This window comes from Cimex lectularius, unplaced genomic scaffold (genome assembly GCF_000648675.2).
Source record: "Cimex lectularius strain Harlan isolate CLEC.00 unplaced genomic scaffold, Clec_2.1 scaffold240, whole genome shotgun sequence".
Classification (NCBI taxonomy): domain Eukaryota; kingdom Metazoa; phylum Arthropoda; class Insecta; order Hemiptera; family Cimicidae; genus Cimex; species Cimex lectularius.
In genome coordinates this window covers 452,321-566,424 of record NW_019392905.1, presented here as the reverse complement: position 1 = coordinate 566,424, position 114,104 = coordinate 452,321, and the positions used below count along the sequence as shown (strand labels likewise).

Here is a 114,104-nt window from a genome sequence, read left to right as displayed (position 1 = left end):
AGGGAGAGAGAGAGAGGAGAGAGAGAGAGAGAGAGAGAGAGAGGAGAGAGAGAGAGAGAGAGAGAGAGAGAGTTATAGGGAGGGACGGAGAGAGAGATAGATAAGTACAGAGAGAAAGAGAGAGAGAGAGATGAGAAAGGGAGAGATAGAGGGAGGAAGAGAGAGATAGAGAGAGAGAGAGTGAGAGAGAGTTAGAGGGCGGGAGGGAGAGAGAGATAGATAAGTACAGAGAGAGAGAGAGAGAGAGAGAGAGAGAGAGAGAGAGAGAGAGAGAAATAAAGGTATATAAAAAAATGATACGATAGAAACAATGAAATTACTTTTTAAATGTTTAGGGGTAGTTAATTAAATGGTTAGGCTTTTCATTCAAATAACGACTAAAAAGATTACCACTATTGTAGATATATATAATAGATAGATGGAGATAGACATAGAGATAGAGAAAGAAAGAGATCACCACGAGTGTATGTCACCCTAATGATATATATATCATATTTACTTGGCATTTAATTTGTCTACGTAGTTTATTACTATTTATTGTAACTACTCCTCTTATTGTATAAAATTCCTCGCCCATTGTTCGCTTATGTTGTAAATGAGTATTGTGAATTTTGATTGCAACCTAATATTTTCCTAGGATGATGATCTATTGTCCTCGCTTTGAAAAATTGAAGCATTAAACATTTTTATCATTGAAATGTGATTAAAGAAATACTCTGGACCTTATTTAATTCAAAAGATTTAGTTCTTGCTTTAGCTAACATGACTTAAGTAAATAAATCTCATATTTCTTCTATATTTCTTGAGACTTTGGCAGGGTTGTCGCAGTTGCTGCGTAGCAATAATTCGTTATCGAACAAAATACTAATAAAAAAAATATTATGTCACATGAGTAACGTATAATTGCAACATCTATAGTAAAATATTATGTGGTATAAGAAGTATCAAACTGTTGGTAATATACAATGATGGTTTTTAACTATTATGATGGTATATGTATGAGCAAACCAATTCAAATTAACTTTTATTTCGAGAAAGAAGAAAGAAAGAGAAAGAGGAAGGGAGAGAGAGAGAGAGAGAGAGAGAGAGAGCGAGAGAGAGAGAGAGTGAGTGAGAGAGAGTCTGTTGATAATGGTTCGTGATGATTGCAATCTTAAAATGAGCAGCAAAGGTATATTAGAAGAAAATAATCATAATTATCATAAAACTAATAATATTGTAAATCTTATTAAATAAATTTTGTATAAATGGAAAAATTTTATTTCATGTAATTTAAATTCCACTGACATAAAAATCTTTATTTCGACTTACAATAAAGAAATTATCCCTCAAGAAGTGATCATAATGCGTAAAAAAGTAGAAGTCTGTAGGCGAGAGGTCGAGTGAATATGGTGGGTGCTCTAAGATTTCATATCCTAAGTCCTTAAGTTTCCGCAGGGTTAGCATTGAGACGTATGGCCTGGCGTCGGACCCTTACAGTTTACCAATGCTGGACAAAGGCATTGCAGTCTTCCGTGCATTTTGTCAATTTCTTGGCAATATTTCTATGCTGCGATAGTTTTACCATAATTAAGGAAAATATAGAGCTTTTCACCATCAAAGTCACCATAACCTTTTTTTGTTCAGATTTGGTTTCGGGAAGTGTTTTAGCGCTTCATCCTTGTCCAACCACCTCCTGTTATTGTACAAAATATATTTCTCATCACACTTCATGATTCATTCGTGAAATGGATCATTTTGGTGACGCAACAGAAGAAACGTGCAAATTTCAAAGCGTCGATTTCTTTGGGTGGTATGGCCAGATGGCGAACAACGGTTGAGTGGTCAACACTAGGCTCTTCCGCAATTTCCCATGCTGTCTTACATAAATTTTCTTCAATCACCCTTTTGAGTTGGTCGTCGTCCACAACGGAAAGCCTAACGCGGCCTTCCCTGACTTAGAGAACGAAATGTCCAAGGCGAAATATCTGAAACCATCCATGCACCGTGCATTCGCTAATGCTTCAGTGACTTCGCCCAAGTTAAAATCCATGCAAATAAATTTGACGAAGATCTAGTTTGGACATACATATTTAATTTCGCAGGTCCACATTCTTATAAAATTCAATATAAACTAAAATGTTTTGGATAAAAGATAACAGTTAAAAGTATTTATTATAATCCATAAATTAGTTTTTGGGATTTAGTTTTGTTTACATGACAAGTTCCTGCGAAAATAAAACAAATTTTTAAAACTTGCATTAATTTTTCACCAACCCAGTATTTTATCTACATTATTTTCTGTTAGCTTAAACTTAGCTTAGAAGTAAATTTTCACGAAATTGTAAGTAGTAGAACAATAAGAAGTACATTTTCGAAATTTCACAATTAAAATTTAGTCTAATTTAGAAAAATATTTTACAATTCATTTTTAGATGTTTATTTTAAATATTTGGTTGTTTAACATTTGTATTTGAGATTAACCGCGTGTTTGTTAATATGAGGCCCACTAGGATTTGCCGTCAAAAATTTTGAAAATTTGTTTATTACGTGTTTGTCTAAATCATCAAACTTCAGGTAAGATGACCAATGGCACTTATTTATAATAACAGCTTAGAATTATCAATCGTAGTTAATAATTATTGAGTTTTAAAAATAGAAAAGGTATCGAATTCAACTTTCTGTAAGATAGAAATTCCACCCAGTTGGCAGAATGAAAGTTGGCATAAATTGATTTTCGACTTTTCAAACCTTTCATTATCCGGCGTGTTCCGTCTGGATGTTCAGTGCGGGGAATTCGGTCATTTTTGAGTGGCTACTCTATTTACGACGTCTTAAAAGGGCCAGCAAAATGATACTATTTCATGTACTCAGGGGTCGAGTGCTTTCCGTTCTGATTATAAGCACACTGTAAATTTTTTACGAGTACCCAACAAATCAACCTCTTCGCTAAAACCCCTCTGCCTCTTTCCAATGCATTGGTGTTTTCTGTTCTCTGACCATTTCTTATTCGATTTTAGATTTTTATTTTCAGTAAAAAACGTTTTCTGAACTTCTATTGTTGTAAACTTCAAAATTTTCAAATAGCATGAATTAAACTTTACTTATTGAAATCTCCTATGGAAATATTCCGTCATTATTCTCATCCCTAAATCTCACAAACCCCCTAACCAGATCTCATCCTACAGACCTATTAGCCTGCTTCCTGCAATGTCCAAAATCCTAGAACGACTCCTCTTAAAACGCTTAATACCAATCCTTGGCACCTATAATATCATTCCCTCTCATCAATTCGGTTTCCGTCCCCAACACTCCACTATCCAACAATGCTTCAGAGTAGTCGACACCATCTCATCGGCCCTAGAAAAAAAGGAGTATTGCCTGGGCGCGTTCTTAGACATAGCACAGGCTTTCGACAGGGTCTGGCATCCAGGCATACTTTTTAAACTTAAGCGCTTCCTACCCTCCCATTATTACCTTTTAATGAAATCCTACCTAACTGACCGCTGTTTCAGAGTGAGGTGCGGCAACGAATTCTCAGAAGTCAAACAGACACAGGCCGGTATACCGCAAGGTAGTATCCTTGGTCCTGTCCTATATGTCATTTATACTGCTGACCTACCAACACATCCTGACACTATTATCACCACCTACGCGGACGACACCGCAATCCTATCCTGTAACTCGAATTCTGTCCAAGCTACCTCCAACATCCAGGAACACCTTGAGCTTATCGAAGACTGGTGTAAAAAATGGAGGACAAGACTGAACGAAGAAAAATGCACTCAGTGTACTTTTACGCTGAAAAAGCAGTCTTGCCCTCCATTGTACATCAACAACAAAGAGATACCAGTTTCCACTCAAGTCAAATACCTGGGACTATATCTCGACAGCAGACTGACGTGGAATCCCCACACAAGACTTAAAAAACAGCAACGTAATACAAGACTTGGACTACTACGAAGACTTTTAAGACCGAAATCGACTTTGACAATTAAGACAAAACTAACACTATACAAGACTTTACTAAGACCAATATGGACATATGGAGTAGAATTGTGGGGCACAAGTCCTTAGACAAATTGTTAAAGCACCCTATTATGTCACTAACCTCACTATCCACAAAGACCTCAACATTCCTTTTGCCAACGAACTAATCCAGTCCAGATTTCAACCCTTCCATACCAACTTTTCAAACCATCCTAACCATACGGCTCGAGCCCTATCCACTCATTCCCATCCTGACAACCCACCACTACGCCTCAACCGACGTTGCCTCGGGACCTCCTTGATCCCTAATCATAGCAATGGCTGGCTCCTCAAAGCATGTGTCCTACCGGTGCAGTGCTGGCATTAGTGCTAGTGTTGTGCTGTGTGATATTTCATGCATGTGTACATATTTGTATAGTATGCAATTCTGTATAGGTAACAAATAAATAAATTAAATTAAAAAAAAAAAAAAACTTATTGAAATGTTTTTGCAGTTCGAGATTGTCTTTATAAATCGTAAGAATTGTCGAACGTAATCATACTAGAATTCGCCTTATCTCTGATTTTTCATATACAGCAAAAACATCAAGGATATAACATTATTATTATATATATATATTATTATCAAATAATAACATCAAGGAAGATAACAAACTCCTAAAAAAAGTCAACAGTAATTTCATCATATTATCAATATTAAAAAAATAACAAAAGTCTAAAATATACATCTTAACTAAATAAAACATACCTAATTTATCAAACATTTATGGGTGAACTAAACAATACAGAAAGAGATACAAAATAAAACAGATTAAAATAAAAACGAATATCAAAATTAAATTATATAAATATAATCTTCCTACACTAATATTATTGTGTGGTGATTAGTGACCGTTAATCAATAATTATTCAGAAATCGTAATTGTACCATTCTTGCGTGTCGTGTTGAGAGTGCCCACTCAGTGGCAAGAATGGCACAATTACACAGAACACAAACACTTTGAGCCCTGAAGATGATCTCAATAAAGATCGAAACATTGGCAAAGAAAATGTTTTTCTGAAACCTACATCACACCAGACCGCATCTCACGATTTCTGAATAACTAATATTATTTTACACAGATATTTTTATCTCCTGCGTATATGCCATCGTTCGCCCAAAACTTTTCGAGACCTTCCATTTCGAGGGGGACGGGTCTCCCTGGTCCCTGACACTACAATAAAAGATATTCCAAAGTTTTTGCAAAGGAATATGCTTTGAATATAAAAAAATATATCTTGCGTTTACATCGTATAGTGAAGCCAATAATTTTTATATAATTTAATAATTCTAATTAATTATTCGTTTTATCTAAGGTTTTTGGATGAGATGAAAAATTAGTGTCACGAGCAGGATTCGAACCCACGACCCGAATTGGGCTCAATACGCCGCTGCTCTGACCACTGAGCTACCGTATCTTCGATCCCCTCGGACACCAACTCGTGAGACTTATTTTTCATCTCAACCAAAAACCTTAGATAAAAAGAATAATTAATTGGAATAATTGATATGGTCAATTATGACCACTAAGCAAATATACACTATATAATATTGATTCTTTACGTGATGGGCCTTTTGTAAAAGATCTCGGAATAATTTTTGATAAAAAGTTATCTCTTGATATGCAGGAAGTTGTTTATTGCACTTGGATATACAATGGTAATTAATTTAAATGAATTCATATGGCTGTAGCACTAATTCACAAAAAAAGGAAAATAATAAAGCCATTTCCTATTGTCTTTTTTTGAGGTGCCTTCTCGATCAACATGCCAACTAGATCTCACAGACGTTCTAGCCGGCACAGGCATAGAAAAACAATTACAAACAAAGGCGTAAAAAATTTCCAATTTTTAATAATTTGTCTTTTCTAAACTTACATTCTTGTAATATCTCTATTGGAATCTAACACCCCAGTCAGGAGCTCATACTAAGAAAATAGTAAACTTCCATTGAAAACGTTCAAAACATGTTTTTGAAGCAGTGAGGATTTAAGATACGTTTACATTGCGAGCATCTTAATTGAAGTTATATGTTCAGAGATTTAAAATTAGATTTATTAGAAAATCGTAGAGACATGTTCGATGCGATAATAATCTTTATGATAAACTCTCTTATGGTTATCATAATTTGAGGAATTGGTGTTGTACTCGGTGTCCTTTTTCAAGTCATCTACATCACAATTTTACTCTAAACGATTCAACCAGATGATATTGGCGATAGCTTGCGAAGGGATTCTTAAAGTCACTGTAGTTCGCTAAATTAGCCTCACTCAGGAATTGAAAAAAAAAAAAAAATCAAAATCAGAAATCTAGGTGAATGGCGAAGGTTAGTATATTGCATAACTATTTGCAGAAACCTGCAAATCTATGTTTGGAGAAGACGAATTTGGATGAATTTCCCTTATATATCAACATTAAAACAAAAATTTCTAAGAATAGAAAAAAGTAGAATACGTTTTTAAATTCTACTGAACAGTCTAAAAAATGCAAATGTCAATCGCTAAGGTGGGACCCAGGCCAAGAGGGTATTTCAGGCAGCGAAGCAGGAGACAACTAAAAAATGAAGCCTCGCTACCACTCATAGCCCAAATCCATTTTATGGAATAAATTATAGCTTATAATAAGATTTGGAGTTTGAAAGACTTAAATATGTACCACACTGGCTCTTTTTAAAAAAAAACTGTTTCAAAATGTTAATGACTGACGACCACTGTTTTAACCACTGCGTTAACTCACCTGAGGAAGGATTAAAATAAATCCGAAACGTTGTGGATTGAAAGAAAAACTGGTTGTTGATTTTTTGAGATGACCTATTATCCCACCTTCGAGAAGGAAAAATCATAAGTTAAACTGTTGAGATCGAAATGTAAATTATAGCCACATTAAAAATAGAGCTAGAATCTTGTGTTACCAAAGAACAATGCACATACTTGGAGCCTATACCATGAGGCTAGTATAAAGGCCAGCAGAAACAACCCTTTAGACGAAAAGAAAAATATACTACTCGATAGAAAGGAATTAAAAGCCTTAGAAAGTATATTTACGGGACATGTTCCATTACAATACATTAAAAATATAAAATGCAATAAAGATACAATAAAAAATGGGACTATTAACACATGGCCAATGTTTTTTTAGAGGAGACAGGGACTTCCTTCATATCTTATGAACTGCCCTGAAAAGTTGAATTTCCTAATGGAGTTCTCAGCAATTGACTCATACAAAAACAACACCAAGGTTTTTTCTAGAAATGATAAATCCTTTTTTAAAAAGATAGTTCCTACTCACAGTACGTTGTTTTGCAACGATCCGGATTTCGAGCCTTTTAGCTCATCATCAGATTGAAGGACTTCTACAACCACGTCTCTCGACATGAATTGCCAAAGTGAACCCGCTGATACCTCCGCCAACGCGACGTTCCAATTACCAGCTGATTTTTTTAATGGCGCTCAATTTGAACGTGCGAAACGCGGAAATTATAACACAAATAATTATTATACTAGAAAATACTTAATATTATTAATTACTATAAAAATAATAACAATTATAATAAATTAGTTTAATTATTTGGATGTTTGATATTATTTATGTACATATTTAAAATGGGAGATAGATCAAAATCTGTTATATTATTAATGCATTTATCACCATGTTCAATTTTACATTTTTTAATTTCAAATTTGTCTCCCTTTGTTGAAACTATATAACACTCTTGTATTTAGATTTGAATTAAAATTATGTTTTGTTTCTTTTAGATGGTCCTTAAATTCCGAAAATTTGCTCGATTTAGGCAAGTGTTCTTTTACTCTTGTTTTATTTCTCTACCGCTTTGTCCTATTTATTTAATATCACAATCATTACAATTGAGTTGGTAAACCCCGTTTTTTGCCAAGTTGTCTACTTTGTCTTTAGGTTTTGAGAGGATGTTTTTAAATGAACCCGTACTTCTAAAAGCTATATTAAAACCTTGTTGTTTAAAAATTTTACTAACTTTTTCCGATAATTCACCAATGGTAAACAACGGAAACGAACGGAAAAGGTTTTTTTTTTTTGTAGTATCGCTATTTATATCTATATTATAAAATGTGACTTGATTTTAATAATATTAAACCCCCATATGGTTCTTCAACTTATAAGTTTGGGTAAATCCTTATTTTGAAAAAATAATAAACGATAAAAAGGAACTGAAGGGAGAATAAAAAGTCCTTTAGGTAGCAGACAGTGGAAGACAACGAAGTAGAACAGCCACCCTTTTATAAAAGAGGAGCGGGTTATTATATACAAACTCTTTATTTACTCTTTTGATGGGACTTTTTCCCCCTTCACTTCATCGTATATGGTTTCCTGTTTAGCGTAAGCTCCTTACCAGAACCCTATTTACCCCTGGGGACGGGGTTGACAACGAGCAAATAACCCTTTTTCGAGTGTGAGGGAGCCAATCTTGTTTTTAAACGAGCAGTTAATTTACGGTGGTGTGAAGACAGGTTGTCATAACATCCCGGCCTCGGCTACTCCCGTGTAAATAACCCTGTCTTTACGACTTTATGAGAAACATGGTGATTAATATTTGTAAACACATATTTTGAATTTATTAAACGTTAGTTTAAAAAACACTATATAATATTTTAAAATAGTGTGTCAATTTAGAACGTGTTGATAATTGTAACATTCATCCCATATATATTCATTTTATACCTCGAATTGCCTACAGAACTAATATAAAATTGAAAAGATTCAAAATTCTTACCAACTCTTAACAACTTATCAACTTCTACACCCAAAACTATATTTACTCGTACAACAAACCGCTTTTGCAATCGTCATTGTGCGTTCTGTCAATTTTGGCACTTTATTGTCTGTTGAATATTAGGAAATAATACTAAATTTTAAATTATAGGATGTTTTCTTGTTTTAGATCTTGTTACTATGTTCATCCATTTGATTCCCATGGATTCTAAAAGCTTTGTTTTCTCATTGTAAGATCTCATTGTATGATGCCTTGTTCTTGAGCTTCTTTCTACTATGGTACTCAATCAATTTACGTCGCCTTAGTGTACATATGACTAGTTTGTTGCTACAGTAGCAACAGACCCAGCAATGAAGATGACGAGAAGCAGAAACGCAGACAAACCCAGCGAGGTTAGGCAGACCAAAATGATCAGTATCAGACCAGATTACAACTTGATCACCTTTGCGATAACACAAAAAAATCTCATAACTATTAACAGTTAACTGTGTGTCTTTAGCTTTAACATACAATATGCAAAATTCAATTTGCATTAATATAAATTACGGTGTTACACGGCGATTACACTATTCGAAGAAATCGAGATTTTATACAACTGGACCAGAACCTTTCTGTTAAATTTAAACTGCTACAAAAAGAAGCAATTGCCGAATGGATCAAGTTAAATGCTCGTACTTTGTGGAACCGCAAACTTGGACATAAGAAGGCAGAAGTCACAATCAGCCAAAAAAGCCACCCAATATACAAGTGATTGTACGTCAAGATTTGGTACGTTCTTGGTGGTAAATATACAGCGCAATAAGTAAGAAATTCATTTTAATTTTAATATAACTTTATATTTACTTCATAATCGATGTGTAAATTTCAAAATATTTTGATCCGGGTCGTCACAAACATTATTTTTTAATGTTTCAACGTTCATTTGACAGAAGAAATATGAAAATTTCAAATTCCAATTAAGAAAATTAATATTATATTATTAATCTAGAACGACTGCCAATCAGTAGCTTTCTCAATAATGCCCGTAATGTTACAATCAAAAATTGAAATCTAATCACTGCTTGTACATAATACATGAAAATAATCTTGTATAAACAAGAATCTTGTATATAATAGATGAAAATAAATGAAGTCAAGTCAATTAAGAAATCATTTAAATTGCGTTTTTATTTATATTTTATACTTCATTCTATAATTATTTAACATTCCAGGAGTGTCATACTGTTGCGTGTGTAAATCTTTTGTAATGTTAAAGAAACTCAAAGGTATTTTGCATAGACAAAGATTTTTTCAACTTTCATTTTTTTTTTTTTTTTTGATGTAAATCAATAATAATTTATTTTTAAATGAATATTAGCGTATAACAACGTACCTTTTATTGAATATAGATATTTTACATTTTATTGCACGTGATATCATAAGATATCAGAAATAAAGGGTTTTCTGAAGTTCACCTTAAGTAAGTATACATAGTGTTAGTATTCTCCCTCCTAGTAACAGATCAAATTTCTCCTTATTAATAACTCTTGCTGAGTGTTGCAGTTTGTCAACGTTGATGAACAAACATGAACAAATAAAATCTCAAAACACAAAGCGTTTGGTAAGAAAGAGTACGACCAACCGATAAATAATGTTACAACCTTATCAAAAGCACATTTGGCGAGTTTAACCATATAAAAATCTTAATCGGTAAAATTGGACTAATGATGATGTACAAGGTGATGTAAAATTCGGCCGAAGAAAATAACTACTCAATTCATTTTTCAGACTATTGTGTACAATCTCAAGCTATGAGAAATTTAATAAATATTTGTATTTTTATAAAACAAATTTGTAAATTGATATGCAGAGTAATTCGATGTTAGATCCCATAATAAAATTGGGTAATAGGAGATAAAAATGGGTTTTCGTACCAACTCCGTGAAAAAAATGAATTCGGACAAAACCTGATTTGTCCACAAAAAAAAATTTATTATAAAAAAAATAATATTAATAAAACAATCGCCGTTACGTATGCAATTTTAATCAAAATTGAGGTCTTAAAAGGGTTCAGATTTTAAAATGTATTTTAAATGTCCAAAAAAGAGTCATTACTGGACCTTTTCAGTACAATTAAGAACGGTTTCGTTGGCGCAAACTTATACAATTTAAAAACTGATAGATTTTAGAAAAAATTCACTGAAACAAAACTTCCTACATATTAAAAAATTTCACAAAAAGTGCGTCATTTAATAAGCATTCATATGGTTTGTTCAAAAGGATTTGTGTGTTTTTGAGGAGTACGGTGGATCAAAAAGTGGTGCTTCTCGAAGTGCATTCCATTAGTATTCACCACTACCTAGCACATCAAACATTGTAATATCAAAAGTTAAAAATTCTTGCATTTGTTACATTCACATTATACATTGGACTAAACTTTGGTTTTTATATGATGTTTTAATAGCGTCAAGATCGGAAGGAGAACATAATCAGCATCTAAATACAGCACTAGAAATATTACAGAAATTTTGATTACGTATCAATTTGTCTAAATCTTTGCTGTAAACGAATTTTGATTTTTGGGATACCTTATAAGTGCACAAGGAACAAGACCTAACGTAGCTTAAGTTTAAGCCATCATAGATGAGCTACGAGACACAGTTCAGATATTCAGAGCATTTTTCGGAATTCACTTGTTTTCGTGGTCAGCTTGACCAATTAATATCTTTCAATTAATTAAGGTTTTGGAATGATAATTTTTTATAAACAGTCAGGCCATTCTTAATGAATATTTAAATGAGCAAAGAAAAATGATCGCGTCGAAATTGTGGAATGAAAAATTTCACAAAAATGCCTCATTTAATAAGCTTTGGAATCGTACAGTTGTTGGTTGGATCGGTACATCCTTTTTTCCAGGTTGAACGTAGATCAAACCCTCGACGTGTATCATAGTAAAAATCAAGGTTTCGAGCGATGGGAAAGAATTAATGAAAAATAGAATAGAACAGATTAAAATTAAAATTAAAAACAAATTAAAAATATCCAGTGAAACTTGTTGGTTCATTCCTTACAAATTTTAGCACTACTGCATCATGTGCATTCTAATACTTCTCACGTATTGTCTAGTCCTTCTAGTCTTCCTTATCTCTTTCATTGTCACATAGAAAATTAATTCTTGCAGATTTTGGGCTGCTTTATACACTTTTACTATTACATTATACACTTTTGCTCTTGTATGACTGACATTCTAAAATTCAACACTTTTCCTGATGAGGAAACAAAAATTCAAAACCTTTTTGCCGTTTTCATTCCATTTAATATTTATTTTTAATTTTAATCTGTAATATTTAGTTTTTGATGTAATAAAAACTTCTGTGCTCGACAAATTATCTTTTTTTTGCTTAAAATCTTTGATTTTTTCGGGTGAGGATGTTTGATTTACCGTACTCCTCCAAAATGGAATCTTATCAAGCATCCCATTCAAAAGCTTATTAAATGAAGCACTTTTTGTGAAATTGGTCATAGAAAATTTTGTTTCAGCGTAGTGAATATTTGAAATTATTCAAGGATCTTCCAATATCTAAATTTTACAGGTTTGTGCCAACTAAACAGTTATCATTTGACAGAATGGGTTCGGTACTTAGATAATTTATAGTAGATTTTAAAACATACCTCAATTTTTATAAAAAGGCATATAACGGAGAAAACACTTTTTTTGCGTGGCAAAACCTTTTTTTCGTAAAAAATATATCTTCTCGATGGAATGAGTTAAAAACTACGTTTTTCCGGCATTCTACCCACCTACAGGCTATCATCACCTGCATCTCACAACGAACCACCCTGTATTTTTGAAATCTTGGATCGTGAAAATAAGGTTTTTTCTCCTTTTGTTTGCTGGTTTAAATCTCTTTTTCATTAATATATATTACAAATACTAATTTTTCCAGAGTTCCTAAAAAAAAAACATTAAATACACCAGGAAATAAGAAAGATCGAAGACAGCACGAAAGCAAATTATTTATAGGTTTTTACCAACTATCTAAACTCTATCAGTTAGCAGAAAGGGTTCGGTAGCTGACTACTTAGATAATTTAAAGTCGATTTTAAAACCTACCTCAATTGTTATGAAAAATGTATATAACGGAGAAAGTTAGCAGAAACGGTTCGCTAGATGACGACTTAGATAATTTAAAGTACATTTTAAAACCTCCCGCATTTTTTATTAAAAATTCATATAACGGAGAACACGTGTTTGTTTGTGTGTGTGTGTGTGTGTGTGTGTGTGTGTGTGTGTGTGTGTGTGTGTGTGTGTGTGTGTGTGTGTGTGTGTGTGTGTGTGTGAGTGAGTGTGTGTGTGAAGTCCATTTACAGGCTAATACCAGCCAATTTGTTTATTGCGCCTCACATCGAACCGCCCTGTATATTTGAAATTTTGGATCATGAAAATAAGATTTTTCTTCTTTTTTTGTTATTTAGAAATCGTGAGATGCGTCTGGTGTGATGTAGGTTTCAGAAAAACATTTTCTTTATCGTGCCAACGTTTCGATCTTTATTGAGATCATCTTCAGGGCTCAAAGTGTTTGTCTTCTGTGTAATTGGGTCATTCTTGGGTGTCGTGTCGAGAGTGCCACACGACACGCAAGACTGACACAATTACACAGAAGACAAACACTTTGAGCCCTGAAGATGATCTCAATAAAGATCGAAACGTTGGCACGATAAAGAAAATGTTTTTCTGAAACCTACATCACACCAGACCGCATCTCATGATTTCTAAATAAATATCGATTAACGGTCACTAATCACCACACATTTTTCTTCTTTTGTTTACTGGTTTGTATCGGTTTTTCAATAACATATATTACAAACATTCATTTTTTCCTGAGTTCCTGGAAAACACACTAAATACGCCAGAAAATAAAAAAAGCAAAATATTTTGTTGTATGTGTTATATAAAATTGACACAAAAATTCTCTCGCATTTCATTATTCAAATCAATATGTTTGTACATTCTATTGAAACATTAATCTATTTTTCTCAAAAATACATTAAGACAATTAATGTGAACAAGTACCTGCACCTCCATACAAATTTAAGACACAATGTAGACAACCGCACTATGTACAAAACCATGATAAATATACTTATATAAAAAATATATATAGCTGTTTAAATTTGTTTTTAAAAAAAGTATTATATACCATGGTACAATAACAATATCTTTTCGTTGCAAATTAATCATGGGATTTTTCTTTGTAATTAAATAAAATTAATAATGGATACCTTGTCTACTGTGCCTATGTTGTATCTGCGGAAAGTACAGATGCATCTGTGATTTGGACATGTCCAGAGGCACCATTTCCTGGTGGTGCTGGTGTTGCACGTTGGGTGGATCGCCTCTCTTCAGGATGTCCATTATCGAGAAGGGTGTGCACTTGTCCTTCTGTTCCACCTTCTCCACCATCCTGCATTGTCTAACAAAACCCGGAATCTGACTGGAAGCCGGGATTTTCGACGAGGCGGGCCAGGCGAAAAAGCAGGGGGTGGCTGGAGAAGGCCAATGAAGTCTGGCCGGCAGCTAAGCCGCGCCCATCCGCCAATAAGCATCATCCACCCACTGCGCTATGTTTGCTTCCATCCGGCTAAGAGTCACTTTTCTGGAGGAGTTGCTCGTATCACATCGCTTTTTTTATCCAGTTGTCGACGACAAACTTGGCCGGAATGTTTGATGTAATAATAATTATAAAGTTAATTTGGTATAAATGCAAATACAACATGTCTACAACATAGACTAAAAAAGTTAATCCAAATCCGTTTTCTCATTATCCTCAGGTAGATCTCTCAAAAACCACTCATTATAAAAAAAAATTATTTTTTAGCATAAAGTCTACTTTCAAATATTGCACTATTTATGTTTCCTTCCATCCGGCTAAGAGCCACTTTTCTAGAGGAGTTACTAGTATCACATCGCTTTTTTACCCAGTTGTCGTTATTATCACGACAAACTTGGGCTGAATGTTTGATGTAGTAATAATAATAATAATAAAGTTAATTTGGTACAACTGCAAAAACAACTTTCAGGTAGATCTCTCAAAAACCACTCAACATAGAGAAAAATTATTTATTTTTTTGCATAAGCTCTATTCCAAACATTGCAGTAATACATGTATCAACTTAGTAGTCATAATTGCTATATTAATTATACATTTCATTTAAGGTCATTGGTGAGATAAAAAGTATAATTCATTTAACTAATTACAGTGTTGATGTTTTCAATTTCTTTGGAAAAAATGTATAAAAACTTTTTTCACATTATAATCTACAGTTCAATTTGCAGATTCATCAAGTTCATTCGATTTTATGATAAATGGCGAAAAACATTTGGAAATCGGTTCAGAAAAACGGTTAGATAATGCAAAAGCTAGCACGTTAAGTGCATATATTGGGTTGTCCGGAAAATAATGCAGGATTTTAAGTTTTCATTAAAAAAAATCTATATAAAATATTCTGTTTACGTTTACAGGATTACTCNAATAATAAGTTACCAACACGTTGGGAGAAATGTATTGAGAGTATGGGAAATTATTTTGATTAAAGAACATTGCTTTAAAGTAACTAGTTTCTTTTTTTTTTGTTTAATACCAAAATCCTGCATTACTTTCCGGACAACCCAATATGTACTGTAAAAGCGAACTGCGCCATTTTCAGTATTTTATGAGCTACAGATTAATAAGCACTATCTTAATTCGAATTATTATTATCAAAAATTATTCACGATTCGAGTACGAAAAATATATGTATGAAAGGCACAGCCTTTACCCTGTTTTTTCGCTTTACTCGCTTACCTATGTGTCTGCCTGTCTGGTTATCTGTCTGTCGTCTGTCCGTTTTTTTCACTCTTTCCCTCTTTCTCTTACTCTCTCTCTGTGTCTCTCTCAGACTCTCTCTCTTTCTTTGCTCTCGTTCTTCCACCCTTTCTTTCTCTAAACACACTCTCTCTCGCTCTCCTTATTTTTCTCTTTATATTTTTGCTCTCTCCTTCTCCTCTTTTATTTTCTTTCTCTCTGTATCTTTCCTTTTGACAGACTCTCTCTCTCTCTCTCTCTTTCTCTCTCTCTTTCCTTGCTCTCGTTCTCCCATCATTTCACTCTCGAAACATACTCTCTTTATTACATTTTTGCTCTCTTTCACTGTCTCTCCCTCTCTCCTCTCTCTTTTTCTTTCTCCTCTCTCTTTCCTCTTTTATTTTATTTTACTCTCCGTATCTTTTCTTTTTTCAGTCTCTCTTCCTCTTACGCTCTCCCTCTCTCTTACTCTCCCTCCTCTCTTTTTTCTTTCTCCTTTCAGTCTCTCTCTCTCTCTCTTTCTTTGCTCTAGATCTCCCACCCGTTCTCTCTAAACACACTCTCTCACTTTCTTTATTTTTCTCTTTATATTTTTGCTCTCTCTCTCTCTCTCTCTCTCTCTCTCTCTCTCTCTCTCTCTCTCTCTCTCCTCCTTTCTCATACTATGTTTTTGAGTTTCTCGCCTCCCTCACTTTCACTTGTATTGTCTCCCCCAAACATTCATGTTTGTTCTACTAATGTTTACCTCTCTAACTCCCTAACCACCTCTGTCAGTAAAACACACACACAGAGAGAGAGAGAGAGAGAGAGTCTCTCTCTCTCTCTCTCTCTCTCTCTCTCTCTCTCTCTCTCTCTCTCTCCCTTTCTCTCTTTCTATCTCATTCTGTCCTACGTGAATAATATATTGGTTTCCGTTATTGTGATGATGTTTTTCCCAATAGTCTTTACTACACTTTCATGACCAGATTGTCTCTACATACTGAAATTGTATTACGTTTTGTAATGTAGAAATGAGTTTTTATTTTTTATTTTATTATTATTATGTTTTGATTTATTAATTTTTTAAAAACATATTTATGAAATGTAATCCACGTTGTATGTAAGAGAGAATTCATGAGATCTAATTGTGAAGAGGAAATCAAATTGTTATATCATATCTTTCTCTCTCTCTCTCATTCAGTCCTCTTTTTCTATCTATTTCATCGTATTTTTTCTTTTCACTCATGCTAACCCTCTCACATTATCACAATTCCCCCATTTCATGTCATCATCTCTCTCTTCAATCTCTATATTTGTATCAACAAGTTCAATTTCTTTCACACAGACTCTCTCTTCATATTACATAGGTACATCATATATATTATCAATTTTTTTTTCTTATTAACACTTCAACCCTACTCAAATTTTTATATCGTGTGTCATCAAAAATCTGGTAAGTCGTCAACATCGCATCATGGAAATTTCAGTCAAAATGTTCAGCTAATGTTACTAAGATCTGCAAACGGTTAACGTCAAGTGGCTCCGGGCGCGTTCAAGACAGTAACACGACCATATAAATCTCACTTGCATCGAACAATGTCGGCCATCAGCGTCGGTTGTTTTCCGACTGACTTAACGTCAATAGTCTTAACTACTCGATATTGTGAGGAGGCCGTGCCCACCCCAACCGGCCCACTTTCCTTTCCGACGGCTCCTGAGTGTACTCAATGAGCCCCTGATTACTAATCACTACTTTATCCACTAACGGAGGGGGGCAAGTGGGCTTAAAATAACACCCGGAGTGAAGAGAACCCCCTGCTATCTCTCATAATCACTACCAGATTAGATGAATGTTTTAAATCCTTAACAAACCTATAAGTACACGTATAATATTTTAAAACTAAAATATTTAGTTAAATTATAATTTATAGATTTATTGAGTTGTAACGTACGAAGTCTCAATGACATCTTAAAAATAATTTTTATTACGTTCATTTTTCGATTTTTTAGATTACTATTCTCACGTTTGTGAGATCAGCTATATTATTTAAATTCAAATTTTCATATTCATTTTGCTTTGACTGTCAAGAATTTCGAACACCCAATTATGTTTAATAATAATTTTTAAATAGGACTTGTACTTACATAGGTAGAGATGCCCAATAAACCAATAATGGTCAGGGTGCACACGTCATAAAGAGGCCTGTTCCTACATAATCTAAAGTAGGTAGAGATTATTGGCTTAATGACAATTTAATGTTGTGTAATTTGTCCTTTTACAAGAGTGCCTGTTTCTGACAGCCTATTTTGAAAATTTCCAGCGAGACCTGTGCGATGTGACTGGCAAGTCATATTTACCCTTATTTTTGTCTTTATAACAGGGTTACGACATTTGGTATAATCAATATTTTGTCACAGGCATTTCATTTTTTAGGATAAATGGGCATTTTCAAGTGTAAGCGAATTGCAAGCCCTGAAATTGTCGGTGTTGTCGTAAATGAAAATCCTGAGTACACATAATTTGGCACTAATGGATATGAATGAAAACATAGTTTTACAAGCTAATTTTTTATAAACATATTGTGACCGGAAGTATGGTGCGCTAATTAGCCAGTTTTCGACCCTTCTTATTCGGAAGGTTTTCGAGACTTTTTAGTCTATCAAATATAATATATTTTGTTTGATTGTAGATAAGTACGTCTTTTTTCAAGCTTCCCTCACAAGTTAAAAAAACAGACGAGAAAAAAGGACACAAGAAAATATACTAACTATAAAAACAAAACATAACTAAATATAAAAACTATAACCTTATTTTTATTCATTAGATTTCGAGGTCCGATTGAAGAAATAACATCTTTCAATTAATTAATCTTTATGTAAGTTATTGGCTGAGATAAAAAAGTCAAAGGCCCGAGCGGGATTCGAACCCACAACCTTCGGCTAAATACGCCGCTGCTCTACCACTTGAGCTATCGTGACTTCGATCCATTCGGACACCAACTCCCCATCTCAACCTACAACCTTTCGAGTTTTCCTCGGAATCGGACACTAAAATGAAAAATGGCAAAAAGGAGAGACAATTCGAAAGGTTGGGTTGAGGTGGGTAGTTTAGAACCCCTATTCTACACGGCCGAGTTCAACTTAAAAACCTCGCAGCGCATTTTAAAAAGCCCACGCAGCTCAACAAAGAGTAACCTTTAAAAGTTCTTCAGATCGAACAACGTTGGAGGACCACTTAACTCTATATACAGGGTGAATTGCTACTCGTGCTACAAACTTCTCCAGTAGATTCTTCACCCTAAAATGAACAAAAAAGTTCATATTGTCCATGGTCCGATTCNGAATCGGACCATGGACAATATGAACTTTTTTGTTCATTTTAGGGTGAAGAATCTACTGGAGAAGTTTGTAGCACGAGTAGCAATTCACCCTGTATAATAAAAGGTGCGCCAAGCTCATGACACGACCAGCACATTCACTGCAGTGTTGGGAATTAATCCGAGTGAAGAGAGCCGAAAATAGGGTGCTCTAGTTAGTGATATTTTCCAATGACAGGAAGAAGCCAATATCGTATTTCGCGAACTGTGATTTCCAGGCAGAGAACCAAGAAATCTCTGATGGAAGTACACTGACAGGCAAAAAATCCCACCCAACTGTTTTTTTTGTTTTATTTTCTCGATAAAAGAAAATGCTTCCATTAATTTGTCTCATTGTCTTCATCAATAAGTATTTGTTTATGCTATGTTTTAAATTGGAAATATCAATTAGACGTAAACACATTTAATCTTTAATCCAAAACAAGGATAAAGGATTTTTCAATGTTTAATTTTTACGAAATTTAAAATGTTTATTCATTCTAATTTGAATTCTGAAGGAATAAACTGATTAGTTTTCATCTTTGCTTTCTTAATTTCAATTTTTAAACTTAAAAATGCCACTTAGTGCTGAGGATGTTGCGCTTGGTGTGGCACATTGATGATGGACGTTCCATCAGGCATGCGGCTATTGCCATCAGAGTTCCCTATGAAACACTGCTAGACGCCGTTATCCGTTTTCGAGAAACTGGGTCCTACCATAGAAGGCCCGACCAAGGGTAACAGAACCACAGGATGACCGTTTTTTGGCTTGGAGAATTTTGCGAAACCGGCACCTTACTGTTGTTCAAGCGATTCATCAGCTCCAGGATGTTAGAGGTGTTCAAATTTCAGAACGCTCTACTCGAAGAAGATTAAATCAGTATGGGCAGATGGCTTTTTGCCCCGTAAGAGGACGAGAATTAACCAGAACGCACAGAGTTGCACGGCTCCCGTTTGGTCGAGAACACAGCCATTGGACTTTGGACGATTGGTCTGCGTATGTTTTACAGATGAATGTAGATTTGCTCTACGATCTCCAGATGGGAGTGAAAGAGAGTGCAGAAGGCGAAATGAAAGGTACGAAGCCTGTAATTTTTCCCAGAGCGAACCTTTTTAACGTAGCTCAGTGATGATGTTGTCGTTCGTGGAGGGTCTTTGACTGCCACTCGCTTTGAGGATGAAATATGGAAACATCACGCGTTGCGTATCCTCGATGAATTCTATTCTAATGCACAATAATGCCAAACCACGCACAGAAAAATCTTCAACAGCATAACATCAGGGTCTTAGCTCGGCCAGCTCGTTCTCCAGATTTGAACCCCATCGAATATTTATGGGATAACCTCAAAAAACGAATAAGAGTTCACATTCCATCACTTCCTGATACACTCCACGATCTTGAAAGGACTCTTCGTGAACCTCCAGCAAAGAGATATTTCCAGACTGGTAGAACAGATATGTTTATTAAAAATCTAAAACAAAATTAAATCTAATTTTATCTGTATTTTGTCTAAAGTAGTACAGTCCAAGCTATAGAACTCCATAATAGAGAATTTGCGTTTGAATAAAACTTTTTTTAGTTCCAGCACAGGTTATTTTTATTTCATGGAAAGCTTTTCAACTGCTTTGCAATCATCCTCAGCCAATTAAATTAAAAAATAAATAAATTTAGTTTTTAGGTAAATGTTGAGATCACCATACAAAAAAAAACTTTTTTTAAATTTAATTGGCTGAGGATGACAGGATGACTGCAAGGCAGTTGAAAAGCTTTCCATGAAATGAAAATAAACAGTGCTGGAACTAAAAGAAGATTTATTTAAACACACATTCTCTATTAAATTTTATCTGTCCATTTTTTTTTCATTTTCCTTAGCAATTTACATTTAGACAAAGACTCAATTATTAAACGTTAAAAAACGTGAAACTTTGATTAATATATAAAGATATATACAAATCAAGTCATATTACAAGTGGGCGGAATCTGTCAGTGTATTTGAAGTGAGGTAATTTTTGAGAGTCTAAAGAACCTGTCGTCCTCAGGATAAAGGAACAGTGTAGCTTGAGTATGAACACAAACAGTTGATCGGTGGCAGTTTCTAAAAGATGAGGTAATTTAGTGTACCACCTGGTGCAGAAAAAAGTTTTCTCATGAAAAATCGCTGGACCTTCCACAGCTTCGAATCACTGAAGGATCCACATCTGACACCCATAGCAAAGAATCGCTCGAGTCACAGAGTTAAATTAAACTATACATTGATCGTGTTATTGGTCATAATAGACGACCAGGTTGGATTCAATGCCAATTTACTGCAGATGCCTTTGAGGAGAAATGTCTCGACCAAGAAAGCCTGGGGTAAATAAAATGCCTATTCGTTCACAACCTGCATAGTCTCAGAGGTTGATCATAATAAATTTTTTATAACTGCCTGAACTTCCTCAACGTACAGACGGCACAGAGTTAAGTTCTATTTTAAACACTAGGACGCTGAATTAAACTTTATACTTTTTAAAACTGGTGATTTAGGATTTTTTTTATTATCCCATCGGTTAGATTGCCTGAATATCAGCCTTATTTTAAATTAAAATTATGTTTAAAAAATAACTTGAACATTATAAATTTTTCATGAATCTTTGTTTTGTTCATTTATTTTAAATTAAACATACTATAAAAATCGTGTGTCAGAACTGCAAAACAACCATCTCAGCTGAAGGACGATATAGGTTTAAAATAAAGATTCTCCCTAGTCATTCGTATTTTAACCGACGGCCAGGACCTCAACAGGCTTCGGGTTAAGGTGGTTTAAGGAAAAACACCAGGGAGCGAAGGGACGTCTGGTGGATGTCTTCCGTCGGTAAATAAACACGGTCTACCGATGACACGGCTCCCCAAGAGGGCCGCAGCGCCGGTGAAATATGTATATACTCAGGCTGATCCTGTTGGAAATTTGATTGTAAACATAAGGGATTAAAAATGCGTCGCAGGCTAAACTTTAAAGGACGAATTATTTACCACACTATGTCTAGGTTAAGTTTTAGTTGTAACATAACTAGTGAATTGGAATTTATTTTTCAGAAATTTATCCTTTTTTTCAATAAAAAATCAAATAAAATAATACATAATAAAATAAAATTCTCCAGCTCCTCGTTATCTTTGGTTGTTTTAATATACTGCCTCTACAGATTTTTACTTATACCGGACTCTGAAGAACCTTATTCATGGAAAAAAACTTAATTTCACTTGAGTACAGCAGAAAACACATAATGTTTAACGTTTAACCTGGCAGATTCTGGAAGGAGTGGATTTCAAATTTACACATATACGACAACAGATATTGGAAAAAATTGTCCCTATATTGTTCATTAAATTTGTAGGTAAGTACCTGAAATATAAATTTAATGTACCATCACAAAAATACTACGAATATTTTTCACGATCAGATACTTTGAGGAATATGTAATGAAGACATCCGAGAAGAATCATGAATTTACTCAATTAAAAAATTAACGATACCACAACAAGCAAATAAACGAAACTGGACGAGTTAAACGTGTGATCCAATATCGACCTAACAATCGCCGAGATAGAAGAAGACGACAAAATCGATAGTTGAGGTGAAGACATTCAGGCTGAAGTGGTGAAGAAGCAGGGTCAGCTGATCTGAAGTATAGGGAACAACATCAAATACAACAATTAAAAGTCTCCAGGTTTTCAAAAGACATTTTTAAGAATAGCCTTTACTAATGCCTCTAGACACATTAGAAACCAATAATTGCACTAAGACGTAAACATGCCTACAATTTAGGAAGAATTTTTTTTTTAATATTACAATTAATTAAGCTTTTTAGTTGAGATGAAAAAAAGTCAATGGCACGAGCGGGATTCGAACCCACGATCTTCGGCTTGATACGCCGCTGCTCTACCACTCGGACACTAACTAGTAACTTGAACTTCCCTTCTCAGCCCCACCTTTTGAATTTTCCCTCCTTTTTGTAATTGTTCAAATGTCGTGTAATTTATTTGATTCTCGACGACAAATGAAATGGCCACGGAAAGCTTTAGTGAAGTATACTTCATTTCAAATCATTAAATTCACTAATTTCGTGGTCCGCTTGACCAATTAATATATTACAATTAATTAAGGTTTTTAGTTGAGATAAAAAAGTCAAGTACTTCACTGAAGCTCTCCGTGGCCAATTCATTTGTCGTCGAGAATCCAATCCGATTACACGACATTTGAAAAATGGCAAAAAGGAGGGAAAATTCAAAAGGTGGGGGTTGAGATGGGAAGTTAGTGTCCGAGTGGATCGAGGTCACGATAACTCAAGTGGTAGAGCAGCGGCGTATCGAGCCGAAGATCATGGGTTCGAATCCCTCTCGTGCCATTGACTTTTTATCTCAACTAAAAACCTTAATTAATTGTAATATATTAATTCGTCAAGCGGACCACGAAATTAGTGAATTTTAAAAAATCTTGTAATCCTAATCTAGTATTGAGTCCACTAGTAATTTTTCATTCGTATCTTATAAGTAGAAATTAATAGTTATATTATTTGATATTGATTTATTTTAACTGGCAATTGGTACATATGTATACACTTAATAAAAAGTTCTGAATTCATGTAAATATTACTTATATATATCCATTATATTTCGTAGTCCGATTGACCAAATAACTTCTTTCAATTAATTACTTTTTATGTAAGGTATTGGTTAAGATAAAAAAAGTGTCACGAGCGGGATTGGCATTTGAAAAATGGCAAAAAGGTGTAAAATTCGAAAGGTTGGGTTGAGATGGGAAGTTAGTGTCCTAGTGGATCGAAGTCACGATAGCTCAAGTTGTAGAGCAGCGGCTTAAATCACAAAACCCGCTCGTGACATTGACTTTTTTTATCTTAATCGATACCTTACACAAAAATTAATTACTTACATAATTCTAGATTTATAAGTGCAATGTTGCCAAATAAACTTAGATTATTAGAAATAAACGTGGAATTAGAAAGAGAGAAAAGAACCCCTTCAACAATGGCACCGTCTACTGTTACACAGACGGATCTAGAACGCAAGAAGGTAGGTACGGGGTCCTGGTACCAAATAGCACGTGCCATTGGGAAAATACACCAGTATCTTAACACCATTAGTTCAAAGATGGTTCTGAATTACACAACCAAACAAAACAAATTAGGTATGCAAAACATAGTCAGCCCTTCTTTATTTTTAATCTAACGAGTAAAAAGAATTATTAACACTCTATAAAGCTAAACAAGTGTTGCATTGTTGCGTTAATGTTTTAAGTCAACTATTATTGTTTATACCTAGTTACTATGGAAAATAATTAATTACAAGCGTCCTATGGTTTTTTTTTTATCTTTGACTAAATTGAAATGAAAACTAAACTGGTTTTCTTTGTTCGAACCTTTTTCATTTTCGAAGCAAATTTGGATAACGAATGTCGGTTCGATTGTTGAAAAGATTATGCAATAAACAATAAATATATAAAGAGATTAAAGCTTATCTGTTATGCGGCCTGTTTTAAGTCCGAAAAATTTTTCTAGCTTCCAGTGCGATTTTTTTTGTAATGGTTTAAAGGGGGCGTAATAAAATACAGCATTAATAGACCTGGGCCGATCAACTACGCTAAAATACTTTAATATTTGCGTAACGTGACAACTTGGCAATCATCGAATAAACTTACAATTGGTAAATTTTATAGATTCTGTTTTGTTAATTATTAATGAGAATATATTATTAGAAATATCGATCATTTTTTCACTCACGAATATGGGGTATAGTCTTGAAGAAGAAAGCAAATTTATTTGTTATTGCCAAACTTTCGGCCTAATTTATGGTCATCATCAGGGCAAAACAATCTAGCATGTATAAAGATTGATATATTTAAGTTTCAGAAAAACATTTTTTTTTGTGGTGCCAACGTTCGATCTTTATTGAGATCATCTTCAGGGCTCAAAGTGTTTGTTTTCTGTGTAAGTGTGCCATTCTTGCGTGTCGTGTTGAGAGTGCCACACTGAAGATGATCTCAATAAAGATCGAAACGTTGGCACGATAAAGAAAATGTTTTTCTGAAACCTACATCACACCGACCGCATCTCATCGATTAACGGTCACTAATCACCACACAGTTTTTTACATGCGATCTCAAATTTCCTTCAAGTCCGACTCAGTCCCAAAATTGCCAAGGACTTTTGAGTTATAAAAGCTTAAACCTTAAAAGAAGTCGAAAGCTTGTCGGTGACAACTAAATTTGATTTCTTCTTCGAGACCATACCTTCATCCAGTGTTCATGAAATTTTATAGAGACAAGAAGAGTAGAGTTCATTTTATCTAGCAGGCCGACCAACCTGGCTTTTTTTACTGTTATATATTTGTATTTATGCTGTTTAATTTATTCATTAAATTAATCACAGGCAATACAGTTGTTTGTATTTATACAACCTAAGTTTTAATTATTGGAAATATAATCTTATACCAACACCTTCCAATTTTCGTTTTGTTTAGAAATTTATAATAATATTAGTGTTCACCCTTGGAAATAGAAGGGTGTTTGAATTTTTATGAAGTGATTATCTGTCCTGAAACACTATCAGGCCTGTTGTAACGGGTCGGCTGAAACATAAAAGAACGAGCGGACGAGTACAAAGCAAAGTTGTTCCAATGCTTCCATCCGAGTTTGTTGTTTCTCCACGAAAGTGTGCTCTATCGATAGCATAAACATCCGGATTTATCTATGCTTTCCCACCTCGATCGTCTTACCTGGTGCCCGGCCGGCTTTGACAAACAGAAAAACAACGTTTCATCTCGAAAACGGCCGTTGTTTGTCCACAAGTAGAACGTACACAGGCGACTTTACGCCCCCCTAAGAAGTTTGAGGAGTTCAAAAGGTATCTATTTTGATATCCGGGCCCGTTAAAGGGATTGATAAGGTGGCATTTCGTTTTTCAAAAAGCCCCGGTTGTTGAAAGCTTAACTTTCGTTCCAAGAAGAACACATGTACTTTGATACTGTTTGAGTAAACTTGATAATTTAACACACCAAATGATTTTCTTTTGAAAAAAATCTTTGATTTTTCACCAAGACATTGGTCAATGAATTTACGGATTGCTCAATAGATTCAAACGAGTAATGGAATGACACCTTCTAAATTCTCTTCTAATTTTATAATTTTTTTTAATTTACAGTAGTTATAACTTCATATACTGGATATAACACAAAAATGATATTTTTATAATCAAATAAATATTGTTTAACGTTTCGGTATTCCTCTGCGTTAAAATATTGTTTACAAAAATTACATCAAGAAAAAACAATATATGAAAAAATTATGAAAACTGAATCCGTTTCACTGAACCCCACTATTGCCCCAGGGCGACTCGTTCCAGAAGCTTTTATTCGTACGTAGTAACTTTACATCCGCCAAATCACCAATACTTTAATGCTTGGTAATTAGGAAAGTAACTTTTATTTTAAGGTGGAAACATGGAAATTAAATAAAAATTGACTTACCTGAACGAAGTCTTAGTCCGATATGGCTGGAAAGCGAGTGAAAAACGCACTTATAAAAGCAGTTTCCGGAAGTTATAAGTCTTCCGAAATGATAATAAAGAGCGATTAGCATCGTTTAAAATATGTACTGATTGGGAAGATTCTCAGGTCGATTTAAATTTGATGTTGCCCAACGCAACAATGGGATAGGACAAACTATCACATCAACTATTGACAATATTACCGAGTCCATGGACGAACTTGGAAATATTTAGAATATTCACACAATTGTTGTACCGTGTTATTAAGCCGTAGGAATGTAAATTATAAGATTTTTTCTGCGGGGTGATCAACTTTTACTTATACCTAAGGAAAAAAGTCTATAGAGGAGATTAGAAAATACACAGAGAGAAAGAGTGCGAAAGATAGAGACAGACTGAGTGAATGGAGTGGGAGAGAGCTAAAGTGAGATAGAAGGTGAAAGAGAGAAACAGACGGAGGGAGAGAAAGAGAAAGAGGGAGATACCAAGATAGATAGGTAGATAGATAGATAGAGAGTGAGAGAAAGAGAGAATAAGAAGAGGAGGAAGAGGAAAGTGAGAGAGAGAGAGAGAGAGAGAGAGAATGGGAGAAAGAGAGAGAATGAGATAAGGAGGAAGAGGAAAGTAAGAGACGTAGGTCCGGGACAAAAAGATAGCCCACCCAATATTTTTTCTCTTAATCAATTTTAACCATTGATATAATTTTTTTTATTAATATGTAGTGTATTTTGAACCGATTTTCTCCATTAGGAATTGGAAAAAAATAATTTGTAAGAATTAATAAATAATACTTGATTTGGGGTGAGACAAGAAGATAGCACAGTGAACAATAATAATAAAATTCTTTATTAAAACACAATTAAAATAACAAAAATTAAATTTAATATCCTGTATATGCAGCAATCATACGATTTAAAAGCGAGTCAAAATGACGACGAATCATCTCTTGTGGAAGTTTGACCCACCTCCTGAATTGTTTTTTTCAATTCTTCAACGCCCTGAAATTGTCGGCTACCGCTGTAAACACTCCTAGCAAGATGCCCCCATACATTTTCGATTATATTAAAATCCTGGGACCTAGCCGGCCAATCTACAATTCTGATCCTTTCTTTTCTAAAAAATTATTTTGCAACTTTTGCCGCCTAACAAATTAACGTTTTGTTGGCTGTTCTTCGACCAGAAATAAACACAATATCAGTTTTGTGATCATAGCCAATATCATGACGCTGCCTCCTCCCATTTGCCTCTTGGAAAACTCTTTCTCTTCCTTCCATAGGTCATGGTAATAGTGAGCCCAGCCATCGGGACCGTCGAGATTGAATTTTTTTTCATCGTTGAACAGGACATCCTTCCATTCGTCATTCCATTGCATATGTTCACGGGCAAACTCCTTTCTTCTTTCTTTATGCGCCGTGCTTAGAGGTGGAATGCCTTTCATTTTCATTCTTTTGATGTGAGGAGCTGCACGAATGATCCTTTGGACGTTTTTCACATTCGTCACTACACCAGCTCTCGCAGCAATTTGACTGGCCATTAAAGTTGAGTTGGATGCAACCTTTAAAATTGCCCGTTTTTGCCGTGTTGTTAAGGCCGGTGGTCTTTGAGGAGATTTCTTCGTCCCATAGATTTATGAAAACTTCAAAAAATTTAAAATTACTTTCCTACTCCTACCGGTATTTTTTGAAATAAAAAATCCTCGATTTTTCATTCGCTGAATGATATTTTTTTCAGCTGGTGTTAATGGTTTTGCTCGTCCCATCGCACTAATATACATGAATGCAGAAACTGAACTGAATTAGCCTTGTTTACTCAGAGGGATTTGGTTTTGTNTATATATTGTAAAAACGAAAGTTTATATTCAAATATTTTAAGTATATTTCAAATTATATTCAGAATCATTTTGGGTGCAATCGGTCGTTCGACAGGGATTCCTGCTGAGACCTACCTTGTTCGCTCTCGCCCTTGAATATCTCACGATAGTTTCAATGCGGAATCCGTGTTGGTAGTATAACCCATCAAAATTCTTATGTACTAGTAATTCAGATTTCGTGAGATGCGGTCGGGTGTACGTTGATGACATTTTTATTTTGTGCGGCAGTATCTGGGGACTGCGGAATAATAATAAAGCATAGCAGACTTATTAGCCCTTCACACCCCGACAATGGAGGATCACTCGCCTGAATCAAAAAGCCGACGGGCAAAGTTCGCCATAAAAAACATAGCCGTCACTCATCTCACTAGATATCAGTCCAAAGTTTTTATTCGCAAATTGTTTTCATTGACTGCTTCAACCAATATTAAGGAGAAATATTACTACTTACTATTATTATTATTAAGATTACCAGTTACTAAGATTCGTTTTTCGTTTAATTTAAAGTTGTTTGAACTTAGAAAATTTTTAGGAGCAACATTTCTTGGTTTTCTCATTGGAATGTTTAATGGAATATACTCAGAACGGAATCTAACATTAGAATGGACATTAGCAAACTCTTCATAATTATTGCTATCTTTTGGTACATCAGGAGTTTTATCTCTCCAAAGTCTTCTACTCACTTTTAAGTATGAAAGACACTTTCCCATGAATTATGCTTAATTTTTTTGAAAATTACTTTAACCGTTTCACTCATGGAGCTCCGATGGTTTGTTTTAACACGTTGTTAAATGTTGCGGTCGAACAAGGCCCCTTGGATGAGGTTATCTACAATGCCTTACACTTTCTTATATTTTGGATTCTTATTGGGTTGTCCGGAAAATAATGCAGGATTTTGGTATTAAACAAAAAAAAAAGAAACTAGTTACTTTAAAGCAATGTTCTTTAATCAAAATAANCATACAAATGAGTAATCCTGTAAACGTAAACAGAATATTTTATATAGATTTTTTTTAATGAAAACTTAAAATCCTGCATTATTTTCCGGACAACCCAATACTTTGTCATCGGAAACGGTGATTTTCCATTTTAATTGTCACGACCACATCCCTCTCATTAGGTTTCCGTGGCAGGTCTGGAAGTGCAAGTATGAGCTAGTGGATAATACAATTTTGATTTTAGACTCGCTTTCATTTTGTTTTTTGTTTTTATGTTCCACTTGTCTTTCTTCTTTGCACCTAATGATATATAGTTATGTTTTTAATCGTAATGTGTTATTTTTTGTCTTATTTTTCGACTGAAAAAATTATGTTATTTGCTAGTAGAAGCTGCTTTCGGCCTAGTTTATAGCCTAAGGCGCCGGAAACCACTCGCACTGACAAAATTCGAATTTCCCTTCGGAAGTATCTTTCTCCTTTTGGTCTAGGCGGTTTGGTCAGTGATTTATCGTTTCAAACATTTTCGCGTCTTGGGCTTCCGGCCGTTCGACAGGCTCATAAACCACTTGGAGCCTGTACAAAACAATCAATTAAGGCGAAAGTTACGATCCGAGAGATCCTTCAAACTTCTTTTTTTCCACCTCTGGCTTTCCTTTGATAAACGGCGGAAGGAAGAAAAAATATCGAAGTCAACAAGCGCACGTTTATTTGGCTTAAACAAACTATTGAAAGAAAACCAAGTGAAGTTTTTTTAATCCAGATTAGAACGAATAAAAGTTAAATATTTAGAAATTTGAACGAAACTACGTCATTAATTATGTTTAGTTATTATCAGACTTGGGTGCTCATGACTTGGCTATATTACGAACAGCATAAAAGCAAGAACAAGCTTTTCTTCACGGTTACTTTTTGCCTGGTTATTCTATGAGATTACCTCTTAGGGTCTACTGCATGATGAACCTGTAGTTGTGATTGTTCCCGATCATTTTGGACTGCCTATACTCCCTGCTTTCGTCTGATATGTTTTCTTTACTCGCTAACTTCTGTTGCCATTCTAGCTAAAAATATTCATTGAGGCACTTTGAATCGACAGAGAACCGCGTTAAAAAGAATCTCGATGATCTATCGCCAGTTCATAGAGTTAGAAGATTGGTCATTTGGAGATCCAAAACACTAAAAATTATTTGTTTATTCTCCAACGATCATCTGGGGCCAAAATTCATGGAAGCAAATCACTTTTTAATTACTTTCATCACCTTGAACTTTCAAGGTGTCAAAATCAAAGTGGTCAAAAAACATAAAAATAATAATTTATTAAACGAAGAAACACGTTTCTTTTCTACGCGATTGCCTCAAACCAAACAACTCCCGTCCAATGGGATCTTTGAGCGGGTACCCGGCCAAGGGGTTTTTCTAAAACAACGGCTGACGTTTCTCAAGCACCGATATAATTTCAAGTGACACTTGGAAGCTAAGTAACGTAGGCATCAGAAAAGCCATTTCTTCTTAAGTGGGGCTTGCGACAAGCCGAAGAGTCGTGCCGCCCACAGAATCTACATCGGAGCCTGAGAGTTTTCCCCCTACGATTTTATTTCTAAACCTCTTCCTGCCTTCTGAAGTGACGGGTTTCTCTATTGCGGACAGATCGTTCTGCTAATTCAAATTATTAATAAATTTTTGTTCATTCAACAATATAATAAATTAGGGTTACTGAAAATCGATAACCAAATTTATTAATTTGTAATTTGGTCGATTCCAATCATTTTGATCTGTCTATCGTCCCATTTCGCTTTGTCCAACGCGTTTTGGCTTCTCGTTATCTTCAATACTAACATTTTTTCTTCTCTCAATCAAAATTATTTTATTCGGTTCAAAAATTATTTTTTTACAATATACCAATTTACAATGAATAATTCCTGATAAATATACAACTTGCTTTATAACCTGGCGTTGCCCAGAGAATTATTTTAACAATTATGTAACTAACAACTATGTATGTAGTTTTGTTGTTTTCCCGCTCCTCACTCTCTCTCTCTCTCTCTCTCTCTCTCTCTCTCTCTCTCTATCTATCTATCTATCTATCTATCTATCTATCTATCTATCTATCTATCTATCTATCTCTCTTTCAGTCCCCTTTTCCTTTCTCTCTGCATATTGCACCTTCTCTCTCTCTTCTTTTCTCATACTTTGTTTCTGTGTTTCTCCCCCATTTTCATTTCCGCTCCCTTTGTCTCTCCCCCAAACATTCATCTTTGTTCTCCTTATGTTTATCTTGTCTACTTCCCTTAGTAACTCCTCTCACTCTCTCTCTCTCTCTTTCTCTCTCTCTCTCTCTCTCTCTCTCTCTCTCTCTCTCATTTTCTTTCTTTTTATCTAACAGAGAAGGTTTGAGTCTATTGCACTGAACTAAGGAACTATGCAGGTACAATAAGCCAGAAGATTGCAGTGCCTGGGGAACAAAAACCCCGCTTCCTAGTATCCTTATTACCATACCATACCATCCCTATATATCACTCGTTATGTATGTTTTCATCGGAAAAGATAATTGCAAATTTCACAAATTTTCTTGCGTAATTTATTAGTCTTTGGTAATTACATTTTTATTTATTGAGCGCAAGCCTGGAAACACGACATACAAAAAGGAACAAATGGTCATAGGTACTAATAGATACATAAAAACTTGGAAATTTATAAACATAACACAATAAACACTAGAAATCTCATAATATACAACTTAACATCACAGTTCATAACCATCATTTACATCATTCAAAAAACAACGAATTAAACTGAAAAAAAGACCAACATTCGCAAATAACCAGACCAAAGGCAACGACCGACAAAGATTATGATGACATAAGCACCCCATCCCTCTAGACCTTAAAAAATAGATTTAACTTCACAAAACTCAAACAGATCCATCACTGAAATGCAAAAACACGTCTGACAAACCAAAACAAGGATAGGCAAACCAAAATAATCGGTACCATATACCATACCATACCAATTCACTTGAGCTAGAAAACCATTCAAAACACTAAACGAATTAAACTGATAAAAGACCAACATTCGCAAATACTCAGACCAAAGGCAACGACAACAAAGATTATGGTGATATAAGCACCTCATACTTCTAGACCTTTAGAGTCATACTTCACAAAATTCAAACAGATCCATCACTGAAATGCAAAAACACGTCTGATAAACCAAAACGAGGATAGGCAAACCAAAATAATCGGTATCGACCAAATTACAGACAAGAAGAAAATGATGAGAGTGTTTAAGTCTTTAGGTCTTTTGTATTATTTAAATCGCAAAGGACTGTTTAAAAAATTGAGAACGGACAATTACTTCCTTTTTTTCTTTTTTAAAATTAAGAGTTTCATTATCATTGATCTTAAAACATACTTAACAGTTGCAGGTCACGACCGCCACTTATCCTTATCTGTGCCTCTTCAGATGGTAGAATGCGTTGTGTATAGTGATAAATATTTATTTTAAACATCTTCAATTTTTCTTGTTATATATTTTAATATGTCCTGACAGTCAAATGTATTATTTCAACTACTATGGACGATTTAAAGGAAAAGGAAACAATAAATATCTCGACATGTGTCGATAGTTTGTGCCTGATGTGACCTGAATAATAGAATTTGTTCAAACCGAGGTGGTTTATCCAATTACAACAATTATTTTTATCATAGAAAAAATTGAGTTCAATGCAGTTGTTGCAATGGTTTAAAAAAAAAATTAAAAAATAAAACTGATATTGAAACTATCGATTATGAGAAATTACACATTTTGATAGGTATATATAAAACGAAGTTAAAAGACGTTTCACAATGTAGCTTGCGATAATTGCAGAAACGCAATGCGTTAGCAATCACATCTTACCTCCCCCCGCTTATATCCTTAACATCATTCTACGTTGGCACGTTTCTTGAAATGAAGTGTTTGGCCTTAAGAATAATTAATAAAACTATTTTTACTGTATACATACCTTGTACTAAATACTCGTACACTAAGTAAATACTGAAAAAGGTTGTTATTTGTTGTTGTTTCGTAACTTTTCAATTATGAGCAAAAACAAAAAAAAGCAAAAAAAAGGTTATAGTCTGCGTTTTAGTATTTATTTTTATTTTCCTTCTCATAGTAGAAATTAAATTAACATAACATTAATCTAAGATGAGACAAGTGTAAGATGCGTTTACGGTATGGTTAATTATTTTTGCAAGTTGTGATTCTAAGCCACGTGGTGTTTAGATATCTTTCATCTACGATGTGTTTAGTTTCATGCTAATTTAATTTTCGGTTTTGTTTGTTGTTGCCAATAATATAATAGGTATATATTTGAAGATAGCAATATAAAAGAATTAATTGGATTTTGTAGGAGGAGAAAGACCGAGTTTGCCCTAGTTCACCAACTAGAACTTTCATGACGTCACGTGACTGGTGCACGTGCTGTAAGTATTCAAGCAACCCACGCAGGTTGCCAGTAGGTTCACAATCGCCGGCACCGTTTTCACCAATTCGCAGAAGTGTAGCTGCTAGTTTCGTTGACCGCCCAACGTCCGGAGCAGCCCGCCCTGAGGAACGACACACAACAAATAAGAATCAGGGTGAGTACAAATAGAATCGACACTCTGTTTCTTCCACTGTAGATTTTCCTTATGCGATTAATACCTTAGATTGTAACCAGACAAAATAACAAAATGCTTGAAAGTAGATTTATTATTTTCAATTCTAACGTTATAAAAAGACGTTTGACTGTACGATTGACAGCCATACATATGAGAATACAGTAGGACCATGTTCTAATGAAATTCACCCATTTATTTGCAACATGGCCTTGTGAATTCCTTGAGCTGTCCGAATTTTTCTGTAGGTTTAGAGATCTTTCACTAAACTTCTAATAAAAATAATACACTGAACTAACTTAATTCAACTCTTTCTTTCTACATATAGATTTATTAAAAATTAATTGCTTGTGGGGTGAAATGTAATATTTTAATTACATTTTCTTTCACTTTTTTATATTTTCAAGTATTAACACGTTTCTTACATATATTCNTCTCCCCCCCCCTCTCTCTCTCTCTCTCTCTCTCTCTCCCTCCCTTCCTATCTCTCTCTCTCTCTCTCTCTCTCTCTCTCTCTCTCGCCCTCCCTCTCTTACTCTTCTCTCTCTCTCTCTCTCTCTCGCCCTCCCTCTCTTACTCTTCTCTCGCTCTATCTCTCTCTCGCCATCCCTCTCTCACTCTTTTCTCTCCCTCTCTCTCGTCTCTCACTTTCCCTTCCTCTGTCACTCTTCTCGCTTCTCTCTCTCACCCTACATCTCTTACTCTTTTTTCTCTCTCACCATCCCACTTTCTCTTTTCTCTCCCTCTATCTCTCTCTCGCCTCCTTCTTTCTCTTACATTTTCTTGTACTTTTCTTTCACTTTTTTATATTTCCAAGTACTAGCACGTCTCTTACATTATTCAGACACTCTCTCTCCCGCTCACTTTCTCTCTACTTATCTCTTTTTCTCTACTTCTCTCTTTCGCTCTACCTCTCCCTTTCACTCTACCTCTCTTTCTCCCTATCTATCTCTTTCTACCTCTCTCTCTCCCTCCCACTTTCTCTCTCTCTCTCTCTCTCACTTTCTCTCTCTCTCTCTCTCACTTTCTCTCTCTCTCTCTCTCTCTTTCTCTCTCTCTCTCTCTCTCACTCTCTCTCTCTCTCTCTCATTTTCTTTCTCGCTCTCCGTCTGTCTGATCAAACAACAATAATGATTAAAAAATACGATATGGTTGTTTACTAAGGAAATAAACAGAGTGACTGTCCCAACATAATTTGTATTAAATTCACTAGTTTTCGTGGTCCGCTTGACCAATTAATATCTTTCAATTAATTAAGGTTTTTAGTTGAGATAAAAAAAGTCAGTGTCACGAGCGGGATTCGAACCCACGACCTTCGGATAGGTACGCCGCTACTCTACCACTTGAGCTATCGTGATCTCGATCCACTCGGACACTTAACTTCCCATCTCAATCCCACCTTTTGAATTTTCCCACCTTTTTGTCATTGTTCAAATGTCGTGTAATCTATTTGATTCTCGGCGACAAATGAAATGGCCACGGAGAGCTTTAGTGAAGATATACTTCATTGTAACTTATTAAATTCACTAGTTTTCGTGGTCCGCTTGACCAGTTAATATCTTTCAATCAATTATGGTTTTTAGTAGAGATAAAAAAGTCAGTGTCACGAGCGGGATTCGAACCCATGACCTTCGGCTAGATACGCCGCTACTCTACTACTTGAGCTATCGTGATCTCGATCCACTCGGACACTAACTTCCATCTCAACCCCACCTTTTGCATTTTCCCTCCTTTTTGTCATTTTTCAAATGTGTAATCAGATTGGATTCTCGGTGACAAATGAAATGGCCACGGAGAGTTTTAGTGAAGATATACTTCATTGTAACTTATTAAATTCACTAATTTTCGTGGTCCGCTTGACCAGTTAACATCTTTCAATTAATTAAGGTTTTTAGTTGAGATAAAAATAATTTGTATTTAGTGCCAAGTCATGATAAAAATAGTTATTTTGTAAAATTGTTGTTTTCGTTCTTAATTCTGTACATTATAGATTCGAGTTGTATCTCTGTAGGAGGATCGAAATCTTCGAATGTATTTCGTTGTACTGCCTTTAATGTTTCTAGTAACAAAAATAACGTTTTATTTACTTGTGTCCTTTTTTCTCGTCTGATTTTTCAACTTGTGAGGAAAAATATTTATATTCTGTACGTATTTATCTACAATCAAACCAATTATTTTATAAGCGAAATGCCAAAGGTGAAAGAGAAAACCTTCCGAATAAGAAGACTCGAAAACTGATTGATTGAATTTTACATCATACTTCCCGTCACAATATTAAAAAAAAAATCAGTTTGTAAAACAGTAGAAAATACCATAATTATTTAATCCTTTCAATTCTAACAATGGAAGAGATTCTGAAAGTCTGTAATTTTCCTCATTTATTGCAAAATTTTAAACGAATTTTATTTAAAATTATATTTCGCAAGTTAATTAGTTGAATTTGTAAATGCCGAATTGTTGTAGAAACGTTCTGATCTGCCAACATAACGCTGATTACACTTCCATATTTTTTGTTATCAAGAGGTTTTATGTCGATTGTCAACAAATGTAGATAATTTTCGTGTTTCTGCTTTAAAAATAGGATTCCTTTTATTATCCCAACTGAAATTTAACGTTTATATTATGGGAATCGTCTGTAATCTTATCTATCGACCATCCCATTACTGTGAGTACCTTCAAATTTTGCACGCCTACTTTCCCTTAGTAATTCTCTTTCGCATTTTTAACATGCAGGCTTGGTTTTCAGTTTGCGATATTAAATGGAGCAAGGATTTGCTTTTATTCGGTAGGATTAACCGATTAACTTAGTTGTTAGCGTAGAGTTAGTATTAATATTATATTTTTTTTCTTCGTTATAACTTTTCCAATGGATTTCAGGTGTGTTCTAGTACGAAATGTCGACGAGTCGGAGGCTTCAAAAAGAGTTGAGCGACATTAAACAATCAGGATTGAAATCTTTTAGGGATATCAAAGTAGACGATAGTAACATTCTGCTTTGGACGGGTCTGATCGTTCCTGACAATCCACCGTACAACAAAGGTTCATTCAGGATACAGATCAATTTCCCTGCCGAATATCCTTTCAAGCCGCCTAAGATAATGTTCAAGACTAAAATCTACCATCCGAACGTGGACGAATCCGGCCAAGTGTGCCTGCCGATCACCAACCCGGAAAACTGGAAGCCGGCGACGAGAACGGACCAGGTCATCAAGACTCTGGTCGCCCTGGTCAACGATCCGGAGCCGGACCACCCTATGAGGGCCGACCTGGCCGAAGAGTTTACCAAAGATAAGAAGAAGTTCTTTAAAAACGCTGAAGACTTTACGAAAAAATACGGCGAAAAAAGACCCGTCGATTAAAAATATAAAAAAATCATCATCAAACCATCCTTCCTTTGTTTTTATAACATTTTACATTATTTTAACATTTAAGTTTTAATCAAAGATTTAATCCGTTTTAATTTAAAATAAATTACGCAATCTTTTATTTTAATGCCATTTTAATTTATCATTTTATTTTTAATTATGCCTAATATTACTATTACAATTGAATTTTACAAGAGAGAGTCCGACTGTAATACTAAATGTTGAAATATAAAAAAAAATTTTCTTTCTTTCATTATATTAAGATTAAATGAGTAAATAGTTTTACTAAGTTGTTCAAAAAAGTCTGAAAAGTTTTTTTGTTTTTTTAATTTCGAGTGTTTTAACCTTTGGAGTGCGATTAATAAACATTGTAGATTAATAAACATTATTGTTCATGTTGAAAAAAAAATACGTTAATATATTTGTGAAAAATGTATAATTATATAATTTCATGTACAGTCTATATCGTTAAAAAAATAAATAATAAAATTTACAAAACCTTTCCTTTAAATATACCCTTTACCTTTTTTAAAAATTTCTGTCAATTTCCTTTTGTGATCAAATTATTTTATTTAATAATTATTTATAATTTTTAAAAGAAAAACGTGTATTACTGATTCATATCGAAAATCAAATACCTTTCAATAGTAAAAATAAAAATGATCTTTTTGAACTAACGTCGTTATTAGTGGGTGTGTTCATATAAGGAAATTTTGCGACAATTTGTACTATGAAAAGTGCTTCAGGGATGTCATTAATAAAAAGCGGTAACAAAAAGGGGCTAAGGGGGCAGCCCTGTCTAACCCCAGATTCAACCAGAAATATTGTGACACTATGTTAACTTTAACAGCAGAACTTCCAGATAATAAGACCTCAGTCGAATGAGTCAAAAACGACCTTAAAGTCAATAAAGTGTATTAAAATTTAACATCCTTAAATATTGATGTCCTCCTGATTGATTGATCCTGATTGACATCCTATTGATGATTCCTGATATTTCCAGACTAACAATATTCATTAGCGAGATGAAATTACACGTTCATGTATGTGTAACATCTCTTACAAACAGATGTCCCAAAAAATAAAATAAAATAAAATTCATTAAAATTAAATTAATAATATAAACTAAAATAGATAAAAATAATAATTAATTAATAAGAATTTTAAAAGGTTGGTACCAATGTAAATAAAAGAAAGATAAACATAGAGGAGCTCGAGGGGACAGAGATCGGGAACTCTCCTGAATCCGAGTTGGAACAACCTAATTAGAAAACGCACAAGGTATTTAAGATCATTCTTTTCTATTCCTAATTTCCTTCGAGTGATTGTAGTTAAATTCATTTTGTTTATTTCGATTTATTTTATTTTACAAAATTTCAAGTGTTCTGTTTGTTAAGAAAAAAAAAAAAGAAAAAAAATATTATTTTGTTTCTTGTAGTTAAAACCGAATTATTAAAAAGTGTAATAACACAAATGTATTTTATTTTAATTTCTAAAGAAAATTGTTCGTATTAATTGTATCTTTCCTAATTATGGTAAACGTTTAACTTAAAAAAAAAAAATTTTATTATTTTACATTTTCATCTTTCATCATTTTATATCTTTATTAATTAACATAACTATTTTACTGAATAAGAATAAAATATAAAAATAAAATATAAAATTCATTCCTTTAAAAAATACCTCTGGGGCAAGTAAAACTAACTTGCTGGGCCGAAGCTTGAAGGAAGGAATTTTATATTTTACATTTCCACGGAGAGGACATATGTATTAATCGAAACAAACCCCCTCATGTTTTATGGTTTTTAGGACATTTTCAAGATGCTAATTTTTAAACTGAATACTTCAAATATGAATCATTCTGGTTCGAATTCAGGTGCCTAGCTTACAATGATGTCAGTCGCCGTGTCAACTTTTACGTTGTGCCCCCAAAACATTTTTCCTTAAATAAAACGTAATTTTACTTATTGAAAATGTAAGGAATCTATCTTATATTTTAAATTTTCATTTGTATTTTTTATATATATTTTGTTTAATTAACGCCGAACAAATTGCTAGCAGTTGTTGGTTTGTGACAGGGAGCTTAGGAATGCACGGAAAGCTGCTGTTCCAGTTACAAGCCTGTTCTTATCATCCAGATCGTCATCGATATACTCATCACTCGCCAAACTGACTTGTGATGAAATCCTCGAGTCTACAATATTCTCAGTTGAATAGCTAAAAATTAAATAAATGTGTTATTTACGTCTTATGTTATTCTGCTATACGTACAATTCGCCAGGGTTAATATTGGAATTGTCTCCGCGAAGTCGGGAGTCTTCGTGGGTTTGGTCCGTTTCGGATGTATCGGTTTCCGTTATCACATACCCTCGTGCATGCTTATCGTATGGGCAGGAATTAAAAATGGGAGGGGTTCCATCGTCCGAATAAGGTTGGTTCTTCAGGTCCATGTCGTCCATTTCCATTTTTAACTCTTCAGCCCTAGCTTCCTCCTCTTCGATCATTCGGATCCTCTTGACTTCACTGCAAATCAAGTTCCGTAAAGGAAAATCAGATTTAGATTTTGTCAACTTACTCTTCGATCAGTTTTTCTATAGCGCGCTTTTGTTCGTTTTCAGTAAAACCCATTCCTTTGCTGCAATCTATCATGTCCGATGCGAGCTTGACGGCCAGGTCCCTCTCGGCTTTTACGTCCCTCATCTTCAGTTGCATAACTTCGATCTCGTTTCTCGCCTTCTCCAGCCGTTCCGTGAGGTTCATCTGGTCTCTGAGAGCCGACTGGGTGATCCTTCCTTCGCGTTTTAAACATTCGACTTCTTTTGCCAAATCGTTCCTTTCCTGCAAATAAAAGACACCACCGTTTTGAATAAGAACCTGTACTGCATATACGTGAAGGTCCATTGATCTTTGCTATATTTAATTTTACATAGAACTTTTAGATTGTTTTTTATTTGATCATGAAAATTCTCACCTCTAAAGCTATCTGCAGTTGTCTTTCGGTTAATCCAGCTTCCTTTTTCAAAGCTTCTATTTCCAAAGCACTGTCTATTTTCATCCTTAAAACCTCGTCCTCCGAACCCATTTTCTGCCTTTCGTACAGGTCCAACGTGTTTTCCAGTGAAATCTTCCCCCTGGAAATGTCAAAAGTCACTCATACAGAACGTGCTTCGTTCACTGGTAAACTTACTTGTTGGCCAAATCCAGTTCGGACTTAAGGCTGGAAATCATCACGTCGGCCTCTTTGAGGCGGTCGTTGAGAGTTTCGTATTCGGCGTTGTCCGGCACGAAACACCTGAATAATTTAAAATTTAAATTTCAAATTTTAATTGAAATTATTATCATTTAACAGATCTATAAAGCTTTACCTCAAGAGAACGATTAATTTAAGGTGGCCTTTTACAATAATGTTAGATCCAGCCCAAAGCTGGATGATGTTAAGCTACCGAATCATAATCTTTCAACTAAAACTATTAAATTTAAAAATTCTATCATCATTCATCAGTGGTAAAGGTTGAACGCAATAATAAGCAATAATCGTTTCTAAATGACTGATGAACCAATTCTTTGAAATAGGTTTCCTTTGCTACAATTTTGAGTATTTAGCATTTTATAGCTCAAGTGAATTGGTATGGTATGGTATATTTGCCTATCCTTGTTTTGATTTGTAAAACATTTGCATTTCAGTGATGGATCTGTTTGAGTTTTGTGAAGTTAAATCTCATTTTTAAGGTCTAGAAGGATGGGGTGCTTATGTCATCATAATCTTTGTCGGTCGTTGCCTTTGGTCTAGCTATTTGCGAATGTTGGTCTTTTTTTTCAATTTAATTCGTAGTTTTTTGAATGATGTAAATGATGGTTATGAACTGTGATGTTAAGTTGTATATTATGAGATTTCTAGTGTTTATTGTGTTATGTTTATATATTTTTATTGTTTTTTATGTATCTATTAATACCTATGACCATTTGTTCCTTTTTGTATGTCGCGTTTTCAGGCTTGCGCTCAATAAATAAAAATGTAATTACCAAAGACTAATAAATTACACAAGAAAATTTGTGAAATTTGCAATTATCTTTTCTGATGAAAACAGACATAACGAGTGGTATATAGGAATGGTATGATATGGAAATAAGGATACTAGGAAGCGCGGTTTTTTTGTTCCCCAGGCACTGCAGTCTTCTGGTTATTGTACCTTCATAGTTCCTTAGTTCAGTGCAATAGACTCAAACCTTCTCCTTAGAAAGGTCATTGACTGTCGCTGCTACAATTTCATTTCCTAGATTTTTTCCTATGTTAGGAATATAGATATAAGTATAGATGATATAAGTGGTTGTTTCCTTCTCCTCATTGCATAAACTGTAGATGGGATCATCGTTGTATATGTCCATGGTGTGTAGATGTTTTCTAAGATGCCAGTGAGTGGTTCAGTCCTATCCCTTTCTCTGAGTTTAGCCCTCCCCATTTGCAGCGTCGATTTTGCCAGTCTAGCTGAGGGTTGTTTCACCATAAGTTTACTATGTCTAGTACCGCTAGAGTTCATCCACTTCTCCTTTATATAGATAGGATATATAGGTAGAGGGATAGATAAAAAGAAAGAAAATGAGAGAGAGAGAGAGAGAGAGAGAGAGAGAGTGAGTGAGAGGAGTTACTAAGGGAGGTAGACAAGATAAATAAGGAGAACAAAGATGAATGTTTGGGGAAGAGACAAATGGAGCGGAAATGAAAATGGGGGAGAAACACAGAAACAAAGTTTGAGAGAAGGTGCAATATGCAGAGAGAAAGGAAAAGGGGACTGAAAGAGAGAGAGAGAGAGAGAGAGAGAGAGAGAGAGAGAGAGAGAGAGAGAGAGAGAGAGGAGCGGGNAGAGAGAGAGAGAGAGAGAGAGAGAGAGAGAGAGAGAGGGAGAGAGAGAGAGAGAGTGAGAGAGAGGAGCGGGAAAACAACAAAACTACATACATAGTTGTTAGTTACATAATTGTTAAAATAATTCTCTGGGCAACGCCGGGTTATAAAGCAAGTTGTATATTTATCAGGAATATACCAATATTCCAGAATATACCAATTCATTGTAAATTGGTATATCGTAAAAAAAGCATTTTTGAGTCGAATAAAATAATTTTGATTGAGAGAAGATAAAACGTTAGTATTGAAGATAACGAGAAGCCAAAACGCGTTGGACAAAGCGAAACGGGACGAAAGACAGAACAAAATGATTGGAATCGACCAAACTGCAAATTAATAAATTCTGTTTCAAAATAAGTTCACTGTGTCTAGCGCCGCTAGAGTTGATTCATTTCTCTTTTTGTTTTGTTTGGATTCTGCGATGGAGGATTCTATATTTGTTTTTGTTATCCAAAGTATAGGTTCGGAGCCTATGTATGGTCTTGCAGATCCTCAGGCCAGTCTGTCTGCTTTTTCGTTACCTAAAATTCTTCTGTGCCCTGGCACCCCAGATATCATCAAGTGTTTCCCCTGGTTTTGGAGAATTTGGATACATTCCCTGACTAATTTTGATGTGTTTTGATGTTTTTACATGCTAATGCTTTAATGGCTGCTTGGCTATCAGATCTTGTGAGGATTTGTTTGCCAGTGTAACCTCTTTTAAGATTTTCCAGGCCACAGCACGTATTTATGTTTGAAAGACCGAAGTGTATTTCCCTATTGAGTTTGATTGCTCATGTTTTGGGCTTGTACAGAAAATGTCCCTCAAGTGAAGTACATTTTATATAATAAGTACGTTTAATCTTGGTTAAATAAACCAATAAAGATTCTAAAGTTTTTCATAGCAACAAAAAGGAGTAAAACTATAGATTCTTCATGGAAAAATTTAACAAGCTGTCTTCTTTATCGTTTTTGTTATGCAGATATGCTGAACGTTGGGTTTTTTGATTAACGAAAACTACTGGACTCTTATAGATACACAGGCATTTTCGAAGCCTTACTAGCTTCACAATATCCGGAGTTCACAAATCAACCCCAATATTAAGCTACCTTCCGTCATTACCATGTGGATTGTTTTAAGAATCCAGGTTCTTCTGTTTTTATAATTCATGGAAAGCCTGTATGGTGTTGACTAGCCAATCATTGGCTATTAAGTCTTACAAGTTTAAAAAACTAATTTTGAATAGCAGTTGGAGATTTGTTACATGAAATTGAGTTAGAATTCGTTGCTTTATAGAATCTACTTCATATAGTACATAATTCATTAAATAAATAAAACAATTTGATTTCCTAAAAGGTAACAATAATAATTTTGTAAGAGTCTAAAAAATCATCTGTTTGTTAAAATAAAACACGTAGATTTCCAACATTGCATGCACCTTTTTTGAGTGAGTTTTCAAATTGTTTATACAGTGGAATTGATTAAGGTTAAAGTGAATGAACAGGACTCACCTTTGGTTGAACCTCGTGCCTGTTAAAGAGAAATATGGATTTGCACCAGCCCAAAACGTAGACATCCTACTGGTTTCAGGACCCGATCCGCGTAGTGTCGCTCTTTCATCGAGCTTGCAAACATGAATTTCCATTTGAAATACAACAAGCCAACAACCAATAAATCCGAGCTTACCTTCTTTCTAACGGTGGTTACAATAAAGCACAATGCAATTAGAGTGGCCAGCAGGAAGTAGACGCCTCGTGAGACGAGTAGGGAAATCCATTCGCCCAGCGTTGTAGCAGTATCGTCTGAGTAACAATCGCTGTTTCACTGATATTCTGACAACAGTTTTCTACAATACCTGTGGGGACGGGCACAGCAGCAAGGACTGGATTGAGCAACAAAAGCAGATAGAGCATTTTGATCCGCGTGAATAACAACGCCGAGATGATTTGTTAGGTATTCTAAACTTCGTACATGACGATAAAAACAATATATTCCTACTAATATCAGCTGTAAAAACAGATGTGCTAATGAGATACTAATAGAAATAATTGATTAACAATCATGCTCATTTTGTCTATTATAATTTAATTTTTAGTTACTCATGTTTCATGTTTTTGTCCGTGTCAAACAAAAATAACATGTTTCAATTGATTAATCGAATAATTCAAATGATCATTTGTAAAGGTAATATTCGTTTTTTGCACCCTAATAAAAAAAAACCTGAATACAAATTTTTGGAGAAATAAAAATCTCAAAATATTCCTCCGCCAACGATTTTTTAATTAAAAAAAGAATATATATATACAAAAATAGTGATATCTTTTAACTGATTCCACCGATTCACTAAATAGGGATAGGGATAAAACAGGCGGCCACAAGTCCTTCTGCACCTCGACTTGAGAGATCTATTGCGTTCCCATGTTTTTACTCACTGGCCAGTTTCAGGTTGTTAATTAACCTCCATAGCCTTACCACCTCCTTAGTGTAGGATCTTGCTTGTTTTTCCTGACCTAGTTGCAAGAACCTGCACCTACATAGACTTTCACAGAAATATAAAATGTATTCTGCGGTCTCCTCCTCATCCTGGCAGTATCTGCACAGTGTTTCTGTACTCCTATCCGGTGCATGTGCTTTCTTAAGTGGCAGTGCCCTTTCAGGAGTCCAACCAGAATCCTGGTTCGGTTGCTGTTGCCTTTGTAAGTATTGCGGATGGACCTTCTATGAATCTCTTCGCATGTCTCATGCCTGTGGTATTCCACCAGGTTTTGGACTCATTAAGGACTCATTTTAAGATGTATCCTCTTTTGTGGCTGGATGCTAAGTCTCGGTAGGTTCAGGACCTAGAGAGTTCATGTTGGCCCCCTCTGGCCAATATGTCAACCTTTTTATTGCATGTATGCCCCGAGTGCCCAGGGTTGCCATGATAGGAGGCCCTACATGCAGTTCCAAAAACTCTGCCTTCACCTCGCATGAAGGCGGCTATCTTCCGGAAATGTATTCCTAGCCTTTTTATTTCCTGGCGCAGTGTTCAATAGCTATGATTTCATACTGTGGCATATTTACCTACGTTTACCGTCAGTTCGGTCTTAAGCCGGGAACACACTTACCCGATGCTACGCCATGCGACGCTACACGATGCAAATCCAAACTCCGATTTTCCGTAAGGTTGTATTACCCCCGTGCACATCTACTCGATGCTACGCCACGCAAACCTACTCGACGCTCTGCGATCCCCACTGTCCAAATTTTCGTCGGGTCCCATCGAGTACGGTCGAAGACAAAAGAACCGGACACTCATATTTTTATTTAGATTACATGTATTATTGTCGTTATATTAATTACAACATACTTATTTTAATATAAACCAAATTAACTGCGATTAAAAATTAATTAGTTTTTATTTAAAAAATTAATTTTAATGGTTTGGTAGAAAATTAATCAAAACACCGGAATACGATTTTTTGATATAATGAATTTAACTAACAATTTATTGTACTCGCTTCGGCGGTACATATATTAAAATTGGAACAATTTATTACACCGTTTTGCTCATAAAATTTAATTAACAATTTATTTCATAGTTTTGCTCGTAAAATTACACCATTTTCGTCGGATAACATCAGAACAGGACATTTATATTTTTTGTAGTTTATTTCAAACTAAGTACATGTAATTTTGTCGTTATATTAATTACATGTTATTTTAATGTAAACCAAATTAAACGAGATCAAAAATGCAAAGGTTTTTATAAACATTGTTTAATTATGATGGTTAGGAGTAACTTTATTTAAAACAATTAAGTTTAACAAACAATTTATTAGATGGTTGTGCTTATAAAATTTAACTAACAATTTATTACAAGGTTTTGCTCAAAATAGTGCATTAAGAACGAAAGATGCGTTGCGATTGTGATAGTGATTATTGTGATCGCTGTGGACTGTACGCGACGTGTGCTTGCGTCGGATAGATGTGCACACCCCACCGATCTCCGTGGCCATTTCATTTGTCGCCAAGAATCAAATAGATTACACGACATTTGAAAAATGGCAAAAAAGAGGGAAAATTCAAAAGGTGGGGTTGAGATGGGAAGTTAGTGTCCGAGTGGATCGAGGTCACGATAGCTCAAGTGGTATAGCAGCGGCGTATCTAGCTCATGACAATGACTTTTTTATCTCAACTAAAAAACCTTAATTAATTGTAATATGGAGAAATGACTCCTCAAGTAACCGGTGTTGCGTTTTCCCCCTAATTTGCATACTAAATGCCTAGCTATATTTTTTTAAACATTTTTTATTGTTAAAAGGGGTGAAAAAGAAAAGCTACCTAAAAGATAATTTCGAAATTCCTCAAAAAAAATAGTGGGCATATACGTGACAAGACGTCGGGTAGCGTCGCTTAGCGTTGCATCGGGTAAGTGTGCTCTCGGCTTAATGTTTAATATTGAAATATCATTTTCGACTTTTAAAATCTGGTATTTCAATGTCGTCAGGTCACTATCAGCGAAGAGGCTGACCTCTCCCAGTGCTGTTACCAACTAATATCTATTGCCTTTCTGACTTGTGTAACCTGACATTGGCAGAAGGCTAAGGCGTCCTCCGTACTCGACTGGTCCCGGGTCTTCAGAGAATCCGGTGTCAGCGGCAGTTATCAGTTGGCTTTCAGAGAAGTGACGACCTTATTCGTTGGAAAGGATACGCGAATTGGGCGTCGATCCGTTTTCAGCAGTTGGTCTTCCTACTTCGACAATGGCATTCGACAGCTTCCAGCATCAGGCCCAGTTTCCGGCCGTGGATCACGTCGACAACGAGCTTGTCGACAAAATAGTCAACAAGCTCAAATCTCAGGGGATCTTCGATCAGTTCAGAAAGGACTGCCTAGCCGACGTCGATACCAAGGTAACTCTCATGAAAAGGAATTCACATTTTTCAAGGCCGACGAGAAAAACTATCATAATTCGCTTTTTTATCAGTTAAATCTTTTAAGAATTGTCGGCGGATGACAGTTGTTATTATTTTTAAAGAGTTTGCTTTGTTTTGACACTTTACACACCCTTAAGTTTTGACACTTTTGAAAATGATTTGTATATTTGTAGTTTTTTGTTGTTGGATATAGAAGAACGAAACCCGTTAGTAGAGCTTATTATTTTTAAAACCAGTTTGTACTGCTTCTAATTTCGGTTACATCTGTGTATCGCTTAATCTTCTGTTTGAGAATCATATTATTTTCTATGTTTACAATTTTTTAGCTAGTTTATACTTTGTTTTACTGCTTATAAGGTTACATCTCTAGAATGCTGATGTTGCAATTTTTGTACTGTTGTTGATGATGTAGTTGTTTAACAACTTTATACTTAATCTTGCTGCTTCTTACTAAGGTTACATCTCTAGAACACTGTATCTTCTGTTTGAGAATGTTATTATTTTGCTGTTATTGCAATTTTTTTTAGATAGTTTATACTTCGTTTTAGTGCTTCTAAGGTTAGATCTCTAGAACACTTTGCAATTTTTGTACTGTTGTTGATGATGTAGTTGTTTAACAACTTTATACTTAATCTTGCTGCTTCTTAAGAAGGTTACGTCTCTAGAACACTGTATCTTCTGTTTGAGAATGTTATTATTTTGCTGTTGTTGCAATTTTTTAGCTAGTTTATACTTCGTTAGTGCTTCTAAGGTTAGATCTCTAGAACACTATTATTTCAATTTTTTAGCTAGGTTGTTTTAGTGTTTATGAGGTTACATTGTTGCAATTTTTTTAGCTAGTTTATACTTTGTTTTAGTGCTTATAAGGTTGATCATTGATGCAATTTTTTACTTATAAGGTGACATCTCCAGAACGCTTTTGTTGCAACTTTTTAGCTAGTTTATACTTTGTTGTAGCTACTTTATACTTTGTTTTATTGCTTCTAAGATTGCATCTGTAGAACACTGTTGGTTGCTATTTTTTTGTTGAACGTAATGTTGTACTTTGCTGTGCTATATATAATTAAAGTCACATCTCTACATCGCTGTCCTTTACTATTGTTGTTGTTGTTGTTGTTGTTGTTGTTGTTGTAATTGTTTAACAAGTTTATACTTAGTCTAGCTGCTTCTTACTAAGGTTACATCTCTAGAACGCTGTATCTTCTGTTTGAGAATGTTATTATTTTGCTGTTGTTGCAATTTTTTAGCTAGTTTTTACTTTCTTTTAGTGCTTCTAAGGTTAGATCTCTAGAACATTGTTATTTCAACTTTTTAGCTAGGTTGTTTTAGTGCTTATAAGGTGACATCTCCAGAACGCTTTTGTTGCAATTTTTTGGCAAGTTTATACTTTGTTTTACCTGCTTTATACTTTGTTTTATTGCTTCTAAGATTGCATCTCTAGAACACTGTTGGTTGCTATTTTTTTGTTGAACTTAATGTTGTACTTTGATGTCCTATATATAATTAAAGTCACATCTCTACATCGCTGTCCTTTACTATTGTTGATGTAATTGTTTAACAAGTTTATACTTAGTCTAGCTGCTTCTTACGTTCTTACTTACTTCTTCTTAGGTTACGTCTCTAGAACTTTGTTGGTTGCTATTTTTTTTAAAACATTGTTTAGCTAGTTTATACTTTGTTTTAATGCTTCTAAGGTTACATCTCTAGATTGCTGTTGGTTGCTATTTTTTTTTAAACATAATTTTGTTCTGTGTAATTGAAGTTACATCTCTACACTGCTGTCGCTTATTGTTGTTATTGATATTACTTTATTAGGTAACATCTGTAAAATGCTGTTTCTTCCGTCACTGTCTCTTCCTCTGAGGGTAGTAGTTGTTGTTGATGTTGTAATTGTTTTACAAGTTTATGTATTACTTTGCTTCTTCCAATTGAAGTTACAAGTCAATGACAAGACAAGACAAAAATGAATTTATTTGTTGTACATTGAATACATTATTCTGGGGGAGGGAATTAAACGATAATAATATAGACCAAAATAATTTAAATGAACAGCCTGCACACAGTAAGTTTAACTTGTGCTCAATAGCAGTGGTTGTGAGCTCTCAAATAGTTTTATACATTACAAAAATAAACAAAAAACATATTTACACAAATTAGTGATAGCAATATACAATTTATTTAACTATTGATTATTTTAAGTAATTTTTTTACAAAAACATCCTAACAACCCTAAATTAATCTATTATTTCAATGTTAACATTTTTTAGTATATCATCATAATTTTTTGACAGATAAAAGTGTAGGTGTATCATCAGCAAGTCTCAATATATTACCAGAAAGTTTTAGTTTAAGTAAGTCATTAATGTAAATCAAAAATAATATTGGGCCTAAAACACTTCCATGTGGAACACCATAATTAGTGGAATTGCTAAAAGTTTGGCCTTTTTTTTCGTTTTTTGAGATCTGTTTAACAATAAGTTTTAATGAATTTTAACCTGAGCCTTTGGTATCAATATTGAAAAAAATTTCTGGCAATACAGCATGATCTATAGAATCAAATGCTTTTGAGATATCCAAGAACAATCCTATGACTTTATTTCTAATGTTAAGAACTCTTTATATAAAATCAGAAGCCTCAAAAAGTTCATCTTCTGCAGACTTACACGATTGAAATACATATTGGTTTGGGGCAAATATTTTGTTATCAGAAAGAAAATCAACAATTCCTATTTTTAAAACATTTTCCAAAAATTTTACTTAGTGATAATGTAAGGGAAATAGGTCTGTAATTGTTAGTATCATTTTTTGGGCCCGATTCATGTAATGGGATTACTATAGTTTTTTTAAATTTAGTGAGAAAATGTCCAAGTTTAAAAGATAATTTATAAATGTGAATTAGAGGAAGAAATATTATGGAAGAAAAATTTTTAAACTAAAAATTTGATAAATTATACTCAGTGAAGGTACATGGGTAGAAGTTCTTCATAGGATGTTGGTTTTAGCCAAGAAAAATTTAATATAAACTGCACAAAAATGAATAGGGATATTTGTTATTTATTTTTATTCTATTCATTTTAATTAAATTAACCAATATATTCTTGTTAGTTGGATAAAACAAAATAGAAAATACAAATAAATGTTAATCCTTATTTTTAATAACGGATGTACATAAGAATAATAAACATGAAGATTTGTAAACAACATTTTGTACATTTTGTAAACAAACACCTTTTCTCGTCTTTTCTCCAGTTTAATTCTCTTAATTAATGCTCTTTAACCATGGAAAGACATCATCTTGAACCAGAAGTTCACAATAATATTACGAACTTCTGGTTCAAGATGATGTCTTCACATGGTTAAAGAGAATACAACTGGATTAAAATGGAGAAAAGACAAGAAAGGCGATTGTTTACTAAATGAGTAATCTTCATGTTTACTATTTTTAAATGTTTACTATTCTTAAGTAAATGTGTAATTAAAAATGAGGATTAACAATTTTTTTGTTTGTATTTTCTATTTTGCTTTATCTAACTAACAAGAATATATCGATTAATTTAATTATAATTAATCAAATCACAATAAAATTACAAATATCCCTATTCATTTTTGTGCAGTTTAGTTGATAGGACCTGATAGGGAATCATTGCTCATTGATCGATAAAAGAATAACACTTATTTCAGTGGCTGCCTAAAAAAATAAGAACATTTGTTATAAGAAAATAAGCAAAAAATAAGCACAACTTTTTTAAATTTTTTAAATATTTTTTAACCAACAATATAACTATAAAACTTGTGCATTAAGATATGTAGTAATGTTAATAGTAAGTCTCGCTTTGTTTGGCTTATTTTTAGCCTGCTTATCAACATTTGCAACAGCGTGTTAATGGCAGTGTATCTGGTTTTCTGAAAAAGAACCAATGGAAGCAGGACTTAAATAAGACCCAGCTTCGTGAATCATTGAGGCACCATGTTCAACAGTAAAACAATATTTGTTATAAACCATTATTGTTAGATTTTGGTGGTTAATCTTAATTTTTTAGAGGATTTCTTCAAGCAGGAGTCGATCGGATTGTCGATCAAGTTGTAAATTCCAAAATCTATTCAGTTTTTATGCCAAAGGTCGAGGATATGGTATACGAGACACTTGGCATTGAAAAACCAAAACGGCCAGAAAGGGTTAAACCAATAGGTATTCAAAATTACTTAGATGTTATCCTCTTTCATTTTTGGTATTTTTACTTGTCTACTTATTAGGCACTTCATTGGCTCCAAAAGTCGAATCGCCAGTTAATACACCACAAAAGGAAAAACCCGCCGAAACCACCCCTACTGAGCAACAGCCAAAGTCCTCTCAATCACCGATGAGTTTGCTTCCGAAAGGTTTGGATCCTATTTCACCTCCTAGTGACATAGAAGATGTAGATCGGGATGATTCAAACACAATTGACGAGACACCTTTTCTTCTCGCTTCATTAAAACAGAAAGAAGCCGCGCCTCCACAGCATTCTGAGGTGAGCAATGGTTCTAAACTATCTGGAATTTCTGAGTTGTCGAGCCATGGAAGCAGAATAGAGATTAGTTCGACGACAAACAGTATCGTTCCTAAAACCCCTACTAAAAGCACCTCTAATCAAAAACTGGACAACTTCTCTAATTTATCAGAGAAGTTAAAGCAGTTCGATCCTCTCAATAAAACCATCAAAAATACACTTTCAGATTCCAAAAAAGCTAATGACAGTAGATGCTCTGAGGAAGAAGTGTCATCAACTTCTGCAACTCTGCCAGTAGAAAGTGAAAGTAATGGTTACAATCGGGATGACTCGAATGCTGAACTTGAACGTCAGCTTATGTCTGAAGACTCCAAAAGCTCTTTAACTGATTTCAAGAAGTTCAAATCTCATAAGGCAGATCTGAAATCTGACAATGCAAATAAAACTGAAGAAGATTCCAGCGTTAATGATTCTAATTTGGAAAGTAAAAAGTCTCGATCAGAGAAGAGCAAAAAATCTGATAGTTCGAAAGACAAAGATCTTAAAAAGAAGAGTGATAGAAAAGAAAGTTCTTCGTCTAAAGAAAAAGACAAGAAAAGAACCGAAAGAAAAGATTCTGAAAAAAAAGATTCATCTAAATCCTCCCGCCACAGCAGTTCTAAAAGTCACGATTCTAAACGAAGTGATGATTCAAAACACAGAAGTGACAAAAAAGACGAAAAAAGTTCTTCGTCTCGTGATAAATCAAAGGACGATAAATACAGGTTAAAAGACGATAAACACAAATCTGAGAAAAAGCCCGAGTCAGAGAAGAAAGATCACAAAAAGGAAGATGACAAAGAGAGTAAGGAGAAAAGAGAAAGCGATAAAACAAAAAGTAGTAAGGATTCTAAAAAAAGTGAACGTCACCACAAAAGTAGCACGAGTGACAAAGACAAAGCTAAGCATAAAACATCTGATAAAAAATCTGACGAGAAACATAAAGAGGAAGACAACAAAAAAGATAAAGACGATGACAGAAAAAAAAGAGAAGAAGAAAAGAAAAAAGATAAATCAAAGAAAGAAGATGCAAAGGATAAAAACAAAGAAAAAGAAAAATTATCTAGAAAAAGAAAAGGAGAAAGGTGTTCCGAGGTAAAATCAAAAGAATCCAGACGGTCATCTGATAGAGATAATAGTGGTTCTGGCCATAGCAGTAAGAAACCTTCTTCTCACTCAAGCCATAAGAGTTCTAGCGAAAAAACATCATCGTCAAAACATAAAGAGCATGGTCAAAATGGAAATGGTCCTCAGGATGCAGATGAAGGACTGAGCGAAGTGGATCTCATCTTGATGAAAATCAATTCCTCAATAGAAGAGGAAGAAATTGCAATGGCTCCTTTGAAAAAGACCAAATTTGCAAAAAATGCCCACGAAGTTAAGAAAATCATTAATGCAAAGAGACACTTAGAAAGGCAGAAAAGAAATTCTTTGCTAGACAGCACACCTAATGAGGAGTCACCCATCGACAACAAAGAAAATCTGCAAGATCATATCGCTCACCAAAATATAAAAGAAAAAGAGGAAACTCAACGAAATGAAATAAAACTTTTTGTTCCTGAAAATGAAATTAAATCGGAGGATACGGTTGATAAGAACATACAAGATCTTTGTGCTTTCAAACCAGAACAGGAACAGGAAGATATACAAACTGTAGAAACGGAGTTCCTGACTGAAGACAATGTACCTGAACAAAATCGAAAAGAAGATTGTACAGAAAATGAATCAGAGCTAACAGATAATCAGACTCAGAATACTGTGTGTAATGAAACAAATGATTATTCAGACATAAAAGCCTGCATTCCAGAAGAATCACAAAAAGAAGAAGAAACAAATGATCTTAATGTTTCTACTTCTGTTACTGAGGCAGCTAAGAGTCCCGAAGTTGAAAAGACAAAATCAGTTTTGATAAGCGATAATGAAATGGATGGTTCTTCATGCAACATAGCAAATAATTCTGAAAGTGAAAATCAGCCTTCATTCCTGGGATTTGATTCTGAATGCATTGCTGTAGCAAAACAACAATTAGTCATTTTAAACAATTTAATAGAGAAAATGCGATCGTTAGAAACTCAGGCTCTGTCAAGTGATGATGAACTTGACAATAATCTCAACAACCTAAGATCTTCCAGGCTGAGGAAAAGAAAAAGCTGCGATGCAACTCATAAAGTACAAAGAAATATCAGGAAAAGCGTAAAAGGGAACAATGGCTGTGTATCTTTAAGAACCTCTGATGATAATGACTGTCCTGAAAATTGCATCTCACCAAGATCAAAGGTATTTATTTATTTTCTATTGTAATGAGTTGAATGTATGATTTTTTTTTTCTTTTATAGAGCCCAGACAATTCTCCAACCAAGCCATTATCTTATTCTTTGACGGAAGCTATGTTGAACAACTTGCTAAAAGAGTCCAACATAAGTACATGTATGTATCCTTAAATTTAATTTTTGTTTAATGGATTATTAAAAAAAAAATATTTTAGTTCAAAATCGGGAAGATGACGAAGAAGATGTCATACCTAGCAAGACGGTTGTTAAATCTACAAGAAATGTTAAAAGCACAAAAATCGACAAGACTGAGAAAAAAGAGAAATGTACCCCTGATGGGAAAACCCTCAGCCCAGGTGAAATATTCGTTTGTGTTTTACATCGAATAAAAGTGTAAAATAACTAATGAGACATCAGCGAATCATCTTTTTAGTGCCTTTTCAAAAACAAATGATAACTATCATCCAAATTTATATAATTGGTGTCATAAACTTACTTTTTATTTATGGAAAGAGAACATTAACTAGAAAAAAATGTAATTAATGCAATTTCTATTCCTTCATCTCTTTTATGCATTCTCCCTATTGGCACTAACGGGATCTTTATTTAAATGTAAGTAAAACTAATGAAATTGGAAATGTTTTAATTTAGACTTTTGGTGTATTGAATTCATTTGTGTGGGCCATTTTTATTGTGATACACAATTCTTAATATTGTGGTACAAATAACACATATATTGATAGTTAAAAGTGGATTTATAATTTTATCTATGATGGTTTCAACAATTTCTTCTCAGAAGGTTATATTGGGCTGGTGCAAAAATAATGCAGGTTTTGAAAAGGCAGTCAAAACTGTTTAATTTTTATAAAATAAAGAAAATTTATTTGAAATATTTTCCATCACAATCTATACATCTTTGCCAACGTGTAATAAGAGCTTTTATTCCACTGACATCAAAAGCTTTATTTTGAGTTATAATAAAGTCTTGGGAGGCATTTTCAGCTTTATAAATTTTATCCTTTAAGAAGTGATCAAAATGCCTCAAAAAGTGGATGTTGGGTGAATGAGGGTTTCATATCCTAAGTCCTTAAGTTTCCAAAGGGTTCGCATTTGCGATAAGTGGCCTGACGTTATCGTGAAGAAGAATTGGCCCTTACGGTTTACCAATGCTGCACATAGACCTAGTTTCCCTTGAATTTTGTCAATTTCTTGGCTATATTTCTCTGCTATGATAGTTTCACATAATTCAGGAAATTATAGAGAACAACCTCAGCAGAACACCACCAGTTACCATAACCATTTTTGAGAACAGATTTTAGTTTTGGGAAGTGTATTGGCGCTTCATCCTTGCCCAATCACTGACCTTTATGCCTCCTGTTATCGTACAGAATCCATTTCTCATCACACTTGATGATTCGATTGAGAAATGGATATTTTGGTGGCGGAACAGAAAAGATGTACAAATTTCAAAGTGTTGATCTCTTTGGGCTTCATGCAGCACCCACTTGTTAAGCTTCTTTACTTTACCAATTTGCTCCAGAAGGCGAACAAAGCAGTGTTCAACAATAAGCTCTTCCGCAACTTCCTATGTTATCTTACATGAATTTTCTTCATTCGTTATGAGTTGGTAGTCATCCACAATAGAAGGCCTACCGCGACCTTCCCTAAGTTTGAGATCGAAATTTCTAAGACGAAATCTCTGAAACCATCGCTGGACCGTGCATTCGTTAATGCTTCCCTCCTCCAAACTGTATTGATGTTACAGGCGGTTTGGGCCACACTTTGCCCCAGTTCATACAAATTTATTGAATATCTAGTTTGGACATATTAAATTTCACAGGTCCTCACTCTTATAAAATTCAATATAAACTAAAATGTTTTGTATAAAAGATAACAGTTAAAAGAATTTATTAAAATCCATAAATTAGATTTGAGGATTTAGCTTGGTTGCAAAGCACTTGCAAAAATAAAACTAATTTTCAAAACCTGCATTAATTTTGCATCAACCCCAATAATTAAATAATATAGGTAAGATGAATTGGTGAATTACTTTTTAAAATAAAAACCTAGCTAGTAAGTTCTAAATGATCAGGGTTAAATCTGTTGTACATTATTTTCAATCAGAAATATTTTTACTTTAATAATTATGAAAATTTTTTAATTAGAACAAAACTAGTTCCAAACTGAGTTAATCCCTTTGAGTTTAGTCATTATTAGAATTTAATATTCATCTCCATTTTTCACTGGTCTTTTCTCAATATAAACTTGTTTCTCATTCCATTACTGAAAATTATACTCATATTTGTTGAGATATGCTAGTTAGTTAAACCTCAACCTGAACCCTGATGAAGCTCACGCATTGTAAAGAAACAGGGTATAAAGTTTGAAATTTTGTTTCTTTAGGTATTTACGTAGGTAATTTGGCCCATTTCAGTCGCCTTGATATTGTTGAAGTTTGGCCAAAAAGGAAAAGTAATTTTTGTCATACAGGAGGGTTTAATGTCCAACTACCCATTAATAATAAGTTAAAAATCTGTTTCAACGGGGGTGTCGGTGGCTGCAGGCTGCAACGGTTTAGGTGTTGACACTGTGCTCATCACTGTAAGGTAAAGGTCCCGGGTTCGAATCCTGCGGCTCTGCATTCAAACCCGACATACTTACAAACAGGCTTTTTTCAAAAGCACCTGCTCCCTGAGGGTTGATATGAGCTATGCTTTTGTGAACACACCAAAAAGTTTATTAATGCTAAGTGATTAGATTAGAAAAAAGGCGGCCTCGTTACGATCTTTGCACTGCGACAGTATTGGTGTATTGTGCAACTCCTATGTTGGCTAAAGCCCTCATTAAGCTTAAGGCTTTTTACCAGATCCTAAAGCTTTTTTAAGGAGTCCCGTGTGTATCCTTCAGGTCCAGGATTTTCCTACTCCCAGGTGTAGGAATTTCAGCTTAGGCCTTCACACCAACAGAGGACACGTTCTGCTTTTTCTTCTTCTTCCTGGCAAAATCTTCACAGGCTTGTTTCTTTCTGCTACTCCGAGTGTACACAGCAGTCCAACTTTCAATCTATTCCTAGTATCGATGAGCTGGGTTATCTACCTGCTGGAAACATGAAGTTTTTCGGAGTAACTACGGAAGAGGTCAACACAGAGAAAAAAACTTCCTTTCAGTTTTTGCCGAGCTTTCGTCAGTTTTTATACTGTCATCTTCAGGGCCTGTTTTATTATCATTTTTATTATCATATAAAAAAACAACAATTAAAAACATGAAAAAACAATTGCACAAAAATTGAAAATTTGATATATCTTACTTTAACCTTAATGGGGAAATAAAAAGGAACGTGGTGTCGTGGGCACCAAAGTACATTATGTTTTTTGGTGCTCAGCACTTGTTTTTTGTGCAATTGTTTTTTCATGTTTTTAATTGTTGTTTTTTTATATGATAATAAAAATGATAATAAAACAGGCCCTGAAGACGACAGTATAAAAACTGTTGAAAGCTCGGCGAAAATTGAAAGGAAGTTTTTTCTCTGTGTTGACCTCTTCCGTAGATCCTCCGAAAAACTTCATATTCTTAGTATGAAATAGTATAGCCAGTAGGTGTCCTCATTGAACTTGGCCAATTTATCAGCTGCTTCGTTTCTCCTCTGCCCTATGTGCCCTGGTACCTAGACTAGGGTAATTTTGTTGTTATCCACAATGTCTGACAGTGCTCTGGTGCAGTCCCAAACAGCTCTGGACATTATTCCTAATGAGGAAGTTGCCCATCGTGCAAATAAATTGCAATTCGATAACGTTTCTCATACCAATTTAGTAGCCTTAGTCCCATCACAATCTCCATCATTTGACTTAAACGATAACCTACAAGAAGGGCCAGGAATTATCAAACTGCGGATAAATAGGTGAAATGGAATACAAGTCAATAAACTCACAATTTTGAAGGTTTTACAATAAATATTTTAACTGTGCATGCCTAATTGTCTGCGGATATCCTGGTTTGGCAGATGGGTTCAGTAGTGTCAGGCAGACTTTTACACTGAAGAATTGTCTGATAGACAAAACTGTCAAAAATGTCAGGCCAGGATGAATGATGAGATAATCAAGGGTCACAAATGTTCAGGTTGAGCACTTTTTCAACTATTTGAATTCGGTGATGTTATTTTTCAAACTATAACAACCAATTTCATATTTTAATCTATCATGCCAAAGAAGTTTATCACATTTATATAGTGTGCTTTTGCCATTGCAATTAATTAATTTTCAAATAAACTGCTAAATCATGAAAAATCTTTTTCTCTGTTTGCAGCACTCCATGACAAACGACGGAAGCCGAAGAGGTCATCAGCAAGGTAAGCTTTAAATCGAAAACCTTTCTAACATAGGCTCTAACATTGATTTTAAGCACAATTTGAGGCATTTTGTCACAAATTTGAAAATTATCCAATATGAATTTTGAATTGATGATGGGGATTCGGGGGGTGTTCAGGTCTTCGGCCCAAAGGTATGATAGTACTGATTTGTACAAACCAAGGGCCGTGGCTGCTCAGAGCTCGAGGAGGTTGAGAGCGCTGAATGGTAAGTTCAAATACTTTCTTACCAATGGTTCAATTGAAATTAAAGCTAAGGGCCAGTCAATAAAATTCCTGAAAAACTGTTATAAACAGTTTTTGGTTGCCATATCCGTTCAAGCTGCTTAGATGGTTATAATTTAAATAAAAATGTTATACTTGGATGTTAGCAAATTTAATATTTAATGCCTGAAGGGTCTATTAAATTTATATTCTGTTAAACCATTTATTAGAAAATATTTATTAATCGAAAGTTAAATTTAGTATATTTTTTGTGTGGAATTTTCTGACCGACCCTTATCAGAACTAAGCATGATATCCATTTTCACTTCTATATTGTGGTTGTATTTTTTTCATTTGCAATATTAAAGGCACTTGGGAGTATTGTTTCATTATAAATTCTGTGACAGTCTAAACTTCATTTCACACAAATAACAAACATTTAAATCTTCATAATTTGTTAAAATATGAAACTTAAAAATAGTTTTGCATATGCACATGCGGCCATCATTCAGTAAAAGTTCGTTTTATAATTTGATCGTTACTGATCATTTTTGATCTGTCAGGGCCTGTACAATACAGAAATGTGTCTGACCAAAAATGATCAGTAACGACCAAATTACAGGTTCATAACTCTGCAAAACTCACAAAAATTAAGTTTTTAAATTAAATTAAACATCAGTTATTTAAATTAACATTGATGAACTTGATTGCATTAATTTTCAATGAAAACGTCCCAATATACTTTTTTTTTTTTTTTCAATTAAAACCAAATTCATCATTGTAACAGGTTGGCAGTTTATGCACATGCAATAACTTGATCACAGCTTTTTAATATTTTTTATTCTTCAATGATTTCATTTTAAGGCAATCCTATTTGATTTATTTCATTCGAGTCAATCATGCATGATATGATTGCGGATGAAAAAGACACCTTTATCTGTACAAATCATGGTTTGTTAAGTCTCATTTAGAAAAACGTGAGAATGACAGTACAAAATAATGGAACAGCAAATTGTAAAAATTTTGTTTAATGAAATTTCATTATAAAAATAATATAGTTTATCTTTCGGCTGTTATCTTTTGTGTTCTTTGCTGTGCCTTCGTTGTTATCTTTCCTCTGGATGCTATTGATTTTCTATGACAATCGCATATTTATTTATTTCAGATTCTATTGACAAATCTGAAGGGTCGTCCTTAGAGAAGAAAAGGCTCCGGTGAGGTTTGGCTTAGAGCACAGTTGTGCTGGGGGGGATGACAAACCAAAGAGATGCGAAAATCCTGTATGCTCAATGTAATCGTTTCCATTGTAAAATGTACGGAATTAGATATAAGCATTTTCTATAACAGTGTCTTTCCTTAACCAGATATATTTATTTTTTATAATTGTATATTATACCACTAGAATAGATTTTTCTACTTAGGTATGTTACCTTTAAAGACAAAATTTGCATATTTAAGGCTTTTGAACAATGAATTTTGTGTCTTTTTTTTATAACAAACTACTTTCTATGTTTCTCAATGTAACAAGAAATGCCTGCTGTTTGTTTACGGACATCTTATGTTCTATGACTAGCATTTGAAAAAACACCAATACAAATATTTCAACAGTATTAAGGCAGTAAATATGAATAAATAAGAATATTGTTTGTGTTAATGATATAATGAGAATATAACTTATTTACTCAGTTGTGTTACCATAAATACATAAATTTTATTCTGCCATTGATAATTGATTTTTTAATCCTTTGATGTATTAAAATATTAAATACAAGAATTATTATGACTTCTTTTTATTTATAGTGGAATGTTTGTAAAAAACAAACCATTCTGGCACATTTTTTCCAAAGTCACGTAGTCTGCCAAAAATTGGGTAATGTTGTTTTAATGTTAGTCCTTTTAGTCTAGTTAGGTTCCATGTGCATGACCGTCACCTGTTCAGAAATAGTCCAAGGTACAGTATCTTCATAAGAAGAAGGATGTGATCAGAAAAAAGGTAAAAAGGAAGTAGTGTGATTCATTGAAAATGTTTTATATTTGCTTTTGGTCTCTCCTACTTTTATCTTCTCTCACTTTTCCAGCAAGGACGGAATCATAATACTGGGAAAGGAAAACAGTATCATTGACAAATGTAGTACAACTACTGAAGAATATGAAGGGATATGGGTGTAAATTTAGTAGAGAGTAGGACCTAGAATATTACTTTGAGGGACACTAGCAGTATCTGGGGGGGGGGGACATCTTTTCTAACTTAATCTTAAGGTTGATGAGTGTAAAACAATAAGAAGCGTAGCATTTTTAACCTAAAGGATTTAATGTTTATTTAGGAACGGATGCAGGAATGATGAGCAATTTGAAGCAAGCAGATTGGGAGTCTAAGAAAAGTGAAAACATTGTGATACAGTAAGAGAATAAAGGAATTATTAGGGATTTAATAAGAACTCTAGTTTTCTTTGATATAAATTTTTTTTTTGGAAATTAAATAAGGACTGGAATTTGTTTGGATTTAAAAGAATGTGGTTATTATATGACTGATTGTTTGCTTCAGAGATGTTGCTTGCAGGACATTGAATATAAAGTTGAGTGTCATCAACATATAGATGAAATTTGGAAAAATGAAGAATGGAAGATCATTTAGGAAATGTAAAAGAGTAAGGGTCCAAGAATACAACCTTGGGGATATATCATAGGATCATGTTTTGTCTTGATCACTTTAGACGTGCTGAACTACGGACTGGGCAGGCGAATAAGGCCGAGTTGAGGGGAACCACCCACCAGGTAATACCACCTGCATTCAACATTGCATTTTATTTATCCTAGAGCAGCCGATCTTTCAGAGGGATGTGCACGCCACTGCTATCATCCACATGCCTCCCAGATAAGGGGTCGTAGTGCTGATCCCCAGGAGTGGATATCAAAACCCACTGAGCCTGCAACCCAGCTATCTGCTATGAAATGATCTGTTATATATTGTCAGGACAACAACTATTGGTTAATTATTGCTCGTTTTAATATTGCCATTTTTTATCCCATTTTATTTTTATTTTTATTCGTTATTTATTTTTTTGTCCTATTCCATTTTTTCATCATCTTGCACTCTATATTCTTCCACAAGAATGCTGCTAATTGGCTTGGAGATTATATCTTCTTTGTTGTATTTTAGGCAATTAGTCAAGAGACGTTATGCTGTAACCAATTCACTGCAGCAATCGCATAATGGAGCTGGTTCTCTGCGTATAAGGTACCCATGGGTAAGTGTACTATGCCCTACTCTCAGTCGTGTCAGAACAGTCTCTTCGAGCCTTGAGTCGCGCGCTGAAGAGCCTCGGGGGCAACATCTGGTTTTATTTTTATTGTCCTTCATTTCTTTCCATTCTTCCTGCCACTTCTGCCAGGATATTTGTTTAAGATGATGGGTTAGAAATTTTTTTTTTTCATAATAGGCATTTATTTTGTTAGACACGTTTCGGTCTAATATAGACCATCTTCAGTGACTTTTTTATATAAAGTGGTTTGTCTGTTATTTACATTGTAATAAATTAAAAAGTGGATGTCTGAATGACTATGTACTTGGCGGGTAGTTCAAGTAACCCATTTTTGACAGACTGCTATGTAAAAATCGTCAAACCACTTGACCACCAACAAGATAAATACCTGTAGTGGAAAAGATAATTTATTTCCAACCCATCGTCTTATTGTAGAGTACAATGCAAGTACACAAAATCATGATGGACATAATCAAAAGATATTTGGTTAAATAAAATCTCAAATGCTTTTGATAATGAAGGAAGAATACTAATAGGGTGGCAGTCACTAGCAAGAATGGGTTTCTTGGGTAAAGCAACTATTGGGGATTAGGGCAGTAATTAATATGGTCATTGCAGACAGTAAAGTTTAATTTGTTGTCGAAAATAACACCAACGACTTTAGTCAACAATTTTAGAAGAAAGATAACTTAAAAAATAAAAATAATTTTCTTTTTGTGATAATTTGTTTGAATTTAGAAGTTGAAAATTTCTTATTTTTTTGGAATATTTTCATTGACAATATGTTCCAATTTTCCCAATTTATAAATTTTCAAAGTAGAAAATTGTACAAATCAGTTGATTTGTCAAATTAATTTCCAGTTGAAATTTCACGTCAGTTCGTCAGAACCCTTTCAGAAAGTCCAAAACGAATGTAAAGTTCCAAATAAATCATATCAGGGATCGACCAGGATCATGAGCGAAACGGCATAGGTGGAAGGGGCAAGCGTCGGCTTTGGAAAAATCGTAAAAAGGCGGCTAACGAGAAGGCTGACACGCTCGTGTAAAATGAATTGAAGGTTCCTTTCGATGGAGCACTGTTAGTTATTCACAGATGTTTCGATTGGTTCGTCCACGGCTTTACACGCCTTCGCCTTCTTTGGGGCCGATCGTAGGTCCGAGGATGTTCAGGCACACGGCAAAAATACCATTTAGCCTGGCCAGGAAGGTGAGTAAGGGGCATTTTTACCTTTTCAAAACCGACCCCGGCGAAATTACGAAAAAAACCTGATTATTTTTATTTTCGATTTTCTAAATTTAGACCGGCGGCAAAGTTGATTCTTTTTGACCTGGCTCGTTTTCCGGACGGAACGACTTTTCGCCGCGGGCGATTTTGCCGCCGGGGCCGATTTTTGGCCGTTTTCAAACGGCTGGAAAATCATAAATTTATTGTTTTGTTTGGTACAGGTTATGATCCCGGTTTCGTCCACGTTATCTCTTATCATTCCCAACCAGTGTTTTTTTCATACTAAAAACTACCCCCTTTTGACTAAAAATCATAATAAAATAGTTTTAAAAAACATTTTGACGTTTGCGACCAATCATTTAACAAGTTTTTAAAATTTCCTTTAAAAACATGTCAATTGATTCACACTGGCCCAATTTATATTTTTTTCCTAGAAACGATAGTGGTCGTATATAATAATAATAATAAATCTCTATTGTTGATATATCATATATAAGCATGTTAATTGCAACTAAGTATATTTTTCTATCGGGCTTTTGTCTTGGTTGTAGACTTGTCTGTCAATGGGGTCGCACACTTTATACAAACTTTCTCTTATTTTTTGTATAAACGCAATAGAAATACGATGAATTATTGATTATTTAGCTCCATTTATTTTTGAAATTTTTATTATCAAAATGTTGCAAAGTTTTTATTTTATATATTCGTTACAGTTCGTGGTCCGATTGACCAATTAACTTTTTTCAATTAATTAATATTTATGAAAGGTATTGGTTGAGATATTATATATACATTATTACATTTTTCTCTATCCGGTTTTTTCTTTAGTTGTACGTGTGACTGTCAAAGGGGTCACCCACTACATACAAACTTTGTCATCTTTTTTTGTACAAACTATCAAAAGCTTGCAATATGATAGAATATTGATAATATTGGTCATTTAGCTCCACTTTTTATATTTTTATTATGAAGATATTGCAGTTTTTATTGTATCGGTTCATTTTCTCTACCTAGCTTTTGCCTTAGTTGTACGTTGGACTGTCAAAGGGGTCGCACACTTTATATAAACTTTCTCATATTTTCTGTATAAACAAGCAATAGAAATTTGATGAATTATTGATTATTTAGCTCCATTTACTTTTTTAGTTTTTTTAAATCAAAATGTTGCAAAGTTTTTATTTTATATATTCGTTACAGTTCGTGGTCTGATTGAACAATTAACTTTTTCAATTAATTAATATTTATGAAAGGTATTGGTTGAGATATTATATATATATTGTTACATTTTTCTCTACCTGGCTTTTGCCTTAGTTGTACGTGCGACTGTCAAAGGGGTCGCACACTTTATACTAACTTTCTTATATTTTTTCTACAAACTGTCATAACTTTGCAATACGATAGAATATTGATAATATTGATCATTTACGTCCACTTACTTTTTATATATATTGCTAGTTTTTTAGCTAGATAGTACATAGTTTTATTGTATCAGTTCATTTTCTCTACCTCGCTTTTGCCTTAGTTGTACGTGCGACTGTAAAAGGGGTCGCACACTTTATACAAACTTTCTCATATTTTTTGTATAACCAAGCAATAGCAATACAATAGAATATTGTGTGCGGATGATCAGGTATTAGGTCACTGAAACATAGAAACTCCCAACTTCATACCAAGCTTTCGTTTAATTTGAAAACAACTCCAGGGCTGAGGTAATTTACAATTTTTTTTTAGGTACATATGTAGATGTTTATAAATCCTTGATAACAAATAAATAACATATAAATTTTTTTTCACCAATGTGGTTAATTTAAGAAAATGATAGATTATTGATTATTTAGCTCCTTTTACATTTTTATTATGAAGATATTGCATATTTTATATTGTATTAGTACATTTTTCTCTATCTGGCTTTTGCCTTAGTTGTACATGTGACTGTAAAACGGGTCGCACACTTTATACAACTTTATGTCATGTTTTGTAAACAGCTAAAAAAATAGATAGAATAATGATTAAGAAATCGTGAGATGCAGACTGGTGTGATGTAGGTTTCAGAAAAACATTTTCTTTATCGTGCCAACGTTTCGATCTTTATTGAGATCATCTTCAGGGCTCAAATTGTTTGTCTTCTGTGTAATTGTGCCATTCTTGTGTGTCGTGTTGAGAGTGCCCTAATCACCACACAAATAGGTAGAATGTTGATTATTTAGCTCCAATTACTTTTTTACTTTGGTATTGTTCATGTGTCTCAACTTTATTATATGTTTGTTTAAACAAACAAAAGCATTGCAATAGAAAATTGTTTATTTATCTGCACTTATGTCTTTATTTTTATTATCGAAATTAGTTTATTTTTCTCTGCCTGGTTTTTGCCCTTATTGCCCTTGTGACAAAGGGGTTGCATATTTTTTGTTTAAACGAACAATTACAATTATCAAAATATGGAATAATGTAAATGTTATTAATCTACAGTTAGTAAAAAAAAGTGTGTTTACAGTTTCAGTACATGAGTTGTTTAAATATATATATTATATCTCAACCAAGACATTGCATGGAAAGAATAATTATTTGAAAGATGTAACTTGATCAATTGACCGCTAAAGCATAAATGAATAAAAATAATTTTTACATAATATTAAACAATATATTTATATCGAATTTACATGCAAAACCTTTTTTTTTAAATTGTCTCTAAAGCATAAATAATAACAATTAGATCCCGGATTTGTATCCAATAAAAATCCTCAAATATGCAATGTTATATGCATTACAATTAATTAAGGTTTTTAGCTGAGATAAAAAAGTCAATGGCACGAGCGGGATTCGAACCCACGATCTTTGGCTTGATACGTCGCTGCTCTACCACTAGGTATCTATGAGGTCACGATAGCTCAATTGGTAGAGCAGCTGCGTATCAAGCTGAAGATAGTGGGTTCGAATCCCACTCATGCCATTGACTTTTTTATCTCAACTAAAAACCTTAATTAATTGTAATATATTAATTGGTCAAGCCGACCACGAAATTAGTGAAGTTATATGCATTAATAACCCTTATATATGCCACATAATTTGCACTAAAATAATAAAATACACAGGTTGAATGGTGTAGACACTAATAATTAATTTATCTTTTTTAACCTAGACATATTATTTTTGGTCTAGTACATATTCATTTTGATAGGAAATATAATTGAAGCATTTCGGTCGAAAAAAAATCATATCATTTAAAGTATTATACAAAATAAATGATCAAGTTTAATTAATATCATGATCTTAATTAAATTGAAGATATACATTGCAATGTTAGTTTCTATAAAACTACAGCTTTTATCACTCAAAAAATATTTGTACATAGAAAAAACACTTTCTGACATCAAAAGAGGTGAAGGCTGCATGCGTATAGGAACTTAAAATGATTGGATCATTGGTTCCCTGTAAATTTAATTGTTTCTATTTAAGATTTCATTAATTTACCCCGCTTAGTCAATCTGAATTTTTGCCAAGAATGTTTTTCGATTTATTTTGTAATATAATTTACATCTCTGGGGATTCTGTTTTTCTTTGAAAGGAAAAATGCAGCCTGCTATTTTAGAAGATGTTGATGTTCCCACTTTTGACATTTTTAGGTTTACTAGATTGAAGATATCAATGAGTACTGACTATGTTTGTATGTCAAAAGAGGCACCTATTTCTTCTACAACCGGTCTATTTAAAAAACAACACTTTTTCAGGAAAGGCAAAAATTGGGCCTAGAGTTTTGGAAATAAGGGCCTGAAAAAATGCCAATTATTTCAAAAGAATTTTATCAGTTTGTGTACACCCTCGTTCCTGGCAAGTTAATTGAAATCTGAATGCAATTTGAGGCTCTTGTCTTCCTCTCTTGTTCTTAGTTGATTATTTATTTATTTTTATTTTTCTCAGTATCAAAAATGTTTCAAATTTGTGATATTTTTGAATATGCACCTTTGTGCAATGTTCTTCAAATATGCAAAATATGCAGAATGCAATTTGAACCACTATACCATGGAGGTATGATTCGGATAAATATCTGATCACCATGGTCATCAGTGTTAGTAAAAAGAATATACAATTGCATACAAATCTCGGCTCCATTAACAAAACTCATAACAAAAAAGTATGCATAAAATGTTAAACTTACAACAAAATTATGTATGTATGTAAAATTAATAATCAGCAGGGCCCCTTTATTTTTGAGCAATTCACGGACTCATTTTCTTCTTTGACAGCTTCAGTCAGGTGATGTTCATTTTTTATGCTGCAAGTTTTCAATTTTCTCTTCATTTCTTCATGAATGTTCAATGTGGTTTAGATCTGGTAATTGTGGGGGTGGTTTTAGGTGGCAGGGAGTATTGTACAATAACTACCCCTTCATTTTCTTTGCTTGACATTTCATGCCATTATTTTATTGAAAAATGAAATTAGCAAGAAGTACAAGTTTCTGGGCACTGAGCTTTAAATTTTCAGTAAGGATGTCTATATGAACATATTGGTTCATTATCTACTCAATAATTTTTAATTACTAACCCCTGATGATGCCCATTATCCTTCTCCTGCTATGTTTCACCATCACACACATGTTTTATATTTTCATAGTGGCATGTTTTTGCCACACTATCATTCTCATCAGAACAGAAAACATTAAATTTTGACTCATCGCTAAAAATTACACTGTCCCAAAAAATATACAATTTTGCAAATTTACCTCTCTTTTTTCTATTAACTTTTCTGATGTAGGGCTTTTTACAGGCAGATCATGATAACACTAACCCTACCTAACCTAATCTCATATGTCCCTAACCTTAATCCTCCTTAACCTCATCTCACCTGTCCTTGCACATGTAGATGTAGATGTAATATTTCAGGGTATGGTATACTGCGCCCTTTAAGAGCTATTGTATCTCCTGTGCTCTGCCTAAAGCACATCGGTGAGTCCTATTTCATCAAGAAACTTGATTAATAGGCCCGGTTTCAGTGGTTGTAGTTCTTCTATGGTCACATTGTACAGTCCTTGTACATAGAATATTTACAAATTTCCTTGAACAGAAATAAAATGCTTTGTACTTGCATATTTACTTTGCTTAATATACAAGAATGTAATGATAAATAATTATGTAACCAACCCTACCTAACCTAATCTTACCCATTCCAAACCATAACACTAACTCTACCTAACCTAATCTCATATGTCTCTAACCTTAATCCTCTTAACCTCATCTCACCTGTCCTTGTAAATAGAATATTTACAAATTTGCCTTGAACAGAAATAAAATGCTTTGTACTTGTATATTTTCTTTGCTTAATATACAAAAATGTAATGATAAATAACTATGTAACCAACCCTACCTAACCTAATCTTACCCATTCCAAACCATAACACTAACCCTACCTAACCTAATCTCATATGTCCCTAACCTTAACCCTACTTAACCTCATCTCACCCGTCCTTGTACTTAGAAATTACAAAAATTCCTATTTAAATTACATACTTTACAAATTTGCCTTGAAGAGAAACAAAATGCTTTGTACTTGCTTATTTTTTCTGCTTAACGGAAAAAAATTGTATCATGGATATATGGCTATGTAACTAACCCTACCTAACCTAATCTTACCCACCCCAAACCATAACACTAACCGTAATTATGCTAATTTCTTTGTCCCTAATATTAATCCTACCTTACCTAATCTCACCCATCCCTAAACCCTTCATAACATAATCTTACCCATCCCTTACCCTACATAAATTAACCTATTTGCCTAATGTAACCTATCTCATGTATATCTTCTGGTAACGGGAAATCGTTGATATGAAAATGATTATGCAAAAATATTTATATATCGAGTCCAAAAACATTCATGTTAAAAATAAAACTTTATAATAATATTTAATGCTTAGATAAAATTTAGTAAATTCATTTTGTTGAATCATATTTTTACAATTATTTTTCAGCTACAACAGGTACAACTACAACAAAATGTTGGTACACTTAGGTTTTACAGAACATCGTCACATATGAGATCAAAAGAACCTGGGATGAAAGAATGTCCAAAGGAGTGAGTTCATTAGATAGCATTATTATATATGATTATAAAGTAACATTGTACAATAAGAAATCTGATATTCATGTAATTTATTTAGTGGGTCTGGGAGAGCATTTTATTACACATTGGGGAGCATTGTTCTTGGTACTGGAGTCGTAATAGCTTATGCTAAATATGACGATGAATTTCGACAATGGCTGAAACAAAACGTTCCCGGTTTTGATGAATTCATAAAATTTATCATGGCCGAGGAAACGACACATGTTGATTACGCAGTTCAACGCTTCATTGCATTGAAAGACGAGTAAGAAAACAAAATTTGTGTATATTGTTTATAAATTTTAATTTTAATCGTTTGTCTTGTTATCAGAGTCATCAGAGATTTGGCTCAGCTAATTGGCTCCAAGACTCAGGAAGAGAAAAAAATCCCTGCTGCAATAGCTGATAAGAAAGATGACGGAGAGAAAAAAAAGAAAAAATATATACGTAAGTCTTCCGAATTACCTGGGATTATTTTAAAAAAATATTTTTAAAACCGTTTCGAGTAATAATAATTATTTACAGCTCCCTCATCAGCTTTTGTTGCCAATACAAGTGAGGAAAAAGAGAAAAAATTTGATGAAAAAAGAACTTCAAAGATTGTGGGAAAAGATGAAGAAATTTCAACCGGTGTGTAGTACCGTTTTATTTATATTTTTAATCCAAATTTTGAATTGCATACATTAGTTTCTTTTTGGCTTTTTATTATAAAAGTATCTTAAATTTTTCAGATCCTGGTAGAAGTAGATCGAAGGAAGCCAGGGGAGATATTGACCCAAAAAGTCTTGTTGAACTTGAAGCCATGACAAACATAGCAGCTTCAGAAGCTGTTGAAGCTTATGGAAATGCTATTTGTTTTTTCCGAGGTATACATTTATTTCAGGATTATTTATAAAATAATAAATTTGTATGATTAATTGTAAACTGATTTCTTCAGATCACATCGAAGAGGTCGTTAAAGTTGTGGAGGAATCGGTAGACAAAAATGATCCTAAAGTTTGGAAAGCGTTAAAGCAAAAGGGCCAGGACAGGGAAAAAGCTGTTAAAGAAGCAGAAGAAGCTGCTAAAAAAGCTATGTGAGTATTCCATATTTTTAAACAAATCAAATCGTAAACTCTTAATATTTTATATTTTAGGAAAAACATTAACACTTTGAAGAAACGCATTGATGACCCGGATTTACCTGGTGGGGCTGAAATGCGGACCAAAGCAAAGAAAAACATGGACAGAGTCTCAGCTCAAATTGAATTGGCGAAGTCAAATTATGAAAAGGAGAAAAATTCTGCCACAGTTTCAGATGCTTACTGGAAGAAAGTTTACCAAGCACGATCGCATTTTGCTGTATGTTTATTTAGTTTATTTTTATTTAGGAAAACGAATTAATGATTATTTCAATTTAAAGGATTTTTTGTACATAATATATTACAAATTAGATTTTTTCACTCATCATTTATATTGTACAATTTCTGTAGATTAAAAAAATTATGCTAACTGTCATAATTAATGCAGTTTTTTAAAAATAATTTTCTTTTTTGATGCTAGGACGAGCTTGAGACTTTATTCCCCAATGTCTGTATAATGGATAGAAACATGAAACTGAGTGGAGGTGAATTTGATCTGTTCATACTGTATGCCTATCAAAACATCCTTTACTACCAGAAGGAATTGAACAAACTCGATGTTAGTATCTATCGAATCACTGTTTGTTGTGTAAATGGTTTTTCTTTTTAATATTTACATCCACCTTTGTAGACTGTTAGCCAATTGAAGCTAAAATCGGCCCTGGAAAAGAGTAAACTTGGCGATCCCGAGGCCATCGACGCGGCAATTGAGGTCGAATTGGAGAAAGAAAAACGGAAAATCTGCCAGGAATACCAAAAGAGAGTGAGTAAAGCAGTAAATATTGACTGCATCCTTATTGTAATTAAAAAAAAAATTATGTTCTCTTTTAAGGCTGCTCAATTTTGATCATTTATTAATCTCGTTTTAATTTCTCTACTGCTTTGTCCTATATATTTAATGTCACAATCATTACAGTTAAGTTACAATTAAGTTAATGGATATCAAGAAATATTTATTGATAGGTTGCTAGTTAAAAGAATAAAAAAAATTACTATAAAAGAAGCAACAATTGGACTCAGCCACCCTACCAAAAATGAATCATTAGGATTCCGTTGTTTGCCATACATTGGTGAATTATCAGAAAAAAAGTATGTAAAATTCTTAAACAAGATGGTTTTAGAACAGCTTTTAGAGGTGTTCACATGGAAACATCCTCTCAAAACCTAAAGACAAGGTTGACAACTTGTCAAAAAGCAGGGTTACCAACTTAATTGTAATGATATAAAAATATATAAAGTGGTAGAGAAATTAAAGCTAGAGTTAAAGAACACTTACTTAAATCCAACAAATTTTCCGAATTTAAGGACCATCTAAAAGAAACAAAACACAATTTAAATTTAAATACAACAGTTTCAACAAAGGTTACATAGGTTCAGCAACTAGATTGGTTTGAGTAATTTGAAATTAAAAAATGTAAAATTGAACATGGAGATAAATGCATTAGTAATATATTTTGATTTACCTCCTATTTTAAATATGTACTTAAATAATATTAAATTCACTAATTTTGTGGTCCGCTTGACCAATTAATATATTACAATTAATTAAGGTTTTTAGTTGTGATAAAAAAGTCAATGGCATGAGCGGGATTCGAACCCACGATCTTCAGCTAGATACGCCGCTGTTCTACCACTTGAGCTATCGTGACCTCGATCCACTCGGACACCAATTCCTATCTCAACCCCACCTTTTGAGTTTTCCCTCTTTTTAATCGATAGCTCAAGTGGTAGAGCAGCGGTGTATCTAGCCGAAGATCGTGGGTTCGAATCCCGCTCGTACCATTGACTTTTTTATCTCAACTAAAAACCTTAATTAATTGTAATGTATTAATTGGTCAAGTGGACCACGAAATTAGTGAATTTAATGATTTAAAAATGAAGTATACTTCACTAAAGCTCTCCGTGGCCATTTCATTTGTCGTCGAGAATCCAATCCGATTACACGACATTTGAAAAATGGCAATAAGGAGGGAAAATTCAAAAAGGTGGGGTTGAGATGTGAAGTTAGTGCCTGAGTGGATTGAGGCCATGATAGCTCAAGTGGGAGAGCAGCGGCGTATCTAGCCGAAGATCGTGGGTTCGAATCCCGCTCGTGCCATGGACTTTTTTATCTCAACTAAAAACCTTAATTAATTTTAATTAATAACATCATTACAGCAAAGTTTTTCATTATTTTGCTATTGAGGAAAAGATTAGACGAAAAACCCCAGCTATCATGGTCAAACTATAGGAGGATGTTCTTTATTCTTCTGCATAACTAATGATCACCCAAACTATAATTACTTATTTGGCAGAATATTGAGCTTGTGCTAGCCTAGCGTTGCTTAAAATATTTAATGATTACATCTTTGATGTATTGTAGCATCGTTGACATGTTTGTAGCGGTGTTTAGTTCCAATGCTTGTATCTGTCATAAGTTTCAGAAACTTGTTCTGTACAACCTGCAATCTTGCAATATTAGTCCTGCGTGTGAGACTCTAGGAGCCTGACCAATAGTTGGTGAAAAACAGGACTGATGAAAAAGGGGAGGAAAAAATACGCGGCTAGCCGCTTTGTACTTTTTCCTCTGTCATTTATATTATGAGAAAAAGTGAGCTTACAGTCCATTATTCCTAAAATATTTGACACACTTGGACGTCAACAGTCACGTATTTAATTTGAATTTTTTGTACAGTGACGGTCTACAGTTGCTAAGAACGATTGCTTTCATTTTATTATAATTTTCCAACTTTTCAGAAACTTCCTATGCAGGGTATTGCATTATTTAACCTGTTCGATGTTATCTATTTTCCAATAGGAAGTGTAGAAAGCGATATCATCAGCATAAAAAGTCATTGGGACATTCGTTGGGTGAGGAGGTTTATTGTGTTAAAGTATATTTAACAGAATGGGTCCAAGGATAGCACCTTGAGGAACAACAAGTTAAAGTTTTATTTATGTATCTTTCTTTACAGCACTTTATTTTGAAAATTATTCATAAATCGTGAGATGCGGTCTGGTGTGATGTAGGTTTCAGAAAAACATTTTCTTTATCGTGCCAACGTTTCGATCTTTATTGAGATCATCTTCAGGGCCTGGGATTTACAAACATTGTTTACATTTAACAAATACATTTAGGATGTGGAAAAGTGAATTTATACAATGCAAAATATATTTTTTATATTCAATCAAAGTATTTCTACTCACTCAAAGTGTTTGTCTTCTGTGAAATTGTGCCATTCTTGCGTGTCGTGTTGAGAGTGCCAAGTGAGATTTTGCTGTTTTATGTTAATATACGTTTGATTTTGAAGGGGTGAGGAAGGAAGCCGATATAGAAAAGACATTTTTGTACAAGGCGTCGGCTTCTTTGAGGTGAAAGAAATACAAAAATGTCTTTTCTATACCGACTTCCTTCCCCACCCCTTCAAAATCCAACGTATATTAACATAAAACAGCAAAATCTCACTGGCACTCTCAACACGACACGCAAGAATGGCACAATTACACAGAAGACAAATACTTTGAGTGAGTAGAAATACTTTGATTGAAAATATAAAATATATTTTTCATTGTATAAATTCACTTTTCCAAATACTAAATGTACTTGTTAAATGTAAACAATGGTTGTAAATCCCAGGCCCTGAAGATGATCTCAATAAAGATCGAAACGTTGGCATGATAAAGAAAATGTTTTTTTGAAACCTACATCACACCAGACCGTATCTCACGATTTATGAATAATTATCGATTAACGGTCACTAATCACCACACATTTATTTTGAAAGTGAACTCTTAAATCTTAGGTTGCAAAAGGCAAAAATTGATACTGGTTACTTTTAATATTTTTAATTAATTACGATTTTTTGCGAAAATAAGGGAAAAGAATGCATTTTTGTATGGTTATGTCCTGTAAACGTCCAATGTATATTTTACATTGATTAAGAAACTAGAGAATGCCAAGTGGATTCTTTATTTAAGAAGATAAGAGGAAATCAAATGTAAATGCATTAACCAGTTAAGGGCAAGATATCACAGAAAGGAAAGATTTGGAAGGATTGGATGGAAATCCTTTAGTATGAACTCTCTGAGAATGAACAGATCAATTCCATCAATAACTTTCTTCCAACTTCACTTTGCCATTATCAAAGAAAAGTAAAAAAGAAACAAAAAGTTTAAAAGCTTGATGGTGTTTACAACAAAAATTTATAGAAGAAAAACCCAAATTACAATATCCATCCATTAACATAATCAGTTATGTGAATGATACTTAATTGTATATACTATATAAACAGTGTGGAAATATTGCAAGTAACAGTTTGTTTTGGATCAAATCCATTGTAAAAAATAGTGTAAAAGTACGCTAGTTTAATGTTTAACACTATTTACAACTTTATGCCAAAACGACACCGCGCATTTCCTTGAATATTTATCGAACAACAAATAAAAACGTCCTGATGGAAGCACAAGGCTTCTCGATTGGTACCCATTGTGAATAATCAAACCTGCACGGTTCGTTGGATTTTATTGAAGAGGATTTAATTATATGGTCCTCTCCTCGTTTATTTCATTCTTGAAGAGTATCGAACGTTGTAGACGGTCGCATATGTTTCGATTTTATCTTTAGTTCTGGTTTATTATTGTGACATTAGTCAGTGGATTGGATTAGTTCTTGGGTACACTGGAACTTGAGGGCGAACTGTTAATACATATACGATAACCGTGTTTTATTTCTTGGTTTTTGCCATTTCTTTGAATTTCAACACATCCTTGATTCTTGTTTTTACGAATTTAAATTTTTCTTGAAAATCTCTGATGTCACCGGATGATTTTGGTGTACGGCTGTGCCATATTATTTCTTAACGAGTAATGTTTTTATAATCAAACATAAAAGATTTGTGTTATCTTTGGCGTTGAATAATCACTATTAACATTAATTGATGGTACCGATGCCAGCATTGTTTTTACGACTGAGAGCTGCTTGTGGTTGTTCGGATTGACCAATTAAACCTTAGACTGTATTTTACGACTACTGAAAGCAATTTAGTTTTATGCGTGGAATTAATTTATTCGGATTTTAGATTAGTACAACCCACCATTCGGCCGAAATTCCGGTTCAAACCAGATGCGATTTGTCAGTACAAAAACTCGTGTGCATGTCACCCTTCGAAACAGTGTTAAATGACGTGTCTCGTATTCTTTCCTACCCAAAGACAAATGAGAACAATTAAAACTCGATGCAGTGTTATTCGTTTTACCAAAGCTTTGATTGTAAATTTGTTGTTTTACTATTAGCAAAACCGTTATATATTAATTGCATTTTTTTAAACGTTTTCCAGTACCGCAAGGAAGAGAGGTTCATTTTTCCGATTGGTCGTAGTTTGAGAAAAAAGCTCTCGGGGTCGTCCGTTGTAATACTGATACAAAATCAAATCGATTCCTGTGCATTGGTCTGAATTGTTTTCAAATTGGCCCATTCCAATGCGACCCTTTACTCGAAGGCGATGGGAATCGGAAAATTCGTTTTGTCCTAATTTTCTACTTACCGCGAGTGTTTTTCATTGGAGATATTCACTAGTAAACACGAAGAACAAGAAAATGCGAGGGTTGATTTAAAATTTTGACATAGCAACTAGCAACCTGAAAATATTTCTTTATTGAAACACCCACCNCACACACACACACACACACACACACACACACACACACACACACACACACACACACACACACACACAAAGTAAATTAATAGCTTAGTGGGATGTTAGAAGTGTTGTGTTGTCCTTGCATTTATGAAAACTTTACCCGAATTGACATGGTTTGGTTATTTCGATCATTGTGGTTTGTTTATCCTCGTTGTTTTGTTCGGTTTGACGTGTTATGGATTAATAACTTCCAATATACCAATAGGGAGAATTAGGAGACACTTTGTCATTAAGTTATATTTATCAATTTGTCATGAAAGAAATACAGGTTCATTAAAATATGATAATTATAGGATTTTTCCGTCAAATTAACCATTTTTAATTCGAATTGATCCCCTTTTAATTTAACTGAACCCTTTTCTCTATTTATTTAGAAATCGTGAGATGGGGTCTGGTGTGATCTAGGTTTCAGAAAAACATTTTCTTTATCGCGCCAACGTTTCGATCTTTATTGAGATCATCTTCAGGGCTCAATAAAGATCGAAACGTTGGCACGATAAAGAAAATGTTTTTCTGAAATCTACATCACACCACATCGCATCTCACGATTTCTGAATAATTATCGATTAACGGTCACTAATCACCACTCCTTTTCTATATGATGCCGTGATTTGTTTACAATTGGAATAAAACGGGGAGTCGAAATGAGAAGTTTGTGGCATGGGCGATCGAAGTCACGGTAGATCAAGTGGTAGAGCAGCGGCGTATCTAGCCGAAAGTTGTTGGTTCGAATCCCGTCTGTGACACAAATTTTTTATTTCGAAAAAAAATTGTGTAATTAATTGTGAACCCTTTTTAATTTTAAATTTTTTACTTGGCCCTTTTTAAATTTCAATTTAGCACTTTTTAATTGCAATTAAACCTTTATTTAAAACATAAAAAAAACCTAGGAGATAGTATGAAATGTAAGCAGCAAAACGCGTTTGACCAAAGGGCACACCAATATGATCGGAATCAGTCAAATTACAAGAATGTTAGAAGTTAGAAGTTGTTGATAAACCTAAAATAATCATCTACCTATTTTAGCTGGGTGTGCTGTGTTTTCCTTGCGTTTAAGAATACTTTATCCAATTTGATACGGCTCAGTAGTTTCTGATCATTTTGGTTTGTTTGCCCTCGCTGTTTTGATCTGACGATACGTTTCGGCTTTTCAATGTGTTAGTGATGAATGGTCAAACTACTAAATCAAAATATGGTCAAACTACTGGTTCATAACCATTCCATATCTCAAGAAAAAAGGTCACAAGTTGATATTGCGCAGTTTTTCTATGTGTAAGTTATTGTAGATCGTTTTGCTATTTTTGACTTTTATTACAAGTCGTCATTTAAATGAGCCATGGCATGCCTATTATAATTGCACGTTTGCCTTTGCATGCACACGTATTTCATATCTTAATTTTATATTCGGTTGTTTCCCTGAATCTATGTTAGTTTAAAAGGTTTTTAATAGAAATGTTTACTTGGCAATTTATGTGACGAAGTTCAAAAGTTTTTCGCGAGTCAAGACCCCAGGCTTAATGAATATGCTTGCTGGCGTTAGCAGTTAAAACCTTTCTGGCCGGCCAACTTTAGTTTCGTGACCCTCGCCCACTCCGGATTTGGGAAAAGTATTTTCAAACATGCGTCCGGTGTTTCCCCTGGTGGGCAGTCCCAGGGACTGTTTTGCGACTTCATCTCAGTTTTGTAACTCTTTTCTCTTTTCTATCTGTTCAGGTGTTGACGATGAAGGCCGAATGCGAGAAAGACATGAGGAACCAGCTTCGCCTCCAAAACAACGCCGCGTCCGACCTTTTAGAAGAAGCCCTTGCGGCCAAAGAGATCGAAATAGAGAAAAAGATGAAGAGGGACATCGAGGATAAACTGGCCGAAGAAAAGGTCAAGTACCAAGAGGAAATGGCCGCGATGATCGGAAGGCTCAAAGGAATGGACGACGCTCTAAGAAGTGAGTTGACATTATTTTATACCTTAACATTTAAACTAGAAATTATTTTTCTTATTTATATTTGAAACTTTGTTTGTGTGCTACTAAAGAGGTGGAAGGTGAGGAATAAATTTATATATTGCATGTTACAAAGCTATCCAGAGAATTCCCGGAGTAATTTTACAAAAGCAATCTACCATAAAAGTTTGCAGATTCCCATTATCTTTAATCTTAATATTTCCTGCCTTCTGACAAAGGCTAATTGAAACAAACAACAGCATTTATTGTGTAAACTGTAACATGAAAATGGGAAATACTTTGACATATTTAAAACTATATTTTCGAGTAAAAAATGCGACATTTTACTCAAATTTACCTTCAACATTTTACAATTTACATAGTGTAAATTTTAGTACGGAAAAGTTTTTTTTAAATTCGTTAAAAAGTTGATAGCCGATTAGTAGTTGTACAGTTTATCATCGATTAATTATTTTCAAATTTAAAAGTACAAACATTTTGTGTAGTTATGTACGTTATATATATATATATNTTAGTATTTTACAAACTGCCGTAATGTTTTTTCGTTAGAAATCTATTTTCACGTGTTTTCGCTAAAAATATTAAATGATTAACCACTCATCTCTACTTGTCACATATTGCAGAGAGTATAGTTGAAATTCCATTATCAGCCCGTTGTTCCCTTGCCTCTCAAATATAAGGACAATCAATCTGTTGCTCTATTTCCTGTTATGGTGCCCAAGTTTATGGTTTTGATTCCTATGAAGTATTTGAGAAACTGAACTACATTTTTATATGACGTACAACACTTTACCTGCATTCTTAGAAACCACCCTTTAAATACTGTCTCAAAATGATATTTGCTTCCCTTCTGTTTACTGGCCCTAGAAATGATATAAAAAAAACCGTTTGGTTAAGCTGGCTCAACCTCTATATTACACTCTCCGTTTGATAGTTCACCTACATTATGGAAGGAAAATTGTTTTTCTGTTAACTAACCAGAGGTCAGTTAGTCTGGAAGAATCTGTCCCGTGTCGCTTCTTCTATCCATTTCTCTTTCTACCCTCATCTGAATCACGGTTTTAAAGTATCTGCGCAAGTGAATTGCTCCTGTCACAATAGTGATGGGCTTTCCAACTCCATTTCATGGATAGAGCGGGTGGTACTGTACAATGCCCCTAGTCTCTCCGTCTCTTCGAGCCAAATTCACTTTATCATCTAAATATTGTAGTTAACTTTTAGTTTACACCTATTTACTCATTTTGCCATGCATTTAATACTTTGTATTTATATTTTTTCTTCAGTACTTATTATTTACGTCTAGTTTGACCAATTAAAATTAAACCATCTTTTATTCTTTAAAATGGAAGTGAGTTGTTATTTTGTGTACGGCTTCATTATTTTGAATGTTTTACCATTATGATTAAGTTTTGATATGGATGGAAACCTTGCAATGCAAGTTTAGCATCAGCCATAATGATTATTTTGAACATCATTCCAGAAGTGCGCATTTGTTTTGCCCTTTCTCACGACCTTCTCAATATCTGCAAATGGACATCATGATCTTTGGATAAAGTACTACGTTCAAATGAGGTATTGATGTTGTTTGGCTTGTCCATAATACAGAATCAGCATTCTTAGCCGGTCTTTATTTTAAAACTGTCAATTTCCCGTTAATGGAAAACTAGATTTGCTTTTGATTTTGCCTCGCCGTAATGGGCACCCGTTGGATTATTTTCGATTAAAGTGTTAATGCGGTTTTTGTTTGCCTTCCGGAGCTTTATTTATTTTCAATCTTCTACTTTAAAACTCGTCAAACCACCTTTCAGATCATAATAAAATTGATTACCATTCAGCAAGAATGGAAAAACAATCAATAAAATATAATTAGTAATACGTAAACAAACAAGTTTACGATATCAGGCGAAAAGATTATTTTCGTAACTTCAACTTTCAAAGTTTGAATACCAACGAGTATAAACTTTTTTCAATATTCTGTAATTTTTTTGAGAATTTATTCCTTGGGTGCGAATTTCTCGAGTGGCTTTCGGTTGATCCTACGACCTCTATATCTTAACTGGAGCTCTTATTCGGCTCAAACTTTGGGATCTTATCAAACGCAAATTCCGACCCCCCGGCTTGAAAACTTTGCGATTGTTTGAAGGCCGAAAGTAGGGAGAGTATCAAGACAGAATCGCTTCTAACAATGGCATACAACTTGAGTTTCGAACGTTGTCAGCGTCTTGATTTAAGGCCTGTTGGTTATGTCGACGAATCAAAGCGTCTTTTTTCGGTTAGAAACAGTGAGCCATATATGAAATTGTCCTGGAAAATATGAGTTTTATCTGGTTGAAATAAATGTATTCATTTTATCTCCAGAAGAAGACATTTGTCTTTTTTGCCTGGGGAGTAAGTCAATTTAATCACAGATTCTTTACATTCGCCCACCCTTTTAACTCTGTTTGAACCCGCTCTTCATTCCGAAACTGGGTCATATTTGAATCACTGTGTGAAATGTGAGCCGGCTCTTTTAGCACGGGGACCCCAGTTGAATTTGTATACGGGATTATCCGTTTCTTCCATTGTCCGAAACTTTTTGTTTTCCATGGTCCTGGGGGCGTATACCTCGACCGTTGGACTGAGTCATTATTTTTTTTATAATGTAGCGGAACTGTATAAACTGACTTTTTCTGGAGTTGACACCTTACCATTTATTTGACCCTTGAAAGTCTGCTAGGGCAAAGAAAAGGCACAATTTCCACGTTTTTACGCTAGCATTTTTTGTAACAAAAGAACAATTTTCAGTATTTTCCGAATATTTAATGCTTCAAAGCAAACCCTAATTCAACAATAATACAAATGGACATAAAATATAATATAAATGATTAGTGATAATGTCTTAAAAAATGTTCCAAAGTTGTATTATTAGTTTGGACGAAACATGGAAGTTCTCTGCTTTTTTTTTTTTTTTTTTTGCCACATCCGTTAATTTTTAAAACCACATTTTCCAATTTTCTCTGTGGTTTTTAGACCTAACACTGTTTTGTAAAATAGTAAAATATAGAATTAAATTCACTAGTTTCGTGGTCCGCTTGACCAACTAATATCTTACAATTAATTAAGGTTTTCAGTTGAGATAAAAAAGTCAATGGCATGAGCGGGATTCGAACCCATGATCTTCGGCTTGATACGCTGCTGCTCTACCACTTGAGCTATCGTGACCTCGATCCACTCGGACACTAACTTCCCATCTCAACCACACTTCGAATCCCGCTCGGGCCATTGACTTTTTTATCTCAACTGAAAACCTTAATTAATTGTAAAATATAGAATTACTTGATTCGATCTGGCGAACCTAACCTAACCCTGTACCGTTTCCTTTGTAAATCAAGTGAGCAAAATAAATTTTCTCCTCAAGTATATTAGGCAGCAAAGGGTAAATTGTTCCCGACGTGGATATTACGGGCAAATGATTATACAAATTAATTATCATCCCATTCGCCCAAGTTTCGCTGATGTGGTCAGGTTGGCTTAACAAGGTCCGCACGAATTTGGAATTATTGAAATCAACCCCATGAATATCGAGGTCGTGATTAAATCACTAATCTGTTCCTATCGATCAATCAATTTAGCCAAATTAGGTCGTTCATCAATCAGTTGGCTAGATGGAAAGCGAAATGGCCATGACAATATTAAAGTAAATATTTGCTGTAGGTTAATCAAATTGAATTTAGCAACATGTATATGATAATTTAACCTCGGTTAATTATTTAATAACAAATACAATTCTGGAGCGATAATCTTACTAATTACATTTGATATTTTTCTGGTTAGAAATATTTTCTATATTTGTGTAATGTGCTACCCAATTCGGTGTATTCCGATTCAATAATTAGGACGTATAATTGCTTACTATACTCCTTATACGCTCTCTTTAAACTCTTGGTTATCAAAAAAATTCATATTTTTTGTAAAGAACAATACTTATAAAATATTTCATGTTCTACTTATTGTATTACAAATTCTACATAAGGAATAGTTTCTATTGTGCGGTGGCTGTTTTACAAACAAAAATGTATGTTTGTTTTGTTTTTCACTCTTTAATTGAAAAAGGGGAATAATATTTTTTCGTCTGTCCTTGATCCACATATTGAGAGCTAGTGTAGGAGAAGAAAAAATAGAAAGCATGAAACTTTTCACATCCGGACACAAGTAATCATTGCTGAATTTTTCCAATTTGGTTTGAATTAAAAAAAAGATAACTGTGATCTTTACCCAACTATCTTTAGGTTACTAAACAGTTGTTCAAAAACTCACAGTTAAAGAGGAGATTTTTTAAAAATAATGTTGGGTTGGTATAAAGTAGTACAATTTCTGGATATTATCAAGATGTTTTTTAGCCAATAACTTATCGTACGTTACGTAGAGTTAGTTTAACTTCGGTTCTTCCCTATATTTTTTTATCGTGGCGTTTTTGAGAAAACTCGAGACAGGTAAACTTTTATTTTTTATCTAGTTTCTCATGAACCAAAAAGTTTTGATCTAACTCTCCAGGATAGCGGGATATGAATACGAGCTTACCTATTTCAAATGGTAAGATACTTATCAACGCATACTTTTTAAAAGGATTCTTAACTCTCAATTCAACGGTGCGAACGGTTTTTAATTTGGAGGAAACGTTATCAAGTAAAAAAACATTTTCGAGGATTGTTATTGGCAAAACTAAATCTTCAGTCCTTTTAAAAAAGATAGTTCCCACTCACAGTAAGCTGCCCTGCAACGATCCGGATTTCGAGCCCTTTAACTCATCATCAGGTTGAAGGACTTCTACAACCACGCGAATCGCACGTCCGAATTGAGCGCCATTAAAAAAACAAAACAAAAAAAACAACTGCTAGTTGGAACGTCGCGCTGCCCGGGGGTATCAGCAGGTTCACTTATGCCACTCATGTCAAGAGACGTGGTTGTAGAAGTCCTTCAACCTGATGATGAGCTAAAGGGCTCGAAATACGGATCGTTGCAGGGCAGCTTACTGTGAGTAGGAACTATCTTTTTGAAAAGGATTGAACACCACACTCACTCCATCATTTATCATTTCTATAAACTAAATCTTCTCCAATCTTTAAGCAGTCACCAATTTGTTTATTTACCTTTTTTATTGATGGTAAATTAATTCTTCATGGTACCGAAAGAAAAATTTCGCAACACTTTCTTCAAATAACGTCGACGAACAGGCTTAACTGAATGTTGCCCATTAAAGTGCGATTCAGCCTAGGGAAAATTTCGGTCCACATTTCCTACAACAGAATCATATCCACATTTTTCTTGTTATGTACGAGATAGTTTTACGATATGCACTGTAAGTAGAACAACGCAAAACTAAACCTTAGTGGCACGATTTTTAAGATGAAGTTAACTGTGGATTAAACGATTTCAATAATGTTTTTTGATTACTTCAAAAGCCTCATGCTTCAACAAAACAATTTTTATTTATGTTTTGTTTGTCAAAATTTAATCCCTTTAAAATTGTATTTGAGGAACGAAACTTGCACCAGGCCGAATCGCGCTTTAATGACCAACTCCAGAGCGTCCTTTTAGTCGATGTTCGTAGAGGAAATTGTTGAAAACTTTTTGAAACTTTGAAACAATTAATTTACTATCAATTTAATGATAAACCGGGAATAGTTTTTGCGAATAACTTGATAACGGTTGCTCCAAATACGTTGAGTTCAGGTTCAAAAAACATATTTAGAAATGTCCATTGGGTATCTCACTGTACTGGAGAATTATTGTATATCAAAACTTTTTGATTCATGAGAAACTAGATTAAGAAAAAAACTTTACTTTTTTGGAGTTTTGCCAAAAACGCCGGAAAAAATAGGGGTGAAGGAAGTTACTCACCCTGTATAATATCAAAGTAGCTTCAAGTGGTGTACTTGCCGATCCAGGAGTCCGGAGAGGAAGGCGTAGCAGTAATGAAAAAAAAAAAAATTGTTTGGATCTTATCATTCTCTCCACGGAATGCCCTAAATCAAGCGAGACTTTTAAGTACCATGAGTCTGACTTGGCATTACAGAGGGTGCTTAATGTCTTAGACATGGCAACCTTGCTTTCGGCTTTAAAATATATTGTTTTGTAAATCAATCAGGGACAACATAGGACATGCAAATAGATAAATGAGTGAACGACAGAAAGATAATCCGCGGGAATTCAAAAGATTTAGTATTTTTAAAACGACCTGATTCCTGAAAGTAAACTACGGCTGTTTTATAAACTTTAAAACCTTACGACCGTTCGGAGTTAAGCATTTATGAAGTATGCTCAGTTTGAATTGTGTATCAGATAGCAGTCGGCTAAAATAGCCAGGTCATGGGCATACAGTCCCAAATTAATCATATTAAAAGAAAGGTTTTATGAAAAATATTTTTATGTTTTAAGTAAATGGATAAATTTCTAGGAGAATGAGTTTGACGTGAACACAAATAAGTTGCCTTTTTTCAGGGTTCAAAATTGCAATTTATGGCTACTTAACTTGTGTAAACAAATTTTCAATTGATAAGCTGGCTATCTGCAGTTTAAATTCACAAAATCCTCTGAAGAAGAGAAAAGGAGAAGAAATTGGAAAGGGAAATGAATTTCTCATTTTCCTCCGTATAAATGGAAAGTCCCAACCTTTTGATCTTAATTTGAACCCCTCACTTTTTCCTCTCGAGAGGAAAGTAGGGTGGTGAAGTTTTTTCCACCCCCGATTTTTGAATGGGTTTTATTCGTTATTCGTCAAAGGCAAGGAGGGAGTTAGCAAGTTTCTTTTAATGATATTACTGCAAAGTTTAACTTTTCTCATCTTTAACGGCACTCGTTAAGTTAGTTATCCCGCTTTGTCGACTGTTTTAGACATTTCCGTTCGTGGCCGACATGCCCAAGAAATGCAAAAGTGGTATTCAGAAATAGCCTCTCGTCCTTAAAAAGAATAAATAATTTTTTGCATATTTCGCATTAAAGTTTGCCAAGTTTACGATCTTTCCCATCGGCGTCACGTTTTTCGCCAGAAGGTCGGACGCTGGAAGTATTGAAGGCGGTGTCGCATAAAGTGAAACTGCAATGGAAGCAGATGTGTCCGAAATGGTGTTCAAATATTAACATCGTGTGATAGCCGATCCCCTTGGCGGGTTCCCTTCGTTCTTCCATCCGGCACGTTATCAGCCCTCGAACCCTTTCCAACTTGAGTCAACATGCATTTACACTAAACTGGCGAAACATCGCGTTACGAAAATGTAAATGAAGGGCATTTATGTTATTCAGCCTCCTCCTCCGTTGAATAATCTATGTAGCATGGTTAACGGAAATATTTAGCACTCTGTAATACAACACTAGGCATAATTTCAAAAATAAACGTCATTTTGATGTTAATAAGCGATACATGAACAACATGATGTAGCATTAAAATAATTACAAATTAAACCTTTTTAACATCAAAAAGAATTTTTCATACGTAATTTTAATATTTCAAAATCAAACTTACATATTTTATTAACTTTTCTAAATAGTTTTTTCTATTTCAAAGTCTATATTTTCATTGTAATGTAAAAAAAAACAGATCTTTCAAATTTTATGTAGGGACATAAATAGTATGGTGTATATTTTTGAGGGTGAAAATTATATGTTTAGATTTTTAGTTCGTTTACCTAAATTCTCCATAGACCGAGCCAGGGTCCAAAGAGCTAGGGTATGGTTTACTAATAGGTATAAGTAGATCTTACAAGGAGACAGGATTGCTTTACTGGCAGCGAAGGTGAAGGTTATTACTTTGTACGGGTGGGTAGGTCAGTCGTATAAAGTAGTGGAGCAAGTGTGTTCCCCTGAGGGACTCCTGCTTGAACAGGTAGGTAAAATGGCCGAATTCCGCCTTAGCAAATTTCCTTGAACTGGTAACGTCCTATAAATTCTGTTGTGAGGACCATGCTATCCAACTCTGTACACACGAGTTGATAAAGTAGAAAATGCAAGGTGCGCGGATTCCTCTATACTTTTGGACAGTCAGCAAATAAGATACTAAATGATTTTAGTTCCAAACTAGTCCTGGAATGCCTGAATCGGCTAATGGTCCTAGGAGAACTCAATACAGTTACCTTGAAATGGATTTAGGGACACGAAGGTGTAGAAAGAAATTGAAGGCTGACAACCTAGCCAAAGAAGGGACAGCTCTGTCACCCAATTTGAGGAAAATTATAGGCCTTTACCTGCCCCACTGTCTTTTAACTAAAACCTAAAAAACAAAGCAGAAACAAAAATATGCTGACTTTGTCAACAGAAACCGGAGACCTCGACACATACCCTTTGTGAATAGAAAGACTAGCTTATATACGGTATAGCCATTTCTTATGTTAGGTATCGAGGAAAGTACTTAGTTTTGGGGGAATAAGTGCACTACACACTCCACGGACGTAATCGTAGGGGTTTCACAATAGACTAACATAGGTCACAGTGGAGTAAAGTTTAGAGGTCCCCCGCTAAAAAGTGAAAAACGAACTATAGCCAGGAATAAACCGAGGAAATAGGTTCAGCTTTAGGTAGGTATCGAGGGCATCTACTACGCGATGCTGTTGGTGAACAGTCGAATAAAAACTCCGGAAGCCGAAGTGGTGTTCGAGAATGGTTTGGTAAGTGTTGCTAAATCATTTTGGAGTTTGAATTTTTCCTGATTTTTCCAAGGATGGAACGTTGTTTTTAGGGAGATGAGTAGTTTTAACTACATGACCCTTTTACAAAAAGTGCTAAAAATCGACATACTTGAAACCTTGAAATGCACAAACACAATAAAAACCGCATGAATACACCAATCAACAACTCCATTTTAAATGGTACAGTTTAAAAAGGAAAAGAATCATCGATCACAAGTTATAATTTTAATTAATTTTCCGGTTGAAAAACCAATAAATTTCACACGTTCAGGTGCAAACATAAAAATCTCAATCACCGTTCTAAAATAAATCGAAATCCCGGAGGAGATAACGGTCTAAAAACTTTGGAATATGGGTCACCTCCTGGATCACGATCGCACGGGGATAATCACCAGGGTTGGCGGTATATCTATTCCGCGTATGGCAAATAAATTTAACCGGATCGGGTAGGTGAAAGCAAGGGGTTTGTTCAGAAGGGGGCTCAACCGTTCACAACTAACAAGGGTGGGCGGAATGTGTGATCCAGTCCCGGGTTTTAATCGACTCAACGATTTTCCCTCTGCCGGATTGAAATGTTGAATAAACATCAATAATTAATGTTAACAGTTATCCAATCTGATCCGTCGCCGTTAAAGGTTAACACGCTTGGGCAACATAATTTTATAACAAACTTATAATTATGCTTTTCCGGTGAGACATATTTACTCACCATTATGCATTCTTTTTACAGGCGATGTTTCCCTATCTTCTAACATGGATTAAACAACACGATAAGATATACAAAACCTCTTTGCGTTTTTTATTTTCTGCTTGCTATGTCGTGTTGAATTGCACGTCCTTGAGTTTTTACTGTTTGTAGTCCGTTTTGATATTTCTAATTGGTATATGTGTTCTGTATGGGTGAGTTTGTCTTAGTCGTACTTCTTTTCATAGAACTTCTTTGAAAATGAAACAGCAGAAAATCAAACATTTACATTTTCTTTACTTGTTTACCAATTAATCTGTTTGATCGGTAAACGCTGCTAAAGGAATGATAGAACTTGAAAGATTTAATAAGTTTTAAATTTCGAAAGATATTTGTTTGTTTCATTTGTCGCCGAGAATCAGATAGATTACATGACATTGCACAAATGGCAAAAAGGAGGGGAAATTCAAAAGGAGGGGTTGAGATGGGAAGTTGGTGTCCGAGTGGATCGAAGTCACGATAGCTTAAGTGGTAGAGCAGCGGTGTATTTAGCGAAAGGTCGTAGGTTCGAATCCCTCTCATGACAATGACTTTTTTAAAAAACCGTTGCGGCCACCGACGCCCCCTGCACTTGGCATTTTTCATGTAATTAATCTTCTTTATGTAATCTTCCGTACATTGTTCTTGCAGTTAGACAAAGTATTAAATTGATTTCTTTTATACATCTGTTTACAACATTAGTTAATTTTAGGGACGAGAATTTAAAAAGAAATTTTTACCCTGCACAACCCTTGTTAATATTTTAGCCAAATCAACTTGTATATGTCTTTGTTTATTTTTCACTGAAAGTATCCATTCCAAGGATTTTTATGCCTTTAGAATAACGGCTTTTTCCCTGGACTAAACGTCGTAAAAATGTGAGAGATTAATTACCTGCCAAGGGTTGAATTTTTTTTCAAAGTGTTAAAAAGAAGGAAATTTCAAAAGTTTACAGGAGTTTCCTGTTGTATTTTTAAACTAAAACCCCCCTCTTATCAACATCAGAGTTTGCATAAAAAAAACAACAACAATATATTAGAATAGCTAGTATAATTATAAGTTTATTTTTGGAAAATTGAGCCACAGGTCAACTGGATAATTATAAAAAGAACAAATGAATATTAAAATCACGTTTTTTCCTTGGGGCCTTAAGTTTTTAGTTGGTTTGCTTTTAATGATCATTATTGTTCTATCAGGCAGCGCGTCTTAACAAAATTAACTCTGTGGCATGAATAACATTTTCAATGACGTATTTTATACTTGTTCCCGTTCTGTTTGGCTGCGTTTACGAATTTACCTTTAGGAATACTGTTCTCCCCTGACGCAGAAATGATTTACCGAAGTCATTACTATAAATAAATAAAGAGGAGTGTATTGTTGGAAAGGCGAGCTTATCTCTGCGTTTCGTGCCGTGCCGAGCCTTCAGGCTCTATTTCGATGACGGTCCCGTCATTACTCGGTGATAGATAACCCTGCCCTCACCATAAATCTTTGCAGATTTACTCTCTTCTGGAGCACTTTTTAGGATCTAGTCAAAGTTGGGGAAATGAGGGCAAATCAATAAAAAAATTGTTTTGCCAAGACAAACTCTTTGCTTTGTTTACTAGGAAAATTGAGGCCATTTGAAGAAGGGTACATCTTTTAACTACGAGGGTGTTAGGTCCTAAGTCGATACCCGAGTAGGGAAATGGCTGTTTCACGGACCCCTTTTATCTATTTTCCCAGCTGAAAAATAAACAATCTCATCTCAGTTCTGTTTAGTTTTCGCGTTATAGTAGTGAATCGGAGATAAGGGAAAACTTATCCGGACGTAAACAGACCGAGTTTCCTGACTTTTTGCGTCTGATTCGTGGTAAATTGTGTGGAAACTGTTTCGTATATAAAATTGCTCTTGTTTTAAGTTCCTTGGACGAATCTCGAAAAGTTTATACACTTAAGAGATATTTTATCTAGAACAGACCAATTTGTTGGGTGGGTTGTGATTAGTTGGGTATCTTTCGAAAGTCTGATCACCATTGATCATCCAAGTCTTTGCCTTGTTTTTTTGCACAACTTTTTGAATGATTCGCTGGTAGTCTGGCCCACACAAAACAGCCGAGAAAGAACTGTCGAATAAAATGGTTATAAGTTCTTCGTCGACAAGAGATGGGTTTTTGTACGAGTGTTAAAATAGCTTAAAATTATTTAGAAAATTTCTTAGCTCCGGTCTTTTCTGAGAAATGGAAGTCCAAATATAAATAAACATAGCCTTACTTATCAAAACTAAATTATTTTTAATAACAATTAAAATAATTCATTAGGACTGGTTGAAGGGTGGGTTTAATTGCTGGAATATACATTGTTTCTATTTCAATGCGACACCCTATTTTCCCGAAAACAAAGGATTGTAGAAAAAAAAAGTTAAACGTTAACCCCATAGTTTTTCCCAAGGATTTAAATAAGTGATCTTAACATTTTGAATGCCAAAAGACAGGTAATGGAGTATTATATTATACTTTATATTTTTAAATGAGACCTGCTAAGTTTGAATACGTATCCAAAAAGTATATTATTTAATAGAAAAAATGACAGTAAGAACAATTAGATATGTATATTGGCTTTTAGTTTTCTCCTTACATTGGCGGTAATCTCCCAAAATATTTATTTTCATTTGAGCAACATGAAAAGTATGAAATCCCCCCTTAGTCCTTCAATTGAAATATCTCCGGAAATACGCTACTAGTTCGATAACGATAGAGACACTCGGCATTCCGTGAATTAGTCTAGATAATTATACTGCTGAAAAGAAGGAAAGTCGTCTTTGTGGCCAACACTTTGTATGAACAGACAGACATCGTTACTGAAGATGTAGAAAAGCCAATCTGTCAGACTTAAACAATTCAATGGACAGACCAAAATTGTAGATTGCAGATTGTAAACGACCAAATTAAAGTGAAAAATCTCACGCTTTATGTATATAGTTTAGTATATTGTTTTTCGTAGTAGATTCTAGGGTTTAGTAGAAGACCAGTATCTATATTTAAATTTGTCGCACAAGTAGTAAAAGAGGTGAAATTACTTAAAATTAATTTTGAACTTTTAACCCTATTAACTTCAAGATAGGGACCTATGTTTTCTTTTATGTTCATTTGTAGTTAGGGTAGGAGGGATAATGTTGGAGGCTTTATAAAGAGGTGTAATTTGACAAAGGCATGTTGGAGACGGGCTGACAGAGTTGTTGGGCGGGAGTTGAAAAGAGGGGGGTTTCTAATGAGCTTAACATGCGCCTCAAAACATTTTCAAGATATCCTCAAATTGAAATTTATGGGTGAAGTGGCAATCCGTCTATTTCCTAGGATGGTTTTTAATTAATCCCACGTCACTCCCTTTAAACCTGAATAGTTAATGGGAGCAGTCAATCTTAATTGGTTTTAAGTTTATTGTTTAATATTGCACGCGTTACACATAAGACACATGCACATTTGATTTTTGTTAAACGCCAGTAACACAACACACTGACACAAAATGGAAACACTGAAGTACATGACGAACGGACTATAAACAACCAAGGAGAAATTCAAAACCGACATAAAACAATAAAACCAGTGCAAAATGTTTGCAACACAAACTAATAACAAAAATACACGACAAATCAGACATTCACTACATTCACAAACTCAAGTATAAAAAAATACTTTAACTATTTAATTTTTTAAACAAATTACGCATAAAAACTGCACTGTCAAACAAACACAATCATAGAATCCCTGAGACAAACATCTACTAACCCTTCAAGCAAAAATCATGTACACAATAACACGTGAGTGCGGTGAAAAATATATAGAACTGACAAGACAGTAAATTTATTATGTCGAATGTCATTTTGTGGATTACGACGAAAATGAAACTACCCCACCTTACAGGAAACCACACGAACTCTCGACAATACAGATCATTTGGAAAGGCGAAAACTGCATAGATTTTGGACCAAACTAGAAATTGATCACTGCAGAGATTTTAAGAAAATCTCATTACCAAATATTTTGCCTGATACTTAATGGTATAATAATTGATTCCTTTACGTAAATTGGATTATAACCACGCATTACATTTTTTACATTACTATTACATCTTAATTTTCTATAATTTATCAAAATCACATGTCGATTTTCAATCTAGAATTCAATTCAGAAAGTGCGTCTTACACGAAGTAGCCAGACCAGCCTTGAGAGTAGGTTGTCACTGTACAATATTACAAAAGCCATTGTTGTTCCATCACGGTATAAGTTGGCCCGTCGAAATTCCTGTAAATATTCTTCGCCGTAGATTAAATTTTTTCTTGGTACATTCTCCTTGCTCACTTTTAAAATATTTTAGACGTGAACAGCTGTTTCCCCATGAGCAATTGAGGCACGGCCCGTTCGTCTGTACGTGACTCAATATTACCAAGTTTTCACGGAGAACGAAAGGGGATGAAGAACTGCCACTGTAAATTAACACCTAAGGCGTGACCGGCCAATTCCACTACCGTTACGCCGCCCTCACTCCAATAACCTTTCATTTCGAATTTCTCGGATTGGCGACCCATATGACCGTCGTCGCCGGCTTTTCGTAAAGTGATATGGCAACAGAACAGTTTTTGTTTACATTGATACTGAATCTTGAAACTTGAATCATAAATTGGGTCATTTCCTTGTGAGATCTGTGGGGTGACCTTGAACTTTTGTAGTTTCTTATTATTTTGATATTCCTATTCTCAATGTCTTTTAAATGTGTTTCGGCTTGTCCCTATCTCCAGTATTGGGTCTAGTCATTCAGGTTTTATTGGGTCTCTTTGATTTTTCTTTTTTCTTCTTTAGAGCAAGGCCGGCAAACTACGGCCTGCCGATTGTTTTTAATCCAGCCTGCGAGTTAGAATTGCATTTATATGAAAAATTACAAGTAAGTCAAATGGAGATGCCGTTGTGTAACGAAATACCCGATAGATATGGGAGTACGAACTTACAGGGACCAGCAAAATTATTCCTAAATTTTGTTTTTACTATTTCCTCGTGTTTTTCCTTACCTTATTATTTCAATTTTTAAAGATATTACAAGAGTTACAAGGAGGGGCGTCGGTGGCCGCAGCGGTTTAGGCACACTGGGCTCATCACTATAAGATAAAGGTCCCGGGTTCGAATGCAGGGCCGCTGGATTCGAACCCGACATACTTACAAACGGGCTTTTTTTTTTCAAAAACACCGGCACCCCGAGGGTTGATATAACCTCTGCTGTTGCGAACCCTCGCAAAAAAAAAAAAAAAAAAAATAGTTACAAGGAATGTTAAGGAACAATGTTATGGTACGTAAATTAAAACATTATTTTTATACATTATTGTATCAACAATCGGTAACACATTGCTTTTTTAAATTCCTAAGTTTCTTTCTTCCCTGCTATTACTTTTATCCTTATATGTATTATTATATATTATTATATAATAATATATAATACACTGATGTACAAACATGTTCTTAGTGATTTTCGAAACGGAAGTGATTTGTTAGTAGTTTTTCCTTGAAACCGGCTTAACCTGAAAAAAACATTAGTTTACAAGTAAATTTGAAAACATTTAATAATTAAGGCAGAATACATGGCGTGCTGAAATCTAGAAGGGGGAACCTTCGATACTTATTGATAGCACAAAGTTGATAATTATAAAAAATTAATCAATTAATTACTTTAAGCAATGAGGTTGAGATGAAAAATTAGTGTTAGATGAATGTTAAGAATAATTAAGATGATAAAAATTAAATCAATCCCATGTTAAGTGCCTCTATAATTGCCGGACAATTGGACCGAGATCTTTTTTACGAGGGTACTTCAACTGCGTGGTTATATGAACCATCGGGGTGTCAGTGTTTTTTAAAAAAAAGGTCCATTCGCAAGTATGTCAGGTTCGAATTCACGGTCGTTAACTGTGTACATTTACCTTACAGTGATGTACTATCGCGAAAGGGTAGCGAGAAAAATACTTTTCATTAGTTAAAAAATTCTAGAAATGAACGGCTGGGCTTATTAAAAACGCAGATGTAAGGACAATTGCTTCTAGGACAAATTACTTTTCTCCAATGAGAGTAAATATTTTTGGTTACATGAGATAAGTAGGGTCAAAATTAGTACATTCGATACTCGATAGTCAATTGGGTTATGAAGTTTACAAATTATTGCGAAAACTTGTGTTACTCATGTTTATTATTTAATGTTTATGTATCAGTTTCGATTCCACTCTGAAATGACTAATTTTTCAGCGTGAGATTTGAGATAAACAATTTTGGAATGTTGGGACCAATGGTGTGCTAGGTACTATTCCGAAGACCGTGGGTTTGAATCATATGCGTGACATTGTCTTTTTTAAATTTCAAATCTCGTGTTCAAAAAGTACCAATTTTTGTCGCATTTTCGAAAAGTTATATAAAAAAATGCTAAAAATGAAATAAAATGGTTTTAATACGTCAAGAACCAAGGAGATAAAAAATTTACGAATCTTTTTGAAACACACTGTGTGTGAAAAGAAACTTTCTACGATAAATTAAGCAAATTTACAACTTGGTTTTTTATATTAACTGTTATTAATATTTTATTATTAACTGTTATACATTTACAAAGGAACTTTTTTTAGTTATTGAAATTATTAACTTAGAAGTACGATCAATTTTTGCCCCAAAAGTAATAATTTTTTCACATTAATTTTTTTAAATATCAGAAATACAAGTAAATACTCCACCTATTAAAAAAAGATATTTTCTTTATGATCATAAGTACCTATTACAAAATATACCTACTCAAGTTTTAACCTGGCCCACCGAACCTAATTTCGTCTTATTCTAAAAATATTTTCTGACTCCTGCTACATTAACCGACAAAGATGACAAATACACATTCCTCTACATTTCGCGTCCTTATAAATGTGACTGCACTAAACAGGAATCACACAGATCCACAACTGAAGATGGGGAGAAGCTGATACGGGTGAATAAACAGGTGGCAAGACAGAACAAAAGAGCCGAGGATTGACAGACCGAAATGATACAAAACGACCAAACTACAATATTATATTGGTTAAGTTGATGAAAAAAGTTCGTTTTTAAAGCTTTTTTTGATAAAATTTATTTTAAATTATTTAGACAGCAAAATCCATTAATTAGCAAGTAAAAATATAATGATATTAATACAATTTAATAGCATTGCAGGGCCGAAAGTAGGCTAAACCAGCAATTCATGCCGGTCTTTCCGTTTGGTTGGCCTTTAGCGCCGTTCATTTTTCTTAATTGTCCGATTTATTATTGAAAGATTTGTATTGATATAATTTTGCTTGTATTAGGCCTACCATTTCCTCCAAATTGTAAAAACATTTTTGAATATAAATATAACTTCCCTACATGAAGACTAATCGAAAGACAGCTACTGGATTGAAACCTACTCACATGTTTCACGTTAATATTAGTTGTATATATTTGTTATTATTTGCCAATCTATATATGACTAATATTATACGTCCAATAAAGTTATCTACATTAATAAAAAATAAATACAAAATAAAAATAATTAAATAAAATAAAGACTTTTAGTATGTGTAAATTTTTTGTTAATATGTATTAACTTGAATATTAGTAGAGGAAAAAAAAACCAAACAAGATTAATGTTTTATCCATGTTTAGGAAAATGAACATTAAAAACATTACAAACTTAAACTGAACGCTGTTATACAAAGAGACTAATTAAAAGCCCTTTACAATTTATACGAGATATAATTACGCTCCTTGAGTTTTGATTCGGGAGGAAACTATTACGATGCAATTTTATAGACACCCTGTCTGTCTCCCTCTTCAGGCAATTAAGATTTAATTCTCTCCCACCGGTGTTTAATCACTGCTCAGGAATCGCTTTCCCTGCCAACTTATTTCATGGTGGGCTGTTGTCTTTAACATGATAAACTCGTTAATTCTGCCTTTCATACCTTCCTAATTGATTCCGAGATACGCGGCCCGCATGTGAAGAACTTTTAGACAGCGATTTATCCACCAAGATTAGTACAGCCGTCGGGCTGAGATATGTACAACGTGTTTTTGGAGACAGAAACGGTATTTTTATCAATTAAAAATGCTAGTATGTGTCATTTTAATTTATATTCATCACTTAATTTACAGTTTTTAAAAATTAAAATACGCATAGTTTCTTATTTTACACATAAAAAATCCTCCAACTATCTGACAATCTTATAATCCTTTTATATTGGAGCTCGTGTTCTGTGAATGTATTCAGGTGCGTTGGTTCGGTTTAAGTCTTTTTAAACATTGTGGAGGTGGCAACAGCTGGTCGGAGTTGATAACGATTGGGTCGGGATGGCATGACATGCTTTTATGGAGACTCAAATTTCACTTTTACCGCTTGCGTTACGGCAGTTTAGATAGCTTCTGTTTGCTTTTTACAAAACTGCACTCGGTGCAATTACCGAAGCTGGAAAATTGCAGTTGTGCATTGTCTAATTGGGCTTTTATGAGACTTTTATTTAAAAGTATTTAATAGTAATTTCACGTTAGTATGACAGGAATTGGATTTGATTTATTAATCCAGTACACAATAGGCTTTTACTTATTTCAAAATTTATATAGCGTATAATGTAATGTTTGAAATGGTTAGGACGACTTTCAAAGGTTAAACCAACATCGCTGAAACATGCCGGTGTTCGTCGAAGCGAGGAAACTTACTTCGTCGAATCAGGCGTTCTTAGAATGTTCAAAACAGTCACAATACGCTGATTTAAGTATTTACTTTTTAGATCTTGAGGCTGGTTTTGTTGGTTTAATGTGTGCTTCGTTTCATGTTGAAAATAGTTGAAACGCACGACGTATCGTAAGGTGGAAGCACGAAGGACGGGAGTTTTCACGGGCTGGTCGATCCGTAGAGAAGTTAACCTTGTACCAATTATTATCGTGTTATTTCTAACTTTCCCTTAGGGAAGCAATATTGAAGTTTCAGTTTCAAAATCAACCAATCCAGATACTGAATTTTCTTTGTTTTATTGAGAAAGTTGTGTTGAAAATTTGTATTTCTTTGGTAGTAAAATCCACTTATTATCAAAGTAAATGAACTTTAGTGTTTATTATGCAATTATGACTGAAACTTTGATTATTCATGCTATTCAGGCACACGACCTACATAAGTGCTATTTTCATTATGCAAGTACTGAATTGGTGTTGATATGACTGATGATTTGATTTGAAAATTCCGAAGAGATAACCACCTCAAGCTGTACAGTTTTTTTTTGTTGCCATTCAGACTATTTAATCACATCTGATAAAAATGTAATGAGCCTAGATGTTTACAAAATAAAAAAAAATCTAACGAACTGCACATACAACCGAGCAGTAGCAACAAATACCTCAACAACTAACTTCAACTTTGAATAAAAATATTTAAATAATTAAAGTATTATAATTATTCAATTGTTGAAATAATTTTGGTCTTAAATAGAAGGATTCAATCATATTTTTTTCTTCCTGCATTTAGCCGTTTTCTTTTATGAACTCTTTGCTATTTAATAATTTATATATGACGCAATGTCATTTATGCGTTTATAGGTTTTAGATAATCAACGAGCTGATGTTAAAAATCACTATCTTGCTTTAATATTTTCGACATACCGTTAAGCAGATTACGTTGATCATACTCTTGTTAAATATGCTATACCACCACAGCCGTACCGCACAGGAGAGGCCCCGTGAGTCAGGCGGATGTGGCCTATCGTTAATCATCTAAGCAAAATTCTTACTATGTTTTTAAACCGTCCAAATTACTCTCTTGCGCTACCTCTTTTGCTTAGATTATCATTTTGACGTCAAATTTTCTTAACGTCTTACGTAAATCAAGCCGTCCAAATTAATCTCATTCACTGTATTTATTATTAATTATAATTATTAAAATAACTTTAGAATTGAACTTGTGGGAGAGAAGTTAGATGAACTAATCAAAAATATTCTGTACATATTTATCTATAGTTATACCATATATGTAATATGTAACAGAGAAAATTTCTGAACATGAGACAGAAAACGTTCCAAATATAAAGTTTAAATAAAAATGGCCGATTAGTGCATAGTTTCCCTCTATATGAACAACACCACTACAATTACAAATAAAAATTCCCTTTAATAGAGTTTGAATTGCATTAGGAAAAAATATTGTATTTTTAAATAAATTCATTATTAATGTTCACAGTACATCAGAATAACTTCTTGGGACCATTTGGTCATAACGTATAAATAGTCAAGTTACTTGTTAGAATTGATTTTATTTTAATATTTGACTGAATCATCTGATACGGTGCCATTTTTGAAAAGATCCCCCACAAAACATAAGTGTGTTTGACGGTGATTGAAATAAATTGAAATTGTTTTATCAAGGGTCAAAGGGTAAATCCCAGGCATAGTAGTTATTTTTTCGCTGGCTTAGCTCAGGAGGTGGTATAGATAACCTCCGGGAGTTTTAACGTCCCATCGAGCAGTTTCCCTACTGCTATTGAGAGATATAGATGGTAAGGCATTCCGTCCAGCCGTGGAATGATGATATTGGCCCATTCTTGGCGGCGGAGGGCGGAATAGGTTCATAAATCTAAACGGAATCAGGATATAAAGCACACAAGAGGTTTATTGTGTAAAGGTGAAAGGTGTCGTAAAGAATAAAAAATAACAAAAAAAAATCGGTTTGCAATTTCTATGAACATGATCATCTGTGAATAGATGAGTAAGAGAAAGGTCTTTATGCAAAGTTTCAGTTCGGTCAATGTCAGTTGCACATTTGCATCTGCTAGGAATCAACGATTTTTCGTAGATTGTTTTCACCTATCTATTCTATTTTCAATACATATTTTTATACGACTAATTGTGTCAATAGTTGACTATAAATTACATGTTAACATGAAAATGTATAATAGATTATAGTTATTTAAAGGTACTTTCCCGAGTTTTTAAAGAACACGCACTTTTTCTTTTGTAACTAATCGAATAATGAAAATTTTCTCTTTTGATAACAAACATCGTTGTGAATTAGCCAAGACCGATACATTAATTGATCAAATTTCAATTTTATAAGCCGGCTCTCTTTGTTAGGGAGATTTTTTTTGGAAAGGTCGAACATTTAATCTTGACTCCCTCGTAACTTGATATAATTAAGGCGCTTGAAAGGAGGGAGGGAGTAGTTTTTTTTGTCTCCGAGTTCCGGGAGAGTTTCCATTCGTTGACGGAACGGGATGAGAGGTTTTAGGGCAGAAATACCCCTTTTCGACCCTTTTCTGTTCCCATCTCATCCACAACGCCTTCCTCTTGCAATCCTCGTGCTCTGCCGTGTGTGAGTATTTTTTATCTCATTCCTATTTTCACCCGTACTCTCATACGCGCGCGCAACAGAAACACACACACACACACACACACACACACACACAAAAGTCGGTTAATAAAATTTTTGTACCTTAAAAGATTCCACATAAGGAACCTAAGAAATTATAATAGGGTTCAAGTAAAGTAATTTTTGTGAGGGTAAAACCACTTTGCACCTTTTTAAAATAATTTTCTCAATTGAAAATCCATGGATCATGCTGGGATTCAAACCTAGAACAACCACTAACTTTTGGAAATACGAATCGGACGCCCTAACCACTCGGCCACTGCGATCCTTTATTACTAGGTTTATATCCACTATTAAACTTTTAAGTAGATATATTTTCATTTCTCGAAAGCCTCGTGATCAGCAAAGGAGAAAACGACGCTTTGGTGATGATGATGATGACGAGGAGGAGGAGGAGGATACTATGATGCGGGGTTTGCTCCCCAGGCACTGCAGCCTTCTGGCTAATTGTACCTTCCTAGTCCCCTGGTTCCGTGAAATCGACTCAAACTAAAGAAGCATTAGGTCATTACTGATGTTGCTGCTTCTATTTCAATCCCTAGGTTTTTCTTAATGCTAGGTTATGTCTGCATTGAGCCGTTGCTTTCCTCCTCATTGCGTAATCTGCAAATGGGATCATATTATATATGCTCATGTTAAAAAACGCTTTACTCATTTGGAAGCACAAATATCTATAAAAACTTAAAGATTTTCTTTTTTGATACTTCGTTTTAAGTCAAGTTAGCACCTAAACAGTAGAATGGGTAGTTAAGAAGAATACTAAGATAATAAAAGATAATGTAAGGAACATGTATCACTTGAAGTTCAATCTAAAATATTTTTCCATATATCGCGATCGTATCAAAATAATAATAATTCATTATTTGTTATTTGTGGAGGTGCATTTATAAATTTATGCATAGAGTAAAAGTATTAAAATAAATATAATAACAAAAAGTTAACATTTCCAATACAGCCTGTCTTTCATAAGGTATACTTGGACTACAAGACAGGAGTTGCCATTTATACATTATAATAATATGTATTACATTATTTAGAAACTTTTACAAAACTAAAGTTTGTTTAATACACAAACAAAAGAAATGTACGCGCCAAAATATAATTGATTTTGAGAAATCAAAATAATGAATAATTATGTTTAAAATACCCCTGATAGGGAACATTAAAACTATATTGTTAATATTTATATTTTATTTTATTTTATTTTTGTTATCATTTAATTGATTTAATTTGTGTTTTTTAATTCGTTGGAATTAGCCACCCTGCTTCTTCTTGTTAATAAGTTAATACTACCAAAATTAAATCTAAAACAGGTTTCCAAAATATCGCGAACGTACCAAAAAAATTCGATGGAAATTCTGGAGAACCCATAAACTGTACCATGAGTAAAACTGTATTTTACTGTCACCTTTGAGAACCCTTTTTTTAAAGTTTTACTATATACATTACATATTTTTACTTAAGGCACCCCAATTTATTGTTTACATAATTACATTTTTAGTATTATAACACTGTAATAAACATCGCAGCTTGGTTGTCTTATATATGCACACAAAACATACATACACATACGCGTATGTAAATATATGCAGAGCTCTTACTTTGTGATCCTTCAAGTGCTATCCCCCTCCTTAAACCTTTGAAGAAGGGTCGATCCCCTAAAGGTTAGCTTGCATTATAGCTAATCTAATGCCCGTATTTGTTTCTTGTTCCGAAAGAGTGTGATTAAAAAAACCTGAACACAAAATAACAAAAACACATACGAAATGTCTATTTTAGTTGTTTGATTTTCAGCTTAGTATAGGATTTGATTTTCAGCTTTTCTCCTCATAAAGCCCATAATGGTAAATATCAAAAGAATTTCTCATTTTGAAAAAAAGTTAAGGATGATTTCACTTATTTTTATACCTTTTTATATGTAACCTGGTTTTCTTTGAATACTCGGTCATAAGTCGAGAAAAGATATATTGAATTATTTCTTAACTGGTACCATAGGGTCTTGAAAAGGCGGAATAATTGTTTTGACAGGTTTAATTTATTCACTCCCTTGGAAATCTGAAAAAGAGAAATATAAAGGGCCCGGTGAATCATAACTGGAGTGAGAGAGACGCCTTGTGGGGCTACCCGCGTTTACAAAGCGCCTTTAAGTCTTATTTAAAGTCTTATTAAAAATTCCCTGTTACATCCCAGTGATGAACAAAACGTCTCTTAATGGGCTCCAATTTTAGGCGAAATAATTTCAAGTTTTTTCCCCTAGTAGAAAATTGGTTTAAAGATCTTTTTTAAACGAATGCTGGTAAAAACCGAAAAAGGTCTCGCACTTTCACGGATTAATACCACCAACGGTGGTGGATCGTTAATCATAAACTAAAGACTAATTCGATCTGAGAAAATAACAACGGGCTGTTTATAACAGCCGGTCCCTAATCTGACTCGACAAAGCCAGTGGGACAATTAAGGAAAACAACTAGGGCTTATTGAATATTTGATTCTAAACCGCGCAGAGAGGAATGACGGGTGGAACGTTGACATAATTATGTGTACAATGTTTCATATTTACATCCTGCCATACATCTGGCACCGGTTAAAGCCGTTTATTCGACTTTGGATTTTTAGCTGAACAAAAAAGGTAAAAAAATGACACCAACTCGTAATAAATTATACACAACTATGTGCAATTTTTATAAGTTAAGAATAAGACCGATAAACATACTATTGTATTAAATTTTACAAATTCTTTAAAATATACTACAAATATTTTGTTGTTATATCCGACGATGAATTTAACTGTGGGTTATTTTTTTTCCTCAATTTTAATTCCGAACTTTTTTTTTGGGGGGGGGGATCACGTTATAGGTTTTCGGGCTTCCAACCAGTTTTGTTTTACTGTATTCAAACTCTATAATGGAAAACAGTTTTCTTCTGGGGGAAATTGATTTATTTTCACTTCAGAATGACCCATTTGGTTTAGCCGAAAACCTTACGTTTTTAAAATTCGACTTGAATAGTGTATCAATTATAGTGATAGTCAGTCATTACAGTCAAGGTTTTGTTTTTGTGTTTCGTTACGTTTTACCTACATCTTAAAGTTTAAAAAAAAAAAAAACGGGGTTTCGGGCTTCCGGCCTTTTTTTTATATAATGTATAATTATGCTCAAAGTCTCAGAGTTTTAGCCAGTTTTTATTTTAGATTATTCCGATCCGTTTAACCAACGGTTGCGACGGAAAATTACGGTATATTTTAACGAAAATGTTTGCAAATAAATATTGGTCAGTGGGCCGATATACAGAATTAAGTAAATAAACAGTTTAAAAGGCGAGAAAAATATGCAAAATGATTTGAAAAAAATATTAATAAATGGAACAGTTGGAAACACCACGATTTTTTTAAATTACGGATACAAAGGTATGTAATCGGTAGTATGTATGTTCCAGTCAATTTATTTTTAATCGGAAAAAATGTGCTTTGTGAAAAAACTGAATTGTTATGTAGGAAATACTTTTTAAACGAGTCTCTCCGTTTTAAAAACATGTGGTTATTTGGTTACCAAACACAATTTTCTAATCGACCCCCCCAGCACCAATCGGCCTATGCACGCCTGATTGTGCTATAAATGTAAACAGAATGTCCCAAGAAATAACTTAGTGATGCAATTTTAGAAATTCTATGAAAAACCAAAATAAAGAAGGCAGTCGGAAATTTGACAGTTTTGACTCAGACGTTGCTAAATTCTTGTCTTCTACGAAGTTAAGACTCGATCATGTGGTTAATGATGCAGAATTACTCGAGAGTACCTTCGTTTGATGAACTCGTTGGTAATGCCTCTCTGAGTTGAGATATTCAAGATATTACTGAAACCCAAACCACTGACTATGTCACAAGAAATTTATGTCCAAATTAAAAACATGAACAGCGTGGTGACTGAAATAGTCACTGTTTTAAATGACACTGGAATATAGCCAAGCTGTGGTAAGACCAATACTTATGACTTTTACAAAAAAAAAAAAAAGAAAAAAAAAACCAATTAAATCAGTGTGGTTACCTGTAGGTATTATAAATAGATTATCTTAGTATTATAAGCCCAATAAAAAACCAAAATAAACAAGGCAGCTGTGACTTTTCTTTTTACAAAATAAATCAGAATAAAATCAGAGTGGTTACCTTACCACAGGAATCACAGAGCCCCCCCACCACTGACGATGACGAGAAGCTGGTACGGGGGAAAAACAGTTGGCCGGACAGAACAAAACAGCCGAGGATTGACAAACCGAAATGATAGAAAACGACCAAACTGCAATATTGTATTGGTTAAGTTAAAGCGTATTCTGTTTTTTTACAAAAACTTATTTTAAATAATTTAGACAGCAAAATTGATTAATTATCAAGTAAAATATAATTTTTAATGGTATTGCCGGGCCGAAAGTAGGCTAAACCAGCAATGCATGTCGGTCTTTCCGTTTGGTTGGCCTTTAGCGCCGTTCATTTTTCCTAATTATCCGATTTATTATTGGAAAATTTGTATTAATATATTTTTGCCGTTATTATGGCTCAGAATTTCCCCCTTATTTTAACATTTTTGTATATAAATATAACAAATTTTCCTTCATAAAGACTTTAACGGAAGATATCCACTGGATTGAAACCTCCTCACACATTTCATATTAATATTACTTGTATATATTTGTTATTATTTGCCAATCTTTATATGACTAATATTGTACATCCAATAAAGTTATCTATATTAATAAAAAATAAATACAAAAATTGACTCACTGGAATATAGCCCAGCTATGATAAGCCAACACTTCCGTATGACTTTTCTTTTTACAAAAGAAACAGAAATCATAAGAAAATCAGCGTGGTTACCTTATCCTTCTTACATCCTTAATTTTATTTATTTATATTTTTTCCGTGGACAGATAGGCCATAACCAACTCTTGATAGTGATTCCGTATTTTATGTTAGAACTCTTGACAGTATTTTAAATGTATATGTTTTAACCACACACCGCATACATACTAGACTTATACAATTAAAAATCAAAAGGGGGACTCGATATTCCGCCAGTGGCCAATTCTTCATACACACATAACTAGCCTCAATGCATGTTTTCGTTCTGCTCATCCATCCAACATTCTCGCTGATAAATACATTTAACCACAAAAGTAAGAAGAAGGAGCAGATTTTATTAGGGCACACATTCATGGATTCACAGATTGCTCATATAGAAGTAATTTCTCCTGTTAGTCACTGCTGAGTGCTTCTGCTTTAGTCACATTTCGTTGATCCGAGGGTAGGTCACCCCGTTCCTATTACAATTTTTAATCCTTCGCACTTCCGTTACCGGTTCATCGTACTGTGGGCAGTATAACATCACTGATTACGGTCACTGCACAATTTAAATGAGTGGTTTTTTAAAATTTTTTCCCTCTTCTCAAAACCCTCGCTGTAACTATTTACCACAATTTAAACAATCTAAAGACTTTCTGGCCGTAGTTAAAGTGGTCCTACCATTGCCACTCAAAATTGTAATTATGTACTAAATGTAATTTATTGTTTGGTAAGAATATATGTTCTCTTATCGCACTGTGGGCGTTGTTTTGGTAGGCTTCCAACTTGAAGATGGTCATGTGTGAATCAGGTCTGGCCTATCCTCCGTCCCAATGTAATTCTTAATTTTCTCCACGGTTTGTGTCGTTTATATTTTCTAGTTTTTCGGTCATTTCAACAAAGCGGCTTAGTCATTGATGATAAAATTTTTCCTTTTTCGATTAACGTACACTGGACTGACTGGTGGTCCTGGGGCTCTTTTTGCTGCCTTGTAAGCATTATTACCTGGGATACCAAAATGAGCCTCCGACCCAGTCTGCCTTTTTCGATGTATCTTTCAGCATGGAGAATTCATTTGCCAGTGCTGAATTGGCATATGACACTTATTCCAAAAACCAGGTAGAGAATCATATATTTAAAATATTCTTTATTTGGTGATAAACTGCTGAATTTAGTGTTACATTGTGGCTGTATTTCTGTAAATTCGCATTTTCACACACCCTAACCATCCCTAAATAATTTAATTTTTTTTAATAAGCGTAAATTCGGCCTTTGAAGAATTATAGAACACAGTGTTTTGTAGCTTTTAAGTTTTTTTTCGAAGCATCCTATCGGCACGTCATGATTTGCGCGGAACCACGTCCGTAGTCTGATCAATGATCTGATACACAAACTACAATGTATCAAATCAACTCGATTCAGTTATCTAGCTATCGTAAAATAAAGATTTTACAACTGCGCTGCTATAATTTTTCAATAGTTTGATGTACAAGTGCAGGTGACCGCAATATATTCAAACTGTACATAACGATTTGTAATAAATGTTTCTATGCCACTATTTATACGAATAATATTAATGCGAGTTAATTATGCAAATATATTTTAAAAACAAAATTCTATTATAAGTGACCTTTTTATGGTGGTTTTCGACAATGGTTAATGTTAAAAAAGTGAAACTGGAGTTTAGAATCTAAAATAAATTAAAATTCTTATCTTTTTAAAAATTTAAAAATATATATTACATAAAGTTTAAGTCCTTTTGAAAGTAATTAAGTTGAAATCATTCTCTACGATATAGCCGACCGGATCGTTTACAAATTTCGTTACAAATTATTAATTTAAAAATCCAGCGACTGGAATAAGAAGCGTCACATTAGGCCAGACGTTATTGTGCTTCATTTGATTAACGAGCCTTTATTGTTGCCCTAACACTTTCCCTTTTCTTCCTCCGGCCCCCGCCCCGACATATTGCCCGGACCCCCTTTGTCGGTTAATTACTCTGTGGGAGGAAAAACTTACAGACCTAACCTCAGAGCGTCTTTGTGGTCCAAATTCAAAGCAACAAGGAAAAAGTTGATTTATGATTCCCTTGAATGAGGTGTTTCCATGTCATGGAAACCTCTGGTGCATTTCACTTTTTAACAGTTTAGCCATCAAGGGACAAAAATTGAAGAAAAAACTTTCTTTACACACTTTGTCCAGGTGAAAGAGGCGACATCTTACAGCTGAACTTCAAAATCTTACATTTATTTTCGTTTAATTTCAAATTATTACGCTTACACCAAAGCCAAAAGCGACTCAAGTCATTTTTGCAAGAGAATACAATTTTTAATTAACGTTTTGGTTGAGATAAAATGGCAAAAAGGTGGGGTTAAGATGGGAAATTGGCGTCCGAGTGGATCGAAGTCACGATAGCTCAAGTGGTAGACCAGCGGCGTATTTAGTGAAAAACAAAATTCATGTTTTTATTTGTCATTATGGTTTTTTTGTGAAAATAGAAAAATGATTTTTTTCCTCAAATTTTTTTTTCAAACCACAAAAGTGGTTATAAATTTAAACTACTCCACAGGACTTAGTACACATTATAGGGTTTTAATATTATAATTTATTAAATTCACTAGTTTCGTGGTCCACTCGACCAATTAATATCTTACAATTAATTAAGGTTTTCAGTTGAGATAAAGAAGTTAAAAAAATGGAAAAATGGCAAAAAGAAGGGCAAATTCAAAAGGTGTGGTTGAGATGGGAGGTTGGTGTCCGAGTGGATCGAGGTCACGATTGCTCAAGTGGTAGAGCAGTGGCGTATCAAGCCGAAGATCGTGGGTTCGAATCCCGCTCGTGACACTGACTTTTTAATCTCAACCAAAACCTTAATTAAAAGATTAATTAATTGAAAAGTAAGAATAACATTACACGATTGCTAAACCAATACTATTTAATTAATCACATAATTGTGTATAATCAAAGAATTCCAAAGAAACATTAAAATAAACTGTACCTAAAACAATACAATTGAGTAACAGTTAAAATTTCAGAGTTCCAGTTTCTCTCTTCTTACTCTCACTAAATAATCCATCACACGTTCCAAAACAAATGAATGCGCGTTTCAACATTTAGGAGGCCTTGTGAGCCTTATAAATTACACTTCCATTGGTTGAAGGCTAATACTAATTGTACTAAGACTGATTGTACTAAGGAATAAATTTTCTTCATTACGCTTCTTATTAGTTTTGATTTCATACATTAATTTCGAAATTATTTTACTTATAATAAATAGTCCACTTCTAATCTCATCTAATTAATTTCTATTTAATTTATTACTATTTGATATATACGCAAGATCCCCTTCTTGAAATTTATATTCTTTTCTGTGTTGGTCAATTCTTTTCTTGTATTCTTTTCAGTGTTTTTGAACGCTTCTTCTCTATCTGCCAGTAGGTCGTAGTTTTTTGCAATGAAGTTGATACAATTTAAGATGTTTTTCCATTTAGTAGGAATTTTGCTGTGCTATGAACCGTGTAATTAAATTTCTTGTCACACAAATCGGCTATTCTCGTTCATGGTGTATATTTATTATTTTGGTTATTATTTATTTTATCACGAATTCTGTTCTTTGAAGTTGATTTAATTTTTCATTCAAGCCGTTTGATTGAGGGTTGTTTACTGACGTGAAAACCAACTGGATGCTCATCTTCTTTAAATATTGTGTAAATGTTGTTGGTTTTAGAGTTTCAGTTTCTGTCTTTTTACTTTCACTAAACATGTTCAACAATTTAGGAGGCCATGTGAGCCTTACAACTTATTTACTGAGTTTTAAGCCAGAATTAATTATTTTATTAATTCATTCGTAAGAATTGTATATGTGAATGTAGTGTTGAATTATTGCCAAATATGTTGATGATAAAGTTTTGTATTTATTTTTAAACAGAAAGAGCATGTCAAGAGAAGAGGGCCAAGCAGGCTCAAGCTCTTTGGACAGCAGCAGAGTCACTTCTGGCAGCGATCGCTCCTCCTGTGCTCTGTGCACTTCCATCAAAAGACGGCCAAGAAAATGTTGACAACGAGAGGACTGGGCCGTTTAAGTCTCTTTCCAGCGAAATCAAAGCCATTAGGAACGTTACACGTAAGTAGTTTTGATTTAAAAAAAGTTTGTTTATATTTGTAATGCTTGGATTTCGCCTTTCTTGTTTGCCTGTTTTGAATACTCGCCTAAAGCTTTAAAAGTCCTTAAAGACTAGTACAACTTGTCATTCGTGCACTTTGCACAATTTATGTGACAACGAGTTTTGGGGTCAAGGAGGATCCAGGCGTTAATCATCGTTCGCCGTCAAAATTACCTACCGAGTTTAAATTGTCCGGATAAATCTCTTTGGCCAACAGAGTGGCTTTTATTACTAAACAGTCGTCCTATCTCCGGTGTATTATTTCATCTGAGGCGGATTCGTACTAAAAGATAAACAATCTTGTTTACACGGCCCCGGGAGGCGAAGGCTGGAGGCTTAAGCCTGTACGCAAACCGAACTCCTTAATCTCATAATCCTTCCATTGACCTATTTGTCTGAAACGTACTTGCAGGTTTCTCCTGGAAACTAAAGGAAGAAGGGTCATAAAGGTTCGCGGTTTAGTAGTGTTCAATAGCAACAAACTTCAACTTGTGTAAACACTTTCAGAAAGCGTTTTTGGGTTTACTTTTCCATTATAGTTCTGTTTTAAACTCAAAACGACATTGCAACGAACCTACATAAAATTAGATTCTGGCATCAAAAAGATTGTTCATAATCTTAAAATAAAACTAACTGATCTAAACTCATTTCATAGAACATAATAATAGTATAAACTTCCTTGAACTAACTGTTCCAAAAACTGACGCAAAGTACATTTGACATGTCAGGAAAACCGTCAAACAAATGATCATAACAGCAGACTCATGTTGTCCATAGCGATCCATAAGATGGACATAATTAAAATATTATACATAATAACAGATGTAAGTACAAACAGGCACTACATACAATAAAAAACACAACACACAATAGCGGCATGGGCACAGTCATCAAGAAAATAAACCACACATATATATAATACTACGAAAAGTACAATTTTATAGGGAAATATATAGCATATATTGAAATAATTATACAGTATATTATACAGTATATATATATATATATATAAAACTGTATAATATACTGTATAATTATTTCAATATTTATATATATATATATATGTATATATATATATAGTAAAAACTAACCAATTTGACAAAGAATATATATAAATTGTACTAAACACAACAAACTCAATTGAAAAATCCCTGGTAATTCGTATTGACAAAACTAGGAACAACTAGAAAACTATTTCAAAATACGGACTATTTTTTTAGTTGTCACAACTGCGCTTCAAGCAACAAGTTGTCTTTATTGAATTTTATATTACAAGAGAGGAGAACATAACCCATTAGTTATAAACCTATCACAACACTATTCACATTTCACATTTGGGAGGAAATCGCAAGACCATCGGCGCTTTAGGCGTCTTGGAGTATTGTCAGGAAGGATTCTGGATGCTTTCATCTTTTTCAGTCCGACTAGAGGTATGAAATGAAGGTCCAGGGTTTCCGTTAAGCTGTCAGGTTCTTACGTTTGCGAGGAAAAACAAGATTTGAAGGTCCGTGTAGATAATATTGCTGCCCACGAAGCAAGGAACTTGGAGCAATGGTTCAATGGATTTAGGGATGAAGTAACTGGATTCTTTGGCGGTCATAATGCTTGGTTGAATAAACCCGACAGTTCAATTCCGTTCGTGTAGTAGCAGTGATGCGTCAATTTATATCGCTTGTTCTGTTTTTTTATTCTGAGTGACTTGCAACTAAGTATTTTGTCGATGTAAAGTCTCGAACAGCTGATGACATTGGTTGCTGGAGGAAGAATGTGGTCTTGAAAGCAATTACTGGGTCTAGTTGTTGTGAAAGGATGGTTGTGTCGTCTGCACACCGGAGGAGTATCGGGATTGATAGAAAGGTATGTATAATATGTGTACTGTATAGAGTATGGCACCAATGATGCTGCCTTGCGGAACGCCGGCGTAGTAGCTGGGGGTAGAAGGATGTTACGATTTGACGTTGAAACTGCTATTAGATAGATTTTAGGATGAGATAATAAGTAAATGGAAGGATGCCCTTGCGTTTCCAGAGCAACCCCAGGGAGGATGCAATGAACCATGTTGCATTGTTGAATGGTAGCCATGTAGCCTGAACTCAAATCGATGGGATGGTAAGCACTAGAGCCTTCAAAGATTCAAGAAGTTTCGGAAGTTTTTCAATCATTTTGCCAACGATTGACAATAAACTGATGGGGCGATATGTCGTAGGGTAATGATGAAGCTTTTGATTTTGGGTTTCGGTTTTTTATTGATAGTTCTTATTAGATTGCGAAGTAGCTAGTTTTAAGGGCTGAGATGTAACTGGAGGTAAGGAAAAAAAACTTTCACTACGGATATGTCAAGTTCTGTCTGCGAACTTGAAATGTTTACATCACGTACAAAAATGACGAAAAATGGAAATATTTGAACCTATAGGAATATAACAAAACATACCTCTTTGACACACACTAGTAATAGGAAACTTTTTAAGACATGCCTGTATTTTTCAGTATTTTCTGTATTGTACACTATCTTCTCTTTCAGCCTTTTCTTTGAAGGTACTCTTAAAAAACAATTATTTAAAAAAAATAACTAAATTTCTTCGGAACATGATTTCTAAAATTTCACAAATTTCAGTCCAGGATATTCCACGATTTCTTACTCAAATTAAATAGGATCACCCTTTTTTGCCAAAACATGTCCGCTTTTATTTTACAGGTTGGGGTAAACCCCGTTCGAATCTTTTATATCGATGGGAGTGTATCGTGAACATGGTTCCAAGCAAAAAAGGTGTAACAATCTCCATTTTCTCCCTGCCTTTTTACGTTTTATGACATTCCGAGGTTTCCTCGCGTTCTAAAAAGTCGCTTTCGATCTTCGCCTTAACCCTTTCCCAGATTGGAAAACAGTGCTTTTCTAAACCTGCATTGTCTTTTATTTGTTTGACAGTTATTCGACATTTTTGTTTAATTGTGAAACTAACAGAAGAAGGAATCTTTCGTAAAATGCTTAAGGAAAAAATAGTTTATTAATTATTCCTTGAGATACGATTTCAAACAATCAATTTGTATTGCCAAACTCGAACATTGCGTACGGAATGTGAGTTCTAATCTAGCATCCGTTAACGTGATTTAATTGCGAACTGTTAACGACGATTCTACAAGAAACTATTCGGTTGGGTAGCATTTTATCTTTTCGGCGTCGTGGATAGTAAGTAAACTGTGTACTAACTACTGTTCAGAGCAGAAGACATTTGGAAAATTATTTTTAATTTAAAAAAAAACTTCTAATTTGTGATCTACGGTTTGATTTGAGCGGAAAATTAATAAACAATTCGTGTTTCTACTGGTTACTTTAGTACAGTTTGATGATTCTAAATGTTTCATAATATAATTAATCGATTTTATTGCAACAGGAGTTTTAAAAACTAGTTTACCAATTTTTTTAATTTTTCTGGCTCACTTTTTCCATAAATATGTTTTTCTGTGTCTGCCTGTCTGTCACTCTCAATCTCTCTTTCTCTTTTTTTCTATCTCTTTCTTTCTTTCTCTTTTCCTCGCTGTTTCTCTATATCTCTCCTTTTAGCTTTCTTTCTTTTTAACTACTTTTTCACAAAGGTAGCTTTTTCTTATCGCTTTGATTGTTTTTGCTTTTGTACCACTTCCGTTTATACTGGAGCTTTATTGTCAACAAAATCGTAAAAACTCAGGATGATCAGAGTGATTTTCACAACTCAGTCATTTTGGTGAAACAGTCAAAAACATAAATGTCAACCCGAGCATTGTTGTGTGATCTTCCATCGTCCATACTAGTAAACTTGCCTCCGCACTAGAATTTCGGAATAAACTAGGTTCATTTTCTCATGAAACCGAATCATTAATCTGACCATTGTGGTTAAATTTGTTTTCGTATGAGTCGGGGTTTTGTTTACGGATTCCGTCTGGATCTTGGCCGAACAGGGGAACAATATTGCCCTGGAAGCTTTTCACTCGGAAGAGAGATCAAGCACTGACCTTTCACACTTTCGTATCTTTCTTACTTTTCAGCTGTTAATCATTCTCATTCTTTAGAACTCAGTGTCATATTCTTTCACTCTGACTCACACATTCCGTCTCTTACCTATTTTTGCTTTTCCTGTGTGCTTAAAATAATCGGCCAAACCGTACGGCGCTCCTGCCATACCACAGAAATATTTACAATAAGTTTTACCTTGTAAAAGTTTACTTTGTTGCGTTTTATTGTGTTTTTAGTAGTACACCCTTACATCTTACAACTGTGTCATTTAAAAATTGTAGAGGGATTTATGAATTGTTTGATTTCAGGCAATGAAGACGAATTAGTGAACGCTGTTTTGGACTCGATACCACTCGTAGCAGTTGAAAGAGGTGTTTTTCACGAAACCGCCCTCAGACAGAGGTTCCACAACGTGGTTAGAGTAGCGAAAAGGGTTGCTTTGCTCCCGGAAGGTGGTGCATCCTTGCCGACCATGTTCTTGGCGTATCTGGCTTCGCTTTTCGTCATATCGCCCGCCAATCCCATTCCGTGCTACGAACTGATGAACGAGCCGTTCGACAGCTCTGAGTTGAATAATTACGAAATCCTCCAGAGGGCGCAGTAAGTCTCATGGCATTCCCATCTCATCTCAAACATCTGATCTTTCCCTTGTTTTTCAGATATTGGATGGACAACGGTGATTATTTCCAAGTCCTTAGGTACATGAATTTGCTTCAAGGTGCAGCCCAGGTCATATCCAGGGAATTCATCAAAGAGCTGACCCTTTATCTCGAAACGAAACAGGCAGGCGAAGTGCTCGCGACGTACGCCGCCGCCGCCGGCCTCCCCCAATAACCGAAGCATCTCACCCATCCCAGTCAAACAGATCTAAGATAAGGACAAAGGATCCCGAATGGCAAGGTGCGATACACAATCCTCAAAATCTATTGTTGTTAATGTCTCATAAAACGTTCGTCTTGTTGCCGTTTTAAATGTTGCGAACGATGTTGGACAGCCCGAGGCCACATCCGTATAACAGTGAAATTTATTTTCTCGGCGTGTCAACTTAAAAGCCACAAAAATAAAGTGTTTACTACATGATAATCTTGTTGTTTTCATTCCTTTAAAATATTTTAAGTAGTTATACAATACGGCTTCTTGAAAACGCACTGCTTTGTCCGACATTGCGGGAATCAAAAAAGAACAAATAAACTTTTTTTTAAATTTTAATTTATATGAACTTTTACAATATTTCAATTTATACAAACCATTCAAATCTATATTCCTTATTTTGACTTTTTTTAGTAATTAATTAGTTAATTATATTGTGATCGCCTTTATCCGTATACAATTTGACCTCTAGGGAGGTTTGATGGGGGCAATTCTGTTAAATAGAATTCTGAAAGTTTACTGCCTGTTATTATATAGTACTTATTGATGAATTCTCTAGACTGTAAATACAGAATAAAAACAATATTTATTAATTTGTTTACAATTATTTTTCACCCATGTTCACTACTTCTCTGCTTTCATCTCATGTAAGTACATCAAAACGTGTACTTCAATAAGTTGAATTTTAATGTGAAAGGTAACTTTTTTGACAAATTTCCAAATAGCAAAGGTAAGTATGTTTTGTGATGAATTAATTCTTAATTTGTTTATTTATAATAAATATTTTACTACTTTATGAAATTAAAACTACAACATGTAATTAGAGAATTATGTATTTACATTGTTGGTGTGCATTGAGGAGAAAAAATTAATGTTATTCTTCTATTTCCCTTCACTTCACTTTTTTTAAATTTTATATTTATTTCAGTCTGTACCTTATTTACATTTTGTAATGAGATGGATCTTCTACAATATTTACAAATCGCGAGGATATATCCCATTCCGTCGTCTAGTGGGATTACAGGGGTGGTTTGTATTGGAAACGTATTTGGCAACTCGATTGGGGTGAGGGGAAAATATTTTGGAAATTATTTATTTGTATTTGGTATTTGGAAGGCAGAAATCAAGGAGCTTAAAAATTTTAAGGACATATAAGTGCAGTGTCAGTGTGTAACATCAATAGGTCCGTAGTTGCCTCTATATAGATGTAACTAGGAATTGAGAAGGGGGCTTCTTGACGAAAAATCAATGGAATTTCTTAACTACCAAGTAACCAGAAAAGTTCTCGATTTTGCATTTGTTGTTGTTTTAAAACAGTTAAGTAGAAATGTGTGGTGAGTCGCGACCATTAGTCCATAATTATTCAGAAATGGCGAGATGCGGTCTGATGTGATGTAGGTTTCAGAAAAACATTTTATTTATCGTATCTTCAGATCATCTGTACGCAGAAAACAAACACTTTGAGTGAGTAGAAATACTTTGATTGAATATAATAAATATATTTTTTTTGCATTGTATAAATTCACTTTTTCCACATCTTACATGTATTTGTTAAATGTAAACAATGCTTGTAAATCCCAGGCCCTGAAGATGATCTCAATAAAGATCGAAACGTTGGCACGAAAAAGAAATGTTTTTCTGAAACCTGCATCCCACCAGACCGCATCTCA

At 34.2% G+C, this 114,104-nt stretch overlaps 4 protein-coding genes and 1 pseudogene across 5 annotated transcripts in view; 3 read left to right on the top strand and 2 right to left on the bottom strand.

Moving 5' to 3' along the window:
• Positions 1 to 14,207, bottom strand: part of LOC106662457 (homeobox protein Nkx-3.2-like) — a 19,269-nt gene extending 5,062 nt beyond the window's left edge. Inside the window, exon 1 of the mRNA XM_014386556.2 lies at positions 14,018 to 14,207. Within this exon, the coding sequence (XP_014242042.2) occupies positions 14,018 to 14,198 (181 nt within the window). The 5' untranslated portion in view covers positions 14,199 to 14,207. The remainder of the gene's footprint in view (positions 1 to 14,017) is intronic.
• A 19,516-nt stretch (positions 14,208 to 33,723) lies between these two features.
• Positions 33,724 to 37,308, top strand: LOC106662433 (annotated as a pseudogene).
• A 1,956-nt stretch (positions 37,309 to 39,264) lies between these two features.
• Positions 39,265 to 44,194, bottom strand: LOC106662533. The gene is made up of 8 exons (XM_014386703.2): positions 43,999 to 44,194; positions 43,830 to 43,945; positions 43,655 to 43,767; positions 40,451 to 40,555; positions 40,235 to 40,394; positions 39,839 to 40,101; positions 39,535 to 39,786; positions 39,265 to 39,480 (listed from the first exon to the last, which is right to left on the bottom strand). The coding sequence occupies exons 1-8, from the start codon at positions 44,054 to 44,056 to the stop codon at positions 39,318 to 39,320; spliced, it is 1,230 nt and encodes a 409-aa protein (XP_014242189.1). The 5' UTR covers positions 44,057 to 44,194; the 3' UTR covers positions 39,265 to 39,317.
• A 2,476-nt stretch (positions 44,195 to 46,670) lies between these two features.
• Positions 46,671 to 60,150, top strand: LOC106662531 (biorientation of chromosomes in cell division protein 1-like 1). Of its 2 annotated transcripts, XM_014386701.2 has the most exons (9): positions 46,671 to 47,038; positions 50,915 to 51,039; positions 51,103 to 51,251; positions 51,317 to 53,868; positions 53,928 to 54,018; positions 54,077 to 54,217; positions 58,164 to 58,206; positions 58,344 to 58,432; positions 59,594 to 60,150. In XM_014386701.2, the coding sequence occupies exons 1-9, from the start codon at positions 46,889 to 46,891 to the stop codon at positions 59,644 to 59,646; spliced, it is 3,393 nt and encodes a 1,130-aa protein (XP_014242187.1). In that variant the 5' UTR covers positions 46,671 to 46,888; the 3' UTR covers positions 59,647 to 60,150. The 2 variants fall into 2 exon arrangements, with proteins under 2 accessions (XP_014242187.1, XP_014242188.1); XM_014386702.2 differs by lacking the exon at positions 58,344 to 58,432.
• Positions 60,151 to 62,478: 2,328 nt separating this feature from the next.
• Positions 62,479 to 112,647, top strand: LOC106662555 (MICOS complex subunit Mic60). The gene is made up of 14 exons (XM_014386735.2): positions 62,479 to 62,898; positions 68,882 to 68,985; positions 69,071 to 69,277; positions 69,344 to 69,459; positions 69,538 to 69,642; positions 69,744 to 69,878; positions 69,950 to 70,088; positions 70,149 to 70,353; positions 70,555 to 70,692; positions 70,765 to 70,896; positions 77,528 to 77,756; positions 107,339 to 107,533; positions 111,873 to 112,164; positions 112,224 to 112,647. The coding sequence occupies exons 1-14, from the start codon at positions 62,785 to 62,787 to the stop codon at positions 112,396 to 112,398; spliced, it is 2,286 nt and encodes a 761-aa protein (XP_014242221.1). The 5' UTR covers positions 62,479 to 62,784; the 3' UTR covers positions 112,399 to 112,647.
• The last annotated feature ends 1,457 nt before the right edge of the window (positions 112,648 to 114,104 follow it).

Bases quoted from the DNA above. Each gene is read 5' to 3' on its own strand.
- LOC106662533 (XM_014386703.2), bottom strand. From the start codon at position 44,056: ATGCTCTATCTGCTTTTGTTGCTCAATCCAGTCCTTGCTGCTGTGCCC. The intron at 40,556-43,654 runs GTGAGTCCTGTT...TAAATTATTCAG, and splicing joins GGCACGAGGTTCAACCAAAG to GTGTTTCGTGCCGGACAACG. The intron at 40,102-40,234 runs GTGAGAATTTTC...TTTTATTTGCAG, and splicing joins AACTGCAGATAGCTTTAGAG to GAAAGGAACGATTTGGCAAA.
- LOC106662531 (XM_014386701.2), top strand. From the start codon at position 46,889: ATGGCATTCGACAGCTTCCAGCATCAGGCCCAGTTTCCGGCCGTGGAT. The intron at 51,040-51,102 runs GTAAAACAATAT...TTAATTTTTTAG, and splicing joins TTGAGGCACCATGTTCAACA to AGGATTTCTTCAAGCAGGAG. The intron at 54,019-54,076 runs GTATGTATCCTT...AAAATATTTTAG, and splicing joins AGAGTCCAACATAAGTACAT to TTCAAAATCGGGAAGATGAC.
- LOC106662555 (XM_014386735.2), top strand. From the start codon at position 62,785: ATGTTTCGATTGGTTCGTCCACGGCTTTACACGCCTTCGCCTTCTTTG. The intron at 69,278-69,343 runs GTAAGAAAACAA...TCTTGTTATCAG, and splicing joins TTCATTGCATTGAAAGACGA to AGTCATCAGAGATTTGGCTC. The intron at 70,354-70,554 runs GTATGTTTATTT...TTTTGATGCTAG, and splicing joins AAGCACGATCGCATTTTGCT to GACGAGCTTGAGACTTTATT.